This window comes from Megascapheus bottae, chromosome 11 (genome assembly GCF_031878675.1).
Source record: "Megascapheus bottae isolate mThoBot1 chromosome 11, mThoBot2.hap1, whole genome shotgun sequence".
In the NCBI taxonomy this organism is placed as follows: Eukaryota; Metazoa; Chordata; class Mammalia; order Rodentia; family Geomyidae; genus Megascapheus; species Megascapheus bottae.
The window spans coordinates 1,098,800-1,206,299 of NC_143519.1; the positions used below are offsets into that span (position 1 = coordinate 1,098,800).

Below are 107,500 nucleotides of genomic sequence, written 5' to 3' on the forward strand. Positions count from 1 at the left end.
CGGGGTGTAGAGGGACGCAGGAAGTAGCGCCGTGGCTTCAGTGGACACAGGGGCATGGGGGAACGCAGGGTGTAGAGGGACACGGGAAGTGGTGCCGTGGCTTCAGTGGACACAGGGGCGTGGGGGGACGCAGGGTGTAGAGGGACGGAGGAAGTGGCGCCATGGCTTCAGTGGACTCAGGGGCGTGGGGGGACGCGGGGGTGTAGAGGGATGCGGGAAGTGGCGCTGTGGCTTCAGTGGTAGATCACTAGCCTTAGACACAACAGCTGGGGCAGCACCAGGCCGGGTTCAAGCTCTAGGACCGGCGTATGTGTACACAACCCCCCCCCCCGCCTGGACAGCCTCTGTCCTCTGCCCACCCAGCCACAGATGGACACCGTGGACGCAGACAGCACCTCACACTGGCTGACCCTCCCTGGGGGAGAACACACAGCTTCCAAATACTTCAGAGACCATGAGGGCTGACACACAGCCCTGCCACGGCGGGGTATGCGGGGCTTACACCTCCCGCAGCAGAGAGAGAGAGAGAGGTCAGCCTAGACTCGGGGGAACCTTACACAGGAGTCTGGGCTGTACTTCTGTCTGGTCGGATGGGGCACTGGTTGGATGAAGAGCAAAAGTTTCATTGCCATTGTAACAACACACCAAATTCAAGCCACAAATCTCTGTGTTCTTCAAGAAAGATCCAAGACTGTAAACAGTCCCCATCTGCCTTGCTGTGCTTTGTTTAAAACCCAAAGTCAGTTCTGGGACCCCTCACCTGAGCTGACCTAGTTTTAAAACACTCATTTAAACGGCCAACAAGAAGGCCAGTGAGTCCTGCAAGACCGTCCACAGTGAGAAACGGACTCAGCGGGCCCCAGACGCCACCACGCCCTGGCCACCCAGACCCCGGGCAGCGGGCACTCCAGTCCAGTCCACAGGCCTCCGACTGGAGTGGAGCTCAAGACACCGGACACCTACCAGAGCCTGCAGCCTCTGCTGCATCCCACACAAGGCCGAGGCCATCAGACACGCCGAGCTGATGCTCTGCATCTTCCTTCGGGGGGGCAGCAGGGCCCGGCGGGGGGCAGCGTGACGCTCGGCTCTTCTCGCCCCCTACAAACCTCCAGCAGTCCAACATGGGGCTGCAATGTGGAGCAAAAGGAAAAGAAAGAGCACCAAGACCGGAGGACTCCTTCCTCAGACAAAACCAGAATAACCAGGCAGAGCCTTCGTCATTATGCTGCAATGGCCACGGGACGTTCAGAACTAAATTCCTCTATTGTCAATTCAGAAATGGATACGGGACACTCAGAATTCAACTCCTTCTTCTCCAGACTTCCCTCCCTGTCCTCGTTCTGTTCCGCTAAGCTCTAAACTGGCAGCCGCCTCTCATAAACGCCGAAACAAAGGCTTATGTAAGCAGGACTGTGTTCACTTATGCTGCTAAAGAAGAAAGAGAAGTCTGGAGCTCCTCCTTGGCAGGTAGGCAAGACAGGGAGGCCCCGTGCTCTGGTTTTCCTGTCCTTGGCCTTTCTCAAGGCTCGTGCTCCACCACTGGAGCCACAGCACCACTCCTGGCCTTTTCTGTGTATGGCAACCACGGCATGGAACCCAGGGCTTCCTGCATGCTAGGCAGACACTCTACCACTAGGCCACAATCCTGGGCCTCCATTTTTTTTTAACAGGACTATGGTTTGAACTTCCAGGCTCACGCCGGCCAGGCTGGCGCTCCACCACTTGAGCCACATCCCTGGTCAACTTTGCTTTAGGTATTTTTCGGCTAGATAGGGTGTTGTGTGTTGGTCCAGGCCAGCCTGGGCCTTGACAGCCCCCTAACTTGCCTCCTTCATAGCCAGAATTACAGGTGAATTCAACTCTGCCCAGCTCTTCTGATGTTTATAGACAAAGTTAGACTTGCAGGAGGGAGAAGTCCTTCAGCCTGGCACAGAGATCCTTCTCGGGCCTGCAGGCCCACACAGGGAGAGGAAGGAGGCCGGACAAGGCTGCTGTGTTGTGCAGGTGCCTGATATGCGGAAGAGACCACGTCCAGCCTTGAACCCAGGCAGGGACGGGGCGGGGGACTGCCCTGCAGGACAAGGCCCGCCGCCATCCTCACAGGGGCCCGCAGAAGCTGCTCCCTCCTGCTTTGCTGAAACTGCCCTCCACTGCCCAGGTGGAGCAAGGCCTAGAGGCTGGGGTCCTGGGGTCGGTGAGGCCGCTCTTCCTGTGCCCAGAGGCGAGAGCAGCAGGACCCTCTTGCCCCTGCTCACCCGAGCCTCCCGTGGTGCAGAGGGCGGGAGCCCAGTGTCAGGACCACCTGAGCCAGGCAGGGGCAAAGGCAGCAAGCACCACAGAGGAGGCTGGCACATACCAGACAGAGCTCTGCCCAGCCCACCAGTGTCTCCTGACTGCTGTGCCCCCAGGGCCAGGGAGCCTCACGTCACTCCAGGAGCCTCTATTTGGGTTCTGGTTCTGCTCCTCCTACCTTACAAAATTCAGGGAACACAGGCCTCTTCGGTGAGGGGGCTGGCTCCATCCCAGAGCCACCAGGACGCGGCCTGGACCAGACAGCTGTGCGCACCCTGGGGACGACCCACAGATTGGATTCGCATCCTGACCCGCCGGGTGTCTGGCAGAGGCCCCGGGAAGGGAGCGAGGCCTCTACCAGATCTGGGTGCCTGGCTGCCCCACTGCAGGTCCTCAGCCCGGGGGTCAGCGTGTGGGGAGGAGGGCCAGGCTCTGGCCCAGGCTGGTCAGAAGAAGGGGCCTGGAGGGGACAGCACCTCATCCCGGGCATCCGGCCAGTCCAGGCCTGGCTGCCCGAGGGGCAGGGGCGGTCAGTCAGGGAGGGCATGGCTGGGGCTGGTTCGTCTCTAGCGCCGGGTGGACCCCGAGGCTCTGGACACGGCGCATCCCTAGGTGGAAATGACCTGAGCAGGCGGCGGAGGGCAGCAGGAGCCGCCTGGCCTGGACCCCAGCCGGCCGGCTCGCTGGGGTCCAGCCTGCATTGCCCCTCCGCCTGCTTCGGCATGGCTGGTCCTGGCCCTCCTCCCAGCACCCGCCTGCCCGCAGGCGCAGGTGGGGCGGTGAGGGGTAGGGGGGTGGTGGCGGAGCGGGCACGGGGGGGGGGGCAGGGCGGGAGCAGTTTGGGGTTGTGGCCAGTTCCTCCCCCTGGGTCCCCGCCAACCGCCTGCCCCCTGCCTCAGCCCTGGTCTGGTGTCCTGTCCCAGCCTGGAGGCGCAGATCTGACCCCTGAGTTCAGGATGGCGCAGAGGTGGCTGTGGTGTCCGTCCACTGACCAGGGCCAGCTGGGAAGGAGAGCGGCCTGATGTGGGGAGCAGGACCGGGAGCAGGACTCAGGGGCTCAGGGCCCCCAGGGCTGGGTCACTTCTGCAGGGATGCGAGGGCTGCATTCTCCACAAGGCGTCTTAGAAATCAGTGGGCAGCTCTGCCGTGGCTGCGTGGGTCCTGCACCACCAGCCAGAACCCTGGGGACAGATACTTTTTAGATACTTGGTAAACATGAGAAGAACTGTAATCAATTATAAACAAAATACACTCTTACCTAATTAAAATGTGCTTATTTAATTTCAATTAACTCAAGTTGAGGCTTCTGAAAATTCTAAAGGTATTCAGATCATCTGAAACTCTCAAGGTCATAGTCACCGTCTTAAAACCATTTTCCTTTACCTAAACCCTAAACGAGTGAGTGAGCATTGGGGAATAATTGTTTTGTGTGCCATGATTGGAGCTTGAGCTCAGGGCCTGAACACTGTCCTTGGGCTTTCTCAAGGCTAACACTCTACCACTTGAGCTGCAGCACCACTTCTGGGTTTTCTGTATATTTGGTACCAACGAATCGAACCCGGGTCTTCGTGCATGCTAGGCAAGTACTCCACCAATGGCCACACTCCTGGCCCCCTTAGATTTGTCTTTTTTTCTCAAGGCTAGCACTCTACTACTTGAGCCCCAGCTCCACTTCTGGCTTTATGGTTGTTAATTGGAGATGAGAATCTTGTGGATTTCCCTGCACAAGCTGGCTTTGAACGGTGGTCCTCAGGTCTCAGCCTCCTGAGTAGCGAGGACTGAAGGCATGAGCTACTGGTTCCCACCTGTGTTACCAGTTGTAAGGCATACTACTCGCACAGTGAACAGTATTTCCTCTGAAGTGCATGGACTAAAGCAGAGTTGTTGCTCAGGGCTGCCCTCTGCCAAATGTGACAGAGAACATTCTCCAGCCACGGACACAGAGCCCATGCAGTGCCCACAAACAGAGAGCTCAGGAGGCCTCAGCCATGGACATAGCACCTGTACACACACACACACACACACACACACACACACACACACACACACACACACACACACACACACACAAAGGAGGCCCGAGCTCAGGAGGCCTCAGCCATGGACACAGCACCTGTACACACACACACACACACACACACACACACACACACACACACCAGGAGACCCCAGCCATGGACTTGGTGTCTACACTGCACCCACATGACTGGCACAGGATCCATGCAGCCATCTCTCGCTGGGTATCTGTGGGTATCTGGGGTGGAAATCGCTGTGGTGACCCTAACTCACAGCCCGCAAGACCAGAGTCCCAAGTTCCACACAAAGCCATTCTTGTGCACCATAAGCGAGGTCCCCAGAGTCAGGGGTCCGTCCTGTGCCCTGCCCGGATTCTACGCAGAGTGAGATGGAGGCACAGGGGTGCTGACTGATGGGAGCTGGGTGACAGAACCCATGGCGGGAGAGCCCAGATGGGAGCTGGGTGACGGAACCCGTGGTGGGAGAGCCGAGATGGGAGCTGGGTGACGGAACCCGTGGTGGGGGAGCCGAGATGGGAGCTGGGTGACGGAACTCGTGGTGGGAGAGCCATGGGGCCCTGAGGCGCAGACTAACGCAGTCACATTCAGGAGCCGAAGGGGGCAAGGGCGGGGACACGAGGCCGACTTACAGGAGTCTGAGTGGGCACAGGCCCCCCAGGGCAGGGAAGGGGACAGCACCAGTGCCCAGCGGCAAGCTGGAGAGGCTGCAGGCAGAAGCTGGACAGGAGGGAAGGCCAGACTGGAGCCCGGGGTGTGGGGGTGCGGGGTGGCGTCCCGGGACGCTGAGGGAGCCCCAAGGTCCCCAAGGCCTCCCTGTCCAGCAGGCCTAGACACAGACAGCAGCACCGGGGTTTGGCTGGGTACAGGAAGATCCAGGGGCTGGTAAGAGGGGAGGGAAGGCCGCCCTGCCCAGCACACCTGTCGTGAAATCGGGAGTGTCTGCCTCCCCCCCCCCCCCAGCACGTCTCCACCAGCAGTGCACGCAGGGGTGGCTTCTGTGAGCGAATTTTTAAAGCCGCAGCACATTCTCCTTTATTGTAAGCAGATGCAGGTTTCGTCACCAGACGGTCTACGGCAAAGTCCCCGGTACTAGTGGTATTAGGCCTACAGAAATACAAGTTAAAGAGGTAAGGGACTGAGCTCAGCAGAAGAGCACCTGCCTGGCCAGTGCAATCTCTGAGAGAAAAAAAAGAAGAAAAACAAAAACTAAAAACAGAATACAAAATAAACTACAGAAGTGTTTGATTTGGTTTAATTCACAATAAACTTTTCAAAGCAGATTAATGGATTATCAGTTACACATTACTGTTTGGAGATGATTTATGTTAAATGTATCTACTGTATTTGCTAATTTAAAAATAAATTCCAATATTTATGATAACAGCTAGAGATACCATTCATGTTAAGTACATTTTTGACTATTCCCTTACATCACAGATTGAGCGGACATTTTAATGGTAATACAGACACATTATAATTTTATGTTAGAGACAACACAGGAATATTAAAATTCTCTATACTTTGATAAGATAAAAATAAAGCTATATAAATTGATCTTTAGATTTTTCTGCAAAAGTAGAATCATAATAATACTTCCAACATATCTTCATTAAAGCTTTGTGTACAGACCCAGCTTCAGCGTGACTTCAACTCCTGTTCACCCACCTGTCTAGCTTAGAAGACTGCCTTCGTGGACATGTGCCCTGTGTTTCATTGTAAGTGGGTAATTTGCAAAAGAAAGGCTGCTGATACATTGCATCACCAACAGGTAACATTAAGTTGAAATAAAATAAAAGTGGTTGTGAGTTCAGCACCAGTCAGTGTGAACACAGCGTGCGAGCGACCCTCGGTGACGCGGACGGCCGTGACGGAGCCCGCCCGCTCCAGCCTCTGCCAGGCCTGCCTGGCAGCGGCCCCGAGCTCTGCTCGTGTTCAGGAATGGTGGCTGGGACCCGCAGACAAGGGTGCCCATGGCTAGCTGGGCTGTGGTGGGGAGCCGTGCGCGGCCTTGGGCGGGTGAGGGAGGATGTCGCTGGGAAGTGGCACCTCCTGGAGGCCTGGGCGTCGCGGGGAGGAGCCGGGTGTGCAGGCGGGGCTGTGGGCACCCCTGACTGTCCGTGTGCAGGCTGGCACGCCTGCCTGGCTGTGAGGGGGGCCTCGACCACAGGGGTGGGCTGAGAACTAGGACTGCTGCAAGGGTAAGTCAGGCACACACATGGGCAACACAAACAAAACCTTCAAACGCAGACTCGGCTTCCGAGTGGAAAGGCTGTGCCCTGAGGTGGGCAGTGGCCATTAACCCGGCCACTGGAGGTGGGAAGCTGTCACAAATCCTATCTCAAGTGTCACTGTGCCCCTGTTTAGTGACAGAGGCACACTCCTGGGATACTTTCCCCAGAAGACACCCTGGGGCCCGCAGAGGTTTGGAGCCTCCACGCTGAGAGCCGAGCTCCGGCTGCGAGGGAACCAACCCCACACAGACGCCAACCCTCCAGCAAGCCTCTTCTATTTTTAAGGCTGATGGAAATTAAAACAAACAAACAAACAAAACTGACGGAGGACTGTGGTTTAAAAGAAGTCAGAGGAAATCATTGTGCTCTTGAGGTGCACAGCTGACTTTTGCCCCAGAAACTCTGAGAAACCCACGCGGAGAAAAGCCACATTTCAAATATCATGCTTCAGATACTGAAACAGTCAAAACTCTCTTCAGAATTTAAACATAAAGTGGCCAGACTTTCATAAACGTAATAAATGAAAGCTTTAAAAACACGCTTTAAAAATCAGGAGATACATTAACAAATAAGAAATAGAAACAGCTATGAAAATATTTCAGTGCAAAGGCAATTTTAAGAGTCCTAAAAAAATACCTTACAAATCATTTGTGAACTAAGCAGAGACTCTGCACCCCCACCCCGGGTTACTGAGTTCTTAAAAAGGGCTGTAGAAATGCGCACACCCTGTGCGCTGGGTGGGTGGCCCAGCACGGGCGTGGCCTGCCCACCTGCCCTGCACAGAGGCCGGCGGGCAGGGTGTGTCTGTGGGGGGGTGGAGTATGGGGGGGTGGCCTGCCTCAGGTGCAGAGGCCAGTGACTGGGAGATTGGGGGGGAGGGGAGGAGCTGCCTCTTGAGACCCTCATCTTTGGTTTGGTGCCCTCGCTCCTGCTGCCCTCCCAGCTCCTGCCTCCCCCCCCCCCCCCGGGCCAAGCTCAAGCACAAGAACCATCTGTGGTGACGTCCTCTGCTCCAGCCGAGGCAGCGCCTGACCCCCAGCTCATCCCAGTGGCGGACGTGGCTGGCTGTGGCTGCCCTGAGGCCTTCTGACGCAGGCCTGGAGCATGGACTCGCCGAAGTCTTCTCCCCAGTTAAGAACATTAAGGCGAAATGCATATTCTTCTACAGGTAGAGATCACAGCGTTGGAAGGAACGTTGCAGTCCAGCGGCATGCGAGCACCCGGCCTTCGGAGAAAGCCCTGGGCGGAATCTTCAGGGGGGGCCTGGCGGGCAGGAGCGAGGGCAGGTCTGCCACTTCTCCATCATCCCATTCTCCAGCTGGGCAAACTGAACCTGTCACCCACGGAGGGGTGGACGGCTGCTGCCGCGCGTCGAGGGAGCCGTCCAGTGGGGCAGCCTGTCCCCGGGACAATCCATCTCCAGAGCAGCCAGTGAGGGGGGCAGAAGCCAAGCAGCTGCTCGGACACAGCTGGACGCGGGCGGGCGGTGGCCTGAGCTGCCCGAGGCTATATTGTGGGCTACTTCCCAGACGGGCAGCGCAGTCTCGAGGGGATGCCCAGTGCGGACACGAGTGCAGGCCACGAGTGGCAGGACGTACACTGGACCCACACGACCACAAGTGAGTGGGCAGTTCTTCAGGGGACAGCAGACAGTGACAGTGACAGGAGCCAGCCAGCCTCGCACTGCAGGCACAGACAGGAACTGGCAGAATGCCCCCTTCCCGGTCCAGCAGGATGCAGGCCTGCCAGGCCCGGCCCACTGTTGGGCGGCAGTGCCGGGGGCCAGCCAGCAGCCAGCACTCCAGCCCTTGGGCTGCAGAGGGACGGGGGGACGCTCCTGAGCACCGTTCCTAGGGGCCGGGCCATGCTGCGGGTCTGCAGGCCAGGTCCCCAGCAGCCGAGCCTCACGCCGGGCCTGCAGGGGGCAGGAGCGCAGAGTACCCCTCGCTCCTCCAGAGCACACAGGTCATGTGCCCGGGGTAAGTGCCAGGCGGGGCAACGAGGGGCCCAGGGCTCTGAGAGCCATGGCTTTGCAAAGAGGTGAGAGGGGTGAGTTCTGAGCTGCGGTTCCGGAACTGCACATTCTGCCGAGAGAACAAGACATGGTGGGCCAGGAGCCTCCCCCAGTCAGTCCACCCAGCCACCCCACCCCCGGGGCCTCTACCCGACGCCAGCACCCGGGGACCTCTCAGATGGGCAGAGCACAGGGCCTCCCTTCGTAAACACCAGTGTGTTCAGAGAAGACGGACTGGCCCTGGAACACGCCATGCTGGGCGGCCTGCCTCAGCCTACCGCCGCCCGACCCTGGCGGCCCTGCGATCACAGCCGGCTTCCACAGCCACAGGACACTGTCTGCACTCCCTGCGGTCCCACGAGAGGTGCCAGGCTTCCTACACAAGATGCTCTCAGGTGTGTCACTTACCTGGGCCACAAAGTGTGTGTATGGGTGTGTATGTGTGTGTTGTGTGTCCATCCTGAACCTCTGTGATTAAAAAAGGCACGACACAGCAAAACTCTGGAGGAAGAACGGACAGTCTGGGGGTCACCGCACACTGGCCGTGCGGGGGCAGCGGCCTCGTTACCTAGAGTTGGGCTACGCATGCCTCGGCCGCACTAAGAGCTTCTTCAGCAGGGGCCCATCGCTGTTCGGCGTGGCATCGCCCGGCGCTCTGAGCTGTGCACGCCTCTGCAAGGCGAGGAGAGACACTGAGACCCGGGCTGGGGGTGGGGGGTGGGGGTGCTCTGGTGCCCTGGCTGCTGCACACCTATGGCCCTGACCATCCACACCAATCTGCACCGTTTCCACGCTCTTGTCTTGCTTACAGTGTCGGCGTATGGCTGCCGGCAGACGTGGCTTCCTGGCTAAGGCACCCCAAGCTTCCACCAGGAGCAGAGCGGGCGGTGGGGCTCAAATAGCGGAAGTGGCAGCTAGAGAACCGCTAGCTAAAGCTCCAACCCCAGCACACACTTTCGGAATCTAGAGGCTGCTTCCGGCTTCTGTATATCCTGCCCTACCGATAGGGCATCCTGGCCCAGACCCACCACCTCATGGCAGGCTGCCTCATGGCAGGTCAGGGGCTGGGGCCTGGGCAGCCTCTGAACACAGGTTCCCAGTCCTCAGGGAACCGGAGCAGGGGAGCTTTAGGAGCAGAAGAGGCACAGGCTGGAGTTGCAGAACAGAAGAGGTACAGGTAGGGATGGCACGAGGTAGGTCTGGACTGGGGAGTGTCCAGTGAGGAGGGGCTGGCCGCAGACGGGCTGCAGGAGCCACTGGGGACAGACAGGGAGGCGGGTGCTGGCCCCATGTGCAGTGTGCCCGTGTGGTGACGCGGTGCCTTCAGGCAGGAACAGGCTACAGGCCCCCCCCCCCAAAAAAAAAAACCAGGGGCTTGACGCTGTTTATTCCTCCAAAGTTTTGCAGACTGGCACGGCTGGCATCGGCCTGTGGTGTGTGCCTGGAGCTCGTGCAGCCGGGCTCCCAGCAGGCAGAGCTCGCCACGTTCTTCACTGCATCCACCAGTGGGCTGACGTGACGGAAACTCGTATTAATCTAAAAATGGAATGGCTGGGGGGGTCCTCTGGTGACTCTGACAGGGGAAACATGGGTTTCTGCGTTAGGACGTCCTGCCTCCAGTGCAGAGCAGGGGCAGAGATGCAGACACGCCGGGCGGCTCTGGGAGCCACGCCTGTGCAGACGGGCTAACCTCGGAGTGGCCAGTGCCGCCTCCGGACGCTGCCAGCCCCTGTCCCGGCTGTGGTGTCCACTGAAAACCTTCCAAGACTTGGTGGAAAGGGACTCTGTGTGTGTGTGTTCACAGTGGGTGTGGCTCGGCCCACAGTGCTCTGCGGGTCCTTGAGCAGACTGCTCCCTACTGCTCTTCTTCAGGTCCCCCACAGAAGGAACTCACAGCAGCGTGGGGAGCAGCCTTGCTACAGACCCCAGGTCGGGCAGAGAAGGGCCCACTGAGGCCACCTCGCTCGGGCAGGAGAGACTGTGTAGGCTGGGCCCGGCCTGACTTGTGAGTCCCAGCAAAGCTGGGGGACGCCAGGCGGCTTCTGGACCAGGCGTGGTCCCAGCCGGTGTGAGAGCTGCGCACAGCGTCCCCGCGGGGACACGGCCTGGGCACCCTGGGCCTTGCTCTATGTCCTCCCCGTGACCTGTGGCCCCTAGCAGAGGAAAAGGCAGAAAAGGTCACCTGTTGGTCAGAAACTGAGACCACTGGTGGTCTGGGAAAGCATAAAGACGGTGGGCTGCTCAACCGAACGGCACCGGTGCCTGGCCTGCGGGCCGGGGAGCGATTGAACAAGTAGTGGTTATTTAGGCAAGGCATGGAGAATAAAGAGGGGAAAGAGACAAGAGAGGTGAGTTGGTTACAGGCAAACATTTCCTAGTGCAGTCAAGCCACTGTCCCGAGCAGACAGACCCACCCAGGGCCCCAGCTCCAGGCCGCCGGCTCCCTCCTGGCTTTATGCCTTGTGAGCTGCCGCCTCTCACGGGCTCCAGTCAAGGGGACAGAAAGGTCCTTGCCAGCACCCCAGACCCCCTCAGGACACCCGCGCAGAAGCCTCACACACAGTGGGGCTGTGGCAGGCCCAGGGTAAACTCAGGACAAGTGGCCCATGGCTGCCTGCTCTACGGCATAAAGGCTGGAGACTGGGCAGACAGCACTGGTCTCAACACTGGGGCCCTGCGGTCTGGGAGCACATGCAAGCCCTCCTGGGGCAGGCGGGGGGCGGGGGGTGCCAGCCCCGGGGCAGGGCCGCCTGTTTTCCACCCCTACATGGCATCGCCTGTGAACTGGAGACCTGGCATCTACGTCAGGTGCCGTGGGCCATGGCTGGGTGTGGCTGCTTCTGCCCTTGGGGACTGCTGCAGGCCCTGCCCGCCCCTCCCCGTCCTCCATGGGCACAAAACTCAGCCCTGGGGCTCCACCTCATGGAAGATCAGACCACCTGGGGACTGACCCTGAGAGCCCTGCCACCCTCCCACAGGCAGAGTCCCGGGCAGGCCCTGCCCCATAGCCAGCTACGAGGCTCTCCCCCAGCTCACGGCCGTGGTGGAGGGTGTAAGACAAGCGGCCGCCCCGAGGCCCCACCCTGAAGACAAGAGGATTTCATCTTCAAAAGCATGATTACTCTTTTGAATTTCTGCATTCACCCTGCGTCTCTGATTCTTTTTCTTGTATCAGCTCATGCATCATTAGGTCTGCAGGACGTGAGTGATTGGGCTGTGGACCACCCTCCCACGCCCCTCTCGCTGGCCCTGCGGCTCAGGCGTAGCTGGGTGAGGCGAGCCGGCCACCGGCCACCGGGCCGGCCTCTTACCTGGGTTTTCTCCGTGGCTGTGGGCCACAGCTGCCTGCACAGGACCTTCTTGAGAACATCTGGGAGGAGACCGACGGTGATGAGCAGGACGACGGCCAGCCAGGCAGGCCCGCTGGAGAGCATGTGCAGGAACACGTAGTACATCCTTTGGTAGCTAAGGAAAGGCCTACACCAGGGGCAGGCCGGTCAGAGCTGGCGGAGGGATGGGTCCCCTCAGCAGCTCCTGCAGGGAACTCACTCCCACGCCGCCTTCCCACTGTGAACCCCTCAGGACCTTCCTTGTCCTAACACGGGGCCTGGGAGCAGAGGGGGAGGAAGTCGCCCAGCCAGCCTGGAGGCAGGGGTCTCCAGCCCCGCAGGGCCAGAGGCTGAGGAGGAAAGGTCCTCCAACCCCAGAGTCTGAAAGGCGGCAGGCAGTGCGTCATCACCCGACAGCCGCCGCTTCTCACCAGATGATCCCGCCCCAGAGCAGGGAGAAGACGATGTAGAAGAGCAGCGAGCCCCAGATGACCAAGTGGTTTATCCAGGTCCAGTAGTGCGTGTCCAGTGCCAGCTGGAGGGAGAGGAGAGGCTGTTAACGGGCCCTGTCTGGACATCCAAGCTTGCTGAGAGACATGGGAGAGATGGAAAACCAGAACCCAAATTCAGCACCGCTCTACACAGAACGTCCTAGGGCAATGCAGACCAAGCGTCAGGGCCTGGGCGAGGCCGCGAGCCCGGCGGTGAACGCCACGTGATACACTGCCACCAGAGGCCACGACAGTAGCCACGAGAACTTGGGAGGTCTGCTGGTCCTCACAATGTCTGACTCGACTTTAAACAGGGCTGGAATTTCAGCTCTACTGCTGAAACAAAAAGGTACTTTCTCATTTAAACAAACCAGAAGGCGAGTGCTGTCCCACCGGCTTTCCTCCGCCTCACTTCCGGAGGAGACGCAGCGCTCCCCTCACCTGGGCGGTGCGCCCCGCTCCTGTGGAGGCCAAGGCACCTCGGGGGGCGGCCACTCACCTTCAGCGTGACGGTCAGCACCATCACCGTAAACACCAGCGTCCCGAAGGTCCAGTTCCCAAACATCTGCGGGGAAAGCGGCCGGTGAGCGGGGGCTGACCTGCTCTGTCCTCCCGCACATCCGCCCCAAGAGTCCAGGCTCCAGCTTCCTGTCATGTGCGAGGGGACGGAGCTGGGGCGACCCTCGTCAGCTCAGTGGCACAGCCCACGCAGACTTCCCACGGGCGCTGATGCTGGCTCCAGTGTCTGCACAGGGCAAAGGGCCTCTGCTGGAGCATGGCTCTGGCTCTTGCCTCTAACTCGCAGAGCTAGGGAAGGACTCAGGACAAACTGGGGAACCCCTACTCGGTGTTGTTCTGTAGGGGACACTCGCCCCACTCCCTGCACATGGTGCCTCTGTCTCTCAAGAACAAGTTCCTAAGTGCCGTGACACACAGAAGACACAGGAGACGGCGTCGGGGTGCGCTCTCCGGGAAAGCAGCAAGACAAAGCCTCAGCAGACAGGTGGGACCGAGCCACTGACACCCAGCCAAGCCCACCAGAAAGGGAGATGGCAGGGGTCATGGCGACACGTTTCCCACACACAGAGTGTAAGACTGCAACCCACAACGCTCCCTAAGCAGCTGCTTGAAGCTTGGTCCACACACTGCAGCTCCCAGAGTCCCGAGTACTTCTTCGTAAAAGAAGCTAAGTCCTTCAAAGATGACGAAGATTCAAAAAAAAAAAAGACACGAATGGCTTTCCTATTGTTATCGTAAATGAAAGCCTTACGCGATCACCAGAGCCCACAGCCCAGTAATGGTGACGGACAGTCTGTGGACACCCAGCGCAGGGGAGAGGGGACCTTCCACGCGGGAGAGTGCTAACACGGGCTTCTCAAGGCTCCGGCTGGCCTGCAATGGGGGCTGTGGGAACATGGAGCCCACAAAGCATGTAGGTCTCCATGTGCAGAGCTTCTCAGCCAGATGGCAGCTCTAGGATGCCCAGCCATGTCTGGGGACATTTCTGACTGCCCCACCTGGGACCCCGAGGGCACCAAGGAGAGCACGCTGCCGCATCCAGGGGGCCGAGGCCCACCATGGAGCTAAGTGGTGGCGTGTGCCTGCCATTAAACTAAAGACCGAAGTTTATGCGCCATTTGGGGCAAAAAGCAAGATCCTCCTTCAAAACTAGTGGCTGCACACGAAAGGGCTGGATGTGTGGCTCAGCGGAAGAGCGCCGCTTTGCAAGCTTGAGTTCAAATCCTGGTGCTCTCCCCTCTAAGTTCAACGTTGGGCGGGGACTTTTATAAGGTTGAGAGTGAGTAGTCGTGGGCTTGAGTAAATGGAAACTAGGTGTCCAAACTGTACTGCAGGCTGTCCCCACACGAGACAGTCTCTAAGGAAATGAGACACAGGAACTCTGTGGCCATGGAGCACAGAAGTCTCAGGGAATGGCATCACACGCTATGTGCACACAGGAGTCTTGGGGGCTATGCTTGCCTGAGATGCAGGAAATGGGCTCTCAGCTCCTGCCAAGTCTCATGAGGTGTGGTGAGTGGCAAAGACTTGCGGTGCATTCAGCCACAAGTCCAGGAAACATGTACCACTAGAGCCCACCTCCGGGCAGACAGCAGGGAGGCACAGTCACCTCCAGCACGGAAGCCAGAACACAGCCATCCGCTCGTTCTGTGCCCACAGCCCTCCCTGGGGGGCGTCTCCCAGGACACCCCCTACTCCAAGCTCACTTTGCTTTGGCTATGATTCCATCAGGATCTGAGGAGAGGAGAGGGACTGAGTCCCCTTCTCAGAGTGGTCAGGGACACGAGGGTCCCCACCCTCAAATGAAAAGGTCTGTGAATTCTTTAGGCTTTTCCCACTGTGAAGACATTTTTCTGACAGTCAACTAACTCACACCTCCACGGATGGTGCAGCAGCCACCTTAGCCGGTCATGTACGTCTCTGGGAATCATCTCTCCACCAGCCCTGCCTCCACCACTCTGACTAACCATTCCCTCTGAGAAGCATTTTCATGAGACATTTCTGTCCCAAGAAATCCTAGAACCACAATCCATTTAATTTTTTGGCACAAGTATTTCACAAGCGTTGGGGGCTGGTGGCTCACGCCTGTCATCCTAACTACTCAGGAGGCTGAGATCTGAGGATCACGGTTCAGAGCCAGCCTGGGCACTGAAGTCTGCGAGACTCTTATCTCCAATTAGAAAACTGGAAGTGGGGCTGTGGCTGTCAACTTGGTAGAGTGGTAGCCTTGAGCTGAAGAGCCCAGGGACAGTGCACAGGCCCTGAGTTCAAGTCCCACAACTGACCAAAAAAAAAAAGCATTTCACAAGAGACAGGATCACAGCCGTGAAGCCTTCACACACTGCGGGGACCCGTCAATTGGCTGTGGTCCCCCACCCCTGACTGACAATGCCGACCCACCTGGGTACCATCCAGGCACACCTCTGCTCAGCAGGAAAAGGGCAGCCACTGCCTCTGGGCCTCAGAACGAAATCGCCACGGCATTTAATGTCTTCCAAAGTCACGTTGGTAATTCCCCTGCTCCCTCAATGTCACACGTGATCGCTCTGTCGACACACAACTAGGCCCTTACAAACCAGTAGCTCTCCCCTAGCACTCATAAACAGAGTATGCAAAAAGTAACCGGGGCTGGCAGCAAACGCTGAGCTCACGTCGCCATGCTGAGACTGAGGACCGGGCCAACCTAAGACACTACCGACCGCCGGACAAACCTGCCCGAGACACCGTTCTTAGCTTAGGAGGTTAGGTCAACACTTGCCACCCGAGACACACTCATTTCCCCAGGGAGAGGGGCACCCAGAGGCCTGGGGCGCCGCGGGCATCACGACTCTTGAGTGAGTTAGAACCAGGGACATCCACTGGCCACAGAGTGGCCTTGGCCCTCCCAATTCCTCCAGTGCCCTCCCGGTGACCTGCGAGGGTGGCTCTGGGCCAGGTCTGGTCCCAGCTCCCGGGCCTGCTCAGAGCATCCTGTCCTGTTCCTGACCCTGAGACCCCACAGAGCAATCATGTAAGGAGAGAGATGTCTGTGCTGCATTCCAGGCCTCCACCAGTGCAGGCCAGCATGCACGGGGCACTGCAGTCCACCACTGCAGGGCTTTCACGGCCGCGAATCTGGCCATGCACCTGTGCCTGGGACTTGGACCTCGCCTCATTTCAGGACCTGTCTACGAAGGCTTAAGACAGTCATGGACAGGTGGGGACGTGGCAGGCCACATCCACCCAAGCAGCATCCACCCAGGAGCCTTCAGAAGCTGTGTGGCCTACAGAGGCCTGGCAGATGCAGGTGGCAGAGGGAAGGGGCAACTCTGCCACCCTGTGGAATTCTGCACGCACTGCACCCACGCCGGTGTGAGAAGATGGAGGGGCCCTGCGGGGCCCTCTGCCCACCGTTCTGGAGCTGGGAGTGCCTGCCGCAGGGCCTGGGTCCTGAGCCTACCTCGCCTATCACTTGAGCTCGCAGTCTTGCTTCTCACCTGCTCAGGCAGCGGCCTCTACACGGCAGGGACCGCGCTCAGCACGTGAGAGCAGACGATGCTTACCTACAGCCTGCGCTGGGACAAATCCATAAGAACCACAGGTAGCTCTACCCAATTCTGTGCCTGGTGGCACTCAGAAGCTGAGACAGAGGATCAACGACACAAAAGCACCCATTTTTAGAAGTGAAGTTTTAAAGTCTTAGCACCGATATAGCCAACATGGATTAAATAACAGTGAAAGATAGCAGCGCCTTTGCGTGATGAGAAACAAGGGGAGAGCACACTGTCAGGACATGCATCCAGGTCTGAGGTTTTGCTCCGGTAGCCTAGGGGTGGACACAGGGAGACAAAGGTGGGGAGCAGAGGTGAGGGAGAGACGAGAACTGTCAAGCATTTCTGTTTCCTTTGCCACCCTGAAGTGGTGGCCGAGAGGGATTTCCTCCGATGCCCAGAGCAGAATCTACCTGCACATCAGCTTGGTAAGAACTGCCTGGCCTGATGCCGCGTGGCTACCCTGGCCAGCAAAGACAGTCACCAAAGCAAGGTCCCGAACAGGCCACCTGCCTCCCCATTCACAACGGCAAATGGAGGCACTGAACACAGCCTCCACTGCAGCATCAAAGCACTGACACAGACCCAGGACAGGACCCTCCCCACCCCCACTGAGGGAGGCGGTCAGGAGCGGCTCTGACCAGAGGAGGCAGGAGCGGGTAACAGCCTCTCTACCCACAAAACACACAGAAGGAGTCACGTTGGAAAATATTTTCGAGAAATATTTTATTTGTAATGCACTGCAAAAGACACAAAGAGGACAAACCCAGATTGTCTTACCATGTGTGTGTTGGTGGTCACTATCTGAGGTGGAAGTGAGGCAAGTGGCAAAAAGAAAAAAGCGAGATACAAATAAAACAAACCCCAGAAAGTACGCAAGCAACCAGCCCTGAGCATTCACTAGAAGCTATGGATCTCCTCGTGGCCGAGGAGGCGCGCAGGCGCAGTCCCGAGGGCCAGGCCTGAACGGAACCGTCCCTGGCTAGGGAGGGAGGGTGAAGTTTCCCAAGAGCCTGGCAGAGCCCGGGCTCATCCCGGAGCTGCAGCAGCTGCTGCTGCAACACCTCCTGCCGACACGGGCCACCCCACCCCAGCTGAGCTGTGTTCCCACAAAACGACGGTGAGGGTAGGGCTTACATCTACACAGACAAGGCAACGGGAGCAAGCGCAGTACTGACCTGTCCGTTGCTGGTCACGGGAGTGTTTTCAAACATGAAATAAGCACCAAAGAAAAACACCAGCGCGTCAAACACGCCCAGGAACGTCCAGTAAACGAACACTCGCCAGCGGAGCAGTGCGTTCTTGGCGATGTCCCTGTGTGGGGAGGGATGGGAACCCTGGTGACCAGGCAGGCCACCGCCGCCTCTGTGGCAACCGTCCCTGCATGGCAGCATGCGGGCCTGGTGCCAAAATGTCCATGTCCTCTGGCCCCAAAAGGTAGGTAGGCACTGCTGAGACGAGCCTCGAGGCACGCTCTCCACTGACACCACCGTGATGTCGTTACCAGACGCGCACAGCCTGTCTCCTGAGAGAACTGGGCCTGCCACACACCCCACCCTGTCTTAGGCTGTGGCAACACCTTGGCTGTGTCTCAAGCAGTGGACAGCTTCTAGTTCCTTAAATGTCAAGGACACCTATGTGGCAGTGGGGTAAGGCAGGGAGGCCAAGGTGGGTGGAGACGTGACCGGGGCCGTCTGAGGAGGTGAAGGCTGCACACCTGTACAGGGTTGGGTCCCTCTTGAGCACATCCATGCTGACGTGCTGCTCCATGAGGCTGTACAGAAGAATGGGCAGGGAAGTGAAGCTGATGTTGTAGAGAGTCAGATACGCGGTATCGTATAAAGTCTGCAGGAAGGAAAAGCGAGCTGAACACCACGCTGGCACTTCCGCGGTTGTGCTGGTGCGGTGTGGTCCGTATGATGGTATTTTTCACTTTGTAAAGCACAAATGCAAGTCAAGAGCATTCTTTCTACAGCCACAAAAGGCCCAGGGCCGTTCTCAAAGCTTCACCCTCTCTACCAGGGAGGGTTAAGATGACAACGTGTATCCACCAATTCTATTCCTGCAAACTTGCTCAGAGCCCCAAGCCCGTTAATTCCGACCACCATCTCCTGCCCTGGCTGCTCCAGCCCCAGGCCTCACCCCACACCTCTGCCCACCTCCTTCACCCACCCATCCCAAAGCCTTGCTCCCTGAGGCAGCCTCCCGAGGAAGGATCAAACTTCCCACTAAGACACGGGGCTCACCTGCTGTGAAAATCCACAGAAGAACTGATATAAAAACTGAGGGAAAATGAAGCAGACATTCTGAAAGGCAAGTCACGAGTGTTAGTCAGCGCAGGGAGGTACTGGCCCGTCCGGGGACTCGTCACCTGAGTGGGCCCAGCCTGCTTCTCACGGGGGTCCAGAGGTGGGCCTTACAGAGCAACACAACGGGCTTCCGGAGTTCTCAGCACAGCGGTGACCAAAATGTGTGACTACTCTGACTGCTGTGCTACCCTGAGCAGAAAGACGCTGACGGATCAGCTAGAGGAGGCCCAGGCCGTCTTCCAGCGTTCCACAGATGGCCCCTCCTGGACATCCACACTCAGGACGGGCAGTAAAAGGGGTGAGAAGCCCACCTGGAAACTCCGTGTGTCCTGCTGGCAGAGCAGCTGCTGTGCCCTGACCAGCGGCCCCCGGACAGCGAGCAGAAAAGGTGCCCTCCCTACCTTATAGAAGAAGTACTGCACGAGCTCGGCTATCCTGATGTAGTAGAAGTGCCCGTGGACCAGGAGCATCTTCTTCAAGTGCTTGAACTTGGGCACGGCGTAGTCACTGTTCCTGGCTGCCTGCCGGCCCTCCTTGCCAATGACGCCTGCAAGGGTGGGGTGGGGGGCTGAGCGGAGTGGAGGGGGCTTCCCTCCGTGTCCCCATCACCCGCGTTCTAGCTGCAGGTGGGCGCCCACCCAGCCCGCTCCGCCGGCGGCCACGGTGTGGGCGTACCTATGCCCACGTGGGCCTCCAGAATCATGCTGACGTCATTCGCACCGTCGCCAATGGCCAACGTGATAGGGTGTTCCTTTGAAAACTTGATCAGCTTAACAATCTGGAAAACACATACACGCAGAAGTTATTTCCTCAATTTCACTTTCTTGAAAAGAACGAGTTAACTGTTAACTAGGCAAAGCTAACGTGTAAAGTTAGTCTACAAAAAGTAAAAACGTGCTAGTTTAGGATACTCAGTTCTTTCACAGAGGACAAAATCCTGTCGGTAGAAAAACCAAAATGAAGCAAAGTGAAGTTACTGAGACAACTGCGATCCGCCCGGCCTGGGGAAGGGCTGTGGAGCTGCCCTCACTCTCCCGCGCCAAGCAGCTTGGGACAGCTGGCGTTCCCTGGCGCGGTACTGTGACGCGCTCCCCAAGGGTAAAGGAACAAGCAAAACAACGCTGACCTAAGCAATCCTGGCGGGACCTTAACTCTCAACCCGGCATGTGTAAAATCATCAAATCTAGCAACTGAATGCAACGAACAACTTCCAAGCGTGTGGTCAACTTCTCTGAGCTTCCTCATCCGTGTCCCCACAATGTGGGTCCACGTACAACCGCGCAGAGCCCACAGCCCAGAGACGGGAGCGAGCGTCAGCCTGGTTCACACGAGAGCCTGAAGCCCAAGTTCACCTGAACAAACAAGCTGACATTTCTCCGGAGAAGAATGTGGAGGGGGCAAAGCCACTCAACAGCATCTCAGCTTATCCTCCATGAGAGCTCCCAGGGAGGGGACACGTGCTAGGTGGATGGCGCACGTGAAAGAGGGGATCCCGGGACCCATCTCTCGGGCCATCAGGTTCTACCAGGCACGCAGCTGTGGATTCCTTCCTTGAGCAAGTCCAGGTGAACCAGTGTGCCGTCACCGACTTCAGGGCACCGGAGCACCCAGCTCCCTGCACGTCCCGCAGTGCGTCAGGAGGCACTGCAGAGGCGTTTCAGGTACGCTCCCCACAGGAGCGGAGTGGACAGGCACAGTTTAGAGTCCAACGGTGAGACATACAAGTCCTGCACACCAGCGTGTACCGAGGCTACGCTCACCTAGCCTTCTGAAGGCAGAGGCGCTGCCGCCTGTCGGTGGCACAGGTCCTCAGCATTGTCTCCCCGCTGGCACCTGAGGGTCACCACTTGTGAGCCCCTCAACAGTGCCATTCTCCAAGGTCCACCTTGTTTGCCAGTCTTGGGGCTTGAACTCAGGGCCTGGGCACTGTCCTTGAGCCTTCTCAAAGCTAGTGCCCTACCACCAGAGCCACAGTCCCACTTCTATCTTTTTCTGTGTATGTGATACAGAGAAATTGAATCCAGGCCTTCATGCATGCCAGACAGGCCCTCTACCACTAGGCCAAGCTCCCATCCCTGAAATCCAGTTTTTAAATTGCTTTTCAGCCCCCTTTCCAAAAGGCCGTGCCTCCCCTGACGGGCTAGGTCCCCACCCCCAGCAGGGACGGGGCTGTGACCTGGGCCTTCTGCAGCGGCGCCATGCGGCAGCACAGAACGGCGCTGCAATTCCGGCAGATCTCCAGGAAGAGCTCTCGGTAGTTGCTGGAGCTCCCGTCTCCTCGTGGCTTCATTATCAAGGACAGCGCGGCCCCATCGATGATTAAACCATAGTCGTGCATATCCGTGGACAGTCTGTGAGATCAGAAACAGGAAGACCAGCCGCTGAGACCACCACCCACCCCGGGAGCGGCGGGCGCTCTCAGGGCCCAGAACCGGGGCGTGGCGGGCACCCCCGGCCACGCCGAAGCCAGGCTTTGTGACGCGCTTACACTACACAGTTCCTGAGCATTCGTCTTGGAGCCCCGGAACTCTGACACACACGGGAGCGTTCCCCTGGCTCTAGGGGAGTCAGTCTGTGTGTGTGGTCTTTCTGGACTCGCGAGCCGCCTCAGTCTGTCTGCATGGCTAATTATCTCCTCAGGTTTCTGCCCAGATGACCTCAGCTATTAGCACACGGTCAAAATTTCCTCTTTGCTGGATTTAAAAACGAACAAACCTCTAATCCCCAAGAGGAATTCTGCAGATGGGTTACAAGGAAATATCTTTGTGAATAATTTATGATGTGCATGGCTAGAGAGCCGATTTGCTTCCCTGGCACTCATGAGATCTAGAGCCATCGAGGGCAGACCCAGGCGCGAGGGTGCATCGGGCGTTAGCCTGGGCAGCACCGACAGGGCACGTCTGCACAAGACCCTGAGTTATTCTTGCCTCCTGGCCTCTGGCAGCTCGTGAGGTGCCCAGCACACAGCCCCAAGTCCTAGGAGCAGAGTGGATGACCCCGGGCAGGACGCTGCTCCAGCCCTCGCTCTGCCCACCCCGCAGCGCCGCTGCCTACCCCGAGCAGGCGTCCCTGCTCAGGCTCCCGCTGCAGCGCAGCACGGTCTTGCTCAGCTCGAACAGCACGTCATGCAGGCTCTGCTCCTCCAGCCTCTTGGTGGTCAGCTCCAGCAGCTGCGTGCCTCTCCGGAACAGCTTGCAGGCGTAGCAGGTGGCCGCGGCCGTCTCCATCTTGTCTCCAGTGAGCACCCACACCTTGATGCCAGCCTTCTGCAGAGCCTCGACTGTGTCTGCTGCCTTCTCCTGGAGCCTGGCAGAGGCGGGGGGCGGGGGGAGGATCAGGACTGAAAGAGGCCACCAAAGACTTTGAGAAGCACGGAGCCCATGGGGAGTGTGGCTCTGGGAATGGCAGCAGCTCGGCCCACGGCCCCGTGCAAAGGGCAGGAGAGAACCAGAGCCCGTCCTCTCACGGACGCACACGTCACAAGTCCCACAGACATGAGAGGCATCTACAAGGAGATTTCCATGGCTAGGTGACCCTCACTGCCCATGTCCATTCACGCTGAGCTACAAGTTCCTTCCAGAACCCAACAGATTCCTGAAAAGTCTTAGCAGAGGGAAACAGCACCCGCACAAGAGGGACAGTCTAATGTCATCTATTAAACCCGAGCCCGGTGCTCTAGGTGACACCAGAACCTGGGGGTGAAGGCCTGGGGCCTGTGTCACAGGTTAGCACATGGGGGCCACGCGAGGCCCAGTGTGCAGGCCCTTCCCCCCAACCCTGCACCCCCGACTTCACCACTGCCAGTCACACAGGGAAAAGCCAAATGCTGCAGAGGTTGACAGACCGGGCTGGGCTCCGTGGGGACCCACGGCTCTGCAGACTCACTTTTCAGAGACGTGAGACACAGCCCGTTTCTCCCCAGTGCTGAACGAAAGAGGCAGAGGTAAGGAAGGATTCAGAGATTCTGGAAGGAGCTTCTCATTCCGAGTGTGCAGAGCACCAAACCACAGATTCTGGAGATGGGAAACCAGCTTGGTCTTCTGTGTTTGCTGCCGTTATTTTTGGTCACGGGGCTGAACTCAGGGCCTGGGCACTGCTCCTGAGCTTTTTCACTCGGGCTAGCACTCAACCACTTTCAGCCAAATCACCAGGTCCAATTACGAGTCTCATGGACTTTCCTGCCCAGGCTGGCTTTGAACAGTGATCCTCAGATCTCAGTCTGAGTAGCTAGGATTACAGGCGTGAGGTAGTCTGTATAATTTTTAGAAAGGCATCTAGGCCTGTAAAAGTTTTCCCTGTGCCCCCCCCCATGTCCCCACCCCATGGTGTGCGGTCTTTACCCATCCCTCACAGGGCCCCAGTGTGTGGTGTGTGCCCCCATGTCCCCACCCCATGGTGTGCGGTCTTTACCCATCCCTCACATGGCCCCAGTGTGTGGTGTGTGCCCCCTCCATGTACCCCCCCATGGTGTGTGGTCTTTACCCATCCCTCATAGGGCCCCAGTGTATGATGTGTGCCCCCTCCATGTCCTCCCCATGGTGTGTGGTCTTTACCCATCCCTCACATGGCCCCAGTGTATGATGTGTGCCCCCCCGATGTCCTCCCCCATGGTGTGTGGCCTTTACCCATCCCTCACATGGCCCCAGTGTGTGGTGTGTGCCCCCCCATGTCCTCCCCCATGGTGTGTGGTCTTTACCCATCCCTCACATGGCCCCAGTGTATGATGTGTGCCCCCTCCATGTCCTCCCCATGGTGTGTGGTCTTTACCCATCCCTCACATGGCCCCAGTGTGTGGTGTGTGCCCCCCCCATGTCCTCCCCCATGGTGTGTGGCCTTTACCCATCCCTCACATGGCCCCAGTGTATGATGTGTGCCACCTCCATGTCCTCCCCCCATGGTGTGCGGTCTTTACCCATCTCTCACATGGCCCCAGTGTGTGGTGTGTGCCCCCTCCATGTACCCCCCCATGGTGTGTGGTCTTTACCCATCCCTCACATGGCCCCAGTGTATGATGTGTGCCCCCCCTCCATGTCCTCCCCCCATGGTGTGTGGTCTTTACCCATCCCTCACATGGCCCCAGTGTATGATGTGTGCCCCCCCTCCATGTCCTCCCCCCATGGTGTGTGGTCTTTACCCATCCCTCACATGGCCCCAGTGTATGATGTGTGCCCCCTCCATGTCCTCCCCCATGGTGTGTGGTCTTTACCCATCCCTCACAGGGCCCCAGTGTGTGGTGTGTGCCCCCCTCCATGTACCCCCCCATGGTGTGTGGTCTTTACCCATCCCTCACAGGGCCCCAGTGTGTGGTGTGTGCCCCCCCCATGTCCTCCCCATGGTGTGTGGTCTTTACCCATCCCTCACAGGGCCCCAGTGTGTGGTGTGTGCCCCCTCCATGTCCTCCCCATGGTGTGTGGTCTTTACCCATCCCTCACATGGCCCCAGTGTATGATGTGTGCCCCTCCATGTCCTCCCCCATGGTGTGTGGTCTTTACCCATCCCTCACATGGCCCCAGTGTATGATGTGTGCCCCCTCCATGTCCTCCCCCATGGTGTGTGGTCTTTACCCATCCCTCACATGGCCCCAGTGTATGATGTGTGCCCCTCCATGTCCTCCCCCATGGTGTGTGGTCTTTACCCATCCCTCACATGGCCCCAGTGTATGATGTGTGCCCCCTCCATGTCCTCCCCCATGGTGTGCGGTCTTTACCCATCCCTCACAGGGCCCCAGTGTGTGGTGTGTGCCCCCCTCCATGTCCTCCCCATGGTGTGTGGTCTTTACCCATCCCTCACATGGCCCCAGTGTATGATGTGTGCCCCTCCATGTATTATCCCCCCAATGGCGGGCGGTCTTTACCGGTCCTCAACAGCTGTAGCACCAAGCAGAACAAGATCTTTCTCGATTTGCTCATAGGCTTCTGCCAGCTTTTTCTCTCGGTCCTGAAGAGCCACCTTGGCGGCCTGCAGCAGCTCGCACACGCCTTCGTACTCCTCTGGAAGGAGCCGTTTGTAGGCCACACACAGGGTCCGGAGGCCCTCCTGGAGGACACAAAGCAGCAGCCTTGCAAAGAGAACCCAGTGTCGTCTGCCGTCCAGACACCTCCAAGCCCTTCCACCCAGGCGACAAGCCAGAGAATCGGCCCGCCAACCCTGTATGGGGAGTACACCACAAACTCATTGTTCACATCTACATTAAAAACGAATCATCAATATGGATTAGAGGTCTTCCAAACTAAAAAGCTGGAGGTACTAATTTAAGTCAAGCATGATACCAAAAGCTATTCTGCCAAATGCAACCTTCAGCTTAAACTCTAATTAGGACAATACATTATAAACATATCTATCTATCTATCTATCTACTTATCTATCTATCTTCTGATGGTTATCTAAGCTCTGATTCAAAAAACTAATTGACTCTGAGGCTTACGTTGGATCTGAGTCCAAAAGCCTGCCTCAGCATCCCAACCTTTAGGTCACAGGCATGCGCCAGTGTGGCTGGCAGTTTCGGTGGTGTATTTAAATTTACAATGCTGTGAAAATGGCGTTGGGTATTTGTAAGGTAAATGCACCCCGAGGGAGCAGGTGGGGTAGTTTCATCTTCTTTCAGTGCTCATGGAAGGAAGACTGAAAAGCCATTTATTCACAGTACTGGGTATACAGAGAACTGACGTCAGAATTAAGGATGACAAGTTCTGTGCGGTGATCCTAGTTCTGGAAGTCTCTCCACACTACCGGCCAACAGGGAAGGCTGGGCCGGTGCCTGAGCGGGAAGAGCCTGTGCAGAGCCGGCGGCTCCGGGCAGCTGCCTGGACCCTCCCTCCTCCCCAGCCACCATCCTCCAACAGAAGCCGTCTGCATTCCAACAGATAATGTTTTCTGAAGATGTTTAAAACGATTTCCCACTTTATGCTGAAACATCTCATGACGAGGGAACACGTCACACTTCCTGTCACTGCCCAGACACCCGAGCTGTCCACCTCCAGGTAAACGGCTCTCAAAAGCCGGAAAAACACAGAGAACACAGAGGCAAGGCAGACGGCTTTGTCCCCAGCCAGAAAAACTACATGACAGGGAAATGATTTACTGTCCTTATATAAGAACAATGACACAGAGATGTCCCAGAAGACAGAATGAGAGGTAAGCAGAGGCTGTCAGAAATACGTGTTTGTTTTCCAAAGCAGATTAGGGAGAAGGGAAAGTGCCTTCCCCACTTCTCCTGCTCAGCACAGTTAGCATCCTGCAGACGGCAAACCAAGCGCCACGGATACGGGCAACACAAACCCCACGAACACACAGCAGGCATCTGCACAACAGTATCCACATCTGTCCACAATCAACTCAGAAGATGGATGCAAAACCCTCCACGGTGCCAGCCAGTGGAGCCCAACAGGACTGTATACCAAGGCCACATGGAATTCATGCAGAAATGTAAGCATAATTCAACACATGCAACGACCCAATGCGAGATGAAATAGGAGAAAAAGCAATCTGATCATCTGAACTGGCAGAGAAAGAGCTCCTCTAAAAGATCACGAGCCATTTCGGGAGAAGGAACTTGCTCCATGTGAGAAAAACCCCACCGGAACAAGCCACAGTCAGCAACACTCTTGACGGTCAAAGGCAGAGCTTTTACTAAAGAAAGGAACAAGAGGGGCCGGGAGTGTGGCCTAGTGGTAGAGTGCTTGCCTAGCATGCATGAAGACCTGGGTTCGATTCCTCGGTACCACATACATAGAAAAAAGCTGGAAGTGGTGCTGAGGCTCAAGTGGTAGAGCTCTAGCCTTGAGAAAGCCCAAGGACAGTGCTCAGGCCCTGAGCTTAAGCCCAGGTTTGGCCAAAAAAAAAAAAAAAAAAAAAAGAGAGAAAGGAACAAGACAAGGATTTGCCAGTGTGGTCAATGTGCCCAGACTAGAAATGATGCCTTCTAAAGACCATTTGCAGATCGGAAGCCATAAAGGACAACCAGAGCAGTTTAAACCTGTCAACGAATCCACCAACGACGTGGCCTGCAAGAGCAGAGTACCACAGCAGCTACGTGTTCAGACACCCAAGACACAACCTGAAAAGAATCATCCCACTCACAAGGACACTGGAGAAGGGAGATGCATGGGAGGAAGCGTAATCACGGTGGGGAAATAACCCTAGCCAGGAAACCAGGAAGGACATATACTCTGACTGTGCACATGTCTGTTCCTCTCATCCGGTGGCAATCAGACCTCTGAAAATAGTTTAAGTCATAGTTAAGACGATGCATGCTTCCACCCTTGAAACTATTTCTCCCCTGGAGAAGGGGAATCCTCCAGAACTAATGGAAGTACGCGCGGAGTCAGTGTGCTCCCGAGCCTGCCTGCCCAGGAGACTTCGCTCCGCGGCACGCGCTCAAGACCTGTGCCCTGGTCCAGGCTGCTGAGGAACACCCGTCTGAGGCCAGGAAGCAGGTGCCCAATAGAAAGAACAGAGCACAGGGCCTGTGTGTCCCTCTGTCCCGGGTTTGCAGGCTGATGGCATGACAGTACAGTGGCTGGCAGCGTGGGCGCCCAGGCCACCTCAACGCGAGCCGCAAGCACGTGGGTCAGCACTCACCACTGCATTGCGCTCCACTCTGGATCGGATCTGGTCCACTTTGCCCTCTACCACCCTGGGAAATATAGAAGAGTCCGCTCCTTTGCAAAACAGGTAGATTTCTCCTATAAAATGGAAAAACAAGCATGCTGAATTTAACTATGGGACAGGAATGGCGATACTGTTTTAAAGATTTTTATTGGTCACTTCACATAGTAACATTAGGAAAAAATTGAAATCTACAGGCTATGCCAGACCTCATTTAACTTGTAAAATTCAGAAATGTCAGAGAAAGCAATCACAAACAAGAGCTGGCGTTGGGGTGCTTGGCCTCCCTCTTCTCTCTGGCACATTCACACACAAGGAACAAAATGCCCTGGACAGGGCAGCAGCTGAGGTGTAGTGCGGCAGAGCACATGGTGGGCGGCAGACAGGAGCTGCAGACTGCCGCGTGGGGGACACAAACCCTTGAGCGTCCCTGGCAGGGAACAGGCCACAAGAAACAGGATATCCCCACATTCCCCACCCGGTCCCGCCAACTTGGAGAAACTCTGTGCGTCTTACACCTCAAGACAAAAAGCATTCCTCTCTGCCAACTGAAGAGGCACTCTCGTGGGAGCAAAGCAGAAAAGAGGAGGTGCTGGTTCTGACGGGGCAGGGTGCCCGCTCGGTCCGTGGGGGCTGGCATAGCCATGGAAATGGTGTAATGCTGCACTATAGTGGTTGTGCAGCTGAGGAAGGGGCACGCTAAGTTCCAAGGAAGCTGGGACCCCCGCCCCTGGCAGGTTCAAGCCCTCATGTGGAGAGCCCTTAGATACATGCAGCAGCCAAGCTCAGAGGGCACCAGAGGCTGGCAGCGAGTACCCAGCTGGGTCACCTCCCTCCAGTGGAGGGTGTGGAAAGGAAAAATACACTCCAGTACTGCTAACAGGGACCCAAGGCCCGAAGACGAGGAGCCCACCTTGCCTTCTGCATTCTAGGAGGAACTAAGTGCTGAGATGCACGAAAGCCCCTGAATCACTGGTAGTGTCACAAGCTCAAGGCTGCAGCACAGGCAATGCCAGCCACGGGCAGAAAGGGACAGCACCAGAAAACCTGCTGTGAGGGCTGGGGCCACGCCAGGAGCCAAGCCAAGGCTGGAGGAAACGATGGCCAGAGCAGCGAGGTGAGGAAGCCACAGGTCCTGCCCCATGGTGCCCACGGAACCACAGCGTCCACTGCAGGTCCCTGGGCCTATGGCTGGCAGGTGCTGGGGCAAGTGACACCACACAGGCTGATTCAGAACCTACTCCCAGTGGCTGCATGTGACTCAAATGTCTCCAGTGTGCCTGCCAAGACTCAAGCAGGAGAGCAAGATGAAGGCCCCAAGCTCAAATCCAAGTCCTGCCCTGAACGGGAAAGTTGTGTGTTATTTAGCCAGACATGCACAGAGCCCAGGGACTCGCAGAAGAGATGCAATGCATACGGTGTGAGATGGCCTGGGCGGGTGCCATAGAGGCGCACAAGAACCATCCCCTCCCCAAACTGTCATCACAGAAGGGCTCGCCTAGCCTCAAAAAATGAAAAAAAAACAGAAAGGAGTTCTTGACTCCTAAGCCTGAAAGGTCTATAAAATGTAGCTATCAGAACCGCCACGGGTACAAAAATTAAGAGAAATGTCTACCTGCAGCAGATTTTACGATTACACTCATTCTCCTTCTTACAGAGTCAAAACTCAGAACTTCCAGTAATTCAAATCTGAAAAAGAAAAGTAGCACATTTTACGTCCTCCTGGGCTTGGGGGGTGGGGAGGAGACAGCTCTAGAAGGCTCAGATCTCCCAGAAAGCTGAGCTCTGCCCTCTGTGGGGACGACACATATACCGAGTATACTTGGAATGCTCGCCAGAGATCGGCAGGCACGAGGCCAGCTCTGAAAACTCATCGGGCTCGCGCCCCCACCCCCCCAGGCCCTGCCGGCTGCGTGGGACCCATGCTGTGGCATCAGTGCCATTCTAGGTGGAGACCAGCAGAAGGAGTTGCCCTGTACCAGGAGCCAGTGGGGGCAAGGTACGGTTTCCAAGTTGGACTAGGACACCCCTCCCCTTCACCTGGCTTTGACAGTCTAGGGAGGGCAACGTTTCTTCAGCATGAGCCTCAAGTTCTCGAGCGCTGCCTTTGCCTGTTCTGGGCCCGCACATTTACGATTGTGAGGACACATGATCCCCATCTGCTGATGTGTCACTGGTCTCCGGAGAGGCAATGTGACACTCGACTGGTCCCCCAAATCCAAGCTGGCTACTCAAAGCACACCTGCGCAACGTGTCTCCAGGGACAAGTGCAGCACCACCCAGACGTGAGGACGGGTACGACTGGAGTCTGGGAGCTCAGAAAAGCCTTGACAACTCCTGATTTGACCACAAATGCATGTGGTAACGAAACTTCGTTCACTGAGTATCAGTTTATGCTTCCAAGGAAAATACTTAGGTGAGATCACCCCGTGACATTATCAATCCTTTCTTCCCCTTCCACCATGCACGAGTCTAGAAGGTTCCGCAACAGGAGGTTTGAATGCGTAAGACCTGACCTTCCTCAAGGACCAGACTTTCTGCAGGTGGATCTTTGTCACCCAGAGGGCATTCGGTGTCCTCACCTCTCCAGGTCGTTGTCTCTGTTCAGTATCTCCATGAAATTATCTTTCAGCCTTAGGTATGTGAAGCCAAGCCTATAACAGACAAGACAAAGGTGGGACTGAATCTGAAATGCAGGATTCATCGCCCCACGAGTGCTTCTCTCACACCAAGGCAGGGAAAGCTTGTTCTTAGAAGAAAACACATCCAGCAAAACAGAGGCTAAGTAATAAAGTCAGGAGAGCTGGGCACAGTGGCTCATGCCTGCAATTCCAGTTACTCAGGAGGCTGAGAGATGAGGGATAAGGTTCAAAGCCAGCCTAGGCACTAAATTCCATGAGATTCTTATCTCCAATTAACTGTTAGAAAATAAGAAGTGGTGCTGTGGCTCAAGGGGTAAGGTGGTAGCTTTGAGCTGAAGAGCTCAGGGACAACTAATACCCAGGCCTGGAGTTCAAGCCCCATGACTGACCAAAATAAATAAAATACACTCAGGAGATTAAATGTGAATGTATTTGTCATCCTAGAAAATGCGCCAAGAAGCCAGGTGCCGATAGCTCACGCCTGTAATCCTAGCTACTCAGGAAGCTGAGACCGGAGGATCGTGGTTCACAACCAGTCTGGGCACTAAAGTCTCTGAAACTCATCTCCAATTAACCTAGTTTTTACTAGAAAACTGGAAGTGATGTTGTGGCTCGCTGTGGTAGAGCACTAGCCTTGAGCTGAAGAGCGCAGACGAGTTCAAGCCCCATGACCTACCAAAAAAAAAAGGGGGGAAGAAAATGCTCCAAGAATCACGTTCACCTTTTCCTGTTCTCCCTCCCCACAGGCGAGGCCTGTTCTGTGGGGCGGTTCTCAGGAAGCGGCAGCAGGGCATCTGCTGGTGTGTGGGCCTCAGCAGACTCTCTGAGGATGGAGCCAGGTAGGAGCCAGAGCCGAGGAAGAGGCCCTGCAGAAGTCGTGGGCCTCTGTCTGCAGGGGACTGTGGCTTATTTAGTCCTGTGCACATCTGCCCAAGAGCTGGACCTGGCCTGCGAGCCTCGAGCATGAACATCATGAGCCTGCCATGATGCCATTCCCCACTCTGTGTCGGAGAGCTGCAGCTGGAGAGGGCACAGTGGCACATACCACTGCGGGAGCGTGAGAGGGTGAGAGCGCAGCGCTCTCCACGTCCGTCCCCACCTGCAGCCGTGGGGGTTGGGGGGAGGAGACGGTGAGCACTCCCCGAGACTCTGCGCCACGAGAGTCTGAGATGTCCCTCACTTGAAGTGCGCCATGTGTCTGGAACACTTACAGCATCTTCCCGAGCATGTGCTTAAACTGGCACCTCTCCTCAAGAAAGCCTCAACCCAAGACCCTCCGAAAACAAGACCCGAGGTGGGTGACGAGTCACAAGGGATGGGCAGAACCTGGCACCAGCACCCATACTTCTTTCAGGTGGCCTGGCTGGACCTCAGTGTTCTTCAGTCAGGAGGGAGCAGGGAGGGGAGAGCCCCCCGCAGATGCGGGTGGGACCACGGGGGCCGATGGCTTTGAACTAGCTTACTGTGGGTGATGGGAAACACTGGAGAGAACAAAGGTCACTCCACCAGCGTCTGGCCAGCTGGAGTTGGGGCCCTGCCCCCGAGCACATAGGGTGCACAGTGCTTCCCAGGAGTCGGGGGGGGGGGGGCGGGGGGAGGTGGGCACGTGCTGGGGCCGGGCGCAGGCCGAGCCCACCACCCGCTCTGAGGGCCAGGCTGGTGGCCCCGACCCACCTCTGCACCCCTTCCACCAGGGCCACCTCGTCAGGAGAGGCAGATATGTACACGCAGGACTTGGCCACGTCTGGTGACTTCCTGGGGCCGTCCCCGAGGTCCACGCTGTCATCTTCTTTCACTTGAACGGTGTGGCAGAGGCAGAGAGCACGGAAAAACAGCTCCTCCCGCTCCTGTCCAAACACAGGCAAGACAAGGCCACACACCTCAGACAGCAGGCACGGCCGCCAGAGCCCCTCCCGGGTCACGCTTGGCTCCTGGCCTCCAGTTGTGAGACTGCAGGAGACGGACCAAAGCAAAGGGTTTCAGCCAGTGTGGCCTGCCAGGAACTGTGAGGCACTCAAGATGGCCGACGGCTGCTTGGACTTTAGGAGAGTTCAGCCCTTCCCGGCAGGCAGGGTGCGGCTCCCAAGCGGCGCCTGCAGCCTCAGCTCCTGACCAAAGACCAGACCTGCGTTGCTGGGTCGCGGCCGGATGACTCGACTCCCCTCTGCACCGCTGCCTGCTGCACACTGGAGCCCAGGGTCTGCAGGGCCAGGCAGCGGCGGAAGCTGCGGTGGGCCTGGGAGGGCGCTGATCTACGACAGCCTGGGGACACGGACCCTTCCTCCCCTCTGTGCTGAATGGCACTTGCGGTACCAACGCCACTGGTGGCCGCGTTAGACGTTCCGTGTCCTGGTCGTGGGCAGGCCACCATGGATGCCTGCAGCGCCTGGTCTGCATTCCTGGTGCATTCTGGGATGAGCAGAGCTAAACTCCTCCCACAGATGCCAAGAGGCAGAGCCCCCGTGCTCAAGGCTGTGAGTGTGGTCATCACCCCTGAACGCGGGGCACACACGTAAACCTGCGTGGCCAGAGCCGAGGCTGGGGACATGCATGCCGTGCTCTCAGGACACTGGGCCAGACTTCTCTCTCTGCACAGTGTTTCTAAGTCAATTCTGACATCCACACATGGGACTGCCTGCCACGGGGCCCAGTATCACAGTGACAGCCACATGTGGAAACGCCTGCCTGCCACAGTGACATCCACACGGGACTGCCTGCCATGGGGCCCAGTACCATGGTGACACCCACACGTGTCAACACCTGCCTGCCACGGTGACATCCACACACGGGACTGCCTGCCACGGGGCCCAGTACCATGGTGACATCCACACGTGGAAATGCCTGCCACGGGGCCCAGTACTACGGTGACATCCACACTGGGCTCAGAGGCCCCCAGAGAGTCCTGCCTGCCTTGGACACCCTGGATAAAGGGGGACGGCTTCTACAGGCGAGAGCTATGCATGTGGACGTCTTGAACAGGCAATGTGTGCACACCATGCCCCTGGCAGCGTACCTTCCCACTGGCGCCCGGGGAGGAGTCGATCATGTCAATGCCAGCTGAGTCGGGCAGGACCTGCCCGTTGCAGACAACGTGAGGCACGTAGACTTGGCCTTCGATGCAGCACTCCCGGAAAGCCATGTTGTTTTCCGTGAGCGTTCCCGTCTTGTCCGTGAAGATGTACTCCACCTGGGACAGCATACACACACGCGGGTGAGACGGAGCTCCTCACGTCCCTCCCACATCAGGCCACCCAAGAAAGGCCCAGGAGGGCCACGCCTAACGCTGGGGACCCAGGCTGAGCAGGAAAGCACGCGGCCTAGCGGAAGGGCCTTCCCTTGGAAGCCAGCATGAAGATCTCACGAGGAACCATAGAAAACACAAGGTCACCAGACAGCTGCCGTCAGGACTCGAGGCCACGAGAGGCGTACAAGACAGGAGCCCACAAGAGAAAGGGCGACACACACAATGGGGAAGACATGGCTACGAGCTTAAACCCTGAGTTTGGGTTGGATATTCATCATGAGCAGCTCCGAGAAGCAGGCTCTGGACCACATTGTGCCAGCCCGCGGTGGACCAGGTGGGTTGAGGTCAGGGACGGGGGGCAGCCCGCAGCGGCCCTTTCCTCTTGGGCCTCCAGGGAACCTATTCCTCCTACAAGCCATACCACCAAAATGTTCTTTCTACTGCGAGCTTTGCTTTAAGCTACTTTTTAACGGGGCCAACAAAAAAGAATAAATGTTAAGATGTTTGATTTATCTGCTTGCTTGTTCAACCACAACTAAATAGGAAGTATATTTTTAGGGATTGTGCCTGTGGTAACAACAAAAAAATTACCCAGTCAACTGCCATTACCCCAGTTTCACAATCCTGCAAACAAGATTCAAATTGTGGATAATAATCACAACTGTTCTGAGGACCAGGTCAATACACCGGGGGGGGTCTGTTTTTCAGGCAGTTCGCTGTTCATGCTCAGAAAGGCTCCTGGTTTCATGTGTGTTGGTTTGTTTTTTGACTCTACTGAGTTCACTAGGTCTAACAAATTGGCGGTGGAGTCTTGGTAGTCAATGGGTAGGGCATGTCATCTGTAAACAGGGACAGTCCCGTGCCCTCCTCCCCTCCCTTGGGAGCCCCCTTTCTTCCGTCTGACCGCTGCGCTGGGGCTAACAGCTTCGGCAGGAGCCCGGGGTGCCGCTGGCTGTGGGCAGCCATGCACTCTTCCCGAGTGCCAAGAAAACTCCCTTCCACACTTGGTGGTGAGCAGACTCCCGCCTCGCACACACCCACGGAGAGCAGGGCATCATCTGACTAGCTGCCGATGGTGTCAGGTAGACTAGGGTGGACCTTGGGACAGGCCTGCGACCACAGATGCAGCCTCGCTTGGGACAGCCTGACCTCGGTACAGCCCTGCTCGGCAGGACAGACACATCACCCCACAGGCAACACTAAGGCCAGACAGGCTCTCCTGCTGCAGGAACAGAGGGGGGCACGGCCCCTCCCCTCCCCTCCCCACCACCCTGTGTCATCTGCACCATGTCTGGCTCTGTGGCATCCGTAGTTCCCACATCCAGCTCGGGAGCAGCAAGATGAGGTTCTCGATGGCACATGGCTGTCCCCTAACCTGAGGGCTGAGCCAGGCATTCTGAGCTCTGTACCACACGCTGTAATGGAAGCCCGTCTGCCCACTTTAAGGAGAGGCTGTGGGGGGCCCTGAGGATTAAGTGTCACTCACAGAGGCGGAGGGCAGGTGAGCAGGAGAGGTGACCCCACACCTCACCTACCTCCATTCACAACAGCAAGGCCACCTCAAAAGTCCTGGCTCGGTTAATGCGACCTATTTGGCATGTGCTATAAGCTGGCAGTTGCCAGGCAGATAAAAGTTCAAAACCAGCCCTTCCGCTGGTTCTGCGATGCACGCAGGACCGTGGAAAAGGTTGCATCTGACCTCGGGAGGACGCCCAGTGCAGCCAGAGCCATGGGGAAGCAGACCCCAAGACGCAGAGGAGGCGGACCTGGAACAGGAAGTGCGGAGACAGCTCAGGCACTGACCTGCCCCAGCTCCTCGTTGAGGTCGGAGGTGTTGACCAGGGGTCCCTCGCCCGTCTCCTCGTCAAACATGTCTTCATCCCAGGTGATGAAGTAGGAACCCAGGAACTTCTGCATCTCCACCGTGACGTACATGGACACGGGAATGATGTAGTTAAAGAGGACCATGAAGGCCAGAAAGTCGGTGAAGGCCCTGAGGAACTGAGCGCAGGGCTGCGTCAGGGACTGCAGGGAGCACCACGCACCCAGTACCTGCTCGCACCACACAGTGAGAAGATCAAACACCAAGTACCGAGACCCTACCGCAGGGGAGCACTGAGACCTTAGACGGAGGCATAAACATGACCAGTGCCATTCGGGAACACATTCTCCAGAATCAAGTGCCGTGCCCTGTCCCAGGCCAGAGCGGGCGCTTCCTTGCACTGTCGGGGGGCTACCAAAATCACTGAGGTGCCCAGGGCAGGGGACGGGTATGCAGCATCACACGGCCTCTCTCTGTGACTAACAGATCACCAAAGCGACTAAGAAGTGATCCAGAAGACAAAGTAAGAAAGCCTGCCAAAAATGACCCCATGTAGTCTTATTCCTACGCCTGAAGCCACGCGAGTTGTAGGGAGAGAGAGGCAACGGGACACATGAGGACCACCGTGGGACAAGCGACTGGGCCCTGCTCTGAAGGCAGAACAAGGTCTTTTTCCTGAGTACCTCCCAGGACACGCGCCATTCGTGTCACAAGGACGAGCAGCCACCACTGAGCACAGGTAAACGTGGGGGGCTTGCTGCGCTGTGTTTTAGAGACACCCTAAGAATGTCAGTCACTGTCGTAACACATCTACAGATTCGTCACTCAGGGACCCAAGCCAGCAGAAAAGCAGCGTCTGCTGGCACCTCAGAACCCGTGTGAGCCTGTGCCACACCTGCTGTGGCTTCCTGCCAAGGGACAGGGTGGCCTCCATACCAGACTCCGCTGTCTCTCTGCCTCGGTCTTCTGGTTGTACCAGGGCTCGTCTCGGAAGGGCTCGCTCTGCCACACGTATTTCAGCACTGTGTTGACCAGAGCCTTGCTGACCAGGATGCACAGGTACACGATGAGGAACGCGTTCATCGACCTGGAGCACAGAGGGGGCGGCGGTCAGAAGCTGCCAGCAGCCTGCCTCCCTCCTCCCCCTTCACACAGCACCTACCCTCCTCCGCTGAGTCTCTTTCTACCCCCCCCCCCGCCACCAAGGGAGGGCTGGAGCGCTTGCTGCCCCCATACCAGGGGCATTAGCACTGAGGACCAGCTAAACCACACACGACATGGCACCACACAGACAGCACCCTGACAGAGGAGGGGAGAAAGAGCAAAACCGCTCTCTGTGGCTGGAACTCTACCACTTTAAAGAAGCTTCAACCAGGAAGCTTCCACAAGGGAGTAAACATCCCGTGATGACATTCGCTAAGGAAAGGAGTGGGGAGGCAAAGCAGACAGGGAGGGGTGCAGGGGGGGGGTGTCCTTGGTTGGTTAGTGCATTGTCCACCTCCACTTATGCAAAGCCCGGGCAGCAGAGGCCAGGGACGGCCCTTCCAGGTCCACTCCCCGGGGCCCAGGTCCCCACACTTCCAGCAGCTCTACGCTGCGGTGCGGGGACCACTCGGGGCAGGACATGCCTGAACAAGGAGCAAAGAGAACCAAACCCCAGGCCACATCTCCCTGCACGCCCAGTATCTGTTTCCTGAAGAGACGGCTCCATCCCCTGACAGACTCGGCGTAATCACAGCAGAAAGGGCTGGCTCCCACCCCATGCTGAGGTCTGCGTGAGTGTGTGGAGGGGGCGTCTGGGCCGGCTGGGCACTGGATCTAGGGCTGGCATTCAAGGCTGAGCACCTGCACCGACGCAATCGGCTCTCAGGGCCTCGGAGGGAAGGGACAGGTCAGGGGACTATGTGCACGCTGGGTGATGACACAGTGACAGGGAGGAGCAGGGACCTTACTTTTCCACAGCAGAACGCTTCTGGGACTTGGACTGATAGTTCAAGGCCATCTTGGTCTCCATGCCTGTGTAGATAGCGACACCTGGAAACAGAGGGCTGAGATCGGCACCTGTGCCACCATGAGCCCCCCGCAGCCCAGGGGCCCAGCGCAGCCCCCACCGCCCAGGGAAACCAGCTGCACTTCTCATTTCCCAGGCGTGAGACTGATTTTCCAGACTAAGGACAGAAGTCTGCCCTAGGGTTTTCAGTTCCAATTTAACATACTGAGTTTTCTGACAGTGGGACACATTTGTACCTCCAATTAAAGCACAGACTGTGGCCCATGGAAATGAGGAATGCCAGAGAAGGCACGCAGACCTCTAGGCAACTCCTCTGGACTAGAGCAGAGTGAATCTCCACAGACACAACTGCCGGTTTCCGTGCCACACCTACAGGCACGGAGTGGCCTGGTGTCTGCTGTCTGCGTTTGGTGGATTCTAGTTCCCATCGGGGCTTCCTGAAGACGCAGCCCTGCAGCCTCGGAGCCACAGGCCTAAGCACGTGGCAATGCTCTTGGGCTACACTGCAGGTTGCAGGCTTGCTTTGTGTAAATTGAACTCTACATGCTATCACTAGTAAGTCATTAACTGGAATATTTACCGAAGATCTTCTCGGTATTCTTGAGTGTGGCTCCTCTGAGAAGCAAATTTTCGGATCCCAGTGGCCTGAGAAGACAAGGGCAATGAGAACAGGGTGGAAATGCCACTGGAGGCCTGCATCCAGTCAGCCGGGGCTGGAGAAGCATGTGGGCTCTCTGGGGAGGGGCTGGCTGTGGCTGCAGCCCTGTCATTAGGGAACAGCGAAGCAGAACCGGTTCTCTGACCTGGCATCCGAATGTTTCAACAGCATTCCTACTCAAGGTCACGTGATAGGTGCTTCTGGGGCCCCTGTTAGCAGAACCTGGGCCCTGTCAGAATCATCACCCCAGCCCTAGAGTGGAGACCCTGGGGTGGGGCCAGCAGTCCTCCCCTCCCAGCTAATGTTTGAGACCTCCGATCACTGTGTGAAGACTAAAGGCAGAGTTTCATTCATCCCTCAGGTATTTCTATCTCATTCTCATAAGAGTCAGGAATCCTGCTTGGCTCAAAATGAGGATAAGGCCAGGATGGCGTAGCAGTTAAGGGTGTGGCTATAATCCATACCTGGCTGCCTCGGGGAACAAGCCACAGCCACGGACCTTACAAATGCCTCTAAGAGACCTTGATGAGTTGGGGCCCGAGCTCCGTCAGCCCAAGAGGCAGGCTCTGAGCTCTGCCAGGAGAAGCCAGGCCCTGGGGACTGGAGACATTGTTTCTTCTGATTTTCTTCAGAAGTGAATTCAAATATACAAAATTTCCAATTGCTAACATCGTCCTGATCTCTCTGGAGGGCAGAGGAAAAGCGCTGACAAATATTTCCCAAGGTTTGCTTCTGTCCTGTTTAGTTTGTATTTAATTTCATTTTAACACGGACAGCTGACAACTTACGAGGTCTTATGTACCCTTGCCGGGCAGTCAGTGTATCTGGCCAAGGAGCTCAGCCAGCACCAGCTGGTGGCACCCAGGGGTGTGGCTGGGCTGGCAGCGCGCCCCTCTGCCTAACCACCAGAGAAGACGAGGCTCGCTGGCCTGTGCAGGGCTGTCAGCTTCGGTTAGCCACGCACTTACGATAATTCATGTCAGCGGCGTTCATGAAAACAAATGGCCCGTTTAACATGGGTCTCTGGGAAGTCTAAAAATAAGACTCAACAAAGAGCTGCTTCTAGCCTGGACAGACAGAGGAAGAAACGCACTTGAGGAACTCAAAATGGCCTGTTTTCTTCCCACTCGTACATCTGCAGCCTGTGCGCATCTTTAAACATTCAACAATAAAAGTTCACCGAGTAGCACACACAGCAAACGGCAGCCCAGGGGGAAAGCCACACACAGGCCGGAGCGTGGCCTCTGCACGGCCGGGCTGGCAGGGCCGACTCCACACCTACCCCGCGGCCCGGGGGGTCACGTATTTACTCAAACACAAAGTAAGCCACAAGATTCAAACCCATCAGGAAAAAGTGAGACCCTGTCTCAAAAACGCCACATATGCCGAAGGGCAGGGGTCGTGGCTCAAAGGACGAAGCAATGCCTAGCAGTCGTGAGGGGCTCCACTCAAAACTTCACAGAGCAGAGCACCACAGAGCAGTTCCTGCACAGAGAGCTGCGGGCGACCCGTGGCAGAGCCACCGGAACCACACACGCAGGAAAACCACAGCAATGCCCACACACCCCGGGACAGAGGGCTAACGGCCACCCCACGATGGCTGGTGGTGGCACATGGGAGGACAAACCGCTCCCCTGAGCCTCAGCTCCCAAGCCCCACGGAGGAGGACCTCTCCAGACTCACAGGTATTTTGGCAATGATTTCTGCCGGGTTTCTACTTCTGGGAAAACATTTTAACACACTAATAGCAGGGCAGCAATGATGTAGAAACTGCTTAAATTTAAGGAAAAATTCTCTCTTCTGGAGGGAGGGCCACACTGGACAGGACAGAGGAGGGGCAGCCATGCCCTGCCCTGCCCAAGGGGCCACACTGGACAGGACAGGAAGGGGCCACTCTGGGCCATCTTGTGGTGCGTCATCATCCTGAGACCCAGCAGAGACAAGCTCAGGGCAGTGCCTGTCACTGGAGAGGCTGTCCTACCCTCTCAACGAGCCGAGCAGAGCAGGGGGCAGCAGGGCTCTTCTCGTGCCGCAGTGTGCGGGCAGGGCGCGGGGCTCCCAGGACTCACCTCACCACAGGCTCCTGCTGCTCATTGTAAACGTTGATGCGCCCCACAAACCTGCAACAGAAAAGCCAGGGGCCTGGCTGGCCAGGAGCGGACCCCCAGAGGTGCACGCTCCCCAGGGGACCCCATGCAGAATGGAGGCCCCAGGCAGGGTCGCTCCCCTTTTCCCCTCCTGGGCAACCCTGCTACGGCGTGGGCATGGTGTGGGCACGAGGCCCCAGGCCCCTCCTGACAGGCTGCCTGTGCAGGGAAGGCCTTTCTCCCCGAAACCCACCCAGCAGGCCACAGGGCCCCCGGGGATCCCGCTGGAGTCGGCCAGTGGAGCTGCCTGTCCACGGAGACAGGGCGGCTCAGGCCACGCGCAGCTAACGTGGTGAACTTACTTGTAGAGGTCGGGCTGCGGCTGCTCACACTCGATGGTGGCGTGCAGCCTGTCGATATCCTCCTCCGTGTGGAAGCCCTTGGTGTCCGGCACCGCGAAGTGCGTCTGCAGGCAGACGGCAACACCAGCTCACAGCCTGCCACACTCCACCCAGGCTGCCGGGCCAGCACCACGCCACCCCCGTCCACCCAGAGACCACGACTGCTGACACCTCCCACCACCCCAGTCCACCACTGCTGACACCTCCACACCACGCCAGTCCACCTGACACCTCTCACCACCCCAGTCCACCTGACACCACCACCGCTGACACCTCCACACCACCCCAGTCCACCCGACACCACCACCGCTGACACCTCCACACCACCCCAGTCCACCTGACACCACCACCACTGACACCTCCACACCACCCCAGTCCACCCAGAGACCACGACCGCTGACACCTCCACACCACCCCAGTCCACCCAGAGACCACCACCGCTGACACCTCCACACCACCCCAGTCCACCCAGAGACCACCACGGCTGACACCTCCTACCACCCCAGTCCACCCAGAGACCACGACCGCTGACACCTCCACACCACCCCAGTCCACCTGACACCTCCCACCACCCCAGTCCACCCAGAGACCACCACCGCTGACACTTCCACACCACCCCAGTCCACCCAGAGACCACGACTGCTGACACCTCCCACCACCCCAGTCCACCCAGAGACCACGACCGCTGACACCTCCACACCACCCCAGTCCACCCAGAGACCACGACTGCTGACACCTCCCACCACCCCAGTCCACCCAGAGACCACGACCGCTGACACCTCCACACCACCCCAGTCCACCTGACACCTCCCACCACCCCAGTCCACCTGATACCACCACTGCTGACACCTCCACACCACCCCAGTCCACCCAGAGACCACGACCGCTGACACCTCCACACCACCCCAGTCCACCCAGAGACCACGACCGCTGACACCTCCACACCACCCCAGTCCACCTGACACCTCCCACCACCCCAGTCCACCTGACACCTCCCACCACCCAGTCCACCTGACACCACCACCGCTGACACCTCCCACCACCCCAGTCCACCTGACACCACCACCACTGACACCTCCACACCACGCCAGTCCACCTGACACCACCACCGCTGACACCTCCCACCACCCCAGTCCACCTGACACTACCACCGCTGACACCTCCCACCACCCCAGTCCACCTGACACCACCACCACTGACACCTCCACACCACCCCAGTCCACCTGACACCACCACCGCTGACACCTCCCACCACCCCAGTCCACCTGACACTACCATCGCTGACACCTCCCACCACCCCAGTCCACCTGACACCACCACCACTGACACCTCCACACCACCCCAGTCCACCTGACACCTCCCACCACCCAGTCCACCTGACACCACCACCACTGACACCTCCCCACCACCCCAGTCCACCTGACACCTCCCACCACCCAGTCCACCTGACACCACCACCACTGACACCTCCACACCACCCCAGGAGCCACATCAGGTTTTGTTTGACTCTGCATAGTGGGCGAACGCCACGTAGGACAGGGTGCTTGTGAATGCAGGGGCTACAGGGCAGAGGCCATGCTGGCAGAGCCCACAGCAGAGCAGGGCCCACCCTCTTCTCTCTACCTTAGCCTTCAAAATGAACCAGACCATGGAGGAGGGGTCCGGGCCTCGGCAGCCCATCAGGAAAGAGCTCCAGGAGCTCAGTGCACCTCTTTTTCCCACTCCCAGGGAGCTGCCAGAGGCAGAGCCATTTCCTTCTCCCTACCCCACCATGTCCTTCCCTCGCCAGGACTGCTGGGCCAGCACAGCTCCCGTCCAGCTCATCAGTCACTTAGGCTGAATGTGTGTTAGGGTGCCAGGGGCTGCTATGCCCTGCTGCCAAACCAAGCTGGCACTTCCCGCCCAGCGATGCAGGGCTGCCTCAGGTCACGTGGAAGCACCTGTGGCATAGACGGGCTGCTCCCACTCTGCTCCCGGACAGTGGGCCATGTGAGGGGTGGCAGCGCACGTGCATGCCCCCCATGTTGCTTTCTGCACATAAGCACGTGGTGAGCTGAGGCCGCGAGCAGACACAGCCCCACGCTGATCAGCCAGACAGAAACCGTGCTGGCCCCACTCCAGGACCAGCTCCTGGGCGTCTGGTCTTGAAGAATCACCCTCTGTTGGAGGCTGGGCTCAGCTCTGCACCTGCGGTGCACCCGGCGCTCTGGAAGTTCTCTCCTCCTCACCCTGACAACCAGCTCTGCCCCCTTGCACAGAGCTGAAAAGTCACACAGGGGGAAAAGCCCACCCAAGTCCCACGAGCAGTGCCAGACTCCCCAGAATTTGAGGTGTGGGTCCCCCTCTGTCCTGCCCTGACTTTAAGGCTATGGTTCAAGGAACTGCAGACCCCCAAACCTATTACCAATACACAGAGTGCACCAAGAGCACAAGTGCAATGCAAAGTAGAAGCACCCCAGGAGCCAGCAGGACCCCCTCCAGCTCCACCGGGAGCCAGCGACCACGGCCTCAGCCCAGCAGTGTGCTCACAGAGCCATCCCCCTGACCAGCGAGGGTTTTCCTGGGACTGGCCCAAACAGCAGACCCCTGCCCACAGAGCACGAGTGGCTCCCACGATCCTGGGGCCAGATCCAGCCTTCTCCCAAGCTCAGAATCAATGCTCCTCTCATCCAGGGCCCCAATGCCCAGAGGAAGTCCTGCCACTTTCAAGGGCTTACGGCGGAAGGTCAGGTCCTCGGGCTATGCTATGGAGGAAGTGTGAAATAAATACTAAACATCCCTCTGCACAGTGACCTCATGAGCTGAGCAGGAGGGAGGGGCTCCGCCTCTGGTGTGGGTGAAGGGAGTTTAACCATAGAAGCTGCCCAGGTCCCGGTCACTAGCACTGTTGCAGATGCGTGCCTTATGCTCAATTTTCCCTACCAACGTGGGAACATTCAGACCTTTCAAGGAAAAAGAAAAAAGTCCTGGAAGATTAAAAAAATAGCACTATTTTTTCCATGGTTGTCAATTAAAATTTCAGTAGAACCAACTGTCCATGTAGAATTCCACACAGAGTGTGACAAACTAATTGTAGCTTTAGAAAATCCTTTTAGGACATTCTAACAAAGAGGCGTCAGGGGAATCTGTAACCGTGATCTTCCTCCCACTCCACGCTAGGAAACCTTTAAACTCCGTCAGCCTACCTCTTAGTCCTTAAAGCTAACTGACCTGGGCTAACGGGGCAGCCATTTCTAGTCACCTGACCTGGTGGAGGCTACGACGCTGACTGGGAAACACAAAGGGGAGCAGGCAGGAGCAGCCTGGGTGCAAACACCCGTGGCGTTTGTGCACGGGTTTCAGGTCCCGGCAGCAGCGTGGGCTGCTGCAGGAACCCCGATGGCACCGAATGCACAGGCACATTACTTTATGACTCGACTCTCCATCGAGGCTGGCAGTGGTCACGTGGCAGGTCCCGTCGGCCCGGCTGCTTGACAGGAAGACCAAGTCACAAGGGAAGGTCTCGTCCTCCTTGACCATGACGACGTCCCCAACCTGAAAGACAGGGGGCCACACTGTGAGCCTCTAGCAGGACGGCCGCTGTGCGGGAATTCTCTCCTCGGTGGTGTTTCGTCCACACTGGACACCACACCGGCTGCGTCAGAAGCCCCCGGCCCAGCAGGCCGTCCCTGCACGCTGAGATCCTGCCAGAGGCATGCATCACCTGCTCTAGCACGGTCACCGCTCCTCAGGGCCAAACACGACGAGCGCTACATTTGATGAAAAGGCCGCTGGGAAGCGGCCCTCATGGAAGCGAGAGTCGTGTTGGCACTAGGTGCGAGCGAGTTTTCAGCAATCTGAGCACCGACCACAGCCCAGTCCTCCAGCGCTGGGCGCAGGCCCCGGGGGCCCTCCAACACCAGGGAAGGCAAACAACCACCGAACCCCAACAAGCTGGGGGCAGGCATGGCGGTGAGGCCTCCGCACCACTTGCAATGCCTTGCTGCTGCTGCTCGGATGGCCCCAGCTCCTGTCTACCTGCCAGCGAGGCCTTCCATGACCTGTGGCACAGCGCACCCTTCCACTCGGACTCTGGTGAGCCCTCGGTCAACCCCCAGCCGGAATCCAGAGCAGGTGAGCTTACTATGAGATGGAAATGGAGCGCTCAGATAACCCTGGCAGAGCGGCTGCAGCGGGAAGACCTGGGCAGTGGGCAGCAGCCTGGGGTCCGAGGGAGGGTGCAGACCTGAACGGAGCTCAAATCACTCTTGACCTAAACCTTGACTCACGCGGGACCAGAAACGTACATGTAAAACACAACTACAAACGCTTCAAGGTCAAACACTTGGGTCTCAGAACTGGGCAAACAGTGCCTCAGGCATAGAAAACACGGTCCCTCAAAGGGGACGCTGAGAAGTCAGACTGCTTCAAGTTAGAAACTTCTGCTTTGTGAGGAGTTGCGGGCCACATGAAGGAACACGCACACGTAAAACTCCACAGCGACAGATCGCAACTTCCCGCCCACAGGCAGGAAGGATGACACGGAGAGCACCACTGAGAGGAGTCCACGGTGGATGTGCACAGGGGTGGCGGCCAGGGGCCTCAAATCCCCCAAAAGGAGCGGCTGGCTAGGGCAGAAGCACAGCCTCCAGGCTGCAGAGGGGCCACAGAGTCGCTCTTCACACGGCCAGAACCCAGAGTGGCAGCCACAGCAGCTCGCCGGGCCATTCTTCCCGAGCCTTCCAAGGAGGCCAGCCGCCGAGCTCTAGCCTTTAATCCAAAGAAGCCAAGTCTATCTTCATACAATACCCTGGACGCAAGGGTCCCTGCAGCCTGTGGCAACAGCCAAAGCAGAAACGCTGCCCTTATGGCTGTGAGCAGCAAGCGGCTCCCCAGGACAGACGAGGGGCTGGGCACTGAGGAGTGGAGGCTGGGGGCACACACGACCGTGCGGAGGGGAAAGGCCCACTTGGAATGGCAGTCCTGCAGTGCCGACAGTGTGGCCAGAAGCTATCAAATCCCAGAGAAGAGACGGGGGCAGGCTCCCGGGGGCCGTTCCCGCCAGCCATCCCCACATCCACAACAAAACTTAAAGAAGGGCTCATTTCCAGTCACCAAGTTCAGCTGGCCAGGGCCAGGCTAAGTCCCTCCACTGTGAACTCCTGAGCCCAACCACGCAGCTCCCGGAGAGGCCCAAACATTCCCTTCTCCGCAGCCTGCTTCCTAAAGAACCATGTTTATCTGACTGCCAAGGAAACAGGGTCATTCCAGGGACTGCACCTACCCCCGACACGGTGTGTCGATGTAGAATGGTGTAGTTTGCTCCCGGCCCGGTGGGCTTCTAACTCCACAACATCTGGGAAGCACTTCAAGCTGCCTCACCAGAGGGAAAGTGCCCTTAGCAGTAGAAACATGACGCTATGCAGGAGAACATTTCCAACAGCCACGTGCTGTCCTGGGGGGGGGGGTCCAGATCACGCCTCCCAGGAAGTGCCGTCCCACCCCACCCAGGAGCCAGTGCAGGGTGGAGGGCTGGGGCTGTCTGGACACATGCTGGACCCCAGGGGATCCCAGGGTGACCTCTGTCAGCGTCAGGCTGAGAGGAGCTCTCTCCTGCTCTCTGAGGCCAGGGGAGGAAGGACAAGAGCATGGGGTGAGGCCTACAAGGGGCATATGGAGGGGAGAGGCGGAAACCCGAGTTCACGCTCCGGTCAGGACGAGAGGAATGGATTACTTCATGGGGATGAGCTTTGGAACTCCTATCCTCTGCACACACACAGGCACTGTGCACGCAGGCATTTCTGCATACACGGTCCGTGTGCACACCTAAGTATTTGCACAAACACAGGCATTTCTGATAAACCCAAATAACTGAAACACAGATAACACTCCAAGGTACGTTACACTAGTGGTCGTGTTCAAACGACCCTGAAGTGGAAGGTAAGTATATCACACACATCACCTGCAGCTTGCGGCTCTGCTTCCGGACCAGCTTGCCGTGCTGGATGAAGAGTACTGGACACTGGTTCATGGCATTGTCCGCCTTGTGACGGAGCCAGTCTTCGTAGCCCTGGGGAGAGACATATCAAGTCAGCTGCACCAACACTAACACGTGTTCCCACACGTCTGCTGGACACACCAGGATGTTTTCCCACTGCGCTTTGAGTGGCTTTATGTTTGCGAAATGAGAACTAGGATCAAAGTCTTGGTAACTACACATTTGTAAAGATAAACTCCTAAGAAGGCAGTGCCTGAGTGAGAAGCCGAGCAGGACTTCCACGCCCCGCAGTGGTTTGATTGGTTTCCCGGGCACAGGTGATAGTGTCTGCCCACCACACTCACTCTCCAAAAACAAACAGACATTGTTTTCAAACCTGTATTTCCAGATTACTGTCAGATGAGACAAAGAACAAATTCACAGTAACTGGATTACTCTCCATAGTTGTTTTCAGGTCTTCTCATAGTGAGGTCTGGACTCCCCGTGGAACAACTCAGGGCTTCCTGCATGCACTCACACACGTGCACATGCGCATACACACATATACACACACGTTAACATGAGCCCGTCCACACCTGTTAGAATTCAGAGCAAATTGTGGCAGTACCTCACACTACCTCTGTTAACTGAGGGCTACACCCCACATCCATGCAACAATATTTCAGGTAAAGTCAAGTGCCGGTAGCTCACACCTGTAATATTGCTACTTTGAAAGCTGAGATTATTAGGACTGTCATTTGAGGCTGGCTTGGGCAGAAAAGAAAAGTTTGAGAAAACTGTCTCGACAAAGACTGAGACTGGCATTTACCGAGCATGCTGGCCGGAAGCCTAACTATATAATGAACTGTACCCAGGAAACAAGACCCTAGCTCAAAAACAGCCAGCAGAAATTGAGGCTGGAGGCATGGCTTGGCAGTACTAAAGTGCCTGCTTAGCAAGCGTGGGGCCCTGAGTCAAACCCCGTCAGTACTAGAGAGAGGAAGGGGAGGGTGAGGGGTGCTGGACCAGGCAGCCCAGGCAGAAAAGTCTAGAACTCCATCTCTATGGAGGAAAGCTTATAAGAAGTGAGACTCTGGCTTAACAGTAGCCAGCAAAAGTCAGGGTTCGAGGTGTGGCTCCGCTGTGAAATACCAAGTCTGCCAAGCACAAGGTCTAAGGGCTGAGTGAGGAACTGCCATTCTGTCAATGATGCAGACGACTCACATGAAAATGACCTGAAGCCAGACACACACGGTGGTTCACACGTGTCACCACAGCTACTCGGGAGAATGAGATCCGAGGACCACCGGTCAAAGCCAGCCTGGCACTAAAGACCGTGAGACCCTTATCTCCACTTAAGCTCTAGAAGACGGGAAGTGGGGTTTGGCTCAAGGTTAGGGCAGTAGCCTTGAGCTGAAGAGCTCAGGGACCGCGCCAGGCCCACAGTTCAAGGCCTACAACCAACCAAAAAAAAAAAAAATGTGTGTGTGTGTGTGTGTGTGTATATATATATATATATATATATATATATATATATATATATAATATCTACCTGAAATTTAATACCCAGGATAAGTGGTTTGCAGTAGACAAGAGCTCCTACCAACTGACTCATCCACGTGAAGACAAAACACAGCTAACTATGGATAAAGGATCTGAGGACACTGTTCACGCCAACACGACACATCGTGGTCCCTAACACGGGACATGGCTCCTTCCTAAGACAAGCCAGGACCTGGTAAACCTGGAGCAGCTGCTGCTCCATGACCAGCTGCAGCGGCCGTGACAGGGACACGGCAGCATTGTCTCTGGCCTGTGGCTGTCTCTGGGCAGCTCCGGAGGCAGAGACCTATTTTCTTCTCAAACTCAGAAGGCAATGAACTCATGACCCGCTCTGTTTTAATGCAAGCATCAATCCAAAGCAATTGCAAAACAAACCTCTATGAATCACCGGAAACAAACCAGACTACATGCTCTGCAATGGAAGGCCACCCTGCCATGTGACAAGCCACACCTGCCCCTCTGCCTGTGACCTTCTTACCTGCTTGATGGCGGTGACAGTGATGACAAAGAAGAGGGGGAGCCCACTGGTCACTGGACTCGTGGGTGTGTCGATGATCAACTGCAGCGAGGACAGAGGAAAACACCCATCGGTGACCTTGCCAGCCTGTGCCCAAGTGCCTCAGCCACCCCCTGCTGCTTCTGCCTAACTCCATTACTCTGCTGGCTCCCGGTTGTCTTGCTGGCAGCAAGGGAAGCCCCTGAAGAGGAGTGCTGATGCCGGGCGGCGCGGTGGCTCACGCCTGTCATCCTAGCTACTCGGGAGGCTGAGATCTGAGGATCAAGGTTCAAAGCCAGCCCGGCCATACAAAGTGGTGAGACTCTTATCTCCAATTAATCACTAAAAATGGGAAGTGGGGCTGTGGCTCAAGGGTAGGGTGGTAGCCTTGAGCTGAAGAGCTCAGGGACAGCGCCCAGGCCCAGAGTTCAAGCCCCATGACCAAAAAAAAAAAAAAAAAGAGATGTGCTGAGAGAACCAAGTTAAGCGCATGGCGAAGACCTGAGCCCGATGCAGTGATACAGCTTTAACTCAAGTCACACACCACTCAGAAGCCAGCGTGCACACAGGAATCTGTCTTGCGTGTATTTTCACTGAGGTACCTTTCAGAGAAGGGGTGACTGAGTAAACTGTAGGCAAAGCAACTCGTAGGGCAATCAGTTGAGAATTAAATGTCACTTATTTAGACTTACGTTTGATATGATAGAAAACGCGGACTGTCTTACCTGTACCAGAAAGATGATGAGAAAATAAAAGTTGGCTATTCTCCTGAATTGTTCAAACAAGTTCTTGGGAATGAAGTTCCAAAATGTGTACTGTATAAAAGAAAAGGCACCGTCAGTCTCTCGGAATGGACGCTGCGTTCTTCTAGAGCGTAATGAGCAGGGCGGGCTTTCAGAGGAAGTATCTTCGCTCCGAACTGATTTTTGAGGTCTCATTTTGTGTTAACTCCCCAAAACAAACCTCTTTAACAGAGGTGTATTCCAAAACCACGTGAGGAAGTTCCCTGACTCTCTAGGACTTGATGAAATGAATGCAGTGGCTCCTCTCTTAAAAGAGGAGGGAGCCCTTAACAGACAGACATTTCCCAAATGGAAATACCTGAGGCCCCACTGCAGGAAGCCATCCTCAGTCTCCTCACCACTCACTAGTTAATGAAACACCTCCCCAAATTTCTAGAATACAGGACTCAGTAACAAAAGTGCATCGACACACAGGGGGACCACACAGCCAGCTCCAGCCACATGCAGGTCGCCAAAGGAATACAGCCTAGCGCTTGAATTAACCTGTCCCCTTAGTTGGAACTGGCATGGGACTCTGGCTGGTCTCCACACAAAGCAACCCCCCCCCAACCAATCGCATATCCCACCTATGGAGGTGGGGAAAAGGCTGCCCCTCCCTAGAAGGGCAAAGATGGCAGCAGGCTGCCTTGCCATTGTTGGCCTTCCACAATGCCGTGAGGAACTTAGTGCATTCAAGATGGCGCCAGTCTTTGCTCCCCTCACCAGAAACATTTCCTACTTAACGTTCCATCTTTTACCTACAAAAATATTTACAGGTGACAGTCACTAGGGTTCAGGGTTCCTTCAGAATGACCTCAGGCTCTAAAAGAGGACACTGGCAACGCTGGAAACTGCCAGATGTAAAACCCTTCCTTCCACAAGGACTCGGTGTACAAAGTTTCCCCACGGGGAAGTTCTAAGGACACGCGCGGGACTACGTATGGCCTTCTACACTCTTCTGAATACAGTTTGCTCACCTGCCAAAGGTCAAACGAAACACAGAAATGCACCTCCAACAAAGGGAGGTGCCTATGCCTGAGAATGAGAGTTGGGGGAACGAGCGGCCTGTCGCAGAGGCTGGGGAGCACAAGCGCAGAGAAGTAGCTCTAGGCAGGACCGGGGAAGCCCTCCGCCGGGCTCTCAGTCTGCGAGCTCTATGGAGCTGCAGCGGGCTTAAGTACTCCTGAGGTCCTACCTATAGCTCCGCTGTCCACCTCGAGCCAAAGCTGTCTTGTGACAGAGCCACAATCTGTTCCGTGGTGCTGCGAGCCGAGCGACGCCACGTCTAACCCTGAGCTATATCATCGGTATTGTGAACAACTTTCTGCTGAGAGGCAAGGCAACACGCAAGAGGCAAGGGGCAGAGGCAGGGTGCAAGACTCGATTACCATTGGATACAAATGCGTTATTGCTTTATCACTCTCTGCTGAGCCCCAGAGTGAGGGCATGTGAGCTGGAGGGACTTCCTGAACAGGGGGCTTTGAGGGTTAGACTCCTGCCTTGACGAACCTGCCTGACACGTGTTTGTCCTCCAGGGAAGGAGGGGCGGGTGCGGGCGGTCAGTGGGCCCTCTCCTCGCTGGGCTCGTCCTGGTCCCTATCCCTCCTGCTGGTCAAGAGGGACCGGGGACAAAAGACCCTGACACATGGGCTCTGAGAGACTGCACCTGGGGTAGGAGACATGAGCCCAGCCTGGCCCCCTCCTTCAAGGCCCCTACCCTCGCAGGCTGTGTGTTACGAGTCTAACACCTAGCAGGGAACCAGGCCCACTGTGGAATTAAAAACCACCAAATTGTCAGTCTGTTCCGAGCAAGTTCTGGTCCCCTTGTGGTGAGTCCTGTCACTCTGAATGTTTTACAGAGTAAAACGTTCTTCTACGACTTGGGATGTCATAGAAGAAGTAACCCAACTTTCTACAAGCACACAGATAATGGTAACAGTGGGCCAAAATAAAACAAAGCCAACCTTTCACCATGCATACAGGAACTGGAAAGCTGACTGCGGCAAGCGCGCCACACATTTTCTCTTTGCTGGACAGTCATAGTCTTAGTGTCTGCCGAGGCAGGCAGGCCGTCGTGCCATGTCCTCTGCTCACCTGCATCTGGGTATCAAGTCTTCCCTACTGCTCCTCTGATGTCACCGTGAACCAGTTACTCCTGCGCCAGGGCCTGCCCCTCCGCCCCACGTCTGCTCAGCACACTCGGCTGGGGCCCCGTGGGACTCCCCCACCTCTCCTCTCTGAAGCGTGCGGATGCCCTGTGCCCAGGCATGCTGAGAGCCCACTAGAGGCTGAGATCAGAGCTGTTCAAGGGCTCCGCCGATGGCTGGCCTGGCCTCCCAGGCCACTCGTGCGAAGTGTGTTGACTTAGTTCTATTGGTTCCTGGTATGAAGAGCTGATGAGGAGAGAGGGCTTTCTATGGTTCCGGCAGAACCACCCAGCAGGTGTCCTTGACCAGAACCTTTTAAGGCCTTCAGGTTCAGCATCCCCAGGGAGCCAGAAAGACAAGAGCTCTCCGGGCCACTGCAAGGCACTCCCTGCAGGTGGCTTTGGTTAAGAAACCCACACTAGTGAGACGGCCTCAGAAGACTCTGAAAGTGGGATTGGGAGGCGGGGGAGAATGACTGGCCAGCAAGAGGCACTGACAAGAAGCAAATCACTCTTTGGTTTCCCACCATGCTCAGTCAGGGAATGCTGCAGCATCCCCCAAAGCCTACACGGAACTTTCTAGACCAACAAGAAGCCATTGCTTGGAGCTGACATAGCTGGAACGTGTGGCTGGGAAGGAGAAGGCTCTGGGGCCCAGGTAAGGGCCGGGCCATGTGTGCACATTCCACACCAAAGACCACAGCTGCACCCGCAGCCACGTGCAGCCTGTACACAAGCCCACAGCCAGCTCCAGGGACTGGGCACTGCCCTGCACGAGCACTGCGCCTCCACATACATGCCTGGACAAGTGCTGATTTTAAGAAATACATCCAGGGAGATTATTACATTATTTTCATTAAAAACAAGTTGGAGAAGGCATGTATTTGGATGCACATTTCCTTTTTAGTTTATTTCTTCTTCACTTACCAAGCTGTATGACCACAGAGGACATTCCTTTGGTTAGAATTTTGTTTGGGGACACAAAGGAGGTCTACACACAGGAAACTACATGTGAATTATGCAGTCTACCCCTGTGGGCTTCACCTTCACACACACACACACACACACACCCGCAGGCACCTATCCTCAGACACCTGGGCTGGGGACCTGAGAGGAGGAGTCTGAAAACCACCATTCGCCCTCCCGCTCATGTGCAGCCAGCACTATCAGATCCAACTCCCAGGCTTTGCTCTCCACAAGGAACTCTCCTGCACTGCCAGGCCTCCTGGTGAGAGGCCTTAGGCGGCACTCTGCCTCGCGCTTGTCCTCTGCATGCAGGGCACCTAGGAAGAGCTTCTCTCTTCCTCTATTTCTGGGGGAGGAGAGGCGGTTGGTATGTGGGCTCGTCCCTTGTTCTCCACTGCTGGTGGTCACTCTTGCCTCAGGGCAGTCAGGAGTGGGACGGGCCAGTGCCTGCTGGAACAGCAGACAGCTCTTACCACTGGTGCAAAGTGAACGGGATAGAGAAGGTGAAACAGAGAAGATGAGCAGTGGACAGAGAAGATGAGGAGTAGGTGGAGAAGATGAGGCCCTGTGGAGTCCTGGGGTAGAGAAGATGAGGAGTGAACAGAGAGGATGAGGAGTAGATAGAGAAGATGAGCAGTGGACAGAGACGATGAGGAGTAGGTAGAGAAGATGAGGAGTAGGTGGAGAAGATGAGGAGTAGGTGGAGAAGATGAGGAGTGAACAGAGAAGATGAGGAGTAGGTGGAGAAGATGAGGAGTTGACAGAGAAGATGAGCAATGGATAGAGATGAGTGGATAGAGAAAGTGAGGAGTGGATAGAGAAGATGAGGAGTGGATAGAGAAGATGAGGAGTGGATAGAGAAGATGAGGAGTGGATAGAGAAGATGAGGAGTGGATAGAGAAGATGAGAAGTGAACAGAGAGGATGAGGAGTGGATAGAGAAGATGAGAAGTGAACAGAGAGGATGAGGAGTGGATAGAGAAGATGAGAAGTGAACAGAGAGGATGAGGAGTGGACAGAGAAAATGAGAAGTGAACAGAGAGGATGAGGAGTGGATAGAGAAGATGAGGAGTGGATAGAGAAGATGAGAAGTGAACAGAGAGGATGAGGAGTGAACAGAAAGGATGAGGAGTGGATAGAGAAGATAAGGAGTAGATAAAGAAGATGAGGAGTGGATAGAGAAGATGAGCAGTGGACAGAGACATGAGGAGTGGGTGGAGAAGATGAGGAGTAGGTGGAGAAGATGAGGAGTGAACAGAGAAGATGAGGAGTGGATAGAGAAGATGAGGAGTGGATAGAGAAGATGAGGAGTGGATAGAGAAGATGAGGAGTGGACAGAGAAGATGAGGAGTGGATAGAGAAGATGAGTAGATAGAGAAGATGAGGAGTGGATAGAGAAGATGAGGAGTGGACAGAGAAGATGAGGAGTGGATAGAGAAGATGAGGAGTGGATAGAGAAGATGAGGAGTATGTAGAGAAGATGAGGAGTGGATAGAGAAGATGAGGAGTAGACAGAGAAGATGAGGAGTGGATAGAGAAGATGAGGAGTGGACAGAGAAGATGAGGAGTGGATAGAGAAGATGAGGAGTGGATAGAGAAGATGAGGAGTATGTAGAGAAGATGAGGAGTGGATAGAGAAGATGAGGAGTAGATAGAGAAGATGAGGAGTAGATAGAGAAGATGAGAAGTGGACAGAGAGGATGAGGAGTGGATAGAGAAGATGAGGAGTGGATAGAGAAGATGAGGAGTGGACAGAGAAGATGAGGAGTAGATAGAGAATATGAGGAATGAATAGAGAAGATGAGGAGTGGATAGAGAAGATGAGGAGTGGATAGAGAAGATGAGGAGTGGACAGAAAGGATGAGGAGTGGATAGAGAAGATGAGGAGTAGATAGAGAAGATGAGGAGTGGATAGAGAAGATGAGGAGTAGGTAGAGAAGATGAGGAGTGGATAGAGAAGATGAGGAGTAGATAGAGAAGATGAGGAGTAGATAGAGAAGATGGGGAGTGGATAGAGAAGATGAGGAGTGGATAGAGAAGATGAGGAGTGGACAGAGAAGATGAGGAGTGGATAGAGAAGATGAGGAGTGGATAGAGAAGATGAGGAGTAGATAGAGAAGATGAGGAGTGGACAGAGAGGATGAGGAGTGGATAGAGAAGATGAGGAGTAGGTAGAGAAGATGAGGAGTGGACAGAGAAGATGAGGCCCCGTGGAGTCCTGAGTAGGTAGAGATGACACCCCGTGAGCCCTTGTGAGAATGGAGCGGCAATTAGAAGCCCTGAGAACTCTGGCTGCTCAGAATATGCCACAGCCCGAGGGGCAAGGACCCTGCAGGACAGGGGACAAGAGTACCTTCGAGGAGACGATTCGGTTGTCGGGGTACCTCTGTGGAATGTAGGCCTCGGCACCTGGAGGGGGCTCCTTGTGTCCCACGTAGATGGTCCGGCTGTCCACCCAGTTCTCTTCTCCTGCACACTGTGGAGGAAGAGCAGGGCAGGATGAGCCTGGGAGCTCCGGTGCAAGTCCTCGCCCAGCCCCCACGCAGTACCAGGGGTTAAAACAAGGTGCGGCCTGTGGATGTGGACAGCCATGGCTGCTCTGGAAACTCTCCACTAGCCTGAGCGCACAACTGCCAAATGCTTGGTTTCTCGGCCCCTGCCCAAGTGGACAGCAGGTAGCAGGAGTGTCCATCTGTGCCGGCGAGAGGCCCAGGCCTTACGAAAGCTGGATGTTGCACACAGCCGAGTGGATGGATTTGAAATGCATGCCACAGCAAAGCCTGGGGCTTCCAGAAAAGACGAGGTGATCCGGGAAGAGGTGTCAAATGCCATGCAAAAGAGAAACTAGAACTTGCAAGAACCGGGCTAAGACTGTTCCCTCCCAGCAACCTTTCCTCTTAGTCAGCAGGCAATGGCTGGACTTCCGGCAGCCACGTGCTTCAGGAGGTGCCTGGCGAGGGGAGCAGGCCCCACAGGCGACTGCTAGCAGGGCTAGTTTATTCACACTGTGTCCTTAACACTGTCAAACAGATGCTCATTATCAAACAACCCATGCATGACAACTTCACGCCACTGCAAGTAAGAAACACGGGACTGACTTCTGCGAGAGACCTGCACGCAACTGGGCTTGTCTCAACCACAAAACAAAAACCAGATGTACAGCAGATGCGAGGTGAACCCTGCACAAGAAAGCTGCGTTGAGCTGCCCACCAATGGACGGGGAGGGGAGCAGCCTCCTGGAGGGGGCCCGGCTCTTCCTGTCCACGCAGTGACAACCCTGGGGTTGTGCCAGTTGTGAGAAGGCGCAGTGCCTGATCCACGGTGCTCGCCACCTGGGCTCGAAACAGAGCCGGGGGTGCGCGCAGGACACGGACGCGGCAGGAGGTCACAGGCAGTCCCCCACTGGGCACACTGGGGTGAGCGTGTCCCTGCGAATGTGTGGGCTCAGGACGGCCAAGGGCAGGCTCTGGCAGCACAGGCCTGGCAGGCTGATCCCTGGGCTCCCCGTCCTGCCAGTGCTGTCGTGGCTTTGCTGTGCGTCCAGTATCTCCCGTCACCAGGGCCACGACTACACCTACTTGTCCCCACCCTGCCGCTGGCCTACGTGGCAAGTCCCTCAGTGCTGCTGTGATGTCCCATCAGGGCGACATGCAGTGGTCAGAGGTGGACTTCACGCGTCCAGCGCCTACACTTCACTGCCGCTCAGCCTGAACCCCGTGTGAGCCCCACCCCCAGTCCCAGGGACACAATCCGGGGGAATGGCCACAGTAAGAGAGGAGGGTCACACGAGGAGACCCGGACAGGGGTGGCTCGGGGAAACGAGTCCACATGCCCCGTGCAACTCCCCCAGAGCCACGGAGAGGTGGAGCCTGGTGTCAGCACGCAGAGCCCCCCAGGCCTCTCCATGCGGTGTCAGCACAGCCAGCCCAACACACGTCTGCGAAGAGTGCCAGGCCCACGGGCACCAGGGGTCACTCTGCAACCCCGCCACTCAGGAGGCTGAGGCCCGAGGGTCATAGTTTGAAGCCATCCTGAGCAGAAACGTCTGTGAAACGCTTATCTCCAGTGAACCAAAAGCCAGAAGTGGAGCTGTGACTCAGCTGGTCAAGCACTATCCTCAGACAGCACTCAGGCCTGGAGTTAGAGCCTCAGGATCATACGAGAGGCTGCAGTGTGAGGAGGAGATGGTGCTGGTGGAGCTGGAGGGGGGTGGAGGGGCTTGTGGAGAAAGTGGACTGGAGGAAGGTGAGAAGGGTGGAAAAAAGAGGGGGGTAGAGGAAGGTAGGGGGGTGGAGGGGCTGGTGGAGTGGACTAGAGGGTGAGGAGGACTGGTGGAGTGGAATGGAGGGGGTGGAGGGCTGGTGGAGTGGGCTGGAGGTGAGGAGGGCTGGTGGAGTGGGCTGGAGGTGAGGAGGGCTGGTGGAGTGGGCTGGAGGTGAGGAAGGCTGGTGGAGTGAGTGGGCTGGAGGGGTGGAGGGCTGGTGGAGTGGACTGGAGGTGAGGAGGGCTGGTGGAGTGGGCTGGAGGGGTGGAGGGCTGGTAGAGTGAGTGGACTGGAGGGGTGGAGGGCTGGTGGAGTGGACTGGAGGTGAGGAGGGCTGGTGGAGTGGGCTGGAGGTGAGGAGGGCTGGTGGAGTGGGCTGGAGGTGAGGAGGGCTGGTGGAGTGGGCTGGAGGTGAGGAAGGCTGGTGGAGTGAGTGGGCTGGAGGGGTGGAGGGCTGGTGGAGTGGACTGGAGGTGAGGAGGGCTTGTAGAGTGAGTGGACTGGAGGGGTGGAGGGCTGGTGGAGTGGGCTGGAGGTGAGGAGGGCTGGTGGAGTGGACTGGAGGTGAGGAGGGCTGGTGGAGTGAGTGGGCTGGATGGGGGAGGGCTGGTGGAGTGGACTGGAGGTGAGGAGGGCTGGTGGAGTGGACTGGAGGGGTGGAGGGCTGGTGGAGTGGACTGGAGGTGAGGAGGGCTGGTGGAGTGGGCTGGAGGGCTGGTAGAGTGAGTGGACTGGAGGGGTGGAGGGCTGGTGGAGTGGACTGGAGGTGAGGAGGGCTGGTGGAGTGGGCTGGAGGGGTGGAGGGCTGGTGGAGTGGGCTGGAGGTGAGGAGGGCTGGTGGAGTGGGCTGGAGGGGTGGAGGGCTGGTGGAGTGGGCTGGAGGGGGGAGGGCTGGTGGAGTGGACTGGAGGTGAGGAGGGCTGGTGGAGTGGGCTGGAGGGGTGGAGGGCTGGTGGAGTGGACTGGAGGGGGGATGCAGGGGCTGCTGTAGCTCTGTGAACGTGGTCCCACATGCTTGGAAAGGACGATGCTCACAGTTTTAAGCTGTACCTAATAAACACATGGCACGTTCTTGCTAAGTGAAGGCGTACTACAATCTGCCTGCACACAGGGAAATTGTTCTATGCTTTCTTCCTCCTTTGGGGTCACAGCAGGCTTCCACGGGCACTGTAACTGCAAGGACACCTCAGGATCTGCTGCCTTCTGCCCACCCCTGGCACACACAAATCCCCTGGCCTTTCTGCCTGCCTCTGGTGCACCTGTACCGCCTGGCCTCAGAGCCACAGCTGTCTGGAGCTATGTGAACTACACCCCCTTTGCAGGCTTCCAAGAAAGTTCTAGAAACCAGGGAGAAAGCTCTCTGGGGAGGGGAATCACAGCAGACAAAAGGCCCCTGGGCCCCCAAAACAGTTCTTTTCCCATCAGTTCCGGAACGTGTGATGGAAATTACTTCACTTTAAAAAAAATGAGGCCCCTCACTGGCCACAATGCGATCGATACGAGTCTTGACAAGGTCCTTTACCCCACCGTGGAACTGCGTACAAGGCTGGAGCTTGCAGGAACTTCCAGGTTCCAAGTGGACCGTCACACCTTCTGAGTCCCGCCACACCATACACACGGAGAAGAGGGGTGCTACCCACTGCTCGTGAACAGAGCGAAAGGAGAGGGAGAGGCCGCCGTGCACCAGCACAGCCCACTCCCAAGGCTCCCACACAAGACTGCAGAGGGTGCAGGAGGGAAGAAGAGGCCCAAAGGAGAAGCTGCATCCCCTGGGAAAGAGAGGGGCGGGTGGAGAGAGCTGCATCCCATGAATTGTGAAGCTCCCCACCCCCCTTTCTTCCTGCAAGCATCAGAGCTCAGCCCAGGGCAGCACCAGAACTGTCTGGAGCTCAGGGAGAGGGGCTGGGCTGGGCCAAAGGGTGAGCACAGAAGCAGGCAGGGTGAGGAGCAGAGAGGGCAGGGAGGGGACAGGTGGGGCAGGGAGGGGAGAGGCAGGACGGCAGGAAAGCCCACCCTGGAAGCACGCTCAGGAGACTGGATGCCCACAGGACTTTTGGCACCCCACACAGGACAGAGGGTTCAGGTAAACACCACTGCTGGGGTGGTGCCCAAGGAAGGCAACTCTGAGCAAGATGGGGCTGTGGAAGCAGCAAGGTGAAGATTCACCCCTGCTCTCCTAACCGCTGGGCAAGGAGCTGCGACAGGTCTCTCAATCACGTGAAGGAGCTTCCCTCTTTAAACAGAACTCGGAGTGATTTCTCCCCACAGGGACAAACGCCAGCCCGCAGACCCCCCGAGGCACGGCTTCGTCACAAACCGCTGCACAGGACAGGTGGGCAGCGGGCTCCAAGGCCAGCCTCTACCAGCACACAGACATGCTTTTCCCGTGGTGACAGTGCCAGTCTGGGCCAGCCATGTGACCCTGCCCACAATGACTAATTCTTCCCCGCACCAAGATCAGTGATCTGGCAGACGAAACGCACAGGGAGAAGACCCGTGAGCCTCATGACAGCACCAGGGAGTCAGGCTCTGCCCTGTGCACTCAGGGCCTCTGCAACATCTGAGCAGACTTGGGGGGGCAGATGGGGGAGGGAGCAGCTGGCCAGTCCAGCCCACGGGCAGAACTTTAGTGCAGGAAGGCCCCCGGTGGGCTGGGAAGACCACTGACCGTCCCTAGCTGGGCCTGGCTGGGCCATCTTCTGCCCAGTGCAGGCGGGGCTGTGGGTGAAATCCTGTCATCCCTTGAGGTCTGGCCTCTGTCCCTGTCCACTAAGGACGAGCCACAGTTTAAGTTCTTCCACTCAGATCGAAGGAGAGCATATGAAACAACTCACATAGAAAACTGGAGTTTACAAAGAGCCACTAAGACTTCACAAACGTTCACAACCTTTGCCACATTTGTATCAGATAGTTTCCTCGGAGTGATTTCAAAGTATACTTTTAAAAAGACAGTGGACAGCCCACAGTATTTGCCACCTCCCTCTTTTTAAACATGCCACGTAGGGCTGGGGGTGTGTCTAGCATGCATGTGCCTAGCATGCATGAAGCCTTGGGTTCCATTCCTCCGTACCACACACAGAAAGGGCCACTTGTGGCTCAAGTGGTAGGGCTAGCCCCGAGGAAGCCCAAGGACAGTGCCCAGGCCCTGAGTTCAAGGCCCAGGACTGGCAAAAGAAAATGCAGAGCATTAGAATGCAGTCACTCATAGCTGTGGTGCAGCTGCTCGGGAGGCTGAGCTAGAGAAGGTCATGGTTTCAGGCCAATCCAGGCAGAAAGTCCCTGAGGCCCTGGTTCAGCACAAAGGCTAGTTAGTTGTGGTGGCTTAGGCCCGTCATTTCAGCCATGGCAAAAAGCATAAATAAGAGATCGAGTTCTAGGCTGGCCTGGGGAAAAACCAAGACCAATCTCAGAGTTAACCAGAACAAAATGGTCTGAGGGTCTGGCTCAAATGGACAGCGCCTGCTGAGCACGAGTGAGCCACGAACAGCGAGTAAAGAGAAGCTGCAGCAGCTGCTCCCGAGGGGAGGGCCGGCCATTGTCCTGGACACCTCAGATCTGCTCAGACGGGTCTGCTGTGGGGGCACAGACACCATCACCCACTCCCCCCGAGGCCACTCACAGCCCACACCTTCCCAGCACCTGGACTCCCTCAGACGACCTGCAGGTTCTGACGGAGGGCAGGATGTGGGAAGCACCGCAAGCCACCCCTCCAGCTCTTACTTCGGGGAAATTATGAATACAAAGTATCTCGTCCTCCAGTCCGACATAGCTCTCCTGGACCGAGGTCCCAAGCTCAAGGAACGTAAGGAACGTTACGGGAGCACCAGGTCAGGCGGCTGGGCAGACTGGCCGCCAAACTTGAGTGGCTCCAGAGAAGAGATGGCCCCTCAGCCACACAGCCTCGCCCCGAGAAGACCCACAGCACTGTGCAAGCACCGCGGGACCACGTATTCGCAGTCCTGACCCCTGCCTGCAGCGACCACCTGAGACGGCCATGGGCACGTGTTCTTCAGTCTTTCTGGGATGGGGTGAGCCTGGGTGAACACAGGTAGTACAGTGGAGATACTGAACACTAGCGACGTGCTTTTCCACCAATCACAGTCTGGCCGATGGGCTCTGAGTGACCTGCTTGAGCACACTGCACGTTCAGGGCCCACCCAGGATGTTCAGAGGGGCAAGAATGGACGTGCACAGGGCCCAAGGTGAGTGCCCTGTGCTAATCGGGCATGTTCCTCCAGAGCACAGGTGCCAAACGTTCGGATCTGAGACCCCTACTCCAAGCCACATCTCCCACAGTGCCAACCGAAGGATGGACACACACCCACCCTCTCCCTCCCTCCCCCTCTCTCTCTCTCTCTCTCTCTCTCTCTCTCTCTCTCTCTCTCTCTCTGTGTCTCTGTCTCTCTCTCTGTCTCTCTCTCTCTCTCTGTCTCTCTCTCTCTTGTGACAGGTGTGTTGCTGGCCAGTGATGCAGACATGGAGGCTTGCCTTACCACACAGGTCCAGGCCATGGCAGCAGTGACAGAAAGCCTCCCACACAGGTCTAGGCCATGGCACACTATATTGGAATGCTGCTCCACTAGTCTGACAGCAACTGAGCGGAAGGAAGGAAAAGGCTTGGACAGAAGAGGCAGGCACAACAACATAGACCTACCCAGAAATCAAGGTCTTTAAACCTTTCCACTAAGGCCTGAGGCAAGAAACATCTTTGAAAACCAAGAGGCAAACTGGGGCGTGGTGGCTCACACCTGTTATCCTAGCTACGCAGGAGGCTGAGATCTGAGGATCAAGGTTCAAAGTCAGCCCGGGTACTGAAACCCGTGAGACCCTCATCTCCAATTAACCACTAGGAAACGGGAAGTGGGGCTGTGGCTCAAGGGGCAGGGCGGTAGCCTGGAGCTGAAGAGCTCAGGGACAGCACCCAGGCCCAGAGCTCAAGCACCAATAATAACAACAACAAAATCCAAGATGCAGGACCTATGCATGGATGTGGGGATACTGGGCCTGCAGTGCCGGACTCCAACGCCTGTCTGGCTTCCACTATGCCGTGTTGTGTTTCTGCTAATGGAGCAGACAGGGCCTGGGGAGAAAGCCTTGGCTGACAATGACCTCTGGGAGTCTGCTGGTCGTTGTTGGAGAGGGTGACTTTACCTACGTAAGGTGAAGACCTAAGGTCCAGCCTCACCTAGCGCCTCTGGAAGGGGCTGGGGGCTCTGTTGGCCCCAGAGATTATTATCCATGTTCTCATTTCCAACACACCCCTCACGTCTCAAAGATGTCACGGGGGGGGGGGGGCAGGAATCAGGAAGTCAGCTCTCCGCATGGCCCGCCCTAAGCCACAGGCTCCACAGTGCTAACTTTGGGGACAGAGAAGAAGGAAACACAGGAGCCAACCGCTTTGAAAAGGAAGCTCTTGGAACCACAACAGAGTAAGAGTCACTTATTAGAAAACAAAGTAAAACGTCTGGGGCCTGTTCTTCACACAGGGCTTTGACCTCCAGACGCAGAGTTGCGGACCCTGTCACCACTGAGCATGGAGATGAGCGGCACCTGACCCGAGCAGAGCTGGCCTGGCCCCCCTGTGCCAAGCATGCAGCCTGGGGTGGGAAAACAAAGCTTTCCCCCAATGTGCAGGGCACTCGAGGCCAGACAAGGCCAGGTAATGCGTCCACACTGCTCCTGGAAAGCTGTCAGTGAGGGCAGACCTCAAACTCCCTACATGAACCTCAGATCCACCAGGCTTGTCCAGCAGTGTCCTGCACCAGGCAAAGTGACGCAGTGACCACCGCCTGCTCAGAGGGATGCGCTGGCTGCAGGGGTACCAGCTGGCATCAGGGCACTAGACGGCCATCCTCCCTCAACAGACGGGAGTCAGGTTCTCCGAAGTCATTAATGCAGAGCTAAAGCTACAGGAGGGGACAGGCGGGGGCCAGGAGGGACTGCCGCTGTCTCCCTCTCTGGACCCGGAGTCAAGAAGGGGATGTGGACAGTACAGGAGAAGGGTCAGTTAACCGCAGTGATGTCTACCCACCCAACACCAGAGAGCAGCCCACAGCATGGCAACCGCCAGGCCCTGGCTGCTGAGCCCCCCCTCCCTCCTCAGCTAAGCAAGCAGTGACAGCTGTCACTCTGATAGTAGCTCTATTCTACAAATGACAGGTTATGTTAGAAAATGTTAGATTATATAAATACCTCAAAATCCCCAGCTGTATTCTTTGTGTGTGTTTCTGTAGTGCGCATGCGTGACTCTGATCCTGGGGCTTGGGCACTGTCCCTGAACGTTTTTCACTAACGCTACCATTTGAGCCACAGTGCAGCTTCCAGTTTTCTGGTGATTAACAGGAGATAAGAGTCTCACGGACTTTCTTGTCCAAGCTGGACTTGAACTGTGGTCTTCAGCTCTCAGCATCCTGGTAGTGTTACAGAGATGAGTCACAGGCGCCTGGCTCCTGAGATGTACCCTTAAGACCTGCGGCTCTTAGGACACACAGGTCCCCCTCAACAAGCCCTGTCCCCTCCGGTGGGGATTCTGAACACAGCCACTATTCTCCTCTGTCAGAGCAGGTCTGGGTAGGCCCTTGGCTCTGCCCTGCTATCCTCTACCTTCTAAGCTTCCTTTTTCTTCTCATCTCCTCCAGCAAAACAAAGCACAGTTGTTAACATACTGTGGGATTCCCTCAAGCTTTAGGGAAAACAATGCTTCTAAAGCTGGCTTCATAAAGTAGTTCAGAATGGATAAAACCATTCTAGTGTCTGCTGGGAGGGAAGAAGACAGGGTAAAGCGAGGCCGCAGACAGAGAAGGCTGTGCTGTCCAGCCGCTCCCGAATGAAGCCAACCGGAGATGCGCACTGGAAGATGCAAGATGATTCCAAAACCAAGACAGCGGGCCTGGCCGTCCACACCTCGGCTGGCAGAGTGGCTTAGAACCAAGGACAAAGGACAAGCAAGCTTTAAACGAGGGGCTGGAAACCAATCTCAGCGCCCATGCTAGTCGCCTATGGAAGTTTTAAATTTCAGCTGAAACAAGCGAAACCCACTAACCGAATTACCCTGCGGGGACAGAACAAGTGTGTCACTGAGCCTCGGTTACAGATCAGGGACTCCTGGGACGACGTTCAAATTCACAAGCATCAGATGGCAGCGCAGTCTTGCTGAGGTGTAGGCCGTGAAGCTCCCGTGATTAAAGACGAGAGTGCAGCCTTCTGAGCCTGCTCTGTCCCGTCTCGGCCAATGCTGAACAAAGTCCCTGGGCCTCCCCCGCCCTGCGCCTTAGGCCCAGCCCAGTGCAGGGCAAATGTCCCACACCAAAAAGCCAGACCAGGCTGGATTCTCCAAGCCACTGCCTGAAACTGTCACCAGGGACAGGTGAGGAAACCAGGCCACTTCTACATTCATCACCCACTACTGAGTCTCCCCTTCTGAAGACCAAGGAGCCAGAAAACCAAGGAAATGTATCTAAATTCACAAACAAAAACATTTGAGTCTACATGTGGGCTTTTAAAAAGCTGAAATTACATACCTTCCAACTGCACTGTAGGCTTCTTTGCAAAATATTGAATATATATCTAATGACGGCGAATGCAAAGCTCTGAGTCAGTAATTACAGCACACTGTTTAGGGAAAACACTGACAAATTGGGTAATGACATACACAGAACCGCCAGAAATCACAGTTCAGCTGGCTGTGGGCTTAGGAATTAGGTGTCTGTGATGGGTGGGGATTCCTGACTTCCTGTCTCCGACTCCAGCAGGGGTAGGCTAACTGGCAGAGCTGGGCAGAGCCTCGGCGGCTCTTGACCACCCAGAGGAACGGTGAAGCTCAGGCTCGGCACAGCACTGCAGCCAGAGGACCAGCCTCGTGTGGGGGGAGCTGTGGAAACAGCAGCAGGACCAACGCCATCCGGGGAAGCAGAACGAGGGTCAGAACAGGCTACAAAAATGCAAGATGGATGGGAAACAGACCGCAGTGTTCAGGGGAAAGGGAGAAACCACAGCCAGTGCTGAGAGCGGGGATGGCCGGAAGCCAGTGCCGAGGTCGGGCAGAAAACAAAAGCCTGGAAGGTCAGGCCAGCCTCTGGTGACACCCCAGCAAAGGCACAGGACTCCCTCAGGCTGGGTCCCAGCGACCTACTGCAGCCCCCAACCCCTAGAATCCAGAGCTCTGCAGTTCTGACAGCAAGTTCTGGCATGGCCTATGTACGGATCTCTTTGCATCTGACAGCCTATCTTTTCCTGCCTTTAAAAGGACAACAAAGACAGAACTGACCCTTCATCCCAGTCTGCAGGGACTACAGAGGCACACTAACTGCTTCCTCTCTCCCTCCACACAACTTCACGTCTACAGAAGGAAGCATCCCCTCACCTGCACACACACTCAAGTCCAGCCCTGAGACTGAGAGGCTCACTGGGCGACCAGTGGTACAGGGGGCTCACAGATGAACCCCTTCTCCTAGGACCGTGCCAGGAAGACCCAGAGCACGGCAGGGATTCTCAGCCACTACAGACCTCTCTGTACCTCCACAGAAGGAAGCGAATTGAGACCAACACTTGCGGGGACAGAAGTGTCTGCGTGGCCTCCAGCTGGAGGATGCTGGGAACGGGAACGGGGTGGACTCTGAGGGCAGCAGACACAGCCATTCTGTTTGAGCAGCACTGGGGCTTGCATTCCCGCATCACACAGCTCTCCGTCTGTGCCACACCTCCAGCCACTTCTTGCATGGGTTATTTTGAGGCAGGAGATTGCTTCTTCCCTAGGCCTGTACCTTGAGCTCCATCCACCGACGCTTGGCTTCCGGTCAAGGCTGGAATGACAGGTACCACCACCACATCCAGCTACTTCCACTGAGACCAGTCGGTGTGTAGACTTGTGTTCTGGAAGGTGACCCTCCCAATCTTAGCCTCCCAGAGACCCTAGACTTGTCTGTTAATAAGGAGTAAGGAAGGCTTATCGCTTCAAATGCCAGAATCATTCACATGTGTTTTCGTACGCCAGCTATTAAGAATCACCTAGGTGCAGTGGCTCACGCCTGTAATCCTAGCTACTCAGGAGGCTGAGATTTGAGGATCGTGGTTCAAAGCCAGCCTGGGCACTAAACAACATGAGACTCATCTCCCATTAACCACTAGAACACAGTTAGTGGGGTTGTGGCTCAGGGGCACGGTGGTAGCTTTGAGATGAAGAGCTCAGAGACAGCGCCCAGACCCAGAGTTCAAGTCCCACAACCAACAGAAAAAAAAAAAAAGAATCGTGAGAAGACTTCAGGTACAACCTGCAGACTGTCCAGAATCACAGAACTCTGGGGCCCCACGCCCCCGGCTGGGCCTCCCCACAACTTCCTTCTGAGTTCAGAGAACCAGTGCCACCCACAGTCATGCATCACCAAGTGACGCAACATCCCCAGCGCACAGCTCCCCAGGACCCGCCCCAGGCCCTGAGCTCACTTGATGAATGATGTCAGGTGGGAGGTGGGCACCCAGGAGGCTGGCAGGAGGCTGCAGAGTATCTGGGGGCTGACAAATGAGCACACAGCTTACCAAGGGGAGCCACCACTCTGGAAGCCGTGCTAAGCTGGCCCTGGCTGGACCCTGACAGGTGACATGGCCACCTCTGCCCTGCCCCTCCTGAGTGGTATGTCAGTGTCCGCAAACCCTAAGGGAACATCCCTAAAATCCACATCCATGAGACAATACTGCCCGAGGGGCTTTCAGCTGGGGATCAAAGCCCCCCCCACTTCAGAACAGGAAGTTCGGGGGGCAGGGGCTGTTTCCCAACCATCCATTAATGAAGTAACCTGCGTTCTTGCTTCATGAGCTGCCGAGTTGCTCTTATTCCCAGGTAAACGGTCTGCCTGGTCTGAGCTGGGGTCATGGCTCCTCCGAGTTCTCCTGAAGCTTGTGACTCACCATGAAAACCTAGCAAAATGTTTCTTCCAGTGTTTGAAGTTCACTTAGAAATTCCACTGCTGCCTTCACATTCTCTAAGCCGTTTCTAATCCTAACTGTGTCACACAAACACTCTCAGAGGAATACCAATGGACAAAGGGAGGAGCCAAGGGCGGCGGAGGGGCGAAGAACAGAGCAGCCCGTGTGTGCCCAAACCAGCCAGAGACTGTGGTGCAGGCCACCACACCCAGGCAGTGTCACCACGTCCCAGGGGCCGCACAGCAGCTCGCCTCCTTCTGGCCACCAGCACCCTTCTGCCCTCTTGCCTCTTCTCCAAGGTGGCACTGTCCCCCAAATGGAGCAGTGCATGGCCCCACGGCAAGCCCACTAGGGCAGCGAGAGTGGTCAATGAGACAGGGAGAAGCAGCAACAAGCAGAGACGGGGGAGGAGGGACGGAGAAGGACAGCAACTCCACACGCTGCAGATGAGAGGGAGAAGGAGCAACAGCCAGAACTGGCACCATAGATTAGAGAGGAAGAAGCAGCCACAAGTGACACACTGCAGATGACAGGGAGGCGACAACCAGACACACTGCAGGCAAGACGGGGAGAAACGAGAGAGGAGAAGCAGCCCATGGACCAGACACACTGTGGGGCCGAGACGACCCGGACCACTCACAGACAGGCCTCAAGAACCAGCTGGAAAGCAAACAGGGCTGCGGGGCAGAGGAGGCTCTCAAGCCACGAGCCCTGCTGCCTGGCCTTCCTCGGCTGCCTGGAAACACGAGGGTGAAGGAGAACCAGGCGAGGCTCATGATGAGGCTGACCACTCCCCCACCGAAGCTGGACTGGAGTCTGCGGCCCTGGGACTCAGCTCTGACAGACTCCAATCAGATGGAGATGACCGCACAGGGGACCCGTGCGCCATTGGCTCGCCTGGCACCACTTTCGCAAGGCTGGGGGACAGGCCCTGAGTTCCTGAAGCTAGACGACGTGAATGCAGTGCAGGCTGGGAGGGGGACTGGACCAGGGCTCTCCCAGCAGAGGTGGGGGAGGCCCAGGGCGCTGGCTGGGAGCAGAGGCCACCTTCCTAAGGGCTCAGGAGGTAGAACAAGGGGCAGGGAAGGGCTCAGGGGGGTGGAGAGGCCCCGCCGTTGGCTCACCCGAGACAGGCGGGTGAACGGCTTCCTGCCTCTGCGCGCCATGTCTGCGCTTCGGAGTCAGAGCGGTACACACCACCACACAGCCCCGCGACCCCGAGATTCACGGGCTGGTCACAGGGCTGCACCACAGGCCCGTGAGCTGGGTGAGGAGTAGCGGGGCAGCCGAAGGGTGGGAACCACCACAGACCGTGGGCGCTGGGACCAGCAGTGCCCACCCTCCACACCAGGTCCATCCCAGGCCGTGCTCCCGTCAGGTCTGCAGAGACAACACCTGGTTTGTACCTTGGCTATACGCCGATGATGCCGAAGGCTGGGTACAACCCAAGGAGGGGCCTGTTAAAGTGGTGTTGATATCTTTCCCCCGGACGTGGGCCTGAGCTCTGGGCCTGGGCGCTGTCTCTGAGCTCTTCAGCTCACGGCTAACGCCCCACCCCCTGAGCCTGCGCCACTTCCGGTTTTCTAGTGGTTAACTAGAGATAGGAGTCTCACAATCTTGAGTGCCTGGGCTGGCTCTGAACCAGGATGCTCAGATCTCAGCCTCCTGAGTAGCTAGGATGACAGGCGTGAGCCACCGCGCCAACTTAAAAATGTTTTTCATATTGTTAAAGAGCCAGTCAGAAAGACAAGGCTCAGCTGAAGAAGCGGAATGCAAATCAATATTTGCCACATAAAATGTATGTGCAGGGCCAGGAGTTGGCCTAGTGGTAGAGTGCTCGCCTAGCATGCATGAAGCCCTGGGTTCAATTCTTCGGTACCACATATACAGAAAAAGCCAGAAATGGCGCTGTGGCTCAAGTGGCAGAGCAAAAAATGTCAAGGACAGTGCCCAGGCGCCCCCCCCACCACACAAAAAAATGCATGTGTAAATATCAAGGTTCAATGCTAGCAAGACTAGAACTTGACACTTTTCAGTGTCTAGTGGATGTGTCCCAGGAATGTTCATTTCCAGGCTCCGCCCAAAGACGGCTAGCAACTTGAGGAGGCGGGCGAGAGAGGACAGACAGGGAGGTGGGAAGGCCCTTCCTTTAATTCCCTACTAATCCTTACGTTTTTGTGTTAGCTTTTTTTCTGCTCAGCAAGAGCTCAGAATTTGTTGTCTGAATCTGCTGCCCACTGAAAAAACCACATCCTTCCCCTCCACAAGAGGATACGGGGTGACTCCTGCTGCGTCCCTGGCACTTCTGAGAAGACACGCCTCACCCTCCCTACGGGACCTGGCCTGCCCCGGGGTCGCCCTCCTGGAGGTCACCCCACCACTGCCCCCGGGGCCCGTAATCCCTCACACCAGTGCTCATCTGCTTCCTTCACTTCTTCCATGCACAAGGCATCTCTTCACTCTTGGTGCAAGGTGCCTCTCCCCAGCCTCCCAGCCCCTACCGACGGCCATCTTCCTTCCCAGCTGCACTCCAGGCCCGCCCGATCTTACACGACATGATGGCAGGCAAGACTCTCAGGAGAGCTGTGCCCCTTCCCTCCCTGTCCCCGCCTGGCCATCCACGGGCGATGATCAGATGAACAGACACAAGTTCCCACTTACACTTGCCAAAAAGAGAGAGAAAAGACAGAGAGCCGGTCAGTAGATTCTGTTCAACTGCCCGGCCCCAAACCCACAGCAGACTGGCAGGAGCCACGGGCTCCGAGCACCCAGGATGGATGGATGGCTGGACGGCTACCACATGTCTGCAACCCAGCTTGGCTTGGCTCTACAGCCCTTACTGTTACTTAGCAATAAAATCTGTTTAAGATAAAGCCTCTGATGAAAAGGCACACAAAAGGCGTACTGCTTCCAGGTGCCAGGGACCCCAGATTCAGAGCCTGCTCTGGGCTTCCTCATCCATCAACCTGACACCGCCCGACACCTTCCGTCAAAAGAAACCCCTGTGCCTGGGAACTGAGTAAAACACAAGGTGAAGCACAGTAAGTGGGAATGGCTATTGAGATCTGTACAAACAAACCAAGGGACATGACTAACCTGCATTTGGCAGTTTGGTAGAAACCCTCCCCAAGCATGTGAAAGTTAAGTTGTACAGGTGGTCTACAAATCCATGGTGTGAACCTGCCTGGTCCAACCAGGGCAGAGCAGCACCCGTGCACCACACGTGACCCAGCTCTTCAGACCCCAACACGAACACCTATATAACCCCAGCCACATGCCCACTGGACGTCCCCCTGCCCCCAGCCCCGTCCCATGACCCACCCCCTCCTAGGTGGGGGATCCAAGGTCCGAGGCAGCCCACTGTGTGTGCCCTGCCACTGAAGCAGCTCCCCATACGTCACGCCCTTCCCCCTGTGTAAGCCCTGGCTGCGAGCTTAACTTGCTATTATATGTAGGCATTCACTTAATCATTGTTATGAGCTACTTAAAAGGAATCTCCAAACAGCAAGTCTCCAAAGAGGCTGTCTTCACAGGGGTCAAAGCTCCTACATCGTGGTGGCTGCTGGCCTTGTCAGGCCTGGTCTGACAACATTAACTAAAGATAGCAGGGTCACTAAAAATAGCCACGCACCATGGCAGCTCCTTCCGACACCTCTCACGCTCAGACACAGGGGCTAGACTGAGGCAAGGGCAGAGGGGAGAGCCGGGCTGGCCTGGCCCTCTTCAGTGAGCAGTGAAGCCCTGGGAGCCAGACGGGAGGAACGCGAACTTGGTGAAAGGTCCTAGCCGTGATGTCTGGTCAGTAATAGGGTGGCATGTCACACACAACATGCTCCTAGACACGGCCACCCACCTGCCAGGCACACAGCCACATCCCAGCTGCAGGGCTAGCGAGGGGCCTTCCAGCCCAGACTGAAGTTAACAGAGATGTCCAGGCTCTACCTGGACTGACCCAAGTCCTACGTCCACCCCCCACCCCCACAGACACACACAGACACACAGCTTCAGAAAACTGCATCCATAAACTCTTCATCAAGTCTCTTGGCTCCTGACACTGCCTCCCTTATACCTTGCGGGGCCACATCCTCTACAGACCACGTGACCACCACCACTCTGGAGTCCCTCCCTCCCTCCCTCCCATCTAGGGATAGGGCCAACTCCTTTGCTCACTAAAGGGGCCATGGTGACAGCAGCTCAGCCTTTACCCCAACACCTGATTGCCCCCGTTTAAGTTCTCAGTGTGACTGGTGACTGCTGGGAAGTCTCCACGTGGACAGCAGCCCTCAGGAAGCAGTCTGTGGGGGTGGGGGTGGAGATGGAGATACAGGCAGCTCTCCAGCAGAACTGGATGCACACACTGGCACTGGAGCAGGCCCATCCACTGAGTGCCCAATTCCTTCTTAGGGAAAGCCCAGGCAAGGGGCTCTGCGCAGCGTGTGGATTCTGATGGCACTTGTGTGAGAGAGCAGCTCTCACCACGGTGGTTTCGTTTCCACGTCCCCAGGACCTCTGAGGTACTGATCTCTGGAGGACTGTCAGTAATTACTGGCTGAATAAGCACAGTAGTTAAATGGGCTAAAACCAGTTATCACTCGTAGCAGACCAGACGTACCCGCACACGTAATGCCAAGCTGTGTTTAATGTGCGGGCAATACTGCCAAGTGCAAGATGCACAGGGAGTGTTTTTTCAGCAAAAGATCATCTGGATATTTTTAGCACCAACTATGGACCCTACAAAATGATCAGTATAGGCAGACCACCTTGGGCAGCTAACGAGAAGCACACATCTCTGTCCCGCTGTGGACCTGATTGCGCCGACCTCAGAAGTCCTTGCAGGCCAGGCATCGCCAAACGGAAGATTTCCGGTGTCCCACAAGTTCTCTGAGCGTTCCTCTACTTCTAGCCACAGTCAGCATTCAAGCTGGATGTCCAGGGACAAACAGCACACCGTGGGCGGCAGGGGTTACTCGGCTCGGGTCTTTTCTTACAAATTCTAAGCTTTGAGCTGTTACTTCAAAACGAACTAATTTTCAAACCTCGACACAGATCCTCTGCTCCTCTTAGCTCTTCAAATGAACCCCGAGATAGGTAGGTTTCTTCTAGAGTGCAAGCTAGGGCAGCTGGGTTCATCTGCTGCCTGCCAGCCTGGCACCAACAGCAACATGGCTGGCTGGCTGACTGCTTAGTACGGACATGCAGGCAACACGGGCAGGGGCCAGACTAACGACCAGCCGTCGCACTGGGCGGACCAGGGCAGCGCCTGGGAAGGGCCCTCAAAACACCATTTCCGCTGGAATGACCCCCGTGGCAGGCTTCCTCCCGATCTGAGGTGGCACACGGAGCCCCGCAGCCTCTCCCGTGTGGAGATACTCCAGTTCCACAGCTGGGCTGGCATCCCTCCTGAGCCACGTCCACCTTCTGAAGACGTAGCCCAGACACATACCTCACACCGCCACCCTCGGTGCAGCAGGCAGCACCCTCCACAAGGCTTGCGTCCGGGGGGGGGGGTCCCAATGCTGTTTCTGTACCCACCAGTACCCCTTCGTTCTCAAGTGGCCCTGCACATCTGCCGTGTACACTATTCGCTGTGAGCCAGACTTAGTGGCAGATGCCTGTAATGCCAGCATCCCGAATCAGAGTTCCTGGCCAGCCTGCCTCACCCTGCGTGAGACCCTACCTCTCGGGAAAATAAGAAAAGACCTGATCACATCCCCTCACAAGAATCGAGAGGCTTTCACGCAAGGATGGTTTAATATGACCATCTTTATGCACACAAGCCCTGACTTCAGATGAGTAAGAGGATTTACTTTACCTCAAGGAAGTAGATGTGGTGATTCCAACACTTACCTGTTAATCTTAGGTTGTTAAATGTTACTTCAAAACAAATAGAAACACGACATAAGGATACACTAAATATACATTGTTTTTTTTTTTCAGTCCTGGGCTTGAGCTCAGGGCCTGAGCACTGTCCTTGGACTTTCTCAAGGTTAGAGCTCCACCACTTGAGCCTCAGCACCACTTCTGGCTTTTTTTTTTTTTCCTATGTATGTGGTACTGAGGAACCAAACCCGGGTCTTTGTGCATGCTAGGCAAGCCCTCTACCACTAGGCCAAACTCCCAGCCCTAAATATACTCTTTTATATTTCTTTTCCATCACCTCCATGAAATAGATTATATTCCTGGAATGTGAAGGAAAACCAGCAGTGCCATGTCCCTGGGCGGCCCGGGCCTGTGGACTGCTCTCCCGTGGGGTCCAGGATGGCCCTGGGCGGCCCGGGCGTGTGGAATGCTCTCCCGTGGGGTCCAGGATGGCCCTGGGCGGCCCGGGCGTGTGGAATGCTCTCCCGTGGGGTCCAGGATGGCCCTGGGCGGCCCGGGCCTGTGGACTGCTCTCCCGTGGGGTCTAGGATGGCCCTGGGTGGCCCGGGCGTGTGGAATGCTCTCCCGTGGGGTCCAGGATGGCCCTGGGTGGCCCAGGCATGTGGACTGCTCTCCCGTGGGGTCCAGGATGGCCCTGGGCCGCCCTACTGACCTTGCCAGCACCAGGAGCTCCTCACATCCAGGACGGACTCAGACCCCCAGGCTTCCTCCAGCCTCCTTCCTCTTCCCACAGTGACCCGGGACAGCAGATGATGACAAGGTCACTGAGAGCCCCCACGTAGGGGTGGCCGATGGCTGTGACTGTGGTGTCATGTGTCTGGAACTGACCTCTTCCTGCATTGTCCTCACTGGCCACCGAGGAACAACCGCTCAGGTTCTCCTGACGGTCAACAGTTAACACCTGGCTGCCCCATCACTTTGCCACCGCGTCCAGAAACTGGACGCCAGCCTCCCACAGGCCTGGGGAAGGGTGCCAGGGCTGCCCGCCCACGGCGTGCTGACCCCACTGAGCTCTGGAGACCCTCCTCTGGAAGGTTCTAGTGTTGCTTCCTCGTGTTCGTGTCAAGTCCTGGCACAGTGAGAGTCACCAGAAAGACAGGAAAATCCCCACTGCTGGTTTTCTGGGGAGTGGGGGTGGCCGGCCTCGCCCATCCTGTTGGATGCAAACTCAGCTCCAACATGTCCGGCACACGGGCAACGATGGTCATTCTGTAGGAAGGTAAGGCATTCGCAAGATCTACCCATGGCAGAGTTCAGACAAGTCCTCAGGGCCACTCCAGCCCCTGCGTGCCACTGGGGAAGCTTGGCTTGTGTGGAAACTGTCCACCAGACCTACGTCCCTTCCAAAGGGCGAGGCCACAAGCCAATGAGCAACACTGCTTAATGAACTGACGCCTGACCTCTGCTCTCCTATCACCTCCAAAGACCCCTGCCAGCCTGAAGGCATGTGGCTCTCCAGCCCAAATGTCTGACCGTTCCAACTCTGAATTGTACAATAAAGTGACTCATTAACAAAGCAAGTGTACAGCCTATTCAATTACTGGTGCTGGCAAAACTGGGCAGCCACATGCAGAAAACTAAAAATTGACCCTAGCCTTTCGCCATGCACAAGCATTAACTCAAAGTGGATCAAAGACCTCAACGTCAGACCAGAACCCGTGAAACTGCTACATGATAGAGTAGGAGAGACACTGGAACTCATAGGCACAGTCAAAAGATTCCTGAACAGAATCCCAGGGTTACAACAGATTGGAGAGAGACTCAATAAATGGGACTACCTAAAAATAAAAAGTTTCTGCACAGATAAAAGCATAGCCACTAAAGTAGAGAGACAACCAACCAACTGGGAAAAGATATGTACCAATAATGCATCTGACAAATGCTTAATATCCAATATCTACAGGGAACTCAAGAAACTAATCCCCCCCAAATCCAACAAACCAATCACTAAATGGGCAAGGAAACTAAAGAGAGACTTATGAGAAGAAGAGATTAAAATGGCAGAAAACCATATGAGAAAATGTTCATCATCCATGGTCATAAAGGAAATGCAAATAAAAACAACCTTTAGATAACACCTTACCCCAACAAGAATAGCCAAGATTTTGAACTCAATGACAGTTGCTGGCAGGGTTGTGGAGAAAAAGGAACCCTACTACACTGCTGGTGGGAATGTAGACTAGTTCAGCCACTCTGGAAAGCAGTGTGGAGGTTTCTTAAGGAACTGAAAACTGACCTTCCTTATGATCCTGCCATACCACTCCTGAACATCATAACCCAAGATATGATAAGGACACCTGCTCAGCTATGTTCATCTCTGCACTATTCACAATAGCCAGGCGATGGAAACAATCCAGATGCCCTACTGCAGATGAATGGATACAGAAAATGCAGTATATATACACAATGGAATTCTACATAGCCAACAGACAAGATAAAATAATGGCATTTGCAGGGAAGTGGATGAATCTAGAGTGAATCATGTTGAGTGAGACAAGTCAAGACCAAAGGAGCAAAAGGCGCATGGTATCCTTAATATGTGGCTAATAAATCCAGATAGTACAAGAATGAGGACTCAATATTTGCATACCCAATGCTATGGACATGGTATTAGAAATATAAACACACACAACTACATAGACATAAAAATCTATGACTCTGGGGCTGGGGGTTTGGCCTAGTGGTAGAGTGCTTGCCTAGCATGCACAAAGACCTAGGTTCAATTCCTTAGTACCACATACATAGAAAAAAAAAGCCAGAAGTGGTGTTGAGGCTCAAGTGGTAGAGCCCTAGCCTTGAGAAAGTCCAAGGACAGTGCTCAGACTTGAGCTCAAGCCCAGGACTGGCAAAAAAAAAAAAAAAATCTATGACTCTATAGACATAATGTTTTATTACATAGATTAATGTGTATCTATGACATACAAACCCTCAGCCTAATTTTAATTATGTTCTAAAATCTAAGTGCCAGTAATTATATACAGAGATTCCCTTCTTGAATACTTGCTTGTTAAATACGTCATTTGAAATATGATGTAAAACTCAATGTTAATAAACAAAGCAAGTGTTAGAAAGAAGAGGGGTGTAACTTCTGAAGCTATACCTCCCTTTCCAAAGCAACAGCAGCTGATGAAATTTTTCTAAAAAAAATCACATCATTTTAGAACAAAAAATTTCAGACTACCTGTGGAGAAGAAACAGTAATAAACTGTACTCACAGAACCTACATTTTGTTTTTTTAGGAAAGCACTCAAATAAAACCCTATCTGACAGATCCATTTGTTAATCATTTTCTAGATAGTAAAAGCACCAGTGTCACACATTGTAGAGAAAACGTGCTAGAAGAGGGCTTCTGGAAGGATGCTCCCTCACTCACAGCACTGCAGTCTGCTCTGCAGCTGAACTGCATGGGGGGCGGGGGTGTCACAGCTTCTGCAGGGCCACATGGCCCCTAGGCTTGCCCTCAAACATCGGCTGTCTGTCTCCTTCTGATGTAAATGAAAGCAAGACTCTCCTCTTGGAACAATCAGCTCTGCCAGACTCAGACCTAGCTCAAAGCAGGTTTACACAAACGCTCACGCTCAAAGCCTCTCCTACTGCCTCCTACCTGGGTACAGTTTTCATTAAAATTTAGTTGGAGCTTGAGTTTCAAGAAGTCTTCTCATTACCCTGCTAGTGTTTCTACTGTGTGCGGTGAGAGACTAGCCAGACAGCGCCCCCGAGCCTCACACGAGCCCTGAGCCAGCACGGCGCCAAAACTACGTGGAGGTGTCAGCGCTGGAAATCCATCAGAACCCCTGATCAATGCCAAGTTCTTCTCGTCGTCGAGCCTGTGATTCTATCACCACTTCTTAGCTTCGCTCTTACATACGATGTCAAATGAAATGCACATCCCAGATGTGCACCGTAACACCTGAGGCAGCCAACACCAGCCCTGAGACGGAGCACCCAGTCAGAGGACAGCCCCTGTCCACCACCCTCCTCACCACCCCCTGTCCTCCACCCTCCTCACCACCCCTGACCCCGTCCTTCACCCTCCTCACCACCCCGTGTCCTCCGTGTCCTCCACCTCTCCTCACCACCCCTGACCCCCTGTCCTCCACCCTCCTCACCACCTCTGACCCCGTCCTTCACCCTCCTCACCACCCTGTGTCCTCCGTGTCCTCCACCCCTCCTCACCACCCCGTGTCCACCCTGGCTACCACCCCACACTGCTGTCCACAGTCTTCAGACTTCCTCTGCCAGGAGGGCCCCTTGACGCAGCCATCCTCTCGTCTCCTGCCTCCTCCCTCCTCCCCACACAAGCTCACCCAGCTCCTCCTACCACTGACTGCATGCACCATGGCCAGTCTCAACCCACGTCACAGGAGCACTGAGTGCCAGGTACCTGACATGTACTAAGCAGCGCCTCCAGAAGACGTCCACGGGGATGTGTTTGAACACATTCTCCACCGCCACTGGACTTTCGCTTTGTATCTGAGAAACGAAGAAACGAGCTGAAAGTCTAACCTCTGGAGCAACGGGTCCAGCTCCTCCTATGTGTGGTTTCAGTGTTCTGGCAGAGCTGATCAGGACTCAGGAAAAAATGTGCCACTGAAAAGCTCATGGCTATTAATGGCAAGTCTTACATTCTCTGAACCAAGGCAACTGCAAACTCAGGGGATGCCACTATATGGGCTGGCCTAGATTTCATCTGCCCTCGAGTCACACATCTCCTGACCTCACTGGCACCTCTCAGGATGCTGACCCAGCCAAAGAGCAACATGGACCTTGAAAAACAACACAAAAACTTGATGAGACCCTGTGGCAAAACCTGACTGTCCCTAATTCTCTGCTGAAAACAGGTCAGAGGAAATCCTCTTTCCTCTGAGGCAGGAGATTACTGAGATGGTAAAGGATGGCTCTCCCCAGGCAGGAGAAGGTCCAGCGGGCGAGGACGGGCCCAGAGGGGCTGTGCCATGCCTGAGGCAGGGACGGAGGAGGGCACACGGGCAGATGCACACACACGCGCGCGCACACGCACACACACGCACGCACACACACGCACACGCACACACACACACACACACACACACACACACACACACATGGGCAGCCCCACGCAGACCCCACCCCTGGGGAACCCGAGCTCTGCCCTGAGCAGCTCCTGGGCCTTGGTTTGCATCTCTGCATCCCGCACCAGACAGCAGGGGAAGGACTGGCAGGGCCTGGGGCTTGAACATGAAACGCGAAGGCTGGGGTTGCAGATCTCATGGGCCCTCTCCATTAGCATCTCCACAAACAAGAGAGCAATCTCCAAAATTCCTCCAACTACCACCACCAACCATAGCATCACTCCTGACAGAAATTCAGCAAATAACAGGCAAGAATTTGGTCACTGATAAGAACAAACACACTAAAAAGTCAGCAGCTGGTCTGAGGAGTTATTGCTGGTCTAGAGGAACCAAGGGGACTTTGTGGGTGCACAGGTACTAACCTCTCACCCAGCCCCACGGACTGCATCTCTCAGGACAACTCAGAGACCATGGAACGTCAGGACCAACCTCCATCCACTACTTCCTAACTCCGCCAGGGAAGACGTCTGCAGTGGGTCCTAGAAACAATTCCATTTCCTTTCACTGGCCTGCAGCCTCCAGCTTGGTGAGGCAGCAGCCATGCCCAATCCACTTGTGTGACAGAAGCCAAAACATCTGTCTGGTCAATAAGCCAGATGCTGTGCCTCTGTGCACAGGGCAAAGATCAGGACGCGCTAACACTCAAAGCTGCATCCTCTTCCCAGCTTGGATCGAATCATCCCTGTCCCATGGAGCAAACCTCTTCAAAACCTTTTCTTACCCTCCAACCAGGAAAAAAAAGACAGAAAAAGGAAGGAAGGAAGGAAGGAAGGAAGGAAGGAAGGAAGGAAGGAAGGAAGGAAGGAAGGAAATTTTCATTCCCTTTTCAAGAAAAAGAAATTACCTGTCACAGAGACAGGAGAAATTGACAAGCCTTTTGCGGAGTTATTTTTATAGCACTTTCCAGTGTACAGATTGTATCCATGTACATTAGTTCATTTGATCCTCTCCTCTTAGCGGAGCAGAGATGGCAAAGGCCAACACTCTCGTTTTTCAGCTGCCTCTGGGGAAACAAAGCACTCAGTGTGGCACAGCCCTGCAAGCTGCCTGACCACAGAAAGACCACCACGGGCCGTCTAGACACCCGAGGACCAAGACAGGTGCACCCCAGTGGGCTGTCTAGCCCCTGACGACCACAGCGGGTCCCACCACAGCCTGTCAGGACACTAAAGTCCACAGTAGGTGCCACTTAACAGGCTACCGGGCCACCCAAAGGCCTTGGCAGGAGCCAACCGCACTCAGGGTAGAGCGGCTCTGTGATGACATCATCTGCCAGTGTGGGAGGCCACCACTCCAGAGGTAAGGTGAGCCTCTGCCTGGGACACTCTCCCTCTACGAACATTTCCTGCACTCTCAACACACCCGGTACATGCCAGTCTCTCAGGGGTCCTCCAGTCCCCCATGTGGCCACTGATGCTTCCAGCTCCTCTGCACCCAAGCCACAGGCCTGTGACAGCCAGCTGCCAGGCCCCAGGGCCTGGGGGAAAGCTTCCCAAACAGCCTGGTCCTGACAGCCACAGAGTGAAAAGCAGACACAGAGGAAGCACTCTGAAGAATAACTCAGGAGACGCGAAAAGACGTGGCTGGCTACTAAACACATTTGAGCAAGAATTTGAAAATATACACCCAAGTCACCTCTGTCCTCAAAAACGACACCTCAAGGCCGGGAGTGTGGCCCAGTGGTACAGTGCTGGCCTAGCATGCACAAAGTCCCGGGTTCGATTCCTCCGTACCACATACACAGAAGAAGCCAGAAGTGGTACTCAGGCTCCAGTGGTAGAGCTCTAGCCTGGAGAAAGTCCAAGGACAGAGCCCAGGCTCTGAGCTCAAGCCCAGGACTGTGTGTGAAAGGGGAACAAAGATGACGACAAGTAATTAACACTGTGTCACTAATAAATGCAGGATAAACGCCAGCAAACACCACACAGCCGTCATTCATAAGCTCAGTGCCCCACTCCACTCACAGGTGGAGACACGTGAGGACAGGGCTCTGAAGAGACAGGCAGAGAGACACCCAGCTGCCATGCTCATGTACAAGGTTCAGCATGAGCCCAGGCCACCAAGGAGGGGACAGAAAAGGCTCAGAGTCCTCCCTGCACTCTCCCTTGTGAAAGATCCGAACCTTCCTCTGCTCCTCACATCCCGGGAGACACAGCAGATGCAAGGAGAGAAGCAGGGAAGATGAAAACAAGAGTGAGGAACCGTTGGCTGGCACTTGAGCCCAGCGAGAAGAGGCTGTGTCCTCAGTAGGGCAGGGGAGGACAGACAGGCCACCAGCACTGGACCCTCCAGACTCAACACCATCAGGGGTAAAAACTGGCCAGTACACTGCCTGACCCTGACCTTGACCTTGACTGAGTTGGGAAATGTGGCTGCTTATGTGCGTTTGCCTATGGTCAGGGCTGACGAGAAAGTCAACTGGTTTGAAAGCCACTGAGTAGTCCCTTCTGGGTGTCCACTTGACACAGAGGACCGGGAGCAGCCAACAAGCTGGCCCAGCGCCAGCTCAGGCAGTGGCCCGGAGAGATGAGAACAGTTAGACTGTGTGCCGAACCTCTTTTCTCCGACAAGGTGCCGCTTCTAGGGTGGCACCTAGTCGAGTCTTACTTATTGCAGCGCTGCAAAGCTGGCCCTCCACGGGTCAAGCGTGGGAGACAAGCTGTCGAAACACTTGGTTAAAGAGCATTTGTCAGTGTGAGACGGGGGAATCTTTCACTGGCCCTGTTTCTGCTGGATCACAGGGCCCAACCACCGAAGGACCACCTGTGTTCTTGGTTTCAGAGCCCAGCCATCGGCAAGCAGAGGGCATGCTGGGTAGTGGGCGTGTATGTTACAGGGCAAATTCAACGCCGCTGTCAGTCATCGCAAAGTCAGTGCCCTCAACTCTAGAAACTTAACTGACTGGAATAGCATAACCCTTTCCCCTCAGGTTATTAAATCCAGTCTCTGGAATGAAATGAAAGCAGCTGAAGAGCCCTTGTTCCTAATGAGCAGACATCCAACGGGGTCCTGCAGAACAATGGAAGGATTTAACCTATAGGTTAAATTACACAGCTGGGAAAATTGCACACAAACATCCGACTGGAACACAGGAGTCCCTGAAGACGGCAGGTAGAGCACTGGGCAAACCTGCTAGAGACAGACAGACCGCGGTTAGATGGGATTGAGTGCTGGAGGAGCCACTTATTTCAAATACCTGAAGGCGTGGAGGCTAAGGGAGGATGCAGACCCCCAGGATAAACAACAGGAAGACTCTGTCTGACTGGCCATCCATGCTGGATTGATTAGAAGCAGTCATAACTACACCAAATGAGCAAATCTACAAGGACAGGCTCTCAGTTCAACACCACTGGTGTCCATGTTACAAACCAACGGTGATATAAATAAATACACAAAGAGAAGCAGTGCAACTGCGTGCTGGCACAGGCTAAGATTCTGGGACCACATCCTCAGGGATCAAAACTATTTATTTTGCTATTATAACAAAACTCAAATGGAACACATAATGGTTCCGAAAATAAATAACCTACTGTCAGCAAGGAAAGCCTTCAGACTTTCCAAAGTTTGCTGTCTTACAAGTTTCCAAGGGTAGAAGCGTCGTCCGTCAGAACTGCTGACAGTGAACGGGAACTCCATCCAGGATGGGGACGACCTCAAGCTCTTGAAGTACAAACATGGGAAGGGAGGTCAGACGCCCTCCACGTGGTGTGAAGGGAGGAGGGCAGTCCACCGGTGAGAGCCTGGCTTATCACACTCGCCCCTAAATAAACTCCAGAGCTTAAGGCCACGGTAGCATCTCTGCCCGGCTGGTCTTTATGTACCACTTTGCTCAGAACCATCTGAACCTCACCTGAGCCCCCACACACACTGCTCAGCAGGGAATCCGTTTACCCACAAAACAGCCTGTTTGCTTTCACCTGGGGTCAGCACCCTGTTCCAGCTACTGGTAAGACACGGGCTCCTCAGGGCGGGGTCCACCTGCATCCCCAGGACACAGCGGCCCCCTGTGCAGGCCACAGGGCGGCAGCGGGGAGAGCGGGGAGAGCGGGCCCTGGTCAGGCGCCTGCAGTGTCCGCCCGGAACCCGCAGAGCCCAGCGCTTCTCCCCAGCCCGCGGACGTCACGCTCCACCTCAAAGGCAACCCAGGGCCGCTGACCGTCACGACGCCCTCCCAAAGTTTTCAGAGTTACCACGGCGGGTCACACTACCCCGGCATTTCAGCTGCTTCACGGCCAGCTAGGGCGGTGCTCTGCCAAGGACGCAGTGGTCCCGTGCTGGCGGGGGAGACGGGAAGACGGGGCTCCCGTACCCGTGTGCCTGCACTGCAGCCCAGGGCCACCCCCAGGGGCGGCCTCCTCTTCGGCCATGCCCGCGTCGCGCCTTCTGAGCGCCAGGTGCCGTGCGGGGCGCAGACACGGTGCGCGCTCACCCCAGCCAAGGAAAGGTGGCCTGTCCCGGCCAGCCTGCAGGGCGGACCTCGACGTGTCGGGGGGGGGGAACCGCGCGGACGGGGATGGGCACTGCCGCGGGGGCGGAGGGGGAGGCAGCGGCGAGGTGAGGAGCGGAGCTGGCACTCCAGGAGCGCCGTCCACGCCCGAGGGGGCTCCCGCGGCGCGGCCTGCGGGAAAGCCAGCGAGGCCAGGGGGGCGGGAGGGGGGGCTGCGGGCCGTCGGGGGTGGTGAGGCCGGGCGGGCCGGGGCGCCCACCCTCCACGGACCCGGGAACCCACGCGGGAGCCAAACTTCACCGAGCGGGCCCCGCGCTCCCTCCCTGAGACCCGACGGCGCCCGCCCGGGACGGCGGCCGCGCTGGAAACTTTTCTGGGTGTCCAGAGCTGCCCCGAGCCTCCCGCCGGCTCGCGGGGCGCGGACGGACGGAGCCGCGGCTCGGCTCCGGGCGGGCGCCGTCGGGTCCGCCCGCCGGTCCCCCGCCGATCCCCGGCCGATCCCCCCGACGATCCCCCGCCGGTCCCCCCGCCGGTCTCCCCGCCGGTCCCCCCGCCGACCCCCCCGCCGGTCCCCCCGCGATCTCCCCGCCGGTCCCCCCGCCGATCTCCCGCCGATCCCCCGTCGGTCCCCCCGCGATCCCCCGCCGGTCCCCCCGCCGATCCCCCGCCGGTCCCCCCGCTGATCTCCTCGCCGGTCCCCACGCCGATCCCCCGCCGGTCCCCCGCCGATCCCCTGCCGGTCCCCCCGCCGATCTCCGGCTGCACTCACGTATCTGCGCACGAGCGTCCGCACCAGGCTGCAGTCCATGGCTGCTCGGGTCGCTCAGCGCCGCGCGCCCATGGGCCCCGCGCGCGGCCGCCCCCCGCCCGGTCACGGCCTGGGCGGCTCCGGGGGCGGCCGCGGCCCCTCCGCGCCCATGCCCGCCCGCCCGGCGGCGAGAAGACGCGGCCCGCGTGCAGCGGCGGCGCTCCCGGCGCGGCGCTGCGCCCGTCGGACCCGCGCGGCCTGCGCCCGGCTGCCCGCTCGCCGCCCCGCCGCGGCGGCCGCGCCTCTGAAGCCGGCTCGGCCCGCTCCGCCCGCTCCGCTCTGCCCGGCGCGTCACGGGCGCCAGGGAGCATGCGCGCCGGCCCGCGGCCCCGCCCGGGCGCGCCCCCGCCCCCGCCCCGCCCCCGCCCTGCCGCGCACGCGCGCCTCGGGGAGCGCGGCCTGGGGAGCGCGGGAGCGCAGGCGCGCGGGGAGCGGGGCAGGGGCGCGCGGGGCCCGGGGAGCGGGGCGGGGGCGCGCGGGGCCCGGGGAGCGGGGCGGGGGCGCGCGGGGAGCGGGGCGGGGGCGCGCGGAGCCCGGGGAGCGGGGCGGGGGCGCGCGGGGCCCGGGGAGCGGGGCGGGGGCGCGCGGGGAGCGGGGCCCGGGAGCGGGGCGGGGGCGCGCGGGGCCCGGGGCGGGGGCGTGCGGGGCCCGGGGAGCGGGACGGGGGCGCGCGGGGCCCGGGGCGGGGGCGTGCGGGGCCCGGGGAGCGGGGCGGGGGCGCGCGGGGCCCGGGGAGCGGGGCGGGGGCGCGCGGGGAGCGGGGCCCGGGAGCGGGGCGGGGGCGCGCGGGGCCCGGGGAGCGGGGCGGGGGCGCCGCCCTGTTGCTTCCGCCTCCCGGGCGGGGCGGGCGGGGCGCGGGTTCCTCAGGTGGCGCTAGGGCAGAAGGCGGGCGGTGGGGCGGGCAGGGGCGGGGCGGGGGAGGGAGGCCGAGGGAGGGCCATGGGCCGGGCCAGGGCTGCCGCGGGGAGTAGCTCGACCCGGCCCTCCTCCCTGCCGCCTCCATGCCCCCTCCCTGCCCTCCTCCTGGACCCCCTCCCCCTCCCTCCCGTCCCCCAGCCCCAGATCCGCCTCCCCACCCCGGGTCTGCAGCGCAGTGCTGGCCGGGAGAGCCCTAAGCTGGGCCTGGGGGCTGGCGAGAGGGGGGCGCCCTGGCCTGGCTCCCCCCGCCCCCCCCAGGCCTGGCTCCCCTCGACCCTCCCAGGCCTGGATCCCCCACCTCCCCAGGCCTGGATCCCCCACCTCCCCAGGCCTGGCTTCCCCCGCCCCCCCAGGCCTGGCTCCCCTCAACCTTCCCAGGCCTGGATCCCCCACTTCCCCAGGCCTGGATCCCCGCCCCCTCCCAGGCCTGGCTCCCCCCGCCCCCCCAGGCCTGGCTCCCCTCAACCCTCCCAGGCCTGGATCCCCCACCTCCCCAGGCCTGGATCCCCCACCTCCCCAGGCCTGGCTCCCCCGCCCCCTCCCAGGCCTGGATCCCCCACCTCCTCAGGCCTGGCTCCCCGCTCCCCCAGGCCTGGCTCCCCTGCCCCCCCCAGGCCTGGATCCCCCGCCCCCCCCCAGGCCTGGCTCCCCCGCCCTGGGTGATGACCGGTCGCTCTGGTTGTGGGAGAGCTGGGAATGCCCACTTCGCAGGCTTTCCCTCCTGGGAGAGGCGGCCCTTCCCTTGGTCCTCTTGGGGCAGTGAGAGGCCCCAGGCTCTGATTCCCCACCCTGAGGTCCCCTCCACCTGCCCCAGAACCCCCCACTCCTGCCCTAAACTCTCTGCCCCCCACCACCTCCATCCCCTGGGCGGCTGTGCTCCCCCTCCACCCTCACTGTCTGAACCCCACAGGAGTTTCCACACCACACCTTACCCACTGCTCCCTTGTTGGCCAAGTTGGTTTTCCATGTTTCCCCCAAACCTCCCTTCTCCCCTTCTGCCCTTGTGCGGTGCTGGAGGGGCGGCAGGTCTACAGCGGTGGGGGTCACCAGCAGACACCACCTGCAGACCTGTCCCTTCCGGCCTTGTCCTCTTGCTGGACTCTGGGCAGGCAGGCCAGGCCCCCTGAGTCTAAGTCCTGGTCCCCACACTGCTGTCTTGTGAGTGCACTGTTTGATGATCCTAGACGCTGCAGCCATAGTTTCCCAGCACCCACTTAAGAGGCATCCCAAAAGCTGCTTTTGCTGGGCCTGTGAATTAGCTAAAAGCTGGGCACCCAGCAGCCCTGTCCCCCCTGGCATCTGTGTCCCTGCCTCCTCCCTCCTCCTCCTCCTCCTCCTCCTCCTCCTCCTCCTCCTCCTCCTCCTCCTCCTTCTCTGGTGATGAGCCAGTGGAGGGTCACTTTCAGGAACCTTGGGCCTCAAGAAGCACAAGATTCACCCATTCGCATCTTCCCATAAAACCCCCAGGCCTTCTTAGGGAAGAAAACAGCCCGAGGCTCCCCAGCACCCTCTGGCCTCTGCTGAGCCACTGAGGTTAGGCCAACCAGGCCACATCTCTGACCTGGCACTGTTCTCACCTGCATACCTTCCTCACCCCTGCCCACAAACCTCCCTGTGTACGATGGTCGGGTCTAAGTGGGGATCCCCTACGGGCCTCAAAACCCAGTTCCTCGGCACTCTCCAGCAAAGTGATTCTTGCCAGGGCCTTGGCTGCTGCTGCCAGCTTTTCACTAAGGTCCTAGTTTACAAACCAATATGGTGGGGCAGGGGAGACCTTGTTCAAGGCCACTGGGTAAAGGCTGCCTGTCTTCAAGAATGTCAACTTTCCTCAGGTGCTGAGTAACAGACACAGCTGGTCCCCGTCACCGACAGAACTCCCGGTGTCGCCTCTGTGGCTGGGGAAACCCAGGTCACATCACCTTGGTAACTTACTCCCTTCTTTCCAGGGTTGAGGGCAAAGAGATTCACGCTGAGGAGGCCTGATGGGAAGCCAGCTGGGGGGGGGAGACCCTCCTCCTCTCTTCTTCCCTCGCCTCCCCTCCCTGGGCTGCAGCTGTCTGGGGTCTGTAGTGAGGGGTGAGGAACTTCCTCATGCTTCAACTGCTGGGTGGACAAATGGGAAGTCCTTGGTGACACCATGGGGTCACTGACTCATCCTGCTGCTCTCCCAACCTGGACTTCCTTGTGAGGAAATAAAACGTGTGTGTACACTGGGGAGATGGACTTTATTACCAAGCTTCAGAAACAGGAGCTCAAAACAGGAGCTCCAGCCCATCCTGTGAACCCGACAGTCACGGCTGCATAACAAAGCAGCACAGCTGGGAGCCCAAACCCAGAAGACTCACCTGGGGCTAGCCCTGGCTGGTGCTCCAGCAGGCCAGTGGAGGGAGAGCTGGGGTTATCTGTGTATGTGTGATGGTGTGAGCTGGGGGGGGGGGGAGGCGGGGCGAGGAGCCATGGGCTCAGTGGCCTCGCCGAAGCCTCATGCAAATGGGTCCCACGAGGGACAAAACAGACCTTGTAGCATTTCTGAGGCCCAAGTTCACAGTCCCAGAACAGTAATCTGCCTCCCTCTTGGTGAAAGTGAGTTGTAGGCCAGGCCACACTGGAGAACAAAAGTAGGCTTTGTGCAGCCCTGGATGGGCGAACTTGTGAGTCTTCTCTGCAAATGATCTACGGCAGACTGGCCTGGCCAATCGTGCCCTGACCAATCGTGGGACGTGGGGGCACTCACACCGCGGCTCAAAGGGAAGCAAATGCCAGCAACGCCAAATGGCGTGTTTCTCGCTTCACATGGCAGACTTCTGGCCAACCAGTCACTGGGCCACAGGACCTAGGAGGTGACTCTCTCAGGACTGGTTAGTGCTGGTCCCTGACCTAATTAATACCTGAAGGGAATTAAAATTATCTGGCTTAGGCCATGGGCCACAGAGAATGTTCAGCATGCAGATGGGGCAAGAGCAAGGAGGCAGCAAACCTGAACAGTAAGCGAGATTGTGGTCCACAGGAGAGGCCCCAGACTGCTGCATTCCTTCCCACATCCACATCAACGCACTGTCTCACCAGGCCAGCCCACCACGCATGCTTCCCAGAGCTCCAGGGAACCTGGATGGAAATAAACCACAGTAGCCTGACTCATGGAGGGGGGGAAGAGGGGAAAGGACAGTGGGTGAGGGAGTCGATGGAGTTTTCCTATAAGAACAATTCAAAACAGCTATTGTCTCGGAGACTTCAAAGAGGAAGCCTGAAGCTACACTCACTGCTGGAAACCAAGGGGCCATAAATTATTCACTGGCGTGTAAGAGCAGAGAGCTTAGCCACCAGGGAGGGGGCGGGGCACGCTGGTAGGATGTAGCCAGCATAGCTCTCTCTGGGTAGAATGACTGAGGCAGCCATCTGCCCACAGGGTGGTCCTAGAATTCTTCAGTGGGATAAAATATTTCCTGTGCCTCCCACAATCCCTCCAGCTCCCTGACCCTTGGCCTCTAAGCAATCTTCACTCATCACGCTCTGTTTCCCCAGGCAATGTGAATGGCCCCACTGCACAAAACTTAGTTGTTCATCCAAAACAGCATTACTAAACCCAGGTTCAAGGGAACTTTTTAAACTTTACAATTCCCAGGGCTCTTCCCTCATGGACATTTCAGTTCGTGGAGGTGCGCGTAGAAAGAACCCTAATCCTGGGACTTGGTTCAGTCTCCCAGGCGCACCAGACTGCTGGCCCATCTCCCCAGGGGAGGAGGAGCGAGGGGATGGCGGCCACAGCTCTCCGGCCTTGCCTTGTCCATATAGATGCTCCACCACTGGGAAAAGATTTGTTTAGCCCTAAACTACAGTTCCAGTCGCTGAGCAGCCAGGACCCAGATAGACGAGAGCAGGGAGTGGGGGCTCTTGCGGACTGGAGCGGGACATGCGTGCGGGGGTAGCTGCCATGCTCTGCAGTGAGCCCCCGCCCCAGTTGCTCTGGAATGTGATGTGGCGCAGTGCCACGGAGCTACTGATTTGTTCATTTGCGTGTTGCATGGCAGAACGTGGGCACGCAGCACCTGAGGAGATGGAAAGCAGCACTCAAGCTTGGTGCAGAGGGTCACGCCTTTAATCCTAGCTACCCGGAGGCTGAGATGGGAGCATTGCAGCGTGAAGCCAGCTGGGGCAGGAAAGTCTGTGAGACTCTTACCTCCCATTAACCAGCAAAAAGGTGGAGGTGGAACCTGAGGATGGAGTGGTAGAGCACTCGACAGGGAAGGTTTTAAAAAGCTGAGACGCAGCAGCCAGGATCCGAGTTCAAACTCCAATAACTGGAACAAGAGTGGTGGGCCTAATGTGCGGCAGATAGCACGAGTCTCGTCAAGGCACATCTTACTTCTTGCTCCCACAGTGCTTTGGGCTCCTGATCAAATGCTGCTTCTTCCCACAATGCCCTAGGCGTCCACTCAACCAGTGAAAAGACCCAGAGAGTCTTACACAGCTGTCAACTGGAGGAGGAGCCTGGAACATAAAACCCCCACCCAAATGGGCCTCCACAGGCGTCTGCCATGAACTCAGTCTCCTCACTGGGCTTTTGCCGCTTCCCTGTCACTTTTGAGTGAACTTGCTGTCTGCTTTCTGCCCTTTCCTGACTTTTAATTCTTCAATGGGCAGAGGAAACGCATCTACTCCAGATGGCATCACTGCAGTGGCCTCTAACTCGAGATCTCCCCGCTTCTGCCTCCTCAGGTATGCATGGCCATACTTGGCTTGCTTTTTTCCATAAATTTTTATTGTAATTAATAGAAGGGTTACATTATATTCATCAGATAGAAGGTACATTACTTCACATGTCATGGCCCCCATTTCCCTCCTCCTCTCCCCCGCTACAACTTGATTTCCCCCTTCCCTCTCCTATTTCAAATAACCAATTAAGCATATAAAATTATCAGATAACAAGGTAAAATACTGTAACAATATGAGATAACCAAGGGACGGCAAGAGAGATGAGAAATAACATAGTACATTAAGGACAACAATCCCTCATTATATGGCTTTTGGCTTGCTTTTAAAAATGTACTTTGACCTGATCATTGTCCAAGCTTTGAAAAAGAAATAAGTTATGTTTCATTCTAACTCTTACTCCAAAATATGTGAATTTGATGATGGTCATCTCAAAAGATTAGGGAGATTTAATCTTCCAGACAGTGAAGCTTGAGCTGTTTCATGGCCACCAGGCCTGTTTCCTGTTTCCTGGTCAAGCTCCCTTTACCTACCACGAGAGACTAGCCTTCTTTAAGTCCTGCCTTGAGATTGTCTCCCACGCGAGCCTTCTTTCTGAAGGTCTTCCTCCAGGTGTCCAGACACCAGGCCTGAGCCTCAGGTCCCGTTCCCTGCCAGGACGGGTTCCTGAGCCAAGTCTGAGGCTCCATTTCGTACCTGACCGTGGGAAAACAGCCTGCGCCTGATTGAGCCTAATCGGCCTTCGCTTGCGTCTCTCAGGGTCCCATTCTCTCTTGATTTTTCAGGAAGACTGTGGGAAAGGAAAATCTATACTAAGACTCTCTCCTTTTTCCTTACTGATGTCTGACGTATCCTTTTTTGTATTTCTCTGAAAGAGCCACGGCTTTAAACAAAAGGTGTTAAAACAAGTTTTACGGTGCTTTACCAATCAAGTCCATGAGGACACCCTTTTGTGCGCCTTGCCCACACAGTCATTTTAGTAGGATTGTTGCGGCTCTTCAGCAAGGTGAAAGAAGAACCCGTGTGAAATGAGATGCACAATCATTGCCAAATCAACATTTTTTCAAAGTGGATTTTTTTTTGGGGGGGAAGGATTAATTGTGGGGCCTGAACTTGGGCCTGAACTCCAGGCTACTGCTCTGCCACTTTGAGCCACAACTCCACTTTGATTTCCCAGTAGTTAGATGGAGAGAAGAGTCTCATGGGCTTTCTTGCCCTGGCTGGCTTTGAACCGCAGTCCTCAGATCTCAGTCTCCTGAGTAGGTAAGAGTACAGGTGTGAGCGTCAAAGCGACTTGTACTCTTGAGGTTCTCGCGTGGATGTTGAGAACGCCACTGTAAGAGCATTCTGTATGAGTTTTGTTATGTTTTGCAGTGCTGGAGTTTGAAATCAGGCTCCACGCTTCCTGAGCACATGCTGTACCATTGAGAAACAACTCCACCCCTTTTCTGCCTTGTGTTTCCAAATGGCGTCTTGGTTCTCGCCCGGGTGGCCTCGGACCTTCCTGTGGTGCCTCCTGAGTCCCTGTGGCGACGGCACCACGCTGGCCTTCTCCGTGGGTGTGAGGGGTCTTGCTAACTTGCCTGGGCTGGCACTGGACTCTGACCATGCTGATCTCAGCTCTAAAGCAGCTACAGTTACAAGGGTGACCCACATGCCCAACTCCAGATGGGCACTTTCTAGAAAACGAAGAAACTGGTTTCTCTTGCCCTTCTGCTTTAATAAATAGGAAGATGAAAGGTAAGTAGCTTTCTGTCTATCATAACTTACAGAATAGTCCATCAATTTTAATTGCCCAGAACTTTTTGCCTTCTCCAACTGTGATCCTAGCATTTAGGAGACTGAGGCAGGAATACTGAGAGTTCAAGGGCCAGCCTGGACTACCTAGCAAAGCACCCTATCTTAAAAAACCTAAACAGCTGGCTCAGTGGTAGAGTGCTCACCTAGCATGCACGAAGCCCTGAGTTTGATTCCTTGGTACTACATACACAGAAAAAGCCTGAAGTGGTGCCATGGCTCAAGTGGTAGCGCTCTAGCCTTGAGCAAAAAGTGCTTAAGGACAGAGCCCAGGCCCTGAGTTAAAGCCCCAGGTCTGGAAAAAAAAAAAAAAAAAAAAAACAGAATCAAAAAACTAAACAAACACAGCACCAGAAAGCATGGCAGATTTAAAGGCATTGTGTAAGGGAAATAGGCCTGATGGGAAAGGAGACGGCAGTTGTACCTCCCTGAGGTCCTAGAGGAAGTAGAAAGCAGGGCTGGGGGGGGGGAAGGAGGAGGGGCGGCTGTCTCATGGGGACAGGGTCTCAGCTGAGAATTGGGGAAGGCCTAAGCTGGGAGTTGGGGGGTGGGGGGAGGAGCGGCCCATGGTGGGTTCTGAACAACCACGTGTGAATAGTGCCTCCAGAGCTGGAGATTTGCTTGACGAGTTCAGTCTTGCTTTCTTCAGTTTCAAGGATGAAGGAAAGCCCTGTGTATTGACAGTTGTGAATGTGTGGCCTCCTCTACATGCCCACCGTGAGTGTGGACCACGCTGGCAGCCCACCCCCTTCCCAGTTCCTCACAATCCCTTGTAACATTCCACGGACTAGAGAATGTGTGGCACTGGTCTCTCCTGTCACCTTCCATCACTTTGCTGCCAATGACAGCATTTCCCTCTTCTTTAGTGCTGCATAATACTCTGTCCTATGACATGCCTCATTTTCTTTCTCCCTTCATTGAGGAGCCAAAAAACAGCACCCCCATTCTGAGGCAGTGACCATCTTGCTGTTTATATAAACTATGAGTGACCCAAAAGCGCACATAAATTAAAGAAACAGAATTGTGGTGCCACTAAGTCCCAGGAACTGACCTGTCTGTGTTAAAATTAACCAAAACTCAGGTAAATTCAAGGGATGGCATTTGTTTTCTAAGCCATAAAACTACTCTCTGACAGTTGAATGGGCCATTAGCCCAGAGAGTTCCCTAAGCCTTACCTATCGCACCCGACCTGACCGCCCCCCCCCCCCCCCCGCCGCCATGGCTGTAAATCTGTGATTTTTGCCTTTAAAAAGACCATGTAGACCTTGATTGACAACTCCTTCAGAGTTCCTTGCCTGGCTTGTAACCCGCAATAAACCTTACTTTTGTGTTTCGGACACCTCAATCTCGGTGGTTTTCTTTGGGGACCCCGTCTCAGGGCACAACATTTTGGCGCCCAACGTGGGGCCCATGCAGGATCCCCCAGGAATACCACCGCGACCCTCTGGAGCTGGGAAGGTTTGTTGCTCAGTAACCGGTAAGAGCGCTTGCTGTTTGTCTGTGTCTGTGTTGTTGCCGTCTGTCTATACTTTTAGTCTGTGGTGATCGCATCTGTATCTGGCAGGTTCTCACTGGGACAGACATGTCCGGACAGTGATCTGGAGGGAAAAGGAGATGTCCCGATCCCTGCCTGGGCAAAGGGTCTCTGGACCCTAAGCCATCTGGGGGCACTGGAAGGGTGTCCGTCTGGGCAAAGGGTCTCTGGACCCTAAGCTGTCTGGGGGCACTGGAAGGGTGTCTGTCTGTTTCACACTCCCCAGGGAGGGGAAGATTCCTCCCTGCACCAGGTGGAGTGTGTCTGGGTAGCTCCCGAGCGAGAGTAAGGGAGCGCCGTCTGATACTCGGCCCCGGGAACTCTCTGTTGTCTTTTTAAATTTGTTGTGTGTTATCTGTTGTCTGTTTGTTTTTAGTCTACTAGTCTTCCTAGTTTATTTTTTTTAACATGGGAGGCAGCGCCTCTACTCCTTTAGATCTGACCCTTGCACATTGGCAGGATGTGTGGGAGACTGCCAGTAACAACAGTGTAATAATTAAAAAGAAAAAGTGGGTCACTCTGCTCTTCTGAGTGGCCCACATTCAATGTCGGGTGGCCCACTGGTGGGACTTTGGACCTGGCTACCATCTGGAGGGTACAAGAAATCGCCTTCCGTCCACATACAGGACACCCGGGCCAAATTCCCTATGTAATTACATGGGGAGGATTAATTGAAAAGGAAGGGGGGCTGTACCCCTGGGTTAAATCTTTCTTGCCTCCACAGGTACCTAATTCAACTATTCTGGCCACCTGGACCAAAAGATCCTATACTCACCCTCCCCCCCATTTCAGACCTTACTAATCTCCTAGAAACTGTTCTCTTTACCCACCAGCCAACCTGGGAGGACTGCCAGCAGCTCCCAGGAGTTCTGTTTACCATTGAAGAATGGAACAGGATCCTGGAAAACACCAGGAAACTAATCCTGGGCCCCACCGGAGACCCTATCACAGACCCTACCCAGATTGCAATAGCCTTCCCTTTCGAAGGCCCCAACTGGGACTACAATCAAGCAGAAGGTAAGGAGAAGCTCTAGGTCTATCGCCAGGCTCTGTTGGCAGGTCTAAGACTGCAGCTTGCAAGCCTACGAATATGGCCAAAGTTTATGATATTAAACAGGGTGCTACTGAAAGTCCAGCAGCTTTTCTAGAGAGACTCATGGCAGCCTTGAAGCAGTGCACCCCTTATGATCCTGAGCTGGAAGAGAGCAGACAAGCAGTTATTTTAGCCTTTATCAACCAGGCAGCGCCAGTCATCAGGAAGAAATTGCAGTCCTTGGAAAGACTAGGTGAGAAAGGCCTAAGAGAGCTAGTAGTTATGGCAGAGAAAGTATATAATAAGAGAAGCTGATGAGCAACGAGAAGAAAGGAAAGATAGGAGAGAGGGAAGGCAGGAGAGGCAAATAAAAAGGATTTGGATGGACAGCAAAGGCAAATGGAGCAGGTGCTCCTAGCCACCGTTGGCAAGCCAGAGGATAAAAATAGAAAACTAAAATTAAGAAAAAAACAATGTGCTTATTGCAAGAAAGAAGGGCACTGGGCCAAAGAATGCCCCAAGAATAGAAGGAAGGACTTCAAGCTTTGTCTCAAAAGTAAGTCAGGAAATAGCCTCTGCCCTGGGGTCAGATTGGAAGTTGCATTGTGCTTACCGACCCCAGAGTTCAGGACAGGTAGAAAGAATGAATTGGACCCTAAAAGAGACTTTAACCAAATTGGCCTTAGAGACTGGCTCGGACTGGGTGTCACTTTGAAGAGCTGTAGCTAAAAATGAAGGGCCGAAGCTGAGAAGCTATAGCTAGTCCAAATCCATCTTGTTAGAACTACCTCCATCTTGCATACAGCTGGGAGAAGATTTCCCCTAAACCCTTCTTGGAAGGATTACAAAGTGCTGTAAGCTATTCGCTCAGACCTAGTGGAGACATCGGAATTCCCCTGAGTCAGAAGCCATGAGCTATTCGCTCGGAGACTTAGTGGATACACCTGGAATTCGTCCCTGAGTCAGTAGCTGTGCTTCACAACTGTTTACAGTTAATAGAGCAGATAAGGGGTTAAGGAGTCCATCAATGTAAGGGTCAATGAACTATAATATTGTGAAAATGGAGATTCCCCAAACTTGTTTGTTCTGTACTATAAAAACTGTGCTGACTCTGTGCTTGGGGCCTTCAAGCGTCTCTGATTTCATGGGCACGGGGGACCAAGCTCGAGCTTGCTAATAAACGGCTCTTTGCAACTTGCATTGATCGTGGTCTCTGGTGGTCTTTTGGGGGGATCTCAAACTTAGGGTACAACAGTTGGGGGCTCGTCCGGGATCCCCCTTATAAATCCACCCAGACACCTGATCAGAGGGCCTGAAGAAAACGGCCGGTAAGTAAGGACAATTGTCATTATTTCTTTTTCGGCGCCTGGTTTCTGTTTTGGTTTTGTGTTTGCCTGCAGGTTCAGTTTTTGGGTTGGCAAGAGGTCCTGGTGGATGGGCTATAGGACAGCCAACGGGCCAGTGGGAGACGTCCCCTGCACCCCACGGGGAGTGGGCTATCTCAAGAATGGACACATTGCGACCAAGCTTGATAGCCCTACCCAGACTGTCTTGGAGGGAGGTGGAGTCCCCTCTTCCTGGTTGACAGTCTGGGTGCGCATTCGATCTGTCTGTGTAAGTGTTTTGTCTTGTTGTACGATTGTCTTGTGTCACGTTGATCATTGCTTTGCTATCTGGGCCGTTGCAGATTAGGGAGTGTGGCGTGGTCTCCCGGCCATGGCAACTCTAGGTCATTGCAAGCTAGGGAATTTGAGTCTCCCGGGCATGACATCTGGAGATTAGGGAGCGAGAGTCTCCCAGGTACGACGGTTGTGTTTGCTGTAGATCTGTGTTTGCATGGCAGTTGTACTGTCTCCGTATTTGTGCATCTTAGAGCTGATTCCTTGTCCAGCAGGGGCTGCCGTCTTTGTGTGTTGACTATCTGAGTCTTGACCCTTATTGATGTTTCTCATTGCCTGTCAGGAAAATGGGTCATACGGGGAGTAAGGAGCTTGCGATGCCCCTAAACCTTATCCTTCAGCATTTTAAGGATTTCCAGGACAAGGCTGCCCAGCTGGGTGATGAAGTTTACCCAGGAAAACTTAAAATGTTCTGCCAGCTAAAAACGCCTACTTTCTTCACAGGATGACCACTGGAAGGACCTTCCCCCGCTTAACAAAAACTGTTTCTCTCCCTCTAAGGCAGGTCACATCTCCAGAATCAGAAAAGGAGGAGAACGAGGGAGCCTGACTTGGAGAACTCTAACTCCCCACCCCTTATCTGTCCCTCCCCAAAGTCTTGTGCTTGGTGCATATGAGGAGCCAAGCGGCATCCACGGTGGATCTTCCCCTAGACTTGGTCTTGCAACATGTTAAAGTTTCTAAAGAGAAAATTTGGGGTTTACTTAAAGGTCTCTGTTTCTCTGCCCCTGTTTTATGGTTCCCTGAGGTTATTTGTCTGGTCCTGTGTTGTTCTTGAAATCTGTACCAGTGCTAATGGGTTCTCGTTTTCTGTGTCTTTGCCACTATCCATTTGGACATTCCTGGGGAATAAGTCTCGGGCCTGTTATGGTTCCTCCCACTCAGCTGCGCAATCTGGAGACAGGTGGTGGCAGGACACAGGCATCAGTCTTGGTTTCCCAGGTTTAAATTTGGTCCTGTAAACTGTCATGTGAGATGGCCTACTCAAAATTGGGGAAATGACTAGAGTCATGCTAGATTTGGTGCTGGAAGACTCCCACCAAATAATAATTTCAACTAAATTACCTTATAAAAAGCTTTGTTTTGAACCTGGTTCTCACCTGCAAGAGTAAGATTGGCAAAACTCTTGACACAAACTTCCGGAAAATGTACAGCTGATATTAATTTTGCGCGCTTTAAGATCTTTGAGTATGACTGTGTGTGTGAATGGAAGTGAGTGAACATGTTCAAGGTTAAATTGTCAGCATGCTGTATAGAACAATGGATGAATTTATACTTAAAAAAACAAAGGCAATTGGGTAAATCTAAGTCTAAGCTTCAAGAAAATTATTAGGTTTGAATGTTTTCCAATGTCTCAAAGGATTATTGCATTTTTTTTTTTGCCAGTCCTTGGACTTTCTCAAGGCTAGTGTTCTACCCTGAGCCACTGCACCACTTCTGGCTTTTTCTATGTATGTGGTACCAAGGAGTCAAACCTGGGTCTTCGTGCATGCTAGGCAGGCACTCTACCACTAGGCCAAACTCCCAGCCCTATTGCATTCTATTAAGGAGGAAAAATATCTGGTATTGTAGAGCATAGAGCTGTTTACATTGTAAACACTGTATCCTGTTTAGCCCAGAGGCATTAGAAAATTTGGAATTTATTTCTTTAAGTTAAAGTTTGGAGACATGTATTAGAGATTTAAATGTGAATTTGTTTATCAATGGCAGAAACTTTGCCTGTCTGTCTTTTAAAATTGTTTAGGTAATCAAATGCCAAGAAAAAGGACAGGAAAACTTAGGATAATTCTGTGAGCCTATCTTTGGGGGTGAGAGGTGAACTGGTAAAGGTGCAGCTCTGGGTTCCCATGGTGGGACAGGCCCTAGGGAGGGTCCACTCCTGGTAAAAGAAGACAAGCTGGCAAAGTCTGTTCATCTAAACTTTGTCAGATGGGCATAGTGGACCATCTTCATTCTGTCTCTTTTTCCTTGTAGACCGACACTGCAAATCTGATCATAAAATGTGGGTGATATGATTGGTATTCCTTAAACTGCCCCCTAAAATATATTAAATTGGAAAAAGGATTTTAAAAGGAATGTTTAAAGGTTCACTGCCTTATGATTTGGTTTCATACTGCTTCGCAATTGGCTGTATTTTAGAAGTGTGGACTTTTAGTGCACTGACAATGTTTCTAGTTCTTGCATTAAGGAAAAACTTATTTGAGTTTAAACTGTTGTTGGAGTTTTAGGCAGTGACTTAAACTACAGAAGAAGAAAAAAAAGCCTCTTCGAAAAGGCAAAGGGAGTTCCTTGAGCCCTTAAAGGTTTTTCAAATGCAAATAAAGACTAAAATGTTAAGTGTTTAAGTAAATATCAGTAAAAGTTTTAAAGAACATTAGAAATGGGTTTCTGAACACAATTTGAAAGTGAAGTTGTCCTAAATGTTTGTTTCAAGAAAGAAAACAAGGAAAATTAGGACTACCAAAATGATTGCTTAATTGCTATTTCAGCTTGCTCTTGTAAGTTACTTTATAGCAATTTCCCACAGGCTTCTGGAGAAGGACAGCAGATCCTCATTCAGATGTAACTTTGGCCATAACCAAGTTCCAGGTACGATCATGCTTAGAGACTATTTCTGTGTTGACCACCTTGTTGCTTTAATTGGAGTAAAGTGGCCTTATAAAGGACTCATTGGTCTGAAAACTGCAGTTCTAAGCCAGCCTGGGAAAAGCAGAGTCCCTGTGAGTTTGTGGTGTCTAATCAAGCAGCAGACTGCTAGAGAGAGAGAGTTGCTTTGGAGCTCAAAGTGACAGAGTGCTAGCCTTGAGCTGGAGAGCTGAGGGACAGCGCTCAGGCCCTGAGTTCAAGTCCAGCAACCAACCGAGTGAAATGCCAATGGGACATTTATCCCTGTGTGAGACATTCCGGGGACAAAAGCAACGAAGCATCCAGATGCAGAAAGCCTCTGCTTGGACGGCAGAGATGGTGTCAGATCCTAGAGTCACTCGTGCTTGGCCATTCAAATTAATCAGAGCCGGGAGGTCATAGAATAGTTTGTAAGCATGCCTTACTAATGCCCATGCCTTCCATAACTGGGCAGGAACTTGTCAATCATCTGTGATAGTGGTAGTTTACAAACCTGATCCCCCCCACCCCCCCGTATTTGCTCAAAGCCCTAACTGAGCGAATTTTGATTTGACACCAGCCACAAATTCAGGAAAGCTTGTGGACCTGAGGCTGTGTCCCTGTTGATCTGTCTAGGCCTACACTGGCAACAGAAGCATTGTTAGGGTCACAGAGATTAAGTTCCCCAGACACTCAAGAAAATGCCTTTGCAAAAGGGTGCTAAGTAAACTATACTATTGTAGCCAAAGAAAAGTTTTGTGCAGTTGTTAAATGTTGAATATGGTATCTAATTTGGAGTAAAATATTGTTCCTGATATGTAATCTTGGCAACCTCTTGGTAAAATGAGCTAAGCTTTTAGGGTCCCTGGCTAGGTGTAGAGACAACGTCCCTGAGTCAGCTTGAAGAAGTTACAGAAGACGAATCTTCACCCATCAACCCCCCCCCACCCCCCGCCTTGAGATAAAGTGACCAGAGTCATTTCTGGAAACTGAGACAGGATACATTAGAGGTATTGGAAAGAGTGATAATAGATGTGCAAGAGTGGAGCCTGCACTTGTGGGGAATGGCTACAGGTTCAAGTCCTCTGTGCCTGTCTAGGGAATCCCAGCCTCATTCAAAGGAAATCTGGTTACTAAGAGTTGTCACCCTAGTAAATTATTTTGGGGTCTCGCCTTATACTGTCATGAAAACCAATGGGGTGCAAGCAAAAACGAGTGTGCTCAGGTATAACAACCAGGAAAGCATTGGGAAAAATCACCTTCGGTTAAGCTTCGTTAACCAGTCTGTACAGAAATTTGCAGGCGACCCAGCAGGAGGAGTGACATTCCATTGGAGCTGCTGAGAGATGAGGCTGCTGCCACATACCCTGTCCTGCCTGATTCCACCACCACCCCACAGCTGTGTCCTGAGAGGGCTGGAACTGAACCCTTGGTGATGGGACATTCCATCTGTGCTAAGTTCAAAGTCCCCTAGGTTTTTGCAGTCATTATGGTGACTCTGGATGGGTGGAGGGAATTTTCCATCCAGTGCTGAACAGCGTAGACGTGAAAGGTGCTAAATGTGAATGAGGGCTATAGTCAAGTAAAGAAGAGAGAAAACGTTTAGTAAAGAAAACCTTTGGAAAGGCATTGAGAAAACAGAAGAATCGCTTATGGATAAGGGAGGATCAGGAAAGAATTGTCTTATGTTTGTTCTACAAAAAGGGAGAAAAACAAATCCTAGAGAGTTCCTGTGTGTAATAGATGGTATGGGCATGTCTTGAGAATAGGGCTTACAAGTAAAATTGACATGTAACTGAGCTAGCCATAATACAAACAGCGTTAGGATTGATATACTGATGTGGGACTATTCTTTGTGTCCATCTGAGGAGTTGCTATGCTTGGATGTATATTTCCTAAATGTGAGGGCCTTCTTGGGTGCAGAACTGGGAGGGCGCACTGTATGTCCCTCTAAACCAAAGAAGGCTGTCTGCCCTCGTCTGATAACAATTGTTGACACCTCCCCCCAGGCCATGTGTTATCATCTCTGGTCTCCAGAGGCAGCCCCGGGAGCCATTTATAGTGCTCACCCTGATTCAAAACAGCCCTGACAGGCCTCACCAGTCAGTTCATCAGCTGGTTTACAGTAAAGAGCTACTGGACTCATCACGCCCAGGTGAAGACAGCTTGTGAGGATCCTGGACTTGCAGACTCTCAGGGATGGACTTAGACATTCTTGGGTCCCAAACAGATGCTGATCCAAGATGCATGCATAAGTCAATCAACAAGCTCACTGACTCACTGAGGTCCTTAGCTAAAGTTGTCCTCCAGAACGGGAGGACTAGATATGGTGTCCCTAGAGGTTTGGTGTCGCCCTGGGAGAAGAATGTCGCTTTTGAGAAATAAAAGATAGCCTGGCAGCTTTAAAGAGGAGACCAGATGAGCAAGAAAGGGAGAGACAGGGGTCCAGGATGAGATGAGAGGCTGCACAACTGGCCCCCCTGGGCAACTTCCCTAATCCTCAGCCACTGTTGGCCCTTGTGATTATTTTAATGTTACTGTTACTGTTGATTGGCCCGTGTGTAATTAATGCAGTGATGTCCTTAGTAAAACAAAGAAGATCAGAGTTATAAAACTGAGGATCCTACACACCTGGAGGTAAATAGTCAAGGATTTGACTAGGCTAAAAGAAAAGGGGAGAATGAAGAGCTAAAAAAAAAGCGCCCCCATTCTGAAGCAGCAATGTCTTGCTGTTTATGTAAACTGTGAGTGACCCAAAAGCACACATAAATTAAAGAAACAGAATTGTGGTGCCATTAAGTCCCAGGAACTGACCTGTCTGTGTTAAAATTAACCAAAACTCAGGTAAATTCAAGGGATGGCATTTGTTTTCTAAGCCATAAAACTACTCTCTGACAGTTGAATGGGCCATTAGCCCAGAGAGTTCCCTAATCCCTACCTTATCTCACCCGACCTGACCACCCCCCCCATGGCTGTAAATCTGTGATTTTTGCCTTTAAAAAGACCGTGTAGACCCTGATTGACAACTCCTTTCAGAGTTCCTTGCCTGGCTTGTAACCCACAATAAACCTTGCTTTTGCATTTCGGACACCTCAATCTCGGTGGTTTTCTTTGGGGACCCCGTCTCAGGGCACAACATTCATCTGTCAGTGTGCACTAGAGTGATTCCACGTCTAATTACCATCGGCAAAGCCCTTCATACATGCATTCACATACACTCATTCACATACACACACATTCACATACACACATTCACATACACGCATTCACATATATACACATTCACATATATACACATTCACATATACACATTCACATACACGCATTCACATACACGCATTCACATACACGCATTCACATACACGCATTCACATACACACATTCACATATACACATTCACATACACGCATTCACATACACGTATACACATTCACATACACGCATTCACATACACGCATTCACATACACGCATTCACATACACGCATTCACATATACACACATTCACATACATGTATTCACATACATGCATTCACACACACGTATTCACATATATACATTCACATACATGTATTCACATACACGCATTCACATACACGCATTCACATATGCACATTCACATACATGCATTCACATACATGCATTCACATACATGCATTCACATATACACATTCACATACACGCATTCACATACACACATTCACATATACACACATTCACACACATGTATTCACATATACACATTCACATACATGTATTCACATACATGCATTCACATACATGTATTCACATATACACATTCACATATACGCATTCACATATGCGCATTCACATACATACATTCACATATACACATTCACATACACACATTCACATATACACATTCACATATACATGCACTTACATATACATATATACATAGATTCACATATACACCATTTCTTCCACCTGTTGTAGGGGCCAATTACTAAGCAAGAAGGCAAAAATCACAGGCAATGCAGGCAGCTGCAGCTGCTGTCTCTGGAGACTGAGAACATGGCCTTCTGGAGCTGGTGAGATGGGGATAATTGGGCACTCCACCCACAGTCTGCCTGTGACACAGGTGGGTGTGGTAAACGGGAGGTGCTTCCAGATCTGCAGAGCGCCCCCAGTTCTGCCGGCCTGCCAGGGCTGTGACCCCAGGACCCAGAATTCCATGTGCATTAACCATGAAATAGGAAATGTGTAACTCTTCCTTGTGATTGTTCTTGAAAGCAAAGTGGAGGGAGACTGGTAGAAGCCAGGAGGGGCTCAGGTGACCCACAGGCCTCAGTGAGAGGCCTCAAAACCTCTTGGGTGGCCAGGAGTTTGGCCTAGTGGTTAAAGTGCTTGCCTAGCATGCATGAAGACCCGGGTTCGATTCCTTGGTACCACATACATAGAAAAAAGCCAGAAGTGGTGCTGAGGCTCAAGTGGTAGAGCTCTAGCCTTGAGAAAGTCCAAGGACAGTGCTCAGGCCCTGAGCTCAAGCCCAGGACTGGCAAAAACAACAACAACAACAAAAAAAAAACCTCTTGGGTTTCTTGAACTCTAGAGTGACAGGATTTACTTTCTGGATGCTTTTTCTCCACCCTGCTCTCCCTCCTTGTGCCTTCCCCTCCCCTGTCTCCTTCCATGATCTGTTGAATGCTGTACCTGAACTCAGGGTGAATGGGTGTGGCCTGGTGACTGGGGCTCAAGTAAAGCGAGTGTCAGAAGAAGAGGGGCATTTATCTTGCTCCTTGCTTCACAGGAACCAGTGATGTCACAGCTCCCTGGATGTGCCCAGACACGGTGGCTTTATGGCCTCAGGAAGTAGTCAGTGAGCTTGTAGATTTGAGCCCCATTTTGGGCAGCCTATTTTTAAAGTCCCATTGTTTGTTACCATATAATTATGAAGTAATGTTACTCATCTGGATTTCACTGTAACAATCAGATACTCCTACTAAATGTAGAACCGCTCTGTCAGTGATAAAATATTAATTAGCCTGATTCCTTTTCATAGCAGGGACTACACACGATTCCATGTGGTTCTCAAAGCCCATGGTGGTCAGCGCGGCCCTGGTGGTCAGCGCGGCCCTGGCCACCGCTGGGGCCTCCTCGTGGGGCACTGGTCAGGCCTGCGTGGTGCTGGGTCAGTGCAGCTGTGTGTGGAGGGAGCAGGTCCAGGGTGGTTCGGAGTCACAGTCCTGCTGGCCCTGTCCCCTGGTGTCCCTTCCTCGGGCGGTGACCAAGGAGGGATCGGTGGCCTTGGGGAAGGCAGCACTGGCTCTGAAACGCCACATGATGGTGCTGGGATGGCCAGCAGATGCTCGCGGAGAGCAGCCCACACCTCAGTGCCGCAAGACGGCAAGTTCTGCCAGTAGCCAGTGAGGCTGCCGGGTTCTTTCTGGAAAGTTGAACTCAGAGCTGAGAAAAGACGGAAGCCTAGCAGCAGCCAGGCCGCCCTGACCCCAGGAGCGCCTGAGCGCAGAGACCGGGAGTGACAGGTGTGTGCTGTGTGGAAATAAGAAACCGCGGCTTCCCTGAGCTCTTGCTCTGGCCTTGCCGTGCTGCTTCTGTGCCCTCCTCAGTGAGGAATGTCACTGGCAACAGCACCTGGCAGAAATGACCAGGGCCAGTGAGCCACGCAGACAGACCTGTTTGGTGGCCCGTCCTGGCCTTGCAAGCCCGCCCTGCGCTGCCACTGCGTCCTTCCCAGCTGAAGACAGCAACCTTCGCCCTCTGCCTGGATCCAGGTCCCCCTGCTGCGGGGTGGACAGGCTCTCTGGGCAAGTTTCACCAATGCCTTGCTCGATTTCCGCGAGCCCCAGCTCCTCATGAGGGCATCGCCTTGTGCAAAGTCTGGGGCGGAAGTAAGTTCTGGCTGTTCACTCGCCAGGAATTCCTCCAGGAATTCTTGACTCCAGATTAACCTTCACCCAATTTCTCCTCCTCATCTGGGGCAGTGTAACGCCAGCCAGGAGGTAGAACTTTTGTTCTTGGACAAGTAACCCACAGGCTGCTTAAAAGCTGCATTTGATGAAAAGCACTGACTACGCAGACGAGCCCGAGAGCCAACCCAAAAGCAAGAGAAAAGCCGGGCGTTGCAGCCTGCGTTCCGTGCATCCCTGCGCCAAGGTCTTCTCCCTGCAGTCTCCTTGGAATCTAGGGAGGCCAGCGTTATGATATGGTCCCCAAACCACCCTAAGGAAGAGTGGCGCTTCCAGACAGCCCCCACCAGGCAAGGATGGCTGGTTCCTCCCGATCAGAGGTGACAGTGGTGACTTCTCCGGAGCCCTCCTAGAAGCCAGGGCTGAAATAATGGGCCTTCGGGCCACATGTGGGCCAGGACTATGTAATCATTATGCACTCCTCTCCTTCCCAGGTTTGTTCCAACCAGCGGCTCACAACTACACGCAAGGATGCCGAGGTGCTATTTCCCCTTGGCAGCTGTGTAACTCACCACCCTCTGCCCTTCAGCGCTGCCCTGTTAGAGCAGACCTAGCAGGTGGAACTCCTGGAGTCTGACATTCGTTTCAGAGCGAGCACCTGCAGCCCAGATGCAGCCGGAGCCTCTTTGTGTGTGGCTGGGCCAGGACTCCAATCCCCACCCTGACTTGGTAAAATTCTGACCTTTTGGCCATCCTCAATTCTGTAGGCCCCTGTACCCTTCCAGTTAACTGCCCTAACTCCTAGGATGGGGTGCGGGGCCGGGAGTTCTGTGCAGGGTGGAAGACAGGCTCTCCTTTCAGCCTCCTGCCCGGGGAAACTCCATTTCCCCACCACCATTTGTCTACCAGGGTAAAAAAAAAAATCAACTGGAAATGGCTCAGAGGCCTTAATTTAAGATCTGATTTGGAAAACTATCAGAGGGAAACTTTTCAAGATATGGTACTTGTAATGATAAGACTTTCTTGAATAATATGCGATAGCCCAGGAAACAAAAACAGGAACTGACAAGTGGGATTGCTTCAAATTAAAAACAAAACAGAACATTTCTGCACAGCAAAGGAAACAGTCAGCAAAATAAAGTGATAACCCACAGAATGGGGAAAAATTTATTTGCCTCTGACGGAGGCCAATATCCAAAATATGTACAGAACTAGTGACAAAATGAACAATCCGGTCGGTTATTTATTAACTGGATTGACTGGATCAGTTATTTCTTGATGAGTCTAATGATTTGATCAGACACTTCTCAAAAGAACTTGGAACTTCTCAAGAGATACATGGAAAATGCAAACTGAAACTACATTAAGATTCCATTTCAGTCCAAAAAACACAAGTGTGGCAGTTGGGGTGGGGAAGGGGCCTAGCAGCTCTGGGTGGGAGTGTGAGTTGTGGAGACCCTCTGGAAATCAGGGTGGAAGCGCCTCAGAAACCAGCAGCGAACCCCGCACCTGGCTGAGCTCTTCCATTCCCAGATGCACACCAGGAAGAAATGAAGTTTGTGTAAATAACAAACTTGAGAAATATGCATGGAACTATAGGTCATTGTGTTAGGCAGGATAAGCCAGACCAAAAAAGGCAGGTAGGTATTGCGTAGTGTCTGTGGAGGCTAGAATTTCAAAAGAGAGAGAGGGACAATGAAGGATTGGGGGACGGAGAGGGAAACCTGGTGGGGAGGACAGAGGGAGGGATGCAGGGGGGTAAGAGGATTCTTGGGAGAGAACAAAGCATGATATATATACACCCGTGGACCTGAGTCTGCGACATCTCCTAATCTCTACAATCAACACACACTAACTGTGAGAAGATTAGTTTACTGTTTTGCTTGTGACTGAGAGCCCTGAGTTACCTTTTGTGTTGCAGAGGGTTTCCTGTGCAGAGCTGGTGGCAGCTGCAATGCACGGGGTATTGTGTGTGTGTGTGTGTGTGTGTGTGTGTGTGTGTGTGTGTGTGTGTGTGTGTGTTGGCACTGGAGCTTAGGCTTGAACTAAAGGACTGAGTGCTGTCCCTGAGCTTTTTCACTCAAGGGTAGCACTCTACCACTTGAACCGCAGCTCTACTTCCAGATTTTTTTTGACACTTAATGGGAGATAAGAATCTCACCAAGTTTTCCTACCCAGGCTGGCTTTGAACTTCTGTCCTTAGACCTTGGCTCCTGAGTAGCTGGGATGACAGGTGTGGGTCCCCAGAGCCTGGCGAGGAACTGGTCTTTGTAGTCACCACAGTTGTGGACTTGGGTAGGATTTGAGGCGGCTGCTCTGTAAGGCCTGGACGTACAGTGGGGAAAGAAGGCAGGTCAGCCCTTCGATGGCAGGATTGCGTGGCTCACGCACGTCTCGAATCTGTGCCATTCTGTAAATATCATCATGTCACCGCCATTCCTCTATACTGTTTGACAGACGGATGTTTGGTTGAACAACTGAAAACCACCGACCTCATGCCTGGAGTCGCTGCTCTGGTTTGGATCTTACGTGTCCTCCAGCCGTCCTGAGCAGCAGCGTGCTGCGCCAGGCCCGGTGACAGGGTGACAGCCCCCGAGGGCTCTGGCATAATGGGTTGCTGCTCTGTCTCGATGGACTCACCGCTACGGCTCTTGGGAGGTGGGGGGATGTGGAGGGGGAGTCACCCAGGTGTGCCCAGGAAGGCCAGAGTTTGTCCCCTTCCTTCTCTGTTTTCTGTTCACCATGGCTGGAGCAGCTTTGCTTTGCTCTACCACAAGCTTTTCGGCACAGCGGGCCAAGGGACAACACGGGCCGAAACCAGGAGCAGACACAAGCCTTTCCCCTCCTCGTTCCCCTGGGCCGCATGTCTCGATGCTGGAAAGCTGAGGAAACCACACTGGCTGGGAGTAAATTCAGCCATAGAGAACTTGTGTAGCTTGTGGAGACCCTGGGTTTGAGTCCCAGCCTCCCCGGGGCCCGGCAGGCGGCTGGCATCCGCCCCTGCCTCCCTTGCTCATGGCACTCATACGCACCGAGGCTCACTTGGAGGTCTCGTGGCAGGCCCAGTGGGAGAAGCCTCTCGGCTCAGGGACGTGGCTGGCGTGTGTGGCGGAGTCCGTGCTAAGGCTCTGCCAGGGACGTGGCCTCGGGAGCCCTAACGTCCTCCAGCTGAAAAGGTAAGAGAGCGCAGGCCCCGCGTGGGGCGTGCTCGGAGGACTGTGCTCACCACATCCGGTCTGTCTTGTCTCCTTGGGGCCCGGCCCCTGCTCGTCTGATGGCCCTTTTCATGTTCGGTGACCCCGCTGGTGGGTCATCAGTTTGTGACCTGCTAGGAGGGCACCCGTCCTCTCTGTACCTGGACCGCTGAGCACGGGAGCTCGCCGTGGCCTTCGAGCATGGTGGGCACCTCTGGCTGGCCTCCTTCTGTACCGTGGACAGCAGGCAGGGACTGCGGGCTGCCCCCAGGGCCTGGCTGTGATTGTGGAAGCCGGGACTCCTTCCCACATGGCAGGGTGTCCCCAATGCATGGCCCATCTCAGACTTGGTTACTCACAGCTGGTGGCCACGAGGCCTGAAGGAAGTGGTCAGAATCCCTCCGTGGTCCTGCATCTTACCTGGAATGAAAACATTTCCTGATGCATTATGAACACACTGGAAGCCTGCGGGGAGCACAGACGGCCACGTATGTTAGGAGCTATGCATCATCATGACCTGACTTTAACCCTTAGTTGTTCAATTACAAGCAGTGCAAGTTTGCTGCTGGTACCTAGTGGGGTGGAGACCAGCCACGCTGCCGAATACCGTGACACACGGGGTGGGCCGTGACGCCGGGGTTGCTGAGGCGGAGCTGGAGAGGTTTCCTCTTCCATGGCGTGCCTGTCGAAAGGTCAGAGACGAGAGGTCAGAAAGTACAGCACTCTGTCAAGATCTCCAGTGGAACGCCACCAAGGTTTCAAGACACTGCAGTCTCTGAGGGCTCGACTTGTCATGCTCAGTCTAGAATGACCTTGAAACCAAGAGAGGTCAAAGGTTTTCTTGTTTGTTTTGTAAACAGTTATTATTAACAATCGCACTGGTAAAAAGCAAAGGGCACACATTTTGCTGGAGGGTCACACCACGCATTGGGCCATAATAACATGTGTGTGTGCATGCGCATGTCTGGCTACACGTATGTACACTCACATACCACCAGAGATGAAGCCCAGCCCTCCCTGAGCAGCCCCCACGTAAGCCCTTCTCCCTCATGGCCGGTGTCTCAGACAGGATCGCACAGAAACTTTGCCTGGGCGGAAGCCATGACCTCTCCCACCTCCTGCCAGGCAGCTGGGAACAACTGATGCCTGCGTGCTTTTGAGATAGTCTTCCTCTAACTTTTGCCCAGCATCACCTCACACGGCGGTCTTCCTTCCTCCACCTCTGAAGGAGAGGGACGACCGCTGTGATGAAGGATGCTCTAGCAGGCCAGGCAAGCGTGTGAAGAGCTACCTGGCGGTGTTTGTCCCAGCAGTGCTGCATGGCGCTGAGCACTGTGTCCTGGCAGGATGACAGTCGAGCAGGGACACCGAGAGAACCCCTCACCCCCCATCCAGGCCAGTCAGAAAGCAGGATCTTCCAGCATCTCCCCAGCCCTGCATTCTGACTTTTTTTTTTTTTGCCAGTCCTGAGCCTTGAACTCAGGGCCTGAGCTCTGTCCTTAGACTTTTTCTTTTATATATGTATATTTTTTATTGTAATTAATAAAAGGGTTACATGATATTTGCCAGATAGAAGGTGC

General features: G+C 55.3%; 1 protein-coding gene across 4 annotated transcripts; it reads right to left on the reverse strand.

Moving 5' to 3' along the window:
• Window positions 1–8,391: 8,391 nt before the first annotated feature.
• Atp11a (ATPase phospholipid transporting 11A) lies at window positions 8,392–82,668 on the reverse strand. Of its 4 annotated transcripts, none has more exons than XM_090341866.1 (30): window positions 82,524–82,667; window positions 54,485–54,607; window positions 48,964–49,053; window positions 48,221–48,301; window positions 46,165–46,272; window positions 43,629–43,757; window positions 40,185–40,288; window positions 39,805–39,855; window positions 37,658–37,722; window positions 37,019–37,100; window positions 36,003–36,153; window positions 35,048–35,245; window positions 33,014–33,187; window positions 31,675–31,847; window positions 29,941–30,012; window positions 28,974–29,047; window positions 27,332–27,435; window positions 24,606–24,787; window positions 21,806–22,057; window positions 20,928–21,102; window positions 19,427–19,529; window positions 19,153–19,298; window positions 18,689–18,748; window positions 18,160–18,287; window positions 17,621–17,756; window positions 12,893–12,958; window positions 12,334–12,437; window positions 11,885–12,050; window positions 9,142–9,245; window positions 8,557–8,643 (listed from the first exon to the last, which is right to left on the reverse strand). In XM_090341866.1, the coding sequence occupies exons 1-29, from the start codon at window positions 82,560–82,562 to the stop codon at window positions 9,153–9,155; spliced, it is 3,429 nt and encodes a 1,142-aa protein (XP_090197992.1). In that variant the 5' UTR covers window positions 82,563–82,667; the 3' UTR covers window positions 8,557–8,643; window positions 9,142–9,152. The 4 variants fall into 4 exon arrangements, with proteins under 4 accessions (XP_090197991.1, XP_090197994.1, XP_090197992.1 ...); XM_090341867.1 differs by lacking the exon at window positions 9,142–9,245 and adding an exon at window positions 10,756–10,840 and having other exon boundaries at window positions 8,562–8,643; XM_090341865.1 differs by lacking the exon at window positions 9,142–9,245 and having other exon boundaries at window positions 8,392–8,643.
• Between the last annotated feature and the right edge of the window lie 24,832 nt (window positions 82,669–107,500).

Excerpts from the sequence above, each read along its gene's own strand:
- Atp11a (XM_090341865.1), bottom strand. The coding sequence starts at position 82,562 with ATGGACTGCAGCCTGGTGCGGACGCTCGTGCGCAGATAC. Across the intron at positions 48,302-48,963 it reads TCATCATCTTTCTGGTACAG|TTGATCATCGACACACCCAC; the intron begins GTAAGACAGTCC and ends TCCTCGCTGCAG. Across the intron at positions 12,051-12,333 it reads CTCTGGGGCGGGATCATCTG|GCCTTTCCTTAGCTACCAAA; the intron begins GTGAGAAGCGGC and ends CCCCTGGTGTAG.